General features: G+C 47.8%; 9 protein-coding genes across 18 annotated transcripts in view; 3 read left to right on the top strand and 6 right to left on the bottom strand.

Annotated features, from left to right (window-relative positions):
* The window catches only part of pctp (phosphatidylcholine transfer protein), a 53,795-nt gene extending 34,610 nt beyond the window's left edge, over window positions 1-19,185 (bottom strand). Inside the window, exons 1-6 of one of the 2 annotated variants that reach the window (XM_056604925.1) lie at window positions 19,033-19,185; window positions 17,882-17,999; window positions 15,740-15,819; window positions 15,187-15,358; window positions 14,812-14,879; window positions 11,740-13,784 (exon numbers count right to left, since the gene is read on the bottom strand). In XM_056604925.1, the coding sequence (XP_056460900.1) occupies window positions 13,710-13,784; window positions 14,812-14,879; window positions 15,187-15,358; window positions 15,740-15,819; window positions 17,882-17,999; window positions 19,033-19,161 (642 nt within the window). In that variant the 5' untranslated portion in view covers window positions 19,162-19,185 and the 3' untranslated portion in view covers window positions 11,740-13,709. Of the gene's footprint in view, window positions 1-11,739; window positions 13,785-14,811; window positions 14,880-15,186; window positions 15,359-15,739; window positions 15,820-17,881; window positions 18,000-19,032 lie in introns of those variants that run through there. The other variant, XM_056604926.1, reaches the window with a different exon arrangement.
* Window positions 19,186-20,917: 1,732 nt separating this feature from the next.
* tmem100a (transmembrane protein 100a) lies at window positions 20,918-26,770 on the top strand. Of its 2 annotated transcripts, none has more exons than XM_056604923.1 (2): window positions 20,918-21,434; window positions 22,455-26,770. In XM_056604923.1, the coding sequence occupies exon 2, from the start codon at window positions 22,577-22,579 to the stop codon at window positions 23,045-23,047; it is 471 nt and encodes a 156-aa protein (XP_056460898.1). In that variant the 5' UTR covers window positions 20,918-21,434; window positions 22,455-22,576; the 3' UTR covers window positions 23,048-26,770. The 2 variants fall into 2 exon arrangements, with proteins under 2 accessions (XP_056460898.1, XP_056460896.1); XM_056604921.1 differs by having other exon boundaries at window positions 20,919-21,439.
* Window positions 26,771-60,522: 33,752 nt separating this feature from the next.
* On the top strand, window positions 60,523-66,745 carry sox10 (SRY-box transcription factor 10). The gene is given in 5 exon segments (XM_056604920.1): window positions 60,523-60,661; window positions 62,746-63,652; window positions 65,001-65,254; window positions 65,857-66,248; window positions 66,251-66,745. Coding segments are annotated over 4 exon segments (1,479 nt in total). The 5' UTR covers window positions 60,523-60,661; window positions 62,746-63,218; the 3' UTR covers window positions 66,650-66,745.
* A 7,245-nt stretch (window positions 66,746-73,990) lies between these two features.
* Window positions 73,991-77,146, bottom strand: polr2f (RNA polymerase II, I and III subunit F). The gene is made up of 5 exons (XM_056604919.1): window positions 76,990-77,146; window positions 76,425-76,494; window positions 75,835-75,965; window positions 75,337-75,408; window positions 73,991-74,568 (listed from the first exon to the last, which is right to left on the bottom strand). Exons 1-5 carry the CDS (start codon window positions 77,007-77,009, stop codon window positions 74,478-74,480), a joined length of 384 nt encoding a protein of 127 aa, XP_056460894.1. The 5' UTR covers window positions 77,010-77,146; the 3' UTR covers window positions 73,991-74,477.
* Window positions 77,147-77,262: 116 nt separating this feature from the next.
* LOC130398376 (MICAL-like protein 1) lies at window positions 77,263-83,949 on the bottom strand. 4 transcript variants are annotated; one of them, XM_056604916.1, is made up of 14 exons: window positions 83,867-83,949; window positions 83,676-83,767; window positions 83,379-83,475; window positions 82,754-82,890; window positions 82,052-82,435; window positions 81,906-81,951; window positions 80,177-81,553; window positions 79,811-79,915; window positions 79,267-79,393; window positions 78,781-78,871; window positions 78,607-78,680; window positions 78,191-78,305; window positions 77,885-77,928; window positions 77,263-77,619 (listed from the first exon to the last, which is right to left on the bottom strand). In XM_056604916.1, the coding sequence occupies exons 7-14, from the start codon at window positions 80,987-80,989 to the stop codon at window positions 77,510-77,512; spliced, it is 1,479 nt and encodes a 492-aa protein (XP_056460891.1). In that variant the 5' UTR covers window positions 80,990-81,553; window positions 81,906-81,951; window positions 82,052-82,435; window positions 82,754-82,890; window positions 83,379-83,475; window positions 83,676-83,767; window positions 83,867-83,949; the 3' UTR covers window positions 77,263-77,509. The 4 variants fall into 4 exon arrangements, with proteins under 4 accessions (XP_056460891.1, XP_056460890.1, XP_056460893.1 ...); XM_056604915.1 differs by having other exon boundaries at window positions 83,676-83,892; XM_056604918.1 differs by having other exon boundaries at window positions 79,267-79,354; window positions 83,676-83,892.
* Window positions 83,950-84,175: 226 nt separating this feature from the next.
* Window positions 84,176-96,827, top strand: LOC130398350 (ADP-ribosylation factor-binding protein GGA1-like). 2 transcript variants are annotated; one of them, XM_056604913.1, is made up of 18 exons: window positions 84,176-84,365; window positions 85,085-85,169; window positions 85,958-86,033; window positions 86,341-86,439; window positions 86,859-86,982; window positions 87,436-87,536; window positions 87,634-87,714; window positions 89,713-89,853; window positions 90,086-90,167; window positions 90,405-90,518; window positions 90,900-91,046; window positions 91,402-91,475; window positions 91,875-92,080; window positions 94,114-94,149; window positions 94,322-94,533; window positions 95,548-95,717; window positions 96,068-96,178; window positions 96,671-96,827. In XM_056604913.1, the coding sequence occupies exons 1-18, from the start codon at window positions 84,320-84,322 to the stop codon at window positions 96,779-96,781; spliced, it is 2,016 nt and encodes a 671-aa protein (XP_056460888.1). In that variant the 5' UTR covers window positions 84,176-84,319; the 3' UTR covers window positions 96,782-96,827. The 2 variants fall into 2 exon arrangements, with proteins under 2 accessions (XP_056460888.1, XP_056460889.1); XM_056604914.1 differs by lacking the exon at window positions 94,114-94,149.
* A 1,268-nt stretch (window positions 96,828-98,095) lies between these two features.
* On the bottom strand, window positions 98,096-111,080 carry ddx17 (DEAD-box helicase 17). Of its 3 annotated transcripts, none has more exons than XM_056604907.1 (14): window positions 110,805-110,893; window positions 110,285-110,360; window positions 109,838-109,997; window positions 109,250-109,346; window positions 108,958-109,091; window positions 108,055-108,120; window positions 107,455-107,596; window positions 106,830-106,990; window positions 106,215-106,387; window positions 105,783-105,893; window positions 104,766-104,827; window positions 104,541-104,600; window positions 100,058-100,297; window positions 98,186-99,717 (listed from the first exon to the last, which is right to left on the bottom strand). In XM_056604907.1, exons 2-14 carry the CDS (start codon window positions 110,332-110,334, stop codon window positions 99,263-99,265), a joined length of 1,911 nt encoding a protein of 636 aa, XP_056460882.1. In that variant the 5' UTR covers window positions 110,335-110,360; window positions 110,805-110,893; the 3' UTR covers window positions 98,186-99,262. The 3 variants fall into 3 exon arrangements, with proteins under 3 accessions (XP_056460883.1, XP_056460882.1, XP_056460881.1); XM_056604906.1 differs by lacking the exon at window positions 110,805-110,893 and adding an exon at window positions 110,900-111,080 and having other exon boundaries at window positions 98,188-99,717; XM_056604908.1 differs by lacking the exons at window positions 110,285-110,360; window positions 110,805-110,893 and adding an exon at window positions 109,597-109,653 and having other exon boundaries at window positions 98,096-99,717; window positions 109,838-109,927.
* Window positions 111,081-111,222: 142 nt separating this feature from the next.
* LOC130398308 (transmembrane protein 184B) lies at window positions 111,223-126,659 on the bottom strand. 2 transcript variants are annotated; one of them, XM_056604910.1, is made up of 9 exons: window positions 126,241-126,659; window positions 123,625-123,858; window positions 119,891-120,056; window positions 118,437-118,527; window positions 117,915-117,990; window positions 117,621-117,712; window positions 116,570-116,739; window positions 116,020-116,214; window positions 111,224-113,889 (listed from the first exon to the last, which is right to left on the bottom strand). In XM_056604910.1, exons 2-9 carry the CDS (start codon window positions 123,856-123,858, stop codon window positions 113,660-113,662), a joined length of 1,254 nt encoding a protein of 417 aa, XP_056460885.1. In that variant the 5' UTR covers window positions 126,241-126,659; the 3' UTR covers window positions 111,224-113,659. The 2 variants fall into 2 exon arrangements, with proteins under 2 accessions (XP_056460886.1, XP_056460885.1); XM_056604911.1 differs by lacking the exons at window positions 123,625-123,858; window positions 126,241-126,659 and adding an exon at window positions 122,980-123,001 and having other exon boundaries at window positions 111,223-113,889.
* A 2,624-nt stretch (window positions 126,660-129,283) lies between these two features.
* LOC130398334 (casein kinase I) lies at window positions 129,284-140,137 on the bottom strand. The gene is made up of 10 exons (XM_056604912.1): window positions 139,865-140,137; window positions 135,874-135,964; window positions 135,602-135,712; window positions 135,047-135,195; window positions 133,341-133,569; window positions 131,205-131,375; window positions 130,570-130,718; window positions 130,042-130,234; window positions 129,749-129,888; window positions 129,284-129,359 (listed from the first exon to the last, which is right to left on the bottom strand). The coding sequence occupies exons 2-10, from the start codon at window positions 135,947-135,949 to the stop codon at window positions 129,327-129,329; spliced, it is 1,251 nt and encodes a 416-aa protein (XP_056460887.1). The 5' UTR covers window positions 135,950-135,964; window positions 139,865-140,137; the 3' UTR covers window positions 129,284-129,326.
* Between the last annotated feature and the right edge of the window lie 682 nt (window positions 140,138-140,819).

Raw genomic sequence — 140,819 nt, 5'->3', positions numbered from 1 at the left:
GGAGGGGGGGATGAGCCCGGGTGGCAGTTTGGGGGTAGGGGGGGAGGGGTGAAGGGTGGTGCAGGAGGGGGGGGGGGTTCAATGAGTAATGTGCTGCCGCTCTTCTCAGGGGGCTAGGATTGGCGTCTCCAGAGGTCTTATGAGCCGCAGAGGACAGACGCGCGGGGGTCAGCCTATCAGACCAAACAAATCCCCCGACGAGCCGGTGGGCGTGGCCGGGGCGTGCTGGCCCAAGCCCCGCCCACCTCCGTCGGCGGCGTAGAGCCAGGACGGCGGGCCTCGGAGGGGAACAGCAGGTAAAGCACTCAGAGCAGACGATGCCAGGCAGAGGTTAGTGGTGTCACTGATAAGGCCCTTACCCCGTCACTTCAAAGATTGACAGAAGATTGCTCTGAGAGCTCAGTATTGTCTGCGCTGGCGGGGTTGGCTGGGGCATCGTCTAAAGGACCATTGGAAACATTTTATATTTTTTTGATAGTTCTATAGATCAGCGAGAATTGTCCCACGCTTTACAACGAACCTTTCCGTCTCAGAAAGTGGAGTGTTTTGACTTCAACCGCGCTGATTGGTTGAACTTCTACATTGTTCTACCTTGAGTGTAATTTGGCTTCTGTACTGAAACAGTTCTGAACCAAAATCCAGGGTGACTTAATCTCTCTAAAATGCCCTTGTTATTCCAGCTCATGTATCCCCATCTGGAGCGTGTTAGATACAACAACAATGGGAAACACGGTAATTGCGTTAAAAAAAAATAAACTGACTGATCTTTTGCGTTCAGTTCTCATTCATTAAAGCCCAGAGGGATTGTTTTCCCTCGACCCCTCCAGAGGGGTCTAGTCGCGGACGGTGTGGGGTCGGGCGGAGAGGTTCATCCTCCTAACGGGACAACCAAGCCCGACTGGAAAGACTGGAAACAAACTCATTTCTCTTCTCCTCTTAATGGACTAAACCCGAATGATTCTCCCTGCCGATGTCAGGACCGCAATGTCACTCACCAGATCCCTCAAAATACTCACTTGTTCAGAGTTCTCCTAGATCTGCATAGCCTCCCCCCTTACCATTCAAGCCCCAACACCCCTCTTACAAACTTATTGTTGTTGTACGTCCTGGCACTGAATGTACGCACTTATTGTACGCTGTACGTCCTTGCACTTAAGAACAGTACTTAGCATTGTGTAGCATCTTAGCCCAGCTTGTTGTGTACGGGAAAGGGGTTAACCATTAACAATTGTTAATTGCTTAATTCGCTTTGGATAAAATCATCCTGTAAATGTAAATTGAATGCATCACCAACTGCAGTCAGGGCTGCCTTCAAGGCAGCCCTGACTGTAGTTGGTGATGCATTCAAGAGCAAGGCAGTGCCTTGCTCACCGGCCAGGTAGGAATTCCTCGGAGCAAGCAGAGCGGGGGCCGTGGAGGGGCCCCTACCGGCCAGACCGCTGGGGAAGCAGACCCATTTACAATCCACAGGGCGGCGGGTGCCAGCTCTTGACTGGCGCACCCGGGCTGGTTTTCCGAGGCCATGAATCACTCGGCCGTTCGGCTCCGAGAGGGGTCGACTCCCATTGGCTCTCGGGTTCTCGCTCGCCGGGGCTCCGGTTACGACCGCATCAACCCGGCCGCTCAAACATGAAGAGCGCCCTGAAAAACATTACGTCTAATGAACACAGGAACCCAAACGGACTAATGAAAAAGGAATTGAACACTTTAACACGATACTTAATAACACCATCGACCCATTAGTCTCTCCTCCCAGGGAGAGAGAGATAAGTCATCTGCTGGTTTTAATAGCTGTTTAATGATTACTTTGTCTTTTTTTTCCCCCTCCTTGTGACGTTTGGTTAATTCGATATCTTAGGGAGGCTGAGGTGAAGGAGTGGTTTGGTCGAAGAGAGCAACGCTCCGGCTGATGTTAATGGTCTTCCATGACACCCAGGGAACACATTCACGTCCCGCGTGATGAAGGGAAGCGATGAAATATTCAGCAAACGACTGCCTTTGCAAATGTGGGATTGCGAGAGGGAAAGAAAAGACCATGAATGAGAAATGGGCTGAAGTCATTTTTCAAGGGAAGGATCCTTTGATGAATTGTCTTTTTCCTGGTGGATTTTTTTATCTCAACCTTAATCTTTCTTAAAGCCCACTCTGACCAGATGTATCTCTTCCCCCCCCCCCCCACCAGTCCACTTTGTATTTTTGGGTCCTATTAAGCCTCAACATAACCAGTGATTTAGTAGTTTGTTGATTACTGAGCTTTATTAACTGAATTATTACTAATTGCCACTAATTGTAGCATACTATTATTCTATTGTAATAATTTTACGATTGCTACTAAAGTATTAATTTATAATAATAATATTACTTTTTATTTATAAAGCACTTTACGTCAACTCAACGACCTCAAATCTAGGTTAAAAAGAAAAAGAAAAAACGGAGAAAAAAACATTTAAACATTTAAAATAGCAGTTTAGCCAAAGGCTTTTCTAAAAAGCCAAAGGCTTTTCTTTTTAAAAGAATCCACAGTCTGTGGGGCCCTTAGATACGGAAGAGGATTAGGGCCACACATTAAAAAAAAATAATAATCTGACTTTATTCTCAGAATTCTGAGAAAAAAGTCTGAATTCTGACTTTAATCTCAGAATTCTGACTTTCAATTCAGAATTCTGACTTTAAATTCAGAATTCTGACTTTAAACTCAGAATTCTAACTTGAAAGTCAGCCAGTAGCCCTAGCCTACTTCCCTTAGCGACTTATTGCGGGTTTGAGGGGTTCCAGAAGAAGCCATTAAGTTAATGGAAGAATAAAAGGTGAGTGAAACTGGCACCAAAACAACACATGTTCCAGTTTCACTCACCTTTTGGTGAGTGAAACTGATATTAATGTCAGAATTCTGAATTTAAAGTCAGAATTCTAGCTTTAATCTCAGAATTCTGAGAAAAAAGTCAGAATTCTGGGATTAAAGTCAGAACTTTTTTTTCATGAATGGCCCTAATCATCTTCCATACTTAGACGGTCAGGGAAAGCATTCCAAAGACTGGCTGCAGCTGAGCAGAAGGCGCGATCGCCCATAGTTCGGAGCCTTGTCTTTGGAAGCTGGAGGAGGTTGGCCTGTCCAGAGTAATTGAGTGCTATGTATTTATAATAATTATTTCCCCCCCCCCTCTATGTGCGGATACACGACCGTGGCCATAATGCAGAGTGGCATTAACGACGCTGCAAGATGGGCTCTCGCCGCAACAGCCCATAATACTAAGTCGGGTCACCGCTGGATCTGGATCAGGCCGGCGTTTCCCGCGAGATACGCGCCTGGGGAGGGGAGGGGCTGGGAGCAGGGGAACCGGCCCCTGGTGCATTCTGGGAAAGGAGATGCAGTCATCATTGGACGCCTTGCAAATGTGAGCGAGAGATGGATGGAGAGAGAGAGAGAGATGGATGCAGAGAGAGAGATGGATGGAGAGAGAGAGAGAGATGGATGCAGAGAGAGAGATGGATGGAGAGAGAGAGAGAGAGATGGATGCAGAGAGAGAGATGGATACAGAGAGAGGGATGGATGGAGAGAGAGAGAGAGAGAGAGATGGATGCAGAGAGAGAGATGGATGCAGAGAGAGAGAGAGATGGATGCAGAGAGAGAGATGGATGCAGAGCGAGAGATGGATGGAGAGAGAGAGAGAGAGATGGATGCAGAGAGAGAGATGGATACAGAGAGAGGGATGGATGGAGAGGGAGAGAGAGATGGATGCAGAGAGAGAGATGGATGCAGAGAGAGAGATGGATGGAGAGGGAGAGAGATGGACGGAGATTGGTCACCACGCCACTGTAACAGAGAAAGAGGGATGGCGTGAGACAGAGAGGGAGAGAGAGGATGATTGAGACAGAAGGCAAGACATATGATGGATTGAGACACAGAGAGAGTGAGAGAGGGAGAGCATGTCAGACGGGCCAGACAGAATGCGTGCTTCTCCCTAACCACACAGTAAAGAGGTCCAGGAAGGCCCTTCAGAGTTCAGACTGAGGGAGGCTGGGATTATTAAAACGGACTCTGGGCCAACGAGCTAAAGCAGCATATTGTTCATCGCTTAAATGTCTTTCAGTGCAGAACACTGGGCTTGCAATGAATGATCCTACCATCCCTCTTTAGTGACCCCTACCATCCCTCCCTCAAAGAAAACCTTTCGCCACTGCCTGTCACTCACCTCAGTGGCTCCATCTCTTTTTCTCTATTTCTATCCCCATCTGTCTCTCTCACTCCATCTCCCTCTCCCCCAGTCTCTCTCTCTCACTCAGTGGCTTCCTCTCTCTCTCCCCCGTCTCTCTCTCACTCAGTTGCTCCCACTCTCTCCCGTCAGTCTCTCACATTTCAGCGCTCTCTCTCGCTCCCCCAGTGTCTCTCACACTCAATCATTCCCTCTCTCCCCCCAGTCTCTCTTTCACTCAGTCGTTCCGTCTCTCTCCCCCGGTCTCTCCACCACTCATTCGTTCACTCTCACCCCTCTCACTCTCTCCCCCCAGTCTCTCTCCCCCCAAGTCTCTCCCTCCACCAGTCCCTCTCACTCAGTCGTTCCTTCCCTCGCTCTCCCCCAGTCTCTCACTCCCCCACTCTCTCTCCCCAAGTCTCTCTCTCCCGTAGTTGTTCAATCGAAGTCGTTCCCTCTCTCCCCCAAGTCTCCCGCACCTAGTCTCTCTCTCTCTCTCTCTCTCTCCCCAGTCTCTCTCGCCCAGTCTCTCTCTCCCCCAGACTCCCCCGTCAGTCTCCCTCATGAGTTTGGCTCTGACTACAGCGGTCAGTAAATCAGTCCACGGGCTCCAACGAGACAGCTCATTTGAAGTATTTGTGTCTCTGGGTTTATTAGTCTCTAAACCCCCCCCCCCCCCCCCCCCCCCCCCCTCCCACTCCCACTCCCCCCAGCAGCACTTTTTCTTTACTGGGGCCGCCGCCGCTGGGAGCTTTAGAGAAAAGCGTTTCAGTTCACAGTTGGGTTTACTGCTGGCTCCGTGCCCCCGGTGAGAGAACAACAAGCATCTCTCTTTAAAGAGTCGTCTGCGCCACGCAAGAATGTTCCGGGGCCACGGAAAAACCAACGCATGGAGGGTGTCCTCAGAGACCCCCTCCAGACCCCCCCCCCCCCGCTGCATCGATCCGACCGGAGGACTGAACGCTCCGACAAGGATCAGGGGCAGCAGTTACTCAGGAGGTAGAGCGGGTTGCCCTGTAAACGGAAGGTGGCTAGTTCTATCCCTGGCGCCTCCTACCTGAGCGTCGAGGTGTCCCAGAGCGAGACGCCTCACCCTCACTGCTCCCGACGAGCTGGCTGTCGCCCTGCGTGGCTGTCTCCGCCGTCGGTGTGTGGATGGATGGTTGTATGTCGCTTTGGAAAAAAACATCAGCAAAATGCCATAAATGTTCATGTGGATGGACGGCCACCAACTGCAGGTCAAACCCAGTATGTTTAATTTGTATTTATGTTTGATGCTGCTTCCATTTCTGTTTAGTGTTTTGCTTTAGTGCCGCTGTGGCACTAAAGCAAAACAGGTTTAAGGTTTAAGGTAGGTTTAAGGGTTGACCGTTTGCACGAGAACGTGTACACAACAAACCATAAAACAGCATCAACATCCGTAAATGATACAGCTACAGAAAAGGTTACATTCTGGTACGGTTCTTCACCTGGAGTTCAGGGGTCACGACCTTTCCTGGACTGTGACCTCATTTTAGGACCGAAGCTTCTTGTCACCCCAAGTCACGACGGCGTCCACACACACCCTCTTAGTAACTGCTAAACAACCACCAGCCGTGACGGGATTCTAACCGGCACACGCGGGTATGAATCATAAGTCTGTTTGTACATAGAAGGCCTTTAGGAGACCTTTGAACTTGTTTTGATTCTGAATCAAAACCATACTCATTGCTAGCTTATCGATCAGTTGCCATGGTTATCTCCCATGACCCCTCCAGGCGGCCCCAAGATGGGCCCTAACCCCATGTTGGGAAAACACAGCTATAGAACTTTATTCTAATTTAGGATTAAACCACCATAGCATTGAATACTCTGTTAATCCCTACGGTCCTGTATAAAAGGCTGATACTCACATTAGCGTTTGAATGTATCTGCAATCTCAGTTACGCTCTTGTTGAATGACTCATGAGTTTAGGGAAAATGGCATTAAAGAGGAAAATGGGGCACAATTCTGATTAAAATATCGGGTTTCTGTCGTTCTTTCCATCTCTCTATTTAGGGTTATGAATAACGTGGATTGGCAACATTTTATCAATTTCGAATCAAAAACAACATCCCAGAATAAGCCAGGGAGCAGAGTGCTTTTGATTAAAAGTTCCAAATGACATTTTAGCATCTTTGAAAGATCCGGAACTATCTGGCCCTAGAGACATCTTCACTCCGCTCATTATTTCAGAGGTTTCATTCAGTCAGGAGAGACGCAATAACTCCTCCACAATAAAATCTCATTTGACCGAAGGCCATTACGTTTGTCCCTGGTCTGGTGTGAACCGGACCAGGGATTATTGGGTGGGCCTACACATATATGTAGGAAAGTAGACTACACACAGTAGGGGGTACAGACGTATAACTGTGTACACCAGGGTAAGTAGCGGGATAAGTGGGTACACACATACTAAGGGAAAACAAACACACATAGGCCCGGGAACTCAACGATACTGACAGAGTCCCCGTCGATACACACATCAACTCTGAAAGTACATCAAGTTGTTTTTGAGCGTGTGTCGCTCCTCCTATCATAATTCCATGCAATTTATAACTATCATTTGGTCTAATCCAAACAATCACAGACAGCGAAATCTCTCTCCAAGAAAAAGCGCCCGAGTGCCACCGCAAAAATCAATGTCTCCATTTATCATTCCTGCGTAAAGACGCACGCTTTTCTGGAGGTCGCCACTTTAGCTACAGTGAGGACTACAGCCACGGTGCGTATTCAGGCGTCTACCGTCAAATACTTTGCCGCTGTGCGTTTATGGCTTCTCCAGCTGTGGTTAAGCCAAGAGTATTCTCCATGGCTGGGTTCGGGTCTAATGACATAATCTCAGCTGATGCATTCCACAGCGGAGACTTGTTTCAATGTTGTTCACAGGAGATGGACTCGGGGTGGTAACTCACTGTGCTCTCACACAGCATTTAGTGGGCATGCGCTATACTACCTCACATCTATCAAGGCCGGTTACAGTTACATCCCGGGTCGAATATGGAGAGATTGTACAACGAAACGGCCTGCAAAGCGATCACCCCTTATCGGGCTGGCAGGGCACGTACGCCCCCTGTTGGCTCGACGGGGAATGACACGCCGGCTCCCGGTTGACAGATGACAGCTCGAATCGGACCAAAGCAGGGAAAAGATCAAAGTGGAGATTGCGCAGCTACTCAATATCCAGAATGAAAGGCCGCTGCGCCCGCTCCATGTTTGTCCGTTCATGGCTGCTTGGTTCCAGGGCTGCTTGGCTGACTGCAGGTCTGGCGGGCTGCTGATTACACTGATAGATATGGAGGAATCCAGCGCCGTCTGCCAGGAACCACAAATGGAAAAGAAGAGGACCCAGGGTCTGGCGGTAAAGCGAGGTAAACATTACTCTCTCTCTCTCTCTCTCTCTCTCTCTCTCTCTCTCTCTCTCTCTCTCTCTCTCTCTCTCTCTCTCTCTCTCTCTCTCTCTCTCTGTTTCCCTCTCTCTCTCTCTCTCTCTCTCTCTCTCTCTCTCTCTCTCTCTCTCTCTCTCTCTCTCTCTCTCTCTCTCTCTCTCTCTCTCTCTCTCTCCCCCCCCCCCCTCTCTCTCGGGGCTTTATGTTGGCCCTATATGGAGTCGGGGTTAGCGCTGGGGGGGGGGGGGGGGGGGGTTAACTCTGCTGTGGTCTGCTCAGAAGAAAACACAATTATTTTTAATGAATGCAAAGAAACACCAAGGAAAACAAATAGCTGCCATTAAGTCCGAGGAGCCAGAGCGCCTTCAGTGGGCCTGTGTGTGAGGCTGGCTGTGCTCGTGCACGTATCTTATGCAATCCAATCCCTGCGCGTGCACGCAGCCAGGGGACGCCCCATTTAGACCTGGCGTTCGGTTTAGATGGGATAAAAAAAACAGAACTTAATTAGAGCGTATTTCTCCCCCTGGCAGGAGCTGGATGGATTCCCTCTTTGATTAAACTGCATGAGCTGTTCTTCCCCTGGAGAAATCCCAGCACTGAGATGAACGCAGGAAACTTAAGAAGGTGGAGATAAGAAGAGCGTAATTTCCCATCTGGGATGGATAAAGTGCGTCAGTACAGGTTTTGGTTGATTTGTTTGTTTGTTTCAATTCGAAACATCAATCATGTGTCTCGCGAGATCCATGCCCGTCCATCTTATAAAATAAGTTTCTGAAATACAGCACACGCACACACCCACACGCACGCACGCACACACACGCACGCACACACGTATGTGAGAATATCTGTGCAGTGATTAATGAATGAAAGTCATATTGTAGTGTTATAATGTCACCATGGATCTTTCTTTTTCGCTTTAATTTTATTTCCTGAACCATACAACCCCCTTGACAGTAGTGGTGATGAAGAGCGCCTTAAAACCCATTTGTCGTGACTCTAATGTCGTGTCACATCCTAGAAACAACCCAGAAATAGCGTGGGTCACAGCATGGGGGCCCATCTTAGTTCCTGGTGCCCGGGGGTGGTTTCTGATGCCCCGGGCCAGCCAGAGGCGGAGAGGATATAATATACTTTCATTAGCTGGGAGCCCTGTGAAACGCTCACCTGGGGTCCCGGGGCCTAGTTAGGGCCCCCAGCACAGTCACTCACAGACACATGCTGTGACCCACTTTAAAACAGTGTTGTTGCTGCCTGAAGAGCCTTTTGAGGACAATTATTACTTCAGCTTAAGGGACAACGTATTTTTTTTACTGTTGTTATTACCATTCTTTTTAAAGTTATTTTTTAAACTTGTGACCATTAAAATATCCTTCCTCAGTGGAACTCCGAAGGAGCAGGGAAACAGGTGGGGGGGCCATCCCCATGAGCGCACATAAAGCTGTAGAGTTATGTGTGTACGTAACTGAACGACTTCTGGAGGAACAGGGCACAGTGAGCATGAGCAGAGGAGGATTAAAAGAGACGACTGATTGATGTCTGTTGATTTGTTGTTGAAAATGCATGTGTCTCTTTGGACAGTAGCATCTGCAAAATTAACAACTTTTTACACTCTTTAACGCCCAAGAGCAACGCAGAGATGCATTAGAAGGGGTTATAAAACCATCAGGCTACAGCTTAACGCAGAGCACAGGAGTGAGCAAAGGAAAATAACAAAAACACCTTTAGAAAGAGCAGAAGGATTTCCCTGAAGAGGTTGGCCTCTCATATCGGAATCTATTAAATATAACTACTAAAACTAAATAATAACAATCTCAAACATACACACATACACACATACACACATGCACGCACGCACGCGTGCCCTCACACACACGCACACACACACACACACACACACACACACACACACACACACACACACACACACACACACACACACACACACATACACACACACACACGTGCACATATACACAAGTCAACACACACACACACACACACACACACACACACACACAGACACACACACATAGGCACACACACACACACACACACACACACACACACACACACACACACACACACACACACACACACACACACACACACACACACACACACACACACAGTGTTGAGAAATAGTCTCTCAGGCGTGCTGGCAGACAGAGAGGCACCTGGGAAATCGGACCAGTCGTTCAGAGCGGGTGAGCTCCTATATCACTTTCTTAAGCTAATTAGCTCAGCGCATTACCAATCACAGGGAGAGGCCGGCTCAAGCCAAGAACTATATTTTCCTTCGATTCGTGAGCAACGCACAGTGGAAAAGAGAGGTGAGTTTTCACCCAGGCATTCCTGGGAATAAAGCATAAAAAAAGGGGAGATTTTAATCGTTACTTCTATACTCAAATAAATGGATCTGTATTTGGACATGTTTAGATTCCACTTTGTTCATTTATGTAGAACGTGTTTTCTTTTTCAGGCCAGACCAAGCTATTCATAGGGGTTCACTTGACAGGATTGATTTATCACCAAATATGGCCTGTGCGTCAGGATTCAGCAAGGGGTTTCTGTTGCCCTATGGAGTGGACTCGAGAGAGATGATGTACAGTAAAGTACATCAACGTGTACCGTAACTATACCGTGACCTGAGATGAGGAAGACAGTGTTAAGCAACATCTCGCATTGGAAACTCGGGCGGTTTCAAGCACCACAATGTCACAATTAAATCAGTACAAGATTTGAATCCCTAATTACCAATAATAACCGACATTCAAAGGCTCCTATGCTTCTAAAATGGAGACAGTCGTTTCAAGAAAGAAGCCCTATATCAAGAGATAAATTATTAAAACAGATTATTTGGTAATACAAGCAACATGTTTGAAACTATTACATATCACAACATCATAATAACACGTCAGTTGAATCATTTTATACACCCCTCTGCCATGATCCTTTCATGATTCAAGAAGCAGTGAGTACAACTTTGACCACCAGAGGGGGTGAGAGGATTGCCTTGTGGGCTGCGCTCCTCAGACCAACGAGGCGGTCTGCAGGGATGACTAAAAGTCGAGTTGTTTTGATTGATCGGCTTGGCTTCGGAAATATAGTCAACCATCAATAACCGGGAGCAAAACTACTTTAACAGAGGCAGAGCCAGGTTAAACTAGTCCATAACAGACATGAGAAACTGTTTGTTACAGTGGCTCAGCTCAAGCCAAAAACATCGAAGTAAATCAAATAGAATCACGACATTATCAATATGAACACAAATATGAATATATATTAAAAAAATTAAATTTAACGACGTTAATTTTTTTTAACGCGCGATTTACACAAATTATTATTTTTGAAAAAATAACATTTTTCTTCTTTTTTATTATTATTTTTTGGGCTCAAAACAAAGAAGCAGTAGCCGGACTGCTATGTTCAAGGCGTATCTTTGTATGTTCATCGTTTAATTGCATTATAGGCTTTTTTTTTGTACCGTCCTGTTTTGATCAGTATATGCCAATGTTGTTATCAATAAAAAAAACATTTGCACAAGACAAGCCGATGCACTTCTCCATGTTGATAAGAGCATTAAAATGAGAAAAATTAATGGGACAAAGAATTCAAGGGATATTTAGCATATATAAAAAAAAAAAGATTAATTGCGATTAATCGTGAGTTAACTATGGCATTAATGCGATTAATCGTGATTAAATATTTTAATCGCTTGACAGCCCTAGAATATATACATATATACCAATGTTGGTATTGATATGCATCGATAACAACAGCAACATTTTATAGAATAAGATTGTATGTAAAAAAAAAAATATGTAACTGAAGCTAACCAAAATATAAAGATGGTAAAGTAGAGTGATGTTAAGTGTCGCATGTTGCAGGCATAATGCCCAAATCATCTGGAAATGATAAATTATTAAATGGTCCAATGGTTCATAGAGACCACAGAGTTCAAAGTGGATGAGAAGACTGGCCGTTTTCAAGTTCAGAGCGGGTCTGACTTCCGGTTGTGAGAGGAGTGAACGTGTTTGATGGCCCCAGGAGCGAAGCCTCTCGTTAGAGCTGCTCACAGCCAGGGGTACAGCCAGCACCCCGAGGACCGGGTGGGGACGACCCAGTGGACTGGGTGGGGACGACCCAGTGGACTGGGACCCAGTGGACCTCCGCAGCAAGCTGCTCCAGACCTCAAAGGACCAGAGCTTCCTCAGGAAGGACAGTCTGATCGCGTTCCGATATCCCCACCGCACTGACACGGCCCCTCTGAAAGACACCAGCACCCCTCCTCTTCTCACACTCTCTCCCCAAACCCATCCAGCATCCGCACTCCCCTACAAGTCCCTCAGAACACCCTTGCTGTTAACGTTGAACTCTTCCACATGTTTTCATATTATATCCATGTCCATGCTAGATTTTCTGGTTTTATTTGGTTGTTTTGATTTTCGCTGTAGTTTTACAATTACAATTAGGGCAATTAGCAGACGCTTTTAACCAAAGCGACTTACATCGGTTAATACACACATTGACACACCGACGGCAGAGTCAACCATGCAGGGCGCCAGCCAGCTCATCAGGATTAAGTGTCTTGCTCAGGGACATATCAACACTCAGCTAGGAAGGGCTGGGGATCGAACTAGCAACCTTTCGGTTTCAAGACAACTGCTCTACCTCCTGAGTTAAGCCCGGCCGTTTCTCTGTACTTTAAAAAGGGATATACAACAAATGCATCATCATTATTAATTTGAGTAAGGCCTTCTGTTTAATTTTCTATTCATTTTCCATCATTCATATTCTGTCTATTCGATCAAATCAGTTTTCATTCCTTCCCTTTCCTTGTTTCCAGCAAAAACATTTTTTTGACCTGAATATTTTTAACTATTTTCCTATGTCGGTTGCAAACATATTTGAAATTTTTACACTGCTGTAGTGGTATAATAGATTATAAATCTCAATGAGACCAATTTGTGAAACAACGACTAAGTAAAATACAATTTAATGGAGGAATCCAATGTATCAATAACACGATTTGGAGTGTTTGTCAAACTATCACATACGTTGATTAAACATTTTTACATTCCTTCAAAACAATGCATCCACAGTAATAATACAATAATTTATTTCCGTGAAGCAATCATGGCCTGATGCTGTAATTTCGTGATCAGGCTTACCAATGCCATCGGCCCAAATCATTCAAGTATAAAAGATAGATCATCCAGCAGAATCATGTTGCCTAGGCTACTGTGTTATCTGACTGTCATCAGTTTCATAAAATCTAATAGGTAAACTTTAGAGGGGACTTCCAGTTATCCAGCTAGTTTTCAGTGCACAACCAGACTATAAAGACTGTTTGCTTAATCCAATTAAAAAAGATTAAAACCTAGTCTACTGTTTTCCCTTTTCATCAAGAAATGTAACTATTCCACTAGAAAAATCAATTATTCCATTTGATATAAACAGACGCAGATTAGGAATTTCCCAATGATGAAAGATCCCTGCACCCTGACCCTGACCCTAACCCTAACCCTAACCCTAACACCTAGCGAAACAAACCCAAACAAATAAAATAACTAAAAACAGTAGTAAGCCAACGGGCTCCGGGTCTGAATGCAGAGAGGAATACCCAGGGCAAACAGAACATGGAAGTGCTTTGAGTTCATACAAACCCTTAATAAAGGGCAACAGATCCAGCATGCTCACTTGCATGCTCAGGCCACTTAACAGCATATTGCAATACACCACCACCCCACCACAATCGCTTACTTTTACTGCTGAAATAAGTAACTATAATAAAAACATAATAATAATAATAACTATAATAATAACTGCTGACGAACACAGCTATTTCTACAGGGAATCACTGCATTTGTATTGGGGGGCAGCATGTCAGAACTATCTGATTGGTTTGGGGTGAGGGCGGCGATACCACCCAATACTGCGTTTCGATTGGCTCGCAGACCGGCCCTTTTCTCTGCGGCAGGACGCCAATTCAAATTTAATTGAAGTCCATCGGAGTGTTGAATCCTAGCACTACACCCTAAAACACCCTTCTCTTATTCACGTGATGACAGATTGAAGATGCAGCTGCAGCTTCCATCGCCGGAGTCCTCACTTCTTCTGGCAGTGGCCGTCGTAGTTATTACACGCCTTCTTCATGTCTGTCAGGAAACCTGGGACGCCGCTCTGCGGAGAAGAGATGTCAAGGGGCATCACGCATCAACACAGCTGGACAGAGGCGGGGACTCTATGACATCATCAGGCGCCACGTTCAAGGTTCGATTGAACCCAGGGGGGCGGCGTGAGAGAGGGAGGGTCGAACCAGATAATACAAGGAGAAACAGCTGTTTGTATCCTTCACACACACACACACACACACACACACACACACACACACACACACACACACACACACACACACACACACACACACACACACACACACACACACACACACACACACACACACACGCACACACAGGCGTACACACAGGCGAACGCACACACTGCCTTGATTGTTCTAAGCCTGAACTGTCGCTTGGGAAGTGTCTGCTAAATCAAAAAACGTAAATGTAAAACACAGTCAAACGGTCACACTGGGGCCCACCGATGCGAAGAATGTATGCACTCATGGTATTGCATGGGTTGGATTGACGCCTCCACCAAATCCAACTGGATACGTCCATATTATCGATAGGACACTGATGCTCTTTGGGTAGTGCAGAATCTCCCTTTAATGACCTGCTGCCATGTGCTCTCTGCTCTGACCCCGGGATTTCCCGTCTGGGGTCTCTAAAGCACTATCTTACCTTAACTAGTTGACCTGGTCAGGTGGTTAAAAGATAGGGGATGGAAAGCAGTAGTGGACCACAGCTTGGTCTTTACAAGGCCTGTTGAATCCCAGTTTGATTCTCCCTCTCCCAGTTTGAGTCTCCCTCTCCAAATTCGAGCCACCCTCTCCAAATTTGAGCCGCCCTCTCCCAGTTTGATTTTCCCTCTCCCAGTTTGCTTATCCCTCTCCCATTTTGAATCTCCCTCTCCCAGTTCGAGCCACCCTCTCCCAGTTCGAGCGACCCTTTCCCAGTTCGAGCCACCCTCTCCCAGTTCGAGCGACCCTCTCCCAGTTCGACCCACCCTCTCCCAGTTGAAACCATCCTCTCACCCTCTGCCCACAGAGAAGTCTGATGTATTCAAACAGAGTGTGCAAACCAACCTTAGCCGCCCAGTTAACCAGCCAGGTCGGGATCATTCCTCCAGGGTTGTCAAAGTAGTTCATGAACACTGAAACAGAGCACATTTTCTGTTTATTGCCCTTGGCGCGCCTCCCAATAAAACTGTTTATTTCCTCTGTCTGTCAGGCTTCCAAAGCCAATCACAGCAACCCCACCACCATCCCTTAAAGGGCCAGTGAAACCCAAAACCACATTATTTTGGTTTTAAACGTCATCTGCGGCCATTTGAAAAATGGTTGTCATAGAAATCTATGCCATTTCATCACTGTTACTGAAATAAGAACTACATTACATTACATTACATTTATTTACTTTGTCTAAATTCCGTTATTTCTCAAACAAAACTGTTTTCCTACCTTTGGTCCCGCCGGCGCCGTCCGTTTCCATGGCGACGCTCTGCTTGTAGTCCTTGACCCTCATCACGCTGCTCTTCTCCGCCAGGGGCGTGTTGGGGGAGCTCCGGGCCAGAACCACGTAGATGGTGCGACCTTCGACCTGGATGTCCCGTCGCTTCCTGATGTACACGTACTGACGGAAGGGTCAAGGACTAGCTAACTGCTAGCTGCTACTCATGCTAAAATAGTGTTATAATAGTACGCAGCATCGTGTAACATCTTACCCTAGCTATCTCTGTGGTATACGGGGAATGGGTTTACCTAGTGATTGTTAATGCTGGGCACTTGGTTCTATGAACATCCTTATTGTACCGACAGCGATACATTGTCGTTTCTCTTTCCTCTGACAAATGTACTTATTGCCAGTCCACCTATTCTTTGTTTTCTTAATCTTTTCTTTATTGACGTGTTGCTGTGACACCAAAATCTGCCGCCTGGGATTTATAAAGTGTTATCGTCACTGAAAACGTCTGGAATATACCTGGATCCCATGAGCCAGGTATTATGAGGATACGTCCCGGTTCGACAGGGGGAAGGGGTATTTCACCTCCCAGTAGATAGCTTTGTGGCCCTCAAACTCCTTCTCCTGCAGCTCTGAAACGGGGGGACGAGGAGACACAGAATGAGTTCATAGTGCTGCTGCAACAGCCATTTTCCTCTCAACACTAGGAATGTGAAAGCCAAGCTTGTGTTATTATTTGACTCCTTAATAGGATATTGACACTCAAAACAAGACCAGGCCATAACATGAAATGGAATATGTTGTTTGACCTTAAACCAAGTGGAGATTATTGTTTTTGGAACAATCTTGCCAAGACTGCTGTAGTCAAATTTGAAAGTCGTCAAGAAAAAGGAACAGAACATTTTGAAATGAAACAACCCTAAAAGTCCCTCACTGCTCCCTCCCTCTACATTACACCTGCGTTGAGAAGAATTGGATTTCACACACTTGTATTTAACAAACAAAATGGATTCTCAAAACCAGAACTAAGAAATGGGTCAAGAGCGGTCTAAATTTGTAATTGCGGATTAATTGAATAATTCATACCCATTATGAAGCACGGTGCATTTCACTCATTAATAGCTGACGGAAGGCTCTGCCATTTCTAACAAACTACACTCGACTAACTGTAGAATCTTACCTACAGCCCTTTCTCCAAACAAGTTGCAAAAGGTCTCAGTCCTCTCTTGGTGCACTAGTCTCATAGGGCTGTACAAGGGGCAGCAAACAACCGGCATGACGAAAAGGGCGCTCGATAGGAACACATAGTGGTCCAGCCGAGGGCTGAGATGTGTTACAGACATAAGGTTGATGGATTCCCTCTGGGGGGTTGGATGTCTGCTTTAACTAATAATCAAGGTGATCCACCGATCACTTATTCACCTTCTCAATATCCAATATCCTTTCTCTCTCTCTCGTTTATTTAACCCGTAGGCGCGCGTTTCCATGTACACACACTGTGTCTGTCTCTCTCTCTCTCTCTCTCTCTCTCTCTCTCTCTCTCTCTCTCTCCCCCTCTCTCTCCCGCAGACGACCCACTAGCTACTCTGTGCTAACAGACTTCAGATGTTCTCACATCATGCGTGTCTGATGTAAGTATTGTACGCAGAGTATTGAGCCAAACCCTGGAACCACAAGGACTACTCAGTCATCACCATGCAGATCCAAGGATTGCCTTTGATCCTCTCTCTCTCTCTCTCTCTCTCTCTGAGTTCAGATGTTACAGTAACCACAACTCATTGTCATGTCACTTGGGTAAATGTGGTTCTTGCTAACAACAAAACAGCCTCCATATGAGGTTTGAAGAGCGAGACAAGCGGTGGATTGATGCGCTGTTCGCCTACTTCTGTCCATGAAGATGAAGAGGATTGCTGTGAACCTAAAGGGTGAATAACCCTGACAAGCCATTTCAGAACCGAGCCTCAAGTGACATCTCATATGGAGATGTTCAGGTGTGTGATGGGATGATCCGCCGACCAGTTGGAATAGTCTACTTTGCTTACAGTAAATCCACTGGGTAGACTGGTAGCTTGGGGCAGAATCAACATAATACCTGCTGGTACAATAGGGGCCAGTGTGAATACCATCTCTTTTAGAAAAAAAGGACAGAGTACTAGGAGGAGCTCACAGCTGGAGGCTACGTCAGGAGAGATAGGGGAACCCCTCCCAAACTGGGTGGGGAGGGATTGGAAGAGACTCAGAGAAATGTCAACAGGATTGATAGAAAGAGGTACTTTTTCCAAGAAGATGTTACTAATAGCAAATAGCAAAAGGGTCACAAAAGTGGCCCACTGAATTTTGTGTTTATATTATAAACTGGTGTTGTTAATTTGAAAAAGTTAGGCAGTTAGAGCCACTGTCACACAAATAAACCGACATTAAGAGTGCAGTGACGTTTGTTTTGATTGAATATTGTTTTGTTTGAGTCTCATGGTTCTCATGCACTAAGCCAGTAAAAAATGTAGTTAAAAATTGTTTTGTTTTTTCTGCATTCGCTTTTATTCATCAAAACAGGTAGGGTGAGGTAAGAGGTGGTTTAATAGATTGCAGGTAAGCCACATAGTAATTAATATGAATAACTAATCTTATACAGTTGGCCTACTAATCTATACATATATATGACACTTGAAGGTGAAAAGGGGCGGGGCGATTTACCTTTGACGTAGCTGTCCCACTGCTTCCGGTAGGCCAGGTCCATGTAGACGTCCGCACACTGCTGGGCTGGGCAGGCGCTCAGCACGCCAATGATCTTGTACTCGTAGAGCCCCGTCTCCTGCGAACAGGGAGCAGAATTAGTTTAACGGGAGATCTGCGGCGGCGGGCCCCCCTGCAGTACACCGATAATCCTTCATTCTTATCAGCCATCGGTTCAGCTTTACAACTTTCTATGCACCAGCCGTTTACTTTTGCTTGGGTTCTGGTTGTTGCACTTGTAACTTTTGCACTTTTTCTACAATGCATTTTTTTCACTTTCCCTATAATTTAATTTATTTCTCTATTTTATGTATGACGTTTTTTTTTTGTGAAGCACTTTTAGTCTGCCTCGTGTATGAAAAGTGCTAAATATAAATAAGTTGCCTTGCCTTGATATCGTATTTCCTTTGATTTGCTCTTTTTTAATGAATTCTGTTATTGCCATTTGTTTAATTTAATTTGTAAGGATGTTATCATTTATCTATAATCATCAATTTGTCTTTTTTTCTGCTGTTTGTGTTTCCTTCTCTCCTTATGTGGCTGTTCACCGGTATAATCCCCTTGCTGTGTTTTTTTGCAGGGATTTTATAAATGCCTGTCCAGCTCCATTTATCCCCAACCACAGCCCTCCTATTAGCAACCTGTGTTCTGCTCTTATGAAATCTGAATAGGCCAAATCTAAATCTGCAACGGTATGTCTGCACCAGCCTGAGGATTTAGATGATCGCATATCTTTATGACATGAGGTTTGATTTGCGGTTTGGAAGATGCGGTTATGATCTGATATCATTTGACAGGGAAACTGGTGCATGCGCGATGCATGGACTTGCACCGTTTCCGCATATATCCCAGTGTGACCACTAGGCAACCGTCCTTGTTTCAGGCAAAACACACGAATTGTGAATCGCATTCAAGAACACCGTTATCGTGGATGACGTTTAAATGCGCAAAGCGATGACGCATGATCTCGCTGTAGCTCGACCATTCATCTACCCGTGGAGATCGATTAGTATAATCTGACAGCTCATTCATACAGTGATCTCTGATCGTATCCGCATTGCTGCCCCAGTGCCTTTACTGGGGCCGTGTATACCCCTCAACGCTCACTTTACCTTGTCAAGGAGCCGGTAAATTTTGACACCCATGTTCTCGGTGAACAGCTCCCAGCCTCCTTCCAGCTGTGGCTCATCCAGCTCCCTCCATGCGCTGTCAAATTCCTCCTCTCCGAAGTGCAGCGACATGTTTCCAAGCTGGAACGATTCAGATCCCAGGGTCCGGGCGTATGGCGTGCTGTGGGTGGTACGGCGAGTCGTTCAGATCACAGGGTCGGGGCGTACGGTGGGCGGTACGGCGAGGGGTTCACATCCCAGAGTCCCGGCGTACGGTAGGCGGTACGGTGAGGGTTCAGATCCCAGGGTCGGGGCGTACGTTGGGCGGGACGTTGCACCAGTACGACCAGTTGGACTGGTGTTCTGTCTATATTGATATCATTTTATTTGTTTATGTTTTAATAATCATTTTGATGTGTTCGAACTTCATAGTTGTATTTATTTGTGGTATTTATTCTATTTTATTTTACTTTACAATTGTATCAGTCGTTTTATCTCGTTTATTGGCCCTATGTCCCCCTCCTGCTTTCCTATATTGTGACTTTATTTCGGAAAAACATGAAGACCTATATTCGTTAAGTTAGGGGGGGCGGGGGGGCTTCATTGTTTACCCACCAAAATAAACCCGAATACACCCCCTTGGTTCGGACCCTTGAATCCCGGACCTCTCGAGCCCGTGAGGAGCAGGCCTCCTGCTGTGACCGTTGGTCACGTGACCTCCTAGTGGCGGAGACCGGAGACGGGGCGCGCGACTTGCACACGCACCCAAGTGCGTCAGAGAGCCATTCCTGGGATATACTTAGCAGAGGAGTCTTCTCGTTTGCATTATGTCACAGCAGATAGGTGAGTCTCCCCCCAAAAACGCCCGGGCTATTTGCACATCGGTGTGGGGACTTTAAAGCCACAAATCCCCCCGGGGCCCAAGTGCCTCTGGTCAATGTTGACATAGTTTAAGTTGAAGTTTAAGTAGATACTTTATTCATCCCCTTGGGGAAATTTAGGTACCAACAGGCAGTAGTACAGTAGCCTACATTAGACAAACAACAAAATCTATTAAAAGTCAAAAAGATAATTCAATATAAAAGTAAATAGGAAGGAAGTGAGCAATATGGCACATAATAACGAAATCCATTTATTAAAGAGCCAGAAGTAGCCTAGATCAATGGCTTTAGACCCACTCCTAAAATAAGACATGGCCGCCCACACACCTGGGTGGTTCATTAAAGTTGTTTAAGTATTTTAAAAGTTTGAGTTTAAGTATTTTCCTGTTTTATTGGTAGGTTTGGTTGTGATTGTCCTGATGTAAAATGTGTGGCATTTACAACTTCTGTACAAACGTAGAACACTTGCGTGTCGCGGTGCATGAGGACGGTGCGTTGGATTCCTAGTGCGCGTGCACGTGACTGAAGAGGGGAATTGAAGAAAAAAAGCATGCAACAGGCCATGAAGTGGTCGATGTGTTCCGTGTGTACTTTTACTTTGTGGTTAATGTAGACCTAGGATGTACATTTTAGCTCTAATATAAGTGTAGCTTATGTTTTGCTAGGATAGGCCAATCAAATAAGACTAGGGTTTTTACACACTTTTCTCTGCACCCCTATAATGACTGCATGGTGAACCGGAATGACTGTGAAACCCAAAGAGAAGGGAGGCGAGATTATATCTCGTCCCACACGATCAATGGACGTCATCGATGAGGGTCTGGGTTCGCCAGAAAATCGTGACAGTTTTTAGGCTAAAGCACCAGCATCATTGAGGGCGAATCCAGTGACCAATAGACCGAGAGAGAGAGAGAGAGAGAGAGAGAGAGAGAGAGAGAGAGAGAGAGAGAGAGAGAGAGAGAGAGACGCAGTGTGTGTGTGTGTGTGTGTGTGTGTGTGTGTGTGTGTGTGTGTGTGTGTGTGTGTGTGTGTGTGTGTGTGTACGTGTACGCGCGCGCGTACACGTAAACGCGCGCCCAAGGGGTAAATAAACGAGCTCCGCACTAAGGGGTTAAGGAGGGCTCGAATAAAACCGAGCGAAAGAGTTGGAGAGCAGCAGCCAGCTACCCGGTCCCTGGTCCACGAGCAGAGCGGTTCAATGAAGATCAAAGAGACAGAGCGGAGACAGCAGAGACACCCAACTGATTAACAGCAGGGGTCCCGTCACGGCGACCGGAGACACCCGACTGATAAACAGCAGGGGTCCCGTCACGCGACCGGAGACACCGGAGTGATTAACCGTCGGGGTCCCGACACGGCGACCGGAGAGCCGAGCCAGAGCAGAAAGGAGCCCGACGCGACCGGAGGACCGGATAGACCGGAGGACCGGACCGATGGTCCGCACTGCGCTGCTCTCGGAGAAAACTCTTCAGGTGGATTAGCCGAGGACGTTCTGTTTGAAAGCGTGCGAAATGGAACCCTCCTGTAAGGTATTTAAACCATCAATTAACTGTTTTTCTTTCGTCGTTTAGAAAAGTAATAATTTATAACTTTGTTCCGTGCAACTGGTTGCACACTCTGCGGTGCTGGGTTAAGAAAGCTTGTAGCCTAGTTTGTCGTGAAACCTGACAAGATGATTAGAAACCAAACGAGTCGTTGGGACCCAAAAAGGTGCCACGTTAAATTAAAGTTACATGAGCATAGGCTATTGTTTGTAATAATTGGCCAATATCCTTCTAAAATATTCCAAAATATATGGAATATTTACCCAGAGTTTGGAAAACCCAACCCTGTGTTTGGTCAGTCTGATCGATCTATGTTTATTCTAATTTGCTCAAACATGAGAATGTAACAAAGTGTGATAGACATAAGCCTAGGTATGAAGTACTAAGCATGACTAAACCATAATTTGTTCAATGTTAATTTGTAGTTTGATACAGCCTACTTGATGTGTGAATAGGTTTGCAATACTATTTAGTTTTAGGTTCACCTACAGAAAAGAGGACCATAGCAAGGCATTTGTGCATACATGTTTTGAAGAAATTAGCCTAGGTAGGAGTAATTCCTTCATTACTGAGGGCTTTTGAATCCCACACAGGCTTAAACGCCTCATCAGGCATCATTCTACCCTAACAAGTTATTTGTGATCAACAGTCTTCATAAACAGATCCACTCCTGATCTGTTTATGAGACTGTTGATCAGTGTGACGCGGGTTCCATTCCCAGGAGCGCCCTGGTAACGTGGCGTGGCCCAGCTCTCCAGGGAATGTCTGGTTGGGCTCGGAGCCCACTCTGAGACGAGGGGCTGGGGTTGTGCAAAGAGGCTCCGTGGCGTCCAAGACGCTGAGTGCTGTTTGTCTTAAAAACGAGTGTTGCGAAAATGTGCAATCAGTGAATAGTCCCCTCGCTCCCTGGAAACATTCGGTCCGTTGAGCAACACCATGTGTGAGATTTTATGTCCCCTTTACTTTCGCGCTAACCCCGTTCGTCTTTGTCTCCTCGCAGCTTCCTGCTGAGACGACGGGAACATCGGTAGAAGAAGAGCGGATTTAAAGCCCCGGTCAACAGGAGGCGCATCAAGTAACCCTTCTTAAGGAACCCGTTTCACGCCACGAGATCTCGCCGCGATGCCCGAAGCGACCGCCAAGAGCGCCGCGATGACGGCACCGCCGTCCCCCGAGCGCGTCCCGCCGGCGGACAAACCCAACAACAACAACGAGGAGGAGGATCTCTGCGCCCCGGCTCCCGCCCCCGCCCACGTCAGCATCCCATTGGTCAACGAGCACCAGCTGACGGCGGCCACGGGTGGGGCGGAGCTGTCGTGCTACCGCTGCACCGTGCCGTTCGGCGTGGTGGTGCTGATCGCCGGCGTGGTGGTCACGGCCGTGGCCTACAGCTTCAACTCCCACGGCTCCACCATCTCCTACTTCGGTCTGGTGCTGCTGTCCGCCGGCCTGCTGCTGCTGGCCGCCAGCGTCGCCTGCTGGCGGGTGAGGCTGGGCCGCCGGAAGGAGCGGCGGCGGGAGAGCCAGACCACCCTGGTGGCCCCCCGCAAGAGCATCTTCGGCGAGAGGCTGCCCCCCGGCCAGCAGAGGTGATCGCCTGGGGGAGAGGAAACGAGACAGAACTGAGTTTGACTCAAATTGTTTTTGAGTCACGTATTTACAGAAGGGCGGACTGCTAAGGCCCCGGGAGGGGAGCCTTTAAGACCCCAGCCTCCAGGCCAGACTTTGAGCGGCTCAGAGGAGAGCTAGGCGGAACGATGGGGAAGTGTTGTACGCAGAACGCAAGGCCATTTCATTTGTCAAACAGACACAATACATCTGGCCCGCAGGGCGGGGAACCCATTCAGCCCCAGCCAGACCTCGATGAAGATGAATTATCCCTGTGTAGTGCCACGGAGAGGAAGTCAGCCATTCCTCCAGTGATACATCTGTTGGCTTCACTGGGGAAAGAAGGGGGGGAGGGAAGAGAAGGAAAAAAGGAAGAAATCCAGGAGGGTGAATCATCTAGCATGTGTCCAGTTGGACGTTTCCTAATCCTGCTGGAGCTCTGGAAGGGAAGACATTGTTAACACAGCCTTATGCCCTGGGATGGTACTTATATTAGCATGTAGTTATTAACCAGTGTTAAGAGCCATTGAAAGGTTCCTTTGTGAAGGGGGATTGATGAGGCCCGTATGAACGACATGTAAGGAGAGAAGGCGAATGCGTCAAACAGCCTCGAATGTGTATATTCATTACCTAAGCACTTTACTCAAAATTATCCAAGCTACTATCCAAACTATTCTTTGTAATGACAAAGCGTGCCGGCATCTGGTGTATTGTCTGTACCTCCTGTCGGTGTACGCAGCATATCAACGTGTACTGTGATCACTCTGCACTGCAGAATATTGTGCATGGCTCGCCTCTGAGCGGCGGAGGCATGAATTGTTAATAGACGTTCAAAAGGTTAAATAAAGCGTTCATTAGACATTCATTCATTTTTAATTATTTCATTAGGCTGAGTCGGGTCTGTTCTAAGAGCGCAGGAAGCTGTCATTAAGTTCCGAGGGACTGGGTTCATTCTAGAGCCGAATCTGAACCTCTTCTGCCTTGTAGTTCAACCATCTCTTTTCTACATTTCAGGTCGTAGTCATAATGATAATCAACAGAGAAATTCGATCATTTGAAGTAGAGTAAATCATTGCACAACATGCCGTCACACAAGGTATCCGTCTATTTGCATAGTCCTGTTTCAGCAGACCGATACCAGATGCGGGGTCAGGGGTCAAACAAACCAATAAAACCAACCAAAAACATCGTCAGTGAGCAACCACAAGATTTCTTTCCTAAATGTGTCTTTCCCATAATATGTTGTCAATACGTCATCATGTTGTAATAACACCAAGGTAGATAACATAATGAAATGAATCACAAGTAGTTGTGGCCGATGTATACATCAGCACACATTGTTGCCCTAAGCTTTACAAAGTATTTGTCGGATGGTCACACAGTCAATAAGCAGCTTCAATGTGTTCGGTTGGAATTCTGTGAGAATTTAAATGGAATTCCGTGATAATTCAGTCATATCCAGAGAAAAGACAGTTGGCACTCTGAGAATTTAAACGGAATTCTGTGATAATTCAGTTGGAATCCAGAGAAACGTCAGTTGGAATTCCGTAAGAATTCAAATGGAATTCCGTGATAATTCAGTCGGAATCCAGAGAAATGTCAGGGGTGTCAGTTGAATTCTGAGAACACCCGACGTGTGAGTCCATAGGTCGCGGCCGCTGGGAGGAAGTGGCGGGCCCTCCTGTTCGGTGAGGTTCAAAATAGCATGGATGTGGAAGTGTATAAATAGACAGCATTTGCGTTGCTATGCGTCTCTGTGACACCAGACACTACAACTACACGTTAGCTTGCGTCAGAGATGCACCTACAACACACTTTTCCTGGTCCTCTCTGTGCCAAGCCATTGGGGGTGGAGGTGGGGGTGTGTTCAGAGCTGACCACTCATTCTCTAATGAGATGAGAAGGCAAATATAGTTATAGGTAGGCTAGGCAATTTATCAAATCAGTCATATTTGTTGAAATTCTCTTTACATCCTAAAAGCAATCAATAAATCAAATGCTCTGACAATAAAAAAATAAAGGAATGTTATCTTTACAAAAGAAGCCCATACCATCATTGTCTTCCTCCCGAATGCAATGATTGGATGTCTTACCTGTCTGTCTGCTTACCTACCCGGCTTCCTAGTCACATGACCCTAGTCTTCCACAAGGCTAGGCGCAGTCCTTCTGCTAAAGCTAGCGAGCTAGTCATGTGTTTTGGGGGCGTGGCTTTGGAGGGAGGTATCTTACTCTGGCTGGTATCACCAAATCACCTAGCCTATCTTTAGGTAAAATATACATTCAAGTATCGATAGCTATGAGATGCACCATTCTTTTGTTTTACTGATACAACAGTGATACGTAACTACTATATTGATAAATAGTAGGTTGGTAGTGTTTCCTCTTCTGCTGTTCAACGCACTGAACTCTAGCTGTATTAGGGTGCTGGTGTCGTGTCTCCTTTGGGTTTTACATTCATCTAACTTCCTGAAAGTAAGATAAAAATGTCTGTGCATTGATAGTATTAGTAGTAACATAGTACTACATAGTACATGGTAGGTAGTGACCTCACCCTCTAACCGCTGTCTTTAAACATTAACCAACTACTAACAAAAGCTGAAGAACACATGGTGGTTTAGTGGTGGAAAACATCAATTGGGCGGGTTAGGTTTAAGGTGTGACCCCTAATGTGTCATGTTTGGGCCCCCGGGGGCCTGGGGGCTGGTCTGCTCAGGGGTCCCTACCTTCGTCCAAGCCCTCAAACCCCATTCATTAATTGGAGAGGAAATCTCCAGTAATGGCCCCAATAGTCATAACAAGAGCGGTTGGCTCTTTTAAGCTGGAGCTGATTGTTCCTGGGCCAAGACAGGATAAACACAATTAAAAGTAATGAGCGTCAGGAGCTTGAACTGACCGCCAAGACGCAGTGACCATGAAGCGGAAGGGAAAGCACCGCAGAAGACCGGAGACACGCAGCTCACAAGACAGCTTGAGGCCGAGTGGAAACAGCCTGGACCAGAGACAGCCTGGACCATGAAACAAATATCAGAGTGCAGAAATATTGTTCCATAGGAGAGATACATTTGATCAGACAAGAGACAGATTGAAGCAGAGCAGAGACAGATGGAAGCAGATACAGATGAAAGCAGCTTGAAACAAATTCAAGCAGCGGGGAGAGTCAATTGGACGTAGAGACTACAGACAGCAGAGTTAGCTTGAAACAGACTAGAGCGGTAGCTTGTATCAGAATACAGAAAGAGCAGAGTATAGACAGCAGATTGATACAAGTTTAAACAGACTAAAAAGTCAGTTTGAAGAGACAACAGATTAGAAACAGCAGCAGAGTACAGCCAACAGAGTAGAAACAGCAGCCAAGTAGAGACAGCAAGGTAGAAATAGCAGCAAACTAGAGACAACAGTGCAGACACAACCGAATTGAGACAGCTTCCGAGTGGAGAAAACTGAGTAGAAACAGCAGAAGAGTTACAGATTGTAGACAACACAGTAGAAACAGCAGAAGAGTAGAGACAACAGAATAGAGAGATAATAGTAAAAAAAAAAAGCTGAGTAGAAACTACTGAGAAGATACAATAGTAGAGACAACATAGAAGAGACAGCAGAGAAGAGAAACCAGCAGAGTAGAAACACCCAAAGATAAACAACAGAGACAGCAGAGAAGAGACACCAGCAGAGTAGAAACACCCAAATATAAACAACAGAGACAACAGAGAAGACACACCAGCAGAATAGAAACACCCAAATATAAACAACAGAGACAACAGAGAAGAGACAACAGCAGAGTAGAAACAACAGATACAACCAAGTAAGGCAGCAGCAGAGTAGAAACAGCAGAGACAACAGAGTGAAGACAGCAGCAGGGGAGAAACAACAGAGTAGAGACCACTTGGATCAGACCAGAGCTGGAGACAGCCCCTGCCTCTCTCTGCTCTCCCCTCCTTCGTCTCTGAGCTGTTGGATACGCTGGCCAGCCGCCACACACACATTCATCAAAGCCTCACACACAACCCCGCTACCGTGCTAAGTACCTCCTCTTGTTCAGCGAAGATTTACAGAGGTCAATATTTAATAAATCCTTTAGCATTGGCCCTCAGCCAAGGAAACTTAAATCTTCCCCAAATTGGAGTACATTAAAAGATGAAACTTCTGCATGACCTTGTTACAAAAAAAGGATCTTCTTATTGAGTGTACTTTATGAGTGAGACTAGTAAAGTTTAATGGGCTTTGGTTTTGGTTTGGAAGAGGGATTGCATTCCTTGATTCGTGAAACGGTTTGTTTAAGATAGCAATCGTCTCCTTATGTTTGGGTTTCGGATTCTTCCTCACCTCTGCTGGGAGAAGATAGATATGTTGGATTAACTTGTTGCCGTATTTACTTTTGAGATTTGTTTGAATAAAACCGTAAAGTCCCTTCAACTGAATTCACTCGCATTGATTGCAAAGAATCGTATTTTAAAAAAAGTTACATATTTACCCCTATATAAGTCCCTTCAAATAAATTCTCTCAAGTTAAGTAAGAAATAATCAAATTTGTACGTGAATTAAGTATACGCAAGCAAGCTAAGTTGGTTTGCACCGCTTTTGACCCAAAGTTACTTCAAGAGCCTGAATCAAACCCGGGTTTCCCCAAAGTCGATTCAGTCTGTGGATGAAAGGCCCCAAAAGTGAAGTGAAACAGTTTGGGGTTTAAGTACTTAAGCTCCTGCGTCATAGATCGGTTAGCATTATTCTGTCGGTCTATCCACAAACGTCTCTGCATGAGCCGCAGAACAGATGAGCAGGACAGATGAGAAGCAGAGTTCATACCATCTTTAAAAGATTAAAACCAAATAAAACAAATTGCTTGAAATATTCCCTTTAACTAACCCAAACTATTTCTCTATTTCAACTGTCACCCTTCTGACCACATGTGTTTAGTATGTATAACCCAACTCCGGAATATATATTCTATAATACGAAAGAATGCGCTACTAATTTATAGGACAATAGAAAATACTTATTGTATGAAATGTTTCCAGTTTGCTAAAAATGTGTGTGTGTGTGTGTGTGTGTGTGTGTGTGTGTGTGTGTGTGTGTGTGTGTGTGTGTGTGTGTGTGTGTGTGTGTGTGTGTGTGTGTGTGTGTGTGTGTATGTGTATGTGTACATGTGTGTGCGTGTGTGTGTTTGTACGTGTGTGTGTGTGTGTGTGTGTGTATATATGTGTGGTGATGGATGCCATTGCTCAATGGTTCTGCTCTGCTCGACAAATAAATACTGTAAAGAAACAATAACAAATCCAAAGAATCGTGTAGTGCATGACATGTACATATGTACATTTCTAGGAAAAGAGTTTTCGACATGCATTCCAGTGATCTTGGTCCCATGTTAAACCACTTTGCCGAAACACAAAACGTTTCACAATTGAAAGCGTCTACAGCGAGGCTAACTGCGGGCCAGCTCCTTCGTTCTCACGGAGGAGTGACGTCTCACACCCAGCTGACACATGGATTGGCGCCACGCCAAACTGCCAGCGATCTCCTTCTCCTCCCTCCCTCCCTCCTCCCCCTTCTCCTCCACCTCCCACTCCCTCCCTCCCTCCCTCCTCCCCCTTCTCCTCCACCTCCCCCTCCTCCTCCCTCCCTCCCCCTCCACCCTCCTCTCCTCCTCCTCCCCCTCCCTCCTCCCCCTTCTCCTCCACCTCCCACTCCCTCCCTCCCTCCCTCCTCCCCCTTCTCCTCCACCTCCCCCTCCTCCTCCCTCCCTCCTCCCCCTTCTCCTCCACCTCCCACTCCCTCCCTCCCTCCCTCCTCCCCCTTCTCCTCCACCTCCCACTCCCTCCCTCCCTCCCTCCCTCCCTCAAACTCCTTCTCCTCCACCTCCCACCTCCCAGGCATAAAATTATGATTCTAAGGACCTCTGGTTCTGTCCCAAAATGGGGAGACCAGCTGTCCATTCATTTTTGTGAGATCCCTCGTGACGATAAGTCCAGCAGGACCCCTGAAGTGCTAACTCTATGAAACCACTGACACCAACTCAAAGTAATCCGAATTTCTTAACCCAGCGACAAAACACGCAACACATGGAAAACATCAGTCCACAGAACACAGTGGACCGTTCCATCAGTTCAATGCTTTAATCCTGTAAATGACAGGAGTCTGAAGGGTAAAGATGTCTCTGAACTCTGGCCCAAATAAGCTCATTCAGCAGGAACACTATGCTCTGAAACTGGTGTGCTCTGACGGATTTCTGAGGGAAGGAATTCTTGGGTTGTGGGTGGGCTTAGCTCAGGAGGTAGAGCGGGCAGATCCCTGGCCCTGTTGAGGTGTACCAGAGTAAGACACCTAACCCTAACTGCTCCTTACGACTGGGCTGTTGCCTTGCGGTGCAAGGGCCGTTGCAAGTCGCTTTGGATAAAAGCATCTGCTAAATGTTGTAAATGTCAAATTCTTAAACTATACTTTACTGGGACTGTGTACTGGATTTGATCCCCAATGTCCAGAACTTTACTTAAAGTCATCCCTCAGTGATATATCTCCTACCTGCCCATTATTGAGATGTATCTGAATTTACTGTGTGTCACTTTGGACAAAGTTGAATAGTAGTCCAACACACAGTAATGGGAATCGTGTCCCTGCAGCCACCCTCACGCTCCCCATCTGGTAATCTGCTCTTTGTTTCAGGATCTCTACCTCATCTGTTTTCTATTGCCTTCCCTGCCTCCACCAATCACAGCCCTCTCCCACCCAGCTGCTGACGCGGTCGCCCGCTCGCTCCACTGACCCCAGAACAACGACACCCAGGTGGGGTTGAACCGAGCCACGCAACAGGGGGAGCGCATGGCTGCTTCATATTAGCGGCTGACGTCAAGAGAGGGAGAAGCCATCGCCACGGTGATTAAGACGGCGACACGGTTCAGGGAATGTGTTTCCAATCCGCCCTCCCCCCTCTCCCCCCTCCCCCCCCCTCCTGAGACTGGGAAAGGTTCGGTTGCAGTGATGGTGACGTCATCAAAGTTTATTTTCCTCTTGTTCTGACTGTGTTGTCTCCCTCACCATCTTCTCTTCATCCCCCTCCCTCACTTTTACCTCTCTCCCTCTCTTCTCCACCTCTCCCTCCCTCTCTCTCCCTCTCCCCCCTCTCTCCAATGTCTCTCTACCTCCTCCTCGGATCCGCTCTCTACCTTCTCTTTTTATTCTCCCTATTTTCTCCTCTTTCTCCCTCTCCCCCCTCTCTGGGTACATCATCCTCCATGGCTCTATTAACCTTCTCCCTCTCTTCTCCTCTTTCACCCTTTCTTCTCTGTCCCTCTACCTCCTCCACCGTGACTCTTTTTCCCCTCACCCTCTCTTCTCCTCTTTCTCCCTTTTTCCTCCGTCTCTCTACCTCTTCCTCCATTACTCTCGTTATCGTCTCGCTCACTTCGCCCTCTTTTCTCGTCTTCCTCCCTCTCTCCCTCCCTCTCTCCCCCTCCAACCCTCCCCTTCACTCTCTCTCTCTCTCTCTCTCTCTCTCTCTCTCTCTCTCTCTCTCTCTCTCTCTCTCTCTCTCTCTCTCTCTCTCATTAACCCCTCTCTCTCTCCTGGCTCTCCCTCTTTCTCTTCTGCCTCTCCCTCCCATTCCCCCTCCCTCCCTCCCTCTCCCCCTCCCTCTCCCTCCCTCATCCCCAGTCTGTTATCTATCACGGCGATGGCGGACCAGAGCAATAACAAACCGTGTCATTCATAATTCTAGCTGGGGGGGCTCCCTGGGATGGCAGTAAATCAGAAGGATTCACACTAAACAACATCAGTTGATTGAGTGTTGCGTTCCAATAAAGCAATGAACGTGATTTACTCCTCTCAAATAACAACATGTCATAGTTAATAACCGAATCAAATGCAACATTGCATTCGGAGCGCCAGGCCATGTATCATCATCTGTGAACCTTTCAATAAACCGGCTTCAACACCAGAAAGCAGCAAACAAGTTAGCCTACTACCCTTCATCAATTAGACTTATGTGTAATTTTCGTAGTTTAAGTCTACCTCCCAAATATAACTCTGTATCGCAATACACATCCCTGATGTGGTTTGTTTTTATTTAGTTATTTTTGTGTTGTTAAACTTGTTAAGCAATTTGTACTGCTGTTTTGTATGAAAAGGACTCGATTAATAAAGTTTGATATGGGTGGACGCTGGAATGAAAAATAACTAGATAAGATATCGTATCGTTCTCTTTGGCGGCACCTATGGCAATGAAAGACTGTTTGCGGTACACAAGTGGTAGTGTGTTGAAGAGCGAGTCTGTGGTGGTAGCTATACCCGCTCTGACTGAACAACCACTGCTGGGCGAGGGAAAAGGCTCCTTATCTGTATCGCTCGCCGTTTGAATGCATGATGGGAAAGTCGCCACCGTCATCTAACTCTTAACCCTCATAATACTGCCAACAAAAGGACTTACATCAGTGGGCTGAAGGCTCACCGTTGTGTTACCTCATTCGGAGATATAGTGATTTAACTAACATTTATTTATTAGAAAATCTTTGTGATTTTTTGCCACTTTAACCCGTGTCCCCTCACAGCAGCAGAAGTTCAAGGTGGTTCTCAGAAGCATTGGAGAACATTTCAGAGAGTGCTGTTTCTAAAGGACACTTGAGGCAGAGCGCTGGGAATACCCTTTTGTTTTTCCAGCTCTATTTCCCATAATGCAACTGCAGCAGTGCGATAGAGGAGAGAGTCAGGACATAGGATCCATCTGAGACACCCACACACAACCATTGAAACAGTGTGGTGTGCACGTATATTCGCACACACACAAATTCACACACACACACACACACACACACACACACACACACACACACACACACACACACACACACACACACACACACACACACACACACACACACACACACACACACACACACAATTCATCCTTGTAAAGTGTCACTGTCTCTCTCCCTAACAGGGAGAGGGAAGTGTGTTTGAAGTGAGGTGAATGTTCTTCTAGATCAGCCCTGGACATTCCTCTTCCCTGGGTCAGAGACAGTTCTGAGAGAGGTTTGACCAGTGGTTAACTCACCCAGTGCTCCCCAGACCAGACTAGAAGAAACCAGACCGCAGACTAGACTGTGTGTGTGTGTGTGTGTGTGTGTGTGTGTGTGTGTGTGTGTGTGTGTGTGTGTGTGTGTGTGTGTGTGTGTGTGTGTGTGTGTTTGTGTGTTTGTGTGTGTGTGCGTGTGCATGCTTGTGTGTCTGTGTGTTTGTGCGTGTGTTTGTGTTTGTGCAAGTGTGTGTGTGTGTGTGTGGGTGTGCCAGTGTGTGTGTGTGTGTGTGTGTGTCTGTGTGTTTGTGCGAGTGCGTGTGTTTGTGTTTGTGCAAGTGTGTGTGTGTGTGTGTGTGTGTGTGTGTGTGTGTGTGTGTGTGTGTGTGTGTGTGTGTGTGTGTGTGTGTGTGTGTGCGTGGGGGTTTGTGTGTGTGTGTTTGTGTGTGTGTGTGTGTGTGTGTGTGTGTGTGTGTGTGTGTGTGTGTGTGTGTGTGTGTGTGTGTGTGTGTGTGTGTGTGTGTGCGTGCGTGGGGGTTTGTGTGTGTGTGTGTGTGTGTGTGTGTGTGTGTGTGTGTGTGTGTGTTTGTGTGGCTGGTGCTGGGAGCAATAGCTTGTGTAAGGTGTGTCTATCACGACGGCTCTGCTGAAATCAACAAAATACATAAAACTTACAACGAAACAGAGACAATTCTCAGACAATCCCCGGAGGAGACAGAAAGAAAAAAATAATTCATTCAAACATGCTGAGTGGGTATTTACTTGAGTGAGTGTTTGACAAGTACCTTGGGTTCTGGCTTGGAGCGGTTCAAACCAGGAGTTGTACTGAGAGAGAGGGAATCCTCCCTTATGCTGGTTCCTCTAACAGAACCCTGACACCCACAGACCTCCAGCCAGCACTCTTTCCCTGAAACACCCTTGCAACACATCTCTTTCTCTTCCTGGGGGGGGGGGGAGGGGGTTAAGGTGGGGTTCATAGGACGTGGACAATGGACTGCCTAATGTGTTCATTGAGTAATATGGCTGTTGTTACAAGGCCTCTTGTGGTGAATGAGCAACAAGGGGATGTCCGGGTTAGAGTCATACAGCGAATACACAGAGAGCTAGCCAACGAGGGAGTCTGACATCCTCTGGGGAAGATGCAGCCCCCTGACCCTAGCCCCCCGCCCCCCAAGAAAACCCCCTTCATTAGCAAGGAAGAATCTCCTGAAGGACCGCAAAGCGGGGGATCCCTCCTTCCAGGGATGGTCAAGTGGGCAATGGCTGCCGTAATGGACATACATACAAGCTAGTTCTTTAATTCATGTAGTTCAATTAAATTAAATTGTATCTACGGTGGTGGGATGCTGGCCAGTAAACCGTTAGGGAAGACCAGGCATCAAGTCGCAGCCACTGCAAAAGAAAAGGAATCCAGTCAGTCACCGCATGAGACCAGGCATCCAGTCGCAGCCACGGCAAAAGAAAAGGAATCCAGTCAGTCACCGCATAAGAGCAGGCATCCAGTCGCAGCCGCTGCAAAAGACCAGGCATCCAGTCATAGCTCCGACTAGCTCTGCGTCCTAAACACACAGTTGAGGTTTGCTAAAGCAGCACGCACTCATGTCCTCTAATCCAGGCTGGACCTGCGGAGCCGTCAGACGGGACGGGGGCGAATACCAACAAGAACAACATGAGTGGATGGCGCTGGAATCTTGACTCTGTTTTGAAAGAAGCCAGCGTTTGTATAACAAACATGTAACTCGACAGTTTTGTTTTCTGGCTGTGAAACAACGATGAAGATGATGATGATGATCCAGAGCTGTATTCATATTTCCCAACAGTGCTTCAAGGATATCATCCAGCTGGGATTTGCGGATCTCAACCACAGGGGGTCTCAGCCGTAGGGGGTCTCGGCTTCGAAGGTCTTTGTGTGGAATAATGAAATGCCTGGTTTTTGTCGCCATGACAGCCACTAAAAAACATAAAAAAGGAATGCACCCACAAAGTACCTTCGCAGCAACAGCGCTATAAACCAGGGTGAGACAACATGCTGGTTCTGAAAGGTCAAAGAGTGCCTTGCCCAAGAACAGAGGTGTCCTCATCTATCCAGGAGGGTCTGAGCATTTGCTCCGGCAACTCACTAGACATGACAATAAAGACTCTTGCTCAAGGGCTGGACTGAGCTCAGTTCATCCAGGAGGCCCAAGGGATTTCAACCGGCGATCCACATGAGGCGACAAGCTCAAAAGCCTTGCTCAAGGGACCGGAGAAGTGTCGGGTGTCCTCGCTTTGTCCAGGGGGGGTCCAGAGGATTTGAACCCGGCAACCCGTCCAGTCTTGGGGTGTTGTCCTCTCCCAGCAGACGCAGCTGTGCCGTGAGAAGAGGAAACCGGGGTGGGGGGGGGGGGGGGGGGCAAGGGAGAGGGTGGGGGTGCGAGGGGGAGGGAGGGGGGGAGGTAGGCATGTGTTCCCACGCCCAGCAGAAGAGCCGGGGAAACAGCCCAACAGAAACAAACAGAGGACTCAGGAAGGAAGGGCCTCTCTGTAGGGGCCTTATCAGATCTAGGGGAGTAAAGGGGAGTAAAGGGGAGTAAAGGGGAGTGTTGGGGGGTATAGGGGGTTTAGGGGGGTGTAGAGGAGCGTGGGGGAGTCTAGGGGATTGTAGGGAGGTGTAGGGGGGTGTAGAAGGGTGTAGGGGAGTAGAGGGGGTGGACGGGGGATCTAGGGGGATGTATGGGGTTGTAGGGGGCTGTAGGGGGGGTTATGGGGTTGTTGGGGGATCTAGGGGGATGTATGGGGTTGTAGGGGGCTGTAGGGGGGTTTATGGGGGTGTTGGGGGGGTGTTGGGGAATGTTGGGGGGTGTTGAGTCACGGTCTGACAAAGCACAGATGTAACGCACACATTTGCCAATTCTGTGCTGCTCAGAGTTTTCTGAGTGTGTGTTTGGCTCTCACGGAAACAAGTCCTTCGACTTATAAGCTATGATAACACTATGATACATATTCAATAGAGAAAGGTCTCATAAAAAGGTGGCAATGATATAAACAGACTAATGGGCCCACAAGCTAGTGTGGTGCAATGTGTAAACACAGACCAGCCACTGAACAGATGTGCATAGGTTTAGAAGGATGTGTGAACCAGATGTATCTTTGTGATCTGTTGTAAGTACTGAGGTATTAAACGAATCGGGTTAGGGGTCTGGGTCAACACCACAGCTCTGTACGCTCAAGAAGTACAACATATGGATGTTAAACGCTTATTTCAACATGCTGAATGGTTGTTTACTTCCAACCCTGTTACACAAGTTCCTTGTGCGCAGGAAGAGGAGATGTCTGCCTCATCTGTTTTCCCATCTTAAAACAAACTTGGGTCTGGAAGGGCCAACACACATAAACAAGGTTTGTCCTTGAGGAGGTTTTTCTTGTACCTTGACCAACTGTTAAAAATATGACATTGTATAGGCACGACAAAAAGAATCTGTAAAATATTAACCCTATACGTAAAACTAACCCTTTTGGTTATTATTTCACCGCTAAGGGGCGTTGATCTGCCCTACACAAAGCGAGGGGCAGACATATTTTTTCATCAAGGGCCAGTGTGATAATGATTTCATTATTTTTCTATTTATTTATATTAATTTGTAGGCCATTTACAAATAGTTCCAGGTTCAGTAGGACGACTTTAAAAACTGCTTCTCCCAGGCTGGCCTTCTTTGTCAGGTGGAGGTGTATTGCTTGGCGTGGTGAAGGTTTTGCTCCCAACTCTCTGGTCTCTGGAGAGGGGTTTAGCCCAATTACGGCCAAACACTCTCTGGTGTCAAGACCCGCATCCGATAGCTTCTGAATGTAGCGAGTAAGGGAGTGTCATGTGGTTAATATGCAACGGCTATGAACCTTTGAATCACACAGGCTATGATTAAGATTCCTTAAAGGGATACTTCACCGGTGGAGATTTGAAGGTTAATGAAATAAATAATCATATGTATTATAAATGTGCAAAAAAAATTGAAATCGGTTCATCCTAGCCTGAGAAAAGTCAGAAAGTGTCTCTCTGGCTCAAAAGTAAGAAGTCCTCCAACTACCACAGTGCATTGCGCTCGCTGCACCGCCTAACTGTTTCCGTTTTGAGGGGGAAGGACCCATGGTCCTAGCGCGAGTGTTAGCGCGAGCAAACTTTGTGTAAACATATCCCTGTGATACGTTGACTTGTTTAGACTTCTGCCCTCGTTTTTTCAAACGCATAATTTGTATATTACTGTACAGCATAAAAACAATTGCTAATTACAGTAGCTCAGCATATCAAGTATTTGTACTCAACCTTTTCTCCCAAGTTGAAATCATAGTTTGTCTTATAAAGTATGCCTACTTTAGTATAAAAGCACTTGGTTTAGCAAAAAAATCACAACAACCAACATGAATTTGAAGATTTATTCATGAAAAAATATGAACTATTTACAAAAATAAAATGTGTAGTGCGCGTTTGCTAGAGTGAAAATAGTCACAGCTCATCATGAGCATCTACTGTCTCCTGGTAGCCACAGTACTGCCCGTCTTGTGCTGGGTAATTAGCTCTGATGGCCTGGACAACACAGGAAGCCGATACTGTCTAACAAGGAAAGAGAACAACATTAACAAAGCAAGCTAAATTATGCCTTGAGTAGCCTATACAGCATTACACAGACTTCAAGCTAACGTAACGTAGCCTATGATCTGCCAATAAGATCGGCTACTTTCAGATAGCTACATTGTCATGTTCCCCTGGACTCAAAACTATTGTAGCCAATGTGTTAGTAAAAAAACAAACACTTACTCTATGCTCAGACGTCTGTTTCTCCCCACGGGCTTTGGCTGGTGTTCCCAGTACACTTTCTGGAATAATCAATGGATGTGAACTGTAATAACAAATTTGAGGTATATTCAATTTCCTTTGTGTAAGTTTCACTCAAAAATGACCATATTTCCCCCTTTTGTTTTTATTTATTTAGTTACTGAAACACATTGGTACAACATGTATGAGATTAATAATATGAGAAACATACCACTATTTCTGGAGCAATAAACTACGTTGTCTCACTTTCAGGGACCCATACATTTTTATAAAACTTCTGCTGCAAAAAAATCTTGTTCTGATGCAAAAAAAAAAAAGGGTGCTAATTTTCAGTTAAAACTAAACCGCTGGCATTATTTGATCAGCTGTGGGCGTTTATTGCCATAACAATGTGAGCTAATCAACAAGTACAACATGTTCTAGACCAGTGGCTCTCAATTATTTCATTCCCACCCTAGGAGACTTTTTCGAGCCCTCCCTGATTTGAAATAGCCTACTATTGAGAACCTGCTAATATTTATTTATTTAGATTAATAAAATGAGCGGAGATAACATCTGCACCAACTTAACTGCACTATGCAACTTCGGGAATTTCTTCGCTGTTTTCTTGGTTTTGGCACGCACATTTCTCTACACAGCGCCCCCTACAGCTTCGTAGTAGATATTTTACAACACTGTCGTAACAACTCGTTGACGACCCTTCCCCATACACTTGTACGCGAGCCATGTGCATTTGTTTTCAAAGAAGCCGGCGAATGCGTGGAGCCATGTCCGAAGTAAATGTTCATAAAGTGTAGGCAAGGTTATACATTTTTAAAATGGTGTATTTGTATTGCAATAAACATAAAGCCATCCTTTTTATAGTTGACGGGGAGAATTTATATCCTAGATTATAATTGTTTTATCTTAGGTTGAACAGAACAATCAGTGTGAGAGTGTTGGCCAACATAATAATCTAAATAAACAAGAACCTGGATTCGGGGATTCAGTCTGTATCTGGGGGACGAGACAGACGAACAGCAAAACACCAATGGAAACAAAGGTATTTATATGGCTGCAACCAAGCAAGCTAGAAACATACAGGTAGGGTGACCAGATTTGAGTTTGTAAAAAAGAGGACACTTCGTCGCGGGGGGGGTGTGTAGTGTATAGCATGCCGAACCATGACCATGTGAATGCATACAAATGTCACAAATGAAATGACAATATGAACATCTATTTATTGAACTTTAACAAAATTGCAAAGTGCAAATGTAAAACAAATCTTTTTTGTGGCAATTAAATGTGTCAATAATGATAACAAATAAAACATTCTAAATAATAAATTCTTTATATGGCCACATTAAAATAAGAAAATTAGAAACTTTTCAGTCCTCCTCATATATTAAAGCAATAATGATACAATATTCAAATATAACAAATACAATATTCTAAATAATAAATTACTTTTTTTTTTTCTTTAGTTCGTCCGTGAACTTACATTTACGTTTAGGCATGGCTGCAGATGTAATGTGCTGTTGTAAACAGAGTGGAAGCGGCAAGGTGCTCAATGTTGCCAGATTGGAAATGGCAAAGTAACGTACCAAAGGCCCAAAATGGTCGTATTTGGAGGATAATTATCGTGGCTCTGGCAACCCTGAGATCGGTCGCCCAATGACAGACTCTCTCTACAGTCAGCTCGCGCAAGAAGGTGGAACGTAAGGGAGATACCATTTCCAGAACTTGGAAGGCCGTAATAACCATAGACATATACAATGGTAATAACTAGTAGGTTATGTGAAAGACCCAGAAACACAAATATGCGACGAGGCAAAAAAAATAAAAATAATAATAATAACAATAATATATATTTTTTTTTTTGCGACGAGGCAAAATACCGGACGTTTTTGGAATCCCTGCCGGACGCATTTTTTAGGTCTCGAAAAGAGGACATGTCCGGGAAAAAGAGGACGTCTGGTCACCCTAATACAGGGCTCACAACAAAACGGTCGAGAAAACAATTTTTACAGGGCTCACAACAAAATGGTTGAGCAAACACATTTGTACAGAGACTATCAACATCAAGAATACCACGAGGACAAAGTTCACCCAAGGGTACTTTCAATTTCAAAAGCAACACGGCCAAGTCGGAGTCTGATTTGAAGTCTTCTTTTTCTTTCAGTTCACGCTATTCCTGAAAAGCTTGCCCAACGTTTACTCGTGTCTGGCCTCTCTGTCGGTCAGTCTCCCCTTTCTCTTCTTCTGTTCCTCCGACATTGGGTTTCTCTGTCTCTTTTTAGTCGGCTGATCTATGATGAATGTAACAATCCCTTAGTTACTTGTGTTTATATCGAGCCGGTTCCGTGTTTGGGGGTCTGTGCTGCAAAGCAATTCGTTACTTCGCGAGACCCGAGACTCCCGCGAGAGTGGGTGGCGGGTCGCCGGCAGAAACATATTCATTTTCTCCGCCAAGATGCGCAAGGGGGAGTTGAAACAACGAACAATCGAACAAAAATGTATCATGGAACCATCGCAATGACTCCTAGCCTGTTATATTAAGGTAAATCAAGCCAAATTGCCTCGCAACTGGCTGTTTATATCTAGCCGGTGCCATGTTTGGGTGTGTGTCTGTGCCGTAAAGCATTTTCGAAACTACAATCTGACTACATTTTCGAGGATACTTCCGCCGCGTCACATCCGGAAGCGCTCGGTCCGAACACATCAAGTTGCATATGCGCTTTTTCCCTGTAGAGGCCACATGGGAAAATGACACACCCACCAATCGACCCAGAAATGGATGCAGAACCATCAGCATAACTCTCAACCTGCATACTTAATGTAATTTTGGCTAAAAAAGTTGCATAGTGGGCCTTTAAAACAATTTGCAAGTTCAGTTTATTAACTCAATTTGTAACATTTAAACAAGACTGCTAAGTCTGTGTGAATCTCAAAAAAGAGAAACAAGAGTGATTCACTGGGGTTTGCATTTAATTAAAAATAATTTTAAACAGTAAACATTGGTCACTTGTCAGCTTCATCAGCTTATTCCCTTTCAAAAAAATAATAAAAAAATAATATATGTTCATCTTTCAAGCATGAATAAAGACACCAAGTCCCTCTGTCATGACTTTGTACGAACAAAATTCTTGTAAAACTTCTGACCTTATTAAAATAAATAAATAAAAAAGACACAGTCCCGTCTGCTGCTCGGGATTTTTTCAGTTGAAAAAAAACGCTGGCATTATTTTATAAGCTGAGGGCGTTTTCATGAGTCTCATAGTAATAGAAAATGTTGTACTTGTTGATTAGCTCACGTTGTAATGGCAATGAATACGCCCTCAGCTAATAAAATAATGCCAGCGTTTTTTTCAACTGAAAATAAGCACCCATGTCAACTTTTTCTACTCCTTGCACCTTATCATGCTTATCATGCTACGCAGCATTACAACTAAAACATGAAGCAATTCAAGAGGAGGCATATTTAGAATCGCCTTGTGGACAACTGTCATTTAATAGTCATCTGACAGATTATGTCAAGGTTTTGATAATTGATAATTATTATTATTAGCTGGTCATGTTATAACACAGCTGGAAATCGTGGATTTTCTGATAAAGACTAGCAAGCCTTTTGGACAGACAAAACAGCAGAAACTATGTTAAGTGTGTTCGTGAGTTCGTGAGTGTGTTCGTGAGTGTGTTCGTAAGTTGTGTTCGTACCCTTTTTGGTTTGTCAGGTTTTGTCAGGTCCCAGCCCCTTTGTTAGGTTATCATCCAAGGCCTTTCTATCGACCCTTTGTCACGACCCTTTAAGACGTTAACGATGAAGATCACCAAATTACTGGTCCAAACATTTAAACAAAACAGATTAGCAAAATCAATTGTGATGCGTCTGTGCAGTAGTGTTGGAGTAGTAGTGCTTGTAGTTAGTGCATGCTGCATGCTGCTTGCTACTCTCCGCTTTCAGCTACTGCCACCGGATAGCCTTTTGTTATCAGGGGCGAAAAGAGGAGCCGAGTGCGTAAGACTCCTCAGTCGGTACATAGCCTCTCCACTGCCAAGATCTCGTACACGCCTCCCCGTGGCACACATCGTAACTGGTCCCTTGCAGTCCCAGGCTAAATTGTACAGGATCTCGGAGCAGCAGTGGGCCCCAGAGACGTGGCATGCAGGCCCATGAGTGGAAATGCCCTGTTGCCCGTCAACCGCTGTCCCAGTTAGGGGTAAATAGCCCCAGCTTGGGTAAATAGTGAAGACCCCAGCGGCGGAGCAGGCGGAAGATGGTCAGTGTGAGAACCACCACAACGGCTGGGAAGGCGGAAGAAGGCAACCCCATAGCCTAGTGGGTTAACTCAGGAGGGTACAGTGGCTAGGGGACCAAACCCCGAAAACAAACCTGCACCTGGGGACAGGCACAGGCGGAGTCCAACTGACCGGAACACCGGCAGTCCCCTGCAACTCCTTCCAGACGAAAGTCATCATGGATTCCCTCATATGCCACTGGAGGTCCATCTGGTAGGTGTGAAGATGGTGGGAGTGAGTCTGCACACCCACATCCTCACCTTAATCCTCACCTATGCGCAAGCTTCTTGCTTCCCCCCCCCCCACCCCCAAAAGTCCTGTGGCGTTGTGGAATGGTGGTGGGTCAGGCCAAGGATTTAGCTGGGAGTATCTATCTAAACCATGCACACAGGCGGCAATGGAGTGATGGTCGTTAAGACTGTGGGATGCAGCGCGTCTTTTCGGAAGCTTACATGGCAACTGAACAGCCCCACACTGCTCACCGCTGAGATGGGGAAGGACCTAGAAAAGGTGGTCCAAACATTTTCTGCTCCCCATACTCCGGACGGTAAGCCGCAACCATCGGAGCATCCCTCCTCGCGGTCGAAAAAATAAAAGATAAAAATAAGCTTGCTTCGTGGAACGGTCGCACACTGCTGGACCTGGCTGGAACTCCTGACAGGCCCCACCGGAGAGGACTCCCTGTCAGAGGTTGGTGCTGGGTACACCTTCTTCAGGAAGGGGGTCCCCGAAGGCACTCGCCGTAATCATGGAGTTGGCTTTGCTGTGAAGGCTAAACTGCTGCAGCGCATTCCGGAATCCCCCGTCGGCATCAATGAACGACTGATGTCATGGCGCATTCCCCTGGCAAAGGAACGCTTTGTCACCCTCATCAGTGCATATGCACCAACTCTTGATGCCGAGCATAACATCAAAGAAGATTTCTACAGAGCTCTTGATGCCATATTACGGAAATCCCCGGCTACGGACAGGCTCATACTCACGGGAGATTTCAATGCTAGAGTGGGCACGGAACACCTGGTGTGGAATTAAGTCATTGGCTAGCATGGAGTGGGGAAGATGAACCACAACGGGCTCAGACTCCTCTCCCTCTGTGCAGAGCACCAGCTGGTCATTACCAACACCATCTTCCAGATGAAGAACAGGCTTAAGACCACCTGACAGCACCCCCGCTCAAAACATTGGCATCTCCTTGACTATGTGATTGTCCGTCAAAAGGACAGAAAAGATGTCCTCACCACCCGTGTCATGCGGGGAGCTGAGTGCTGGACTGACCACCTCATGGTCAGATCAAAACTACTCAATAGCATTCAGCCCCGTGGCCCGAGGACAGCTCCAAACAAGATACTCAACCATACAGTGCTGAACAGCCCCACCACCAAAGACAACCTTTGACGGCTCGTTGCTGAAAACCTCTATAAGATCCCGGAGGAATCAGCCGACTGGCCAGCCCTGCGCCAGGCTATTCATAGCGCAGCCGTAGAGGTGCTCGGCCAGTCAAGGTAACGTCACCAGGGCTGGTTTGACTGTAACTCAGCTGAGGTACAGTCACTCCTAAAAAACAAACATGAGGCCCACAAAGCTCTCCTGTTCTGCCCTGGATCTCCCACCCTTAAAGCCACCTTTACTGCTGCAAGAACGGCAACCCAGCGAGCCCTCTGGAATATGGAGGACACTTGGTGGGTGCAAAAGGCGCAAGAGATCCAGAACCTGGCAGATTGCAACAACACTCAAGGCTTTTACGATGCCATAAAAACATAGTACGGCCCCCCCCCCTTGCCCGTTGGGCAAATCATTTTGAGAGTCTCCTCAACCACACCAACCCTGTCGACCCACATATTCTGGATAATCTCCCAGACCAGCCGCCAACCCCGCACCTGGATACCCCACCACTTTACTCAGAAATCCAGCAAGCCATTGCAGGGCTGAAGAACAATTAAAGCGCTGGACCCGATGGAATCCCTGCAGAGGTTTCCAAAAATGGAGGATACATCCTCACTCGTCGCCTGCACCTCCTGATCCAAAACCTCTGGGAACATGGGACCCTCCTACCGGACTGGAAGGATGCTAACATCGTAGTAATTTATAAACAGAAAGGAGACAGAGCAGTATGCGGCAACAGCCGCGGAATATCACTCCTCTCCATCGCAGGGAAAGTCCTGGCCAAGATCATGCTCAGCAGATAAGTTGAGCACATCTCAGAAGGTATGCTTCCAAGAACACAGTGTGGTTTCCGGTAGACCAGATCTACGACAGACATGGTTTTTGTCTTGAGGCAGCTGCTGGAGAAGAGCATCACAAAGACCTTTACATAGCCTTCATCGACCTCAGCAAAGCCTTTGACACCGTCAACTGTGAGTTGCACTGGAAATACCTCTGCAAACAGCTGCATGACGGGATGCAAGCCAGAGTGCTCACAGGAGAACTCCAGTCAGAGTTTTTCAAGGTAAACGTTGGGGTGAAGCAAGGCTGTGTCTTGGCTCCGGTGCTCTTTAACATCCTCCTCTCTGCCATCACCTGCCTCTTTCACAGTGTCATGGGACATGGAGACAGTGTCCATGTGAAATACCGCCTTGACTGTGCCATCTTAGCTCACAGCCCGGACTCTATGCAGCACGCCCTCAACACAATATCCAGTCTATACCAATCCTTTGGCCTACAGGAAAACATTCAAAAAACCGAGGTCATGTCCCATCTCAACACCCCCGCACCCACCCCCCCCCCCCCAGTTTCCACATACACGGTGTTCCACTTAAAACAGTGGATCGATTCACTTAACTTGGCTCCACTTTGTCATCATGCTGCTCCCTTGACACTGAAGGGTTTTTGTAAACCGTAACCTGAAGGTCAGTACCAAGGTCGCTGTTTACAACGCTCTATGTCTCTCCACTCTGCTTTATGGGGCAGAGTCATGGACCCCATACCGCCAGCACATCAGCAACCTAGAGGCCTTCCATGTCCGCTGCCTACAGAAGATCCTCGGTCTGTCCTGGGAAGATCGAGTCCCCCATACAGACATGCTCAGCAACACCGGCTCAATCTTTATGGAAGCAGCTGTGGCCAAAAAACCATCTGCGCTGGATAGGGCACACCATACGCATGCCTGAACACCGCCTACCCCGCCAAGTCCTCTACAGCCAACTAATGGGCGCAAAGCGCTCGGCTGGAGGGCAAAAGCGTCGCTTTAAGGACTACACCAGGGACCACCTAAAGCGAGAGAACATCCCCCACACACAGCTTGAAACTCTGGCACTCAACAGACCAGCCTGGCAGGTAACTTGTGCTACTGCAGTTTGCCAAATTCACCAAACCAACCAAGACCGACGTTCCGAGAGGCGCATCCAGAGACACCAGCGGGCGGCTGGTACCTTTCTGGCATCTGGTTTCCCTTGCTCCATCTGCGGACGAAAGTGCAGCTCAAGGATCGGACTCTAAACCCATGAGAAGTGGCACCAGCGGCAACGTCGCTGAACCATCGCTGTACACCATCGCTGTACACACACACACACACACACACACACACACACACACACACACACACACACACACACACACACACACACACACACACACACACACACACACACACACACACACACACACACACATAACCATACACAGACAGACACACACACACATACACACACACACACATACACAAACAAAAACACAGGGGAGAGGAGACAGGTGCTTGTTTTGACTGCTGGACACCAGATCTGTCTTGTCTCCGTCCGACCGTCTGTCTTCTTGGTTCCAAGATGTGTTCTGTTACAACACGAGTGCTGTAGCATTTGTGATCAAAATCCCTCCATCAATAGATCAACCAATTAATCATCCATTTCCCCCCACACCATTTAGGTAGATTATAATGTGAATATAATGAATTGAAATGTGCACTCGATTCAGATTGTTTGATAGGCATCGGCCAGCTGTTTCCTCCTCGGAAAATAGGCCACTCTCCGGCGAGTATCCAAAAGATACAAGGAAAAACTTAGCAATACACTTTGATCGATTGCTTCTTGCGTTTGACTGACCCCTTTTGGGGAGATTTACCTACTGCATGTCAGACACACACACACACACACACACACACACACACACACACACACACACACACACACACACACACACACACACACACACACACACAAACACACACACACACACACACACACACACACACACACACACACACACACACACACACACACACACACACACACACACACACACACACACACACACACACACACACTCAGGTCCCCTCCATGTGTCCACGAGGGGGCGTTTCAAAACTCAAATAAATAAAAATAGAAAGTCTTCAATATAGGCTATCAACGTTATGAAGATGTTGCAAAATCATTCAGATGTACTTCTTATCTAAAAATTCTTTGTTGAGTATTCATTTAAATGATTAAACACTGGCTTGCGGATGAAATGATTTAGGACATTAAAACGTTATTACAATTCTCTTTATTTAATGTCGTTTTTATTTTTTTTACCATTCTTATGTTTCCCTTGCGTTTTGTCCTTAATATTTTTTTTAAAAGAAAAACTTATACTGGAATTGCAAAATATGGTCCATATCACACAGAAAGTTGAATTTGTTCTTTATGCTGGATTGACACTGGTTCATATAATACATTTATCTATTAACGATGAGCTTGATTAATCAATACACTGGGCGACACAAAACAGTGGCGTGTAAATTGTGTTTATTGATAAGGAGGCACAAGGATAAACAAGGTTGAGTCTCCTGATTTCACACACGGGACCTCTCCTAGACTCCTGGTGAGTGGAGATGGGTCCAGCGCTGGAGGGGGGCCCGAGGCCAGAGCAGGCCCCCAGGAGCAGTTCATACTTCCGCAATCCACCAGTGCACAGCGGCCAAGCCTGATATTGCAGCTGTTTTAGCGGGCTGTGGACGGGTCCCTCGATGGAGTCCCAGATATCCCTGTTCAGTCCAATAGTGGCAAAGTCACGCCTCTTCCGGTAGAGCCCATGGGACCTATGATATCGAAAAATATGAATGGGTTTCAATGGAGAGAAAGTAATTATTTTCTGGTCCCAGTCTTAATATGCCCTAGACTCTTGAGATGAAAAATTATGATTTAAATCCACAAACAACATATGTGTAATCCGGGGCATATAAAGACTGGGACCAGAAGAAAATGACTTTCACTCCATTGTAACCCATTCATATTTTTCGATCTCATAGGTCCCATGTGGGTCTACCGAGGGGCGTGACTTCGCAACTCTTTATATGCCCCGGATTACGCATACTTTGTTTTTATGGATTTAAATGATAATTTTTCATGTCAAGAGTTTGACCGTTTATTGTGCGATTGTACAGTTAAATCCTGGACAAGACCGACAATCACCCCATCGGCATAACTGAAACTCTCCACATGCACCAATTTAAAATGGTTTTCACCTCTTTCGATGCTTTTATCCTTCCCTTGGAAAAAACCTAACATTATCAAACTTCTTCACGAAAATGTTTAGTTTTCATTGCATGGAAAATTATCATATAAATCAACAAATAACGTATGGGTAATCCAGGGCATATAAAGACTGGGACCAGAAAATAATTACTTTCTCTCCTTTGAAACCCATTCATATTTTTTAATCTCATAGGTCCAATGGGCTCTACCGAAAGGGGCGTGACTTCACCACCTTCACAAAATAGTCTTGTTAAGTTTAAAACCTCCAACAGGGGTTGCTGTTGCCTACCGGCTGGTGTAAGATGGCAGGAGGGGAGAGGGGAGAGGAGGAGGGGAGAGGAGGGGAGGAGGGTGCGCCTTGTAGGTCCAAGACTCGAGCCTATCCTCTAGTCTAGTGGTTCTCCAATTTGTTCTACTACTGTAGATATTTTTGGGAGAAAAAAAAATTAAATGAACATGAAGATATGTGTGCGTTATATTTGGCAGTGTAAACATGAACATCAAAAGGGTGCAAATACTCACAATTTAGTGAGAAACATGGGCCTGTGCTTCTTTCAAATGTAGGCTAATTTCTCCTCACAAAAGAAGCACAATGCCAAGGGAGGGTCAGAGCATGTAGAGGCATTTTAGAGTCTCTGGATGCGCTTTCTATTTCACAGATTCTCCTTTCTACTTTTTTCAGATTTAGTTTTAAACCACTTTTCCATTTTCTCCATTTTCTTTTGCCTAGCTTTCCGATTGAAACTTGCTCAGGGCAAAAAAATATATAGATGATTTTAAAATTTTCTGAGTACCCCCTGCAGAATCCAAAAGTTCCCCTAGGGGTAAAAGTACCTCCATTTGAGAACCACTGCTCTAGTCAACAGGTAAACAGATGGGTATGATGACAGTGTATTGGTATGAAATGGTAGCCTGACCTAGTTTCCTGACCTTTATTCATGAACAGGCGAATGCTGAATTTGTGATTGAGTGAACATGTGAATTGATGAATAGCAGTGGTGGGAGTTATGTGGTGGAGTCCTATTCAGTTTATTATTGTCTACTTTCTTTGTGGGCGATGGGAGAGTAACAGTAACAGCTTTGTGAGAACATTTAACTGTCTCTAAGCATGCTAATTACTGTGTGTGTGTTTGTGTGTGTTTGTGTGTGTCTGTGTGCGTATGTGTGTGTGTCTGTGCTTTTGTGTGTTTGTGTATGTGTGTGTGTGTGTGAGTGTGTGTGCTTTTGTGTGCTTGTGTATGTGTGTGTGTGTGTGTGTGTGTGTGTGTGTGTGTGTGTGTGTGTGTGTGTGTGTGTGTGTGTGTGTGTGTGTGTGTGTGTGTGTGTGTGCGCGCACGCATGATTGTGAATGTTGAATGCGTACGAAATGAAAGCCATTTTACCGTACAACTTAAAGTTAAAACTCAATTTAAATTTAAATGAATAATAAACATATTTATACTTGGACAGTGACATCTTCAGTGACGTAACATCGATGTCAACTTGACCTTTTCTTTGTTGCAAACCTTCTCACGCATATTAGACCTCCGCTGATCCTCCTCTCATCTCCCGGTCCGCAGAACCCTGTTCCGGGATTATCCCGATCGGATAACAGATTCCCGGAATATTTTGGCCAAAGAAACAGAAGATGAGGTGGAAGAGTAAAGAGGGGGAACTGGGGGGGGAACCAGGTAACTGCTAGCCTGCCTGATCTCTTCTGTTTGCTAGCTTCTCTTGCTAAGTGTTAGCTTTTATAGCTGCCGTTTTAGCTTTAGGTGTTAACCTGGTTTACCAGTGATCGGATGTGATGTCTTCCCCTAGCCTAGACCTGGCTGTAATGGCGGCCGTTATTTGTTCTCTCATTGTTCATCATCCTCATTGGCTGTCACGTCTATCTGTTGAAATACTTTTCTGTGTGTGTGACTAATTTTTCCCGCACATGAATTGGCGGTGTGTTTGGGTGTGTGCATGTGTGTGTGTGTGTGAATGTGTTCCTACATGTAAGACCTACATGAACCAACATTGTGTAGCAGATTTGCAAGTAAGCTGCTACATATGTTAGTAAACTGACAGTTTAGTGTGATTTGGAGAGATTTAAGTGGAGGCAGGGTGAGGGTGCACGTGATGGATGGGTGCAGGGGTGGGGTAGGGAGGGGGTCGGTGCAGGGTGTGGGTGGGGTAGCGTCGGGTGGCTGTAGGGTGCAGGGTATAGGGTATAGGCTGTAGTGTGAACAGAGGGCCTAAATGCTGGGTGGGTGCTCGCCAGGGGTGGAGATAGGGTGCATACAGGGAGTCCACGCTGGGACTGAGCTGACGGAGGGTGGGTGGGGTCAGGGGAGGGCCGTGGGGTGTCGGAAGGGGGAGACCAAAGCCCCCCCCCCCCAGCTCTCCGTCTCCCCCTCTGTCCTTTCATCTCCCTCTCCCGGCCAGCACAACAAACCCTTTCATTCAGGCATCTTTGTGGCCGCCCTGCGCGCCCCAAGGCCCCCTCTGCTCACGCTGCTTAATTCAATGTTCCAAGAAGAACTCATGATTGGAGAGTGACCCTTCTCCTCCTCCTCCTCCTCCTCCTCTTCCTCCACTCCTCGTCTCTCCTTCCAGGCAGGGCCATCTCCCGTTATAGCTTCATATTATCTATTTTCATTCTCCCTATCCCTCTATCTGTCAATCCTTTCTATCACTCTCTCTCTCTCTCTCTCTCTCTCTCTCTCTCTCTCTCTCTCTCGCTCTTAAATTTTCTCTCTATCATGCTATCTCACATTCGCTGTCCATTCTCTCTCTCTCTCTCTCTCTCTCTCTCTCTCTCTCTCTCTCTCTCTCTCTCTCTCTCTCTCTGATTATCACTCTATCTCCCATTCTCCATCCTATCTATCGTTCTCCCTCTTCTCTTTCTCTTTCTCCCCATATCTCCCAAACCTTTCCCCCATGTCTTATCTTCAATCCCTCCCACGGTCTCGTAGTCCATCATCTCTCGTTCCCTCCCTCTCTCTCCCTCCATCTCTCTTTAACTGTGTCCTCCATCACCAACAACCCACGTTTCTGCGTGAGACCATGGGATTGGTTTATCGGCTGCCCGTGGCAGGGCTATTAATTCCGTTTACACGCTATACCCATAAACATACAGAATGTGTAATTATAACAAGCTGGCGGGTACACTCTGTCTGGTCCCGACTCCTTCGCGTCCTAACCCACGGCCAAGTCACTACTGAGATGTCAGAGAATCAGACAGAACCTGTGGCCCACCTGTCTACGTGCCAAGAGACACGCCCCATCCTGCCTATCCACAGACAGCGCTAAACCGCATGCCCTGCGCCAGTCATAAATCAGCTACACGATACATTCGACTATCACAACAACGTTTTACAACAGAGGACGTCCGGCTCCAACACCTAGTCTACACAAACACACGTAGTATGAAGTCAATACCTACTCTGAGTCACGTCAAGCTATCCCCTTTGCCTCATTCACCTGGCGGCCATCTTGATTCTGGACGCTAGCTGTGATAGGGGAACTTAAAAGCTCAATTCAACATTCAGTTCTTCTGGTCAGATAGCGTTTAGAACCAGGATAGGATCAGCATGGCTGCTTGTCCGTTGACTGTCTGAGAGAAAACGGGTTGATACTCCAAAAACTACCAGTTAAGCCCTGATAAATAGTAGCTCTACTATATCTAGCAGCTTCATTCTGATGGCTATCTGCTTAACTCAGATGAATAGCTAGCCTGTCTATCAATATGCTTCGATCGCCAAGACCCCAAAATGCTAGAACCAAGATTTAGTCTGTTTTTAATTAAATTACATTGTAACCAAGAGGCATCTTGAGGCTGCTACCCGCTAGGCGACAAACCCTGATAATGGGTCTGCTGACTCATTCTTAAAGGGTGGGAGAGATGGGGTGATCAGGGCCAGTGTCAGGAGGGCAAATACTTTACAAACCGGTTTGATATTATCAGGCTTGTCTCACATAGTGTAGGGGGGGCTGAGACTGAAATGTGCGAATGCGGTGGCAACAGCCAAGCCTGGAGACCATCCAGATCACCTGACCTCACATTCTGTTTCGGGTCTGTGTAGCGAGACAGAATGTGAGGGCACGTGAGGTCACAATGGGAAGAAAGGATGATAAGGATCAGATATCTGGATTCAAATGTTGACAATCAGACCAAAACCCATGGTTTTTCTCCTTGTAATTTAAGATATTGCATTACTACTGACAGGAGCAAAAAGTCATTTTGTTTGAACAGAAGGACTAAAACCTAACATTGAAAATCTGGGTCGAAATCCAGTGTAATCCCCATTGTTTTCGAACTGTGGACGATAAGAAGGAGCAGCAGCATGTAGAAGTTAAACAGAAGCGGACCAAATATTGATCCTTGGGGCACCCCACTTTTTTTTTTTCTCATTTATCAATGAGGTTACCAAAAGACATAAAGTAGTCTCTGTATTTTAAAGGAGCTACATACATTAAACGCAGCGTAACACATTTAGTGTACTAAATCAATCATAAAAAGAGCCATAATATGTCACAAGAGATAAAAGAAACATAGTTGAAATCTGGCTTTTCCAACAAATGCTACAGCCGGTTCCTTCTCCTTCGAAAAGTCTGTTCAGTTTTTCTTTTGGCCTGTGTGCTGCAGCAATGAAGGCAACCAAACAAACCTGATCAAACGAGATTGTACTGGATGCTACCTGAACGAAAGACTCTCCGGCCAAAGAGGTGGCTGTAGGCTGGTGGTTGAAGGAAGTGGTGGTTGGAGGGTGGGGGTGGCTGGAGGGTGCTGGGGTGGTGGGGGGGGCGGAGGGCTGTGGTGGGTGGAGGATCCCGGCTGGAGGGGGTGGGGATCGGAGGGTGTTGGTGTGTGGAGGTCGTGGGGCTGGGCTGGGGTTTACATACAAGGCACCATTCAATGCACCCTTTCTTCTACTCCATCTGCATCTCTGAACCCTCGTACGCATGCACACACATGCATACGCACATACACGCAGCACAAACACACACACTCTGGCTTTACAATACAGCTATAGCTGATGGTGGCGAGAGGGATGGAGAGAGTAGAGAGAGATCTAGATAGAGGGATGGAGAGAGAGATTATAGTGCGCGAGTGAGAGAGGGATGGAGAGAGTAGAGAGAGATCTAGATAGAGGGATGGAGAGAGAGATTATAGTGCGCGAGTGAGAGAGGGATGGAGAGAGTAGAGAGAGATCTAGATAGAGGGATGGAGAGAGAGATTAGGAGTGTGTGAGTGAGAGAGGGATGGAGAGAGAGATTGAAGAAGATAACGATGGAGAAAGACACCATTGATGAGGAATCGGATGGAGATTAAAGCCCAGAGACCATCCTGATCACATGACCTCTGTGAATTCTGTTTCGCTACACGGATCCGGTTGGTTGCACAATGGTTTTCCAGAAATTAAAATGTAATCTGGGCCAATCAGAAACAGAGGAGATAACAGAACCTGGAGTGGCCAGTATTATCGGTTCACTGAAAGGTTATTAAGCTAGGGATACCCATGGGCTTGATACCAAATTTATATAAAGACTCTTCGGTACGCCCAATTACACATCTGGTCAATAATGCAAAGGGTTAGCTGTTCCGTCAGCTCGGAAGGTTGCCACGGTTACCACCATCTTTAAATCCCGTGTAAATACAGACAGGGCTAACTCTCGGCCAATCAGCATCCCCATCTAAGGTTGCTGAGAAGTGGGTAGCAAAGTGACTACCTGGGAATCTTCATAAAGGCTCCACTACTCTGCATCCTATGCAGTCTGGGGTCCGTGCTCCATACCAGAGAAACAGGAAACCGGGTCCTAGCTAGGGGACGCATGAGTAGGACGTACCGCCAGACCTAGCTACGCCGATAAGTACTAGTAGTAATAGCAGTGGTCGTGGTAGTAGTAGCAACAGTATTCATCAGTAGTATTCATTGTATTCAGTGTTATTCTCTGATTTGGAGTGAACCAAGTATTCTGATGGAAGGGTTACCTGTCCAATCCATGACAGTGATTTTTTTGCTGCCTGGCTGCAGAGGCAAACACTGTAACCAACAAGCAAGGGGCCTCGAAGGAGCTGCACGCTTATGTCTTATCATGAGGCTAATGCTAATGCTAGCGGGGACAGCTACCCTCTTTACTCAGTCATTCTTTCAATCCTGAAATCATAAGTCTCTCACTCACCTGGGAACCCCCCCCCCCCCCCCCACACACACACACACACACACACACAAACGCACACACACACACACACACACACAGTAACTAGACTCTGCTCTGTGGGCAGTGACTGAATAAGTTGAGCACAACTCACAATGGGCCATTCATTGGAATAGACATGCATAAACACACACACACAGACACACACACGCACACACAAACACACACACACAGACATTCACAGTACCACCAGTACCTTCGCCAATGCCGGCACTATTGTGTCTCCCTCTCTCTCTCTCTCTCTCTCTCTCTCTCTCTCTCTCTATATATATATATGTAACTATAAAGTGAAAATTCTATCTATGCTAGAATGTACTAGAATAAAGAATAAAACCATATTATACTTGAATATAGAATGAAGCCAGAATATAGAATAAAAGCAGAATATACCAGAATATAGAACAGCATCAGAATATACTAGAATATAGAATAAAGTCAGAAAAGACTAGGATATAAAATAGAGTCAGAATGCACTAGAATATAGAATAAAGCAATAAAGCAGAATATACTAATGAGTCACACACCATCGCTGACTTGCTCACTCACTCACTGACTCACTCTAAAAAAGTCTAACAAACACACACACACACACACACACACACACACACACACACACACACACACACACACACACACACACACACACACACACACACACACACACACACACACACACACACACACACACAAGCAATTCCCATATATTAGTTTCCAGCTGCAGTGGAATCCTGTCCAGGACCCCCCCCACCATCCTCCTCCCAGCACATACAAACACACACACACACACACACACACGCACACACACACACACACACACACACACACACACACACACACACACACACACACACACACACACACACACACACACACACACATACACAAACACACAGACACACACATGCATACATGTGCACACACACACACAGACACACACACACACACACACACACACACACACACACACACACACACACACACATACACAAACACACAGACACACACATGCATACATGTGCACACACACACACACACACACACACACACACACACACACACACACACACACACACACACACACACACACACACACACACACACACACACACACACACACACACACAGCCACAGCCACACATTCACCCTCACTATCAGCACCCCTTCCCCATGACTAGGGGGGGTGGGCAGGGGGTGGGCGGGGGGTGGTTGGGGGGATAGGAACTGCGGTGCAGTGAGCACAAAGAGAGGATTCATCGCACGTGATGGACACTGAAGAGAGGTGGGGAGGGGGAACTATTTAAACGTCGCGCAGCTGCATGGGCGTTTTATTAACAAGGATGGGTCCGGAATGTGATTCTGAATGCAGAAACATCTTCGTTAAAGTGGTTAACGCACCGCTCTGCAAACGTGTAATATGAGAGAGTACCACTTCATGCATGTGTTAAATAAATAAAAAATCGATCTGCACATCAACTCTGTTTCGGCGAATAAAGCCACAGAAAGGTTAGACGAAAGAAGCCATTGGTCAAGATTTTGGAGAAATTATTCACCGAATCAGAGTTGATGTTGCAGACTGTGATAATTAACAATGTGCATATAAAGCAACACTCTTTAACACTAGAACGTAGCCAAGGAAGATGGTTTGACTTTAAAGGAGTGGAGATGTTGAATGGTGATGGATCACACCCATCTTTTACCCCCATCATGGGGAAACATGTGATTAGATTAAAGGTTTGGTAATGTCATTGTGATGGGTGAGGGGAATAAGACCTGAGTGTCATACTTGCTCATACTCTATGGGTACTGAAATACCCATGGGAAGTCACACAAATGCATGCCCCAGAAATTATAAATGATAAATGAACAATCAAGGACCCTTATGGGTTTTGTTTCATCCTTTTGAATGTCTGTGTCTACTTTTACCCTTAGTCCATTTGAGCCAGTAGCTCAAGATAGTTTGGTCTGAACGTCCCCCTGGTCCCTGGTTTGGTTTTACCCCCAGGGCATTGCTCTATACAGGTCAGAGGTCTACCTCAGTGCGAACAAATCACACACACACCTGTTGCAGGTCAAACAGGTGCAGACAGAGATCGAGAGAGAGAGGAAGGATGCATGTGCCGGCTTTGTGGATATTATTGATTGTTATTGATTGGATATTAAGTCTTTATTCTGACCAGAAAGAGATCCCTCTGAATGATAGTCAATGTGCTGCTGACCCACATGTGAGATGCTCACTCAAGCTATGAGGTCAATACCTTTCATTCCCTCTGGTAAGTATCTGAAAGGTTTGTTTGCCTTGGACCTATATAGCAGGATCATTCCAGCCTCATACTCCATAGTGCCCAGTGTTTGCCGTTGGGATTTAAGTCCTGGATCTGCAACATGGACTGGTTCACCAGGTCCCCCACGGCCAGGCCAGGTGGTCGGGCTAAGGTTCCCCTGCTGACAGCCAGGTCGCATGTCAGGTATGGGCTGGACAAAATGCCCCCCCATAAATACACCCACCACACTGTACCTCCTTCTCTCTCGCTCCCTCGCTCCCTCCCTCGCTCCCTCCCTCCCTCTCTTCTCCCTCTCTCTGCCTCCCTCCCTCCCTCCCTCTGCCTCCCTCCCTTCATCCCTCCCTTCCTCCCTCTTTCTGCCTCCCTCCTCCCTCCTTCCCTCCCTCCCTCTCTCCCTCCCTCTCTCTCCCTCCCTCCCTCTTTCTCCCTCCCTCCCTCGGCCTCCCTCCCTCCCTCCCTCCCTCTCTCGGCCTCCCTCCCTCCCTCTCTTGGCCTCCCTCCCTCCCTCCCTCTCTCCCTCCCTCCCTCTTTCTCCCTCCCTCCCTCTCTCGGCCGCCCTCCCTCTCTTTGCCACCCACTCTCCCTCTTTCTGCCTCCCTCCCTCCCTCTCTTGGCCTCCCTCCCTCCCTCCCTCTCTCCCTCCCTCCCTCTTTCTCCCTCCCTCCCTCTCTCGGCCTCCCTCCCTCTCTTTGCCACCCACTCTCCCTCTTTCTGCCTCCCTCCCTCCCTCTCTCGGCCGGCCTCCCTCCCTCCCTCCCTCTCTCTGCCTCCCACCCTCCTTCCCTCTCTTCTCCTTCTCTTGGACTCCATCCCTCCCCTCTCCCTCCCTCTGCCTCCCTCCCTCCCTCCCTCCCTCCCTCCCTCCCTCCCTCCCTCCCTCCTTCCCTTCTCCCTCTCTTTGCCTCCCACACGACATCTCCCTCTATCCCTCGCTCTTCCTTCCTCTCTGCCCCCACCACCACCGGTCTCAGATCAGATTCCCTCTTATTGTGCGCACACCAAAATCCCCCACAGGAATTTGTTTTTTCCAGAACCAACCAACCGCTCTCTGACTACAAAAACACAGAGATAGGATTCCAGGTAGACTCCTATCACTTACTTTTCAAAAACGGACATTAATAGTCCCTTTCCTTCATGTTCATCTGTTGGTTACAGTTCCACCTGTTGCATGGTGGGAAATCAAAGGGTCGACTTTGATCAAAAGGGACAAATGTTCACCTGAACTCAGCTAGCCTATCAGAGGGGATCACTGATCGGCTCAACCGAGGTCATACCCCTAGCCAAGATCCAACCCTAGGCTAGCTCAAACCTCCTAAAGATCAAACGCCATAGCCATTTCAAAACCCTTGACCAAGGTCAACCCCCCTATGGTCAAGGCCATACCCCTAGCCTGAATCAAAGCCCGCCCCTGGCCAGTCAGGCCTCAAACCAGCAGATATTGAACTTCTGAATGAAACTAAATATTTGGGCAATGTTTGCCAACTGAGAGCATGAACAAAAAACTGTGCATGGAAACGTATAGACATAACCTAATTTCTCTTGATTCAATATTCTTCTAAATTGTCGAATTTTCTCTTTTGGGAAGTAAGGCTGGGCAATGGTATGTGACTGAGACGACAAGGGATCGACATACAAATAGCAACTCACTGCATCAACATAAAACACAAATGGATAGTCTTCTAATATTACTGTAAAAATCGTTTATAGTTAATGCTATACCTGGTGATCGTTTGATCAAACTTTAGACAACAAGCGATATCTTCCATTACTTTGCAGAAAAGTATTATTTCGCTGTATATTTAAAAAACGTGGAAAAATAAGTAAAAGACGGTTTTGGATAATTAAGGTATTAGGCTACAGACGGGTTATTATTTATATAAGTAACTAGTTGAGTTGCTTTGATCCGGGATAAAGACATCTGCTGTGATAATGAGAACATGTCGACAAGTTTAATTGGTTTTGAATGGAATTATGTGTTTGTCACTTCTATTGGCACACTCATTAGTGCATGAATGAGAGATGTGTGTGTGTGTGTGTGTGTGTGTGTGTGTGTGTGTGTGTGTGTGTGTGTGTGTGTGTGTGTGTGTGTGTGTGTGTGTGTGTGTGTGTGTGTGTGTGTGTGTGTGTGTGTGTGTGTGTGTGTGTGTGTGTGTGTGTGTGTTTGTGAGTGTGTGTGTGTGTGTGTGTGTGTGTGTGTGTGTGTGTGTGTGTGTGTGTGTGTGTGTGTGTGTGTGTGTGTGTGTGTGCGTGTGTGTTTACACTAAACAATATTTTAGCCTTTCGCTAATTTTAACTACAAGTGAGTGCCGTAGGTGGATTATTTTAAAGAAATAGTTTAGATGATACCAACTTTCAAATGAAATTCAACACATTGAATTTGTTGATTTTTAAAGTTAATTCCTCAATTCCGACGCGCAGCAGTCACTCAACTATTTTCCGATTATTTAATTTTTTATAATAAAAAGCTTAAATAGAAGGCCGTTGAGTTAGACCCAGGACGGCCTACATAAATAAGGCCTAGGCTTCACCTACCTGCGTGAATAAAGGATTAAATTAGACATTTACTACTTTGTATTTTCAATAGGCCTAAATGATAATAATAATAAAATAATGTGGTTATTATCGATATAATGCAATGATCGTGTCAGACTTTAAAATATGTAGATTTTAACCTGCTCTTTAACTACTTTAAACCTCAAATTACTTAATTATCGATGAACGAAATTGAACGATTTAATGAAGGCGGATTTAATTACATAGGCTACCTAATGCGGGCAAAATAAAAAAAGGTTCCTATTTTAGTTATTTTTAAGATAGGCTACCAGTTATACTATTCTTTATTATTAAATAGTATTACTTATATTATTATTAAATAATAACCTTAAATAGTGGTAGTAAAGCAGAAAAATAGGTTAAAGGGAAATAATTATTGTTATGAAATTCAATCATTGGGCCTAACAATAATTTGGATGTTGTTATTTTGTTACTTTCCCCATTCATTGCATTGGCCTGTGGGTTTTAAAGTTGGGCAAAATGTCTTGAGTATGTTGTTAAACCTTTGTCATTCAAATCAGAAAAGGTGAAAAAATAACGAATTAAAGAACGGCTATTATTGAGCTAACGCTAGTCTCGGTATTTATCAGCCTACTTTGAAACCGTCCAAATGTACCATCCTTAGCTCACTAATAATGATGATAATCATAATAATAATCTCATGCGATATGAAATTATAACTGAGTCACACATAATTAAAGGCGAACGCCCATTCCCCCCAAACGAACTCCATCCCTAGGCGCCACCCGCTGACGCAGACAAAGTCAATCCCCAAAACACCTGCAGCTCGTCTCCTCGGACCCGGGTCTACCTGGTCACGGGTCCGGGTCTACCTCGTCACGGGTCCAAGGGCCTCAGCGGACCCGGGTCCACCTCGACACTGACCCGGGTCTACCTCGTCACGGGTCCAGGGGCCTCCGCGCCAGAGAGCCAAACGGATTTTCTCTCTTTCAGTCTCTTTCTCCCTCTCCCCCCGTTTTGGGTGCTTGACCAATTCTATAAATCTCCAATTTTCGACGCGAAGGGACCCCGCAGAGCGACCGCTACCGCTACCGACACGTCCCGTTTCGGGTCCCACATTACGCACCAGAATCGGACCGAACCAAACACGACCGCAGATCCACACGCAGATCCACAGAAATCCCCTGGATGCACGCGGATGTGGAGACGCGGACAAAGAGTGGCAGTAAAGCGCACTCCCCCGTTCCCTTTTCACGGTCTTTTCTTTTTTATAAACACACTAACACACACAACTGGTTTTTGTTCCTCTCTCTCTCTTTTTTTTTCTCCATTTAAGGGGGTAATTGAAGGGGGTGCTTGTTTGATCACATGGTCACAATTCACCTGAGATAAAACAAAGGGCGCAAAGACGGCCGAGGAGGCAGAGACGCACAGAGGGCCCTCTCTCATGGCTCTGGTTCCCTTATCACAGCTCTCACATTCATGGCGCACTGGGGAGGAGAGAGAGAGAGAGAGAGAGGGAGAGAGAGAGAGAGAGCGAGGGGGTTTTGGATCGAGAATTGGGCTGGGCAGTGTTGTGGGGGGGGGGGGGGGGGGAAGGGGGGGAGGGCAGTGTGTCGCGGTCGTGACGATACAAGGGGTCATTGTTTGCCGGGGCTGAAGCGTTGGTTGGTGCGTAACGGGTGCGTTACGCTTCTCCAGCGCGTCTCCCCGTTCCGTCCTTCCGTGTATTCCGTAGTCATGTTGGACTGAGAAGTGACGCCACGAGAAGAACTAACCGGGTTTCAGGGCCTTCCGTTTATGGTACCCTCCGGACCCGCAGGTTCGCCTCAGAGAGCTGGACCTGGGCTTTGAGGAGACTCTGCTGGAGGTCAGAGGCGCCCACGGCCGGGAGTCAGGCCCCTCTGTCTCCTCAAACCCCGGGTACCACATCTCACCGGGTCTGAAGGGTACCAACCCCGGAAGGCCCTCCCTGATCTCTACAGGGTGATGACACGACCGATCTCATTCGTTCTTAACCGAAAAGTTAAAATAAATATGATGATATGAAAACCAATAGGTCAAATATCACATTATGATTATAAGGATTATTGGGCGCTATATTTATGTGAAGGGCTAAGGGCTGAGTGTGCGTCTGTATATTTGCGTGTCAGTGGGTCTGGGTGAGGTGTGCGTCCCCAAACGTCACCCCGATCTTCCCAAGAGGAGGCCGTTCATTCACGTTTGATGAGTTTATAGGTTTCAGCATCTCGCCCCTAATAAACGCTCTCAGTAAACAGACCCACGGTAATAAACTATAATATTAAACTCTCTGGCGACATTATAGGCCTTTACTCAGCAGCCCCGAATCCGCTGTTCCGATGGCTCTCAGGCTCACGGACTATAAAAGCTAAATAATGTCTATAATGACTAAGACAAAGGTGAAATAATCACTTTCTATAGTGACATGGAAAGTATGATTGATTCGAAGTTGATGATTAGATGTGAGATGGAAAGACTCTTAATAGTATTCCATTTTTTACTTTTTGAGTGTTTAATATTCTAATATTTAATATGCATATATATTTGATATTTAACGTTTTATATTTTGACCTCCTAATTGTTCAGATGCTTTGGCAATGTTAACGGTTGCTTCTGATGCCAATAAAGCTTTTTTGAATTGAATTGAACTGAGGGAGAGAGAGAGAGAGAGAGGGAGAGAGGGAGAGAGAGAGAGAGAGAGAGAGAGAGAGAGAGAGAGAGAGAGAGAGAGAGAGAGAGAGAGAGAGAGAGAGAGAGAGAGAGAGAGAGAGAGAGGGTCGTTCCGCCCAACTGAAACCCTAGTAAATACCCCCCCCCCCCCCACCCGCCGCTCTCTCTCTCTCTCAGCCCTCCTCTCTCGCTGTTCCTTTAAGAACATTTTTCTTTTTCTCTCCCCTTTTTTTTCTTCCTGCGCGCGAACACAACGGAGCCTTTAAGGCCCTGAGACACAGAGCGGCCATTCATAGATGGAGCGCGCGAGCGAGGCGGCTGCGGACAGAGACGCTGGAACCCCGGACACTCACGGACCCTCGCGCTCGGCGGGCGACCTCCTCCTCCATCACTGAAGTAAGAGCGAGACGCAAGATCTCAACTTCTACTCCTCCACCTTCTCCTCCTCCTACTCCTCCACCTTTTCCTCCCCGGCGCTCCGCAGCGCTCTGCGTCTCTGCGGGGTGCCAGGGATTCATTCTTAATTTATTTTTATTTTCTGATTATTATTGTTGTGGATAATTAGTGTCTTATGTTGTCCCCTGAAGTCATATTCTAGGCATGATGGTTCAGTTTCTACCGAACGGTGAATTATACGCACCGTGTTTCTTGGCACTGATGCATCATGCACCTGTTCTGATTATTATCCTTAAACTGTACAATTCTTTACAATTGAGTTTATTTTATTTTAGAACATTTATTGATTTCATTTTTGCTCAGTGGCTAATGAATTAATCAGTCACGGGTTAATGAGATTAAGATAAACCGGCTAAGATTCAGGGGTTGAACTTGGCTTATGGGTTGAAAAGAATGCGTGTCGAGATATAAAAAAAGAAAAAATATGCAAATAACCTGTACAATTTTTTTTAACGAATTACTAAAACATAAGAAACCTGTGAACAACTCGGATGGCCTCGTCCACCGCAGTCATCCACCCTGTTTTTGCATTAAATTAAACACTTTAAGTTTAACATGTAAATGTGTACTACTAGCACCTTGGATTTTAAATTGGGACTGCATAGTTCCACAAGTAAAATACAGAAAAGCAATTAATCAAATAATGCTGCAATGTCTTTTTACAATCAGGCGAATTAAGGCCAAGTAATTGTTAAGCCAAGCGATGGGAGTTCTGGTTCCCGTAGACCATTCGGGCTAGATTCACACTAATTGATTTCCCCCTAGAAAAAATATATTATTGGATACTTCTGAACGAGACAACAAACTAACAGCAAATCAAAATAAATGTCAGTTTCTTGTTAGATCTGTTTCGGACACACCGTTATTATTATAATTATAATTATTATCATTATTATTATTATTATTATTATTATTAACATCGAAATAAAAATATAAAGGCTACATATAGGCCATGACCTACTTGAATGTCATACGGATATTGTGCGGGTTAGAAGCCCTATCGAAGACTGTACTTTGGTTGTAGTGTCTATGTTGTATGCTAATATTAAAGGTGAATGCTATTTATATGCATATGGATTAGCTATCAAATAGATGCATATCGAACCGATACGATACCAATTTGCGGTAATCTGCCCCTTGATGAAAGGTGAAGATCTGAGGCTCCAGGGGGCTAGCTTCTGATTAGGAGGTTGCAGCTATTAGACAGATGGCCAGGCTAAGTGCTGGTCGAGAAACGCTACCATTGCCCACCAACGCTCAATGTTAATTAAAAAGCAACGGGCTATGACGCCTGTTCCGATCATATTACCTTTAAACCTCCTGTAGAGCGAAAGGGTCACGTGGGAGACTGGGAACGGAGACTATCTTATCAACACTGCCCACCATATCCTTTTGTGATAAACGGGCCAACACCTTTTCAATATTCCACTGTGGTCAAGTGATTCTGACACCGATAAGTTATGTCGCTCGCTCGTATAAACCTCACGCCAGGGCGCAACTCTAACTGCCAAACAACGCAACGTGCTGTTGGCTGAAACACTCTGCCCCTTTACCTTAACAAACACACCGTGTATAATCCACACACACGCACACAGACGCACACACAGGGTTTATGTTTCCAGCGGCAGACAGTATTTATCCAAGACGGGCAGAGCATAAATCGCAGGTCTGTGCTGATATTATTTCAACACGGCCTCTCCAGGGAGCTTGGAATAACTGCCAAACCAACAGTAGCTTGTTAGCGAGTCAGACCTGGCCCTCGGAGCGACAGCTGGCTCGGCGGAGGCCTACATTAAGAGCAGTCTGTGATATATGTTTGTGTGCAGACGGTTGCCACTTCGTTTAATGTGTGCCTATAAGTTGGGGGCGCAGAGAGGCGTCGCGCGCCAACCCCTTCCAGCGTTGATTCCATCAGGATTGCGATTGAAGCATATGGCCCCAACTTCAGCTAAAGCCACTTTTCCTTCTTAATGTGCTTGCATTGCTATTGTCATATAGTGCTCATGTGCCGTTTCTACTTTCAGGGTTTGGTGACGGAAAAAACGACAACAAAAAACCGAAATCCTGAGCAGAATCACCACAAAGGAAAGGAGGGAAGGTTGAAACAAGGAGAGACGTGGGGGCATAAAGGCCGACTGGCACAAGAGGCTCGTAGCAGGCTGGTAAACTGGGGTCCAAGGTACGCACCGAGCGTATGATACCAACAACACGGATGGAAAGAACTTTAATGTGGAATCCTAATCGAGTTTTAGAGCGAAGACTGAGAGTAGAGACTGACTGGCACTTTATATTATAAAGCCTAGCTTCGGGAGCAGTAAGAGACACACCCAAGAGAGGCAAAGATAGCTTAGCGTTAGCTCCTGACTTCCACAACATTTCAGCCCTTTGAGTCAGAGAGACAACCCCTCGGAGCGAACCTTTGCTAGGCATAGGAGTAGAACTAGAGTTCAGCATACAGATTCAATCACTCACAGCTACCAGCGGGCGCACCCTGACCATGTCGGGAGAGGACCAGAGTCTGTCCGACGTGGACTTGAGTCCGGGGGTCTCGGATGACAGCCACTCCCTGTCACCGGGTCATTCCTCCGGCCCCACGGGCCGGGCCGACTCGCCGCTGCCGGGCCAGCAGTCCCTCCTGGGCGGTCTGGGCGACGCCACCGCCGAGGGCCGGGCGGCCATGAAATCGGACGAGGAGGACGACCGCTTCCCCATCGGCATCCGGGAGGCGGTGAGCCAGGTGCTGAACGGCTACGACTGGACGCTGGTGCCGATGCCGGTCCGCGTCAACAGCGGGAACAAGGGCAAGCCGCACGTGAAGAGGCCCATGAACGCCTTCATGGTGTGGGCGCAGGCGGCCCGGAGGAAGCTGGCCGACCAGTACCCCCACCTGCACAACGCCGAGCTTAGCAAGACCCTGGGGAAGCTGTGGAGGTGAGACCGGCCGCACCTGCCTCATGCGCACCTGGACGGCCCATCCAGGTGCAATCTCTTCATGCATGAGTCGATTGAAGTATAGGCCACTATGATGTACTGATTGATAATGACTAACCCTTCATTCGTCTTTGCTTCACTTCCTCCCGCCCTCCCTCCCTACGGAGCGTAATTGACCGGCTGTGAATATTCAAGCCATCCAATAGGCCTAAAATTAAACTAGCTAACTATGACCTGTGTTTAATCTTTATTCAGGTCAACAACATAATGCCATCAAGCGTATTAGCCTGAAAACCTGTCAATACGGGCAACTTCCAAGGACACACATTTGTTGCACAGAGAGCCTGCTGTTTGTCCAAGTGAGACATTTGCTAAGGTCACATGTCCCTCAGCAGCTCCTTAAAGATTTTTTTAGACCCCCCCTCCACCACAACCACCCCCCCCCTTGCCCCGAGCACTGCTTTACAACACAGATTATAGTGCTGTGAAACTGACACAATGTGCTTCCATTCACGAGCTCTTGCAGACCGTGAAATTATCGACACTCAAGGACATCATAAAGCCAATTCTTTAACTATCATCTTTGCCTCAAGCTGAGACGATTCAGTGATCCATTAGAAATTTGGGATGTCTCTCCGAGCTTTTAATGGTGCAGCACTCTTTTGAATCTGAAGGAGATAGAACTCCAACTCTGTCCATAACTTGCCGTGATCGCTCTCCCGTCAGCCAATCGCAAGATGTCAGACATGGTTCTGAATGCATTCATTAGATATGACTCGACCCCAGGCTGCGCAGTGATTGGTTAATTGGTCCACAGCCGTGATCCGGGAGGGGTCAGGCAGTTCTCAGGCCCTCCCGGGTCCCCTTGTCTGTGGACAGACTGGGAGGTTTGGCTCCTTTGCCTAATCACATTATGGACCAGCTGGTTAGGATCTCATGGAAGGGGGTAACCTTTGATTTGGTCCCACAATCCTAAGTCTAGTCTACTCCTAACTCTTCCCCTGAGCTCCAGCACTTCACTCTAACCCCTGAATTGAAGGTGTCACAAGATGTATTTTTCACAAGCTTACATACAAATTCGACATAATGGCCATAAATGCCTAAATTACATACATTTCATGTACAATTATATAGCAACCTAAAGACATGCACACTTGATTCAGTGTAAAAAGTGCGGAAGATAAGATGTTCTCAAAAGCCTGAGGGGAAAAACATCACTAACCACAAAGTCACTAATAAGTCGGTTTCAAAATGGCCGGTAATGGCCGTAAATCAATCCTCCCCCACTTGGCATGGAGTGCAATCGTTGACCTGTGCCTCCATCCGTCTGTCCTTCTGTCCGTCCCAGGCTCCTGAACGAGAACGACAAGCGGCCGTTCATCGAGGAGGCGGAGCGGCTCCGCAAGCAGCACAAGAAGGACTACCCGGAGTACAAGTACCAGCCCCGCCGCCGCAAGAACGGCAAGCCCGGCACCGGCTCGGGCAGCGAGGCCGACGGCCACTCGGAGGGCGAGGGCCCCCACTACAAGGGCCTCCACCTGGACGTCACTCACAGCGGGGCCCGCTCCCCGCTGACCGACGGACACCACCCCCACGCCGCAGGTGGGCTTCGCCTTCTCCTCGATCCATGAGCATCGCTGTGAATCGCCTCTCTCTCTCTCTCTCGCGCGCTCTCACACTCTCTCTCACTCGCCCACTCGCGCTCTCTCTCTCCCTCTCTCTCCCTCTTTCTCCCTCTCTCTCCCTCATCGCCCATCGAGGTGTGGTTCTCTGCACCCCAACCCCGACACTCAGACATCCGTGATGGGGTGGGGGTGTTGGATGAGGATGTGTGAAGGCTAGGGTTACATACAGCCACGCTGCGTTGGGACGACCAGCATGGCTGTGTGTGAACCAGACCAGGAAATAGGAAAAGAAGATGGACGGATGGGTAGGAGGGACTGACAGAAGGGTGACTGATCAAGTAGATGGGATGGAGGGGAAGGATGATGGCTAGTAGGGGTTTGCTGGATGGATCGAAGTATGGTAGATACCGAGCTGTACGGATAGGTACATTTAATGGTGGATGTCTGGCTTCGTGGATGAACGGGCGTTGGATGGATGGATGGACTGGTGCGGAAGGTTTGATTAAGTGTGTTGATAACTGACCCACGCCCGGTGAAGCCTTATTTTGACGACCACCTGAATGTGTTCCCCTTTCTCAGGCCAGAGCCCCCCAACTCCTCCCACCACCCCCAAGACCGAACTGCATGCTGCGAAGGCCGGGGAGGGCAAGCGGGAGAGCGGCTCGACGTCGGGCTCCCGCGGCGGCGGTCTGGGGGCCGGAGCAGAGGGCCCAACGGGGGCTCCGGGCTCCGGGAAGCCCCACATCGACTTCGGCAACGTGGACATCGGGGAGATGAGCCACGAGGTGATGGCCAACATGGAGCCCTTCGACGTCAACGAGTTCGACCAGTACCTGCCCCCCAACGGGCACCCGGGGGCCGGCGGTCCCGCGGGGCCCGGGGCCTCCTCCTACCCCTACGGCATCTCCTCTGCACTGGCGGCGGCGAGCGGCCACGCGGCCGGCTGGCTGTCAAGCAGCAGCAGCAGCAGCAGCAGCCCCCGGCGCACCACGCCTCCCCGCTGACCTCCGACCCCTCCAAGACCCAGATCAAGAGCGAGGGGGCCTCCGTCGGCGGGGGCCACTTCTCCGAGGTGGCGTCGGCGGCGGGCTCCCACGTGACCTACACCTCGCTCAGCCTGCCGCACTACGGCTCCGCCTTCCCGTCGCTGGCATCGCGGGCGCAGTTCGCAGAGTACGCGGACCACCAGGCCCCGCCGGGCCCCTACTACGCCCACTCCAGCCAGCCCTCGGGGCTGTACTCGGCCTTCTCCTACATGGGGCCCTCCCAGAGGCCCCTGTTCACCGCCATCTCCGACCCGGGGAGCGTGCCCCAGTCGCACAGCCCCACCCACTGGGAGCAGCCCGTCTACACCACCCTGTCGCGGCCATGACAGAGACTCAACAGCGAGGGCCCGGACCGGCCTGGACCCGGGCCCCCGAGGGCCCACTACGGTCCACAGCAGGGGGAGTGGGCTGGCCCCGGGACGGTGCGGTGGGGAGACTGGAGGGGTGAGACCCTGGTCTTGCGTGGCCCAGGTGCGAAGGGGCCGCCGGGGCCCCACGATGGGCCAGGGGCCCGGGGCCACAGGAGCGTGGCGGGTTATCTGGGCTAACGTTGTAGGACGTGGCTTCAGGGTGAAACCGAGGGAGGCTGCCTCCTACTGGGGGAGACTGGCGTCCTGGGTAGGAGAGGTTGTCTCCTATTGGTCGACGGTTGGCATCCTAGTTAGAGAGTCTAGTCTCCTATTTATGAAGCTTGGTCTGCTCCATGGAGGAGGTTGTCTCCTAGTTATGAAGATTGTCTCCTAGTTATGAAGCTTGGCATCCATGGACCGTACCAAACCCTACGTAGGTAAAGGGATGGTGTCCAAGTTAGAAACAGCCAAACTCGTCGCATATCAGTGATGGAGTTTGAGTGCAAACAGTTGGCGATATGCCTACTCATCTCAGGCCGATTTAGCAAGATATTCAAACAGGACCAGTTTTTAAACAACATAATCCAAGAAGTTTGCTTTGTTTCTTGTTCAACACAACATCACATTCTGTTTGATTATAACTTCCACAAACAAAATAAATAGTAGTGTTCATGGAACATGTCATCAAAGCGTACCTGTGTAAAACAATGTGTATTCATTCTATTTGAAAAAATGTGATGCAACTATTATCAAATAACATGTTATACGACATGTTTATCCGTAAAAACTGGCTGAATGTGTGATATGTGTCTGATTATGTTCTTGTGATAACCAAAAATAACCAGACCAAACCTAAACGGTAATGAAGCTGATTATGCTGATTTTCTGCAGACGAGACATGTCGTAGAGTAGGACTTCTCTCTGCTCTGAGGGCACTGATGACCTTTGGATTTGATGTTTTTGTGAAGGACATTCATACGTTTTTATTGTTAAACAAACCTTTTCTGTCTCCTATTTCTTAAAAGTCACAATTCCCTGTTTTTTATGTTATAGTTGACTTTACCAACATTACTTTACTGGAGCACTGCTCTTGATTTACTCTTGCATGAAATCTAAACTGTGTATATATATATATATCACTATTCCATTTAAAAGCTAAAACTGTGGGATTTAAGTTGTTTTTGAGGCCTGATTTGAACAGTTGTTATGAGTCCCAAGAAAGCATCAAACACCGTTGCCAGAGATTGAGATAAACTCAACATATGATGTAAAAAAAGGATTTAAAAGGCGTTGTAGCTAAGATTTAAGCGCTATTGTTTGAGTGTACTTTGTTAGAAATGGCATAGCCATCCGTCAGCAGCAAGCGGGTGAAATGCACTGAGAATGACTGTCACTGCGTCTGCGTCTGTGTGTGGCAATTTAGATTTAAGTCCGCTCCCGGGTAATTTCTGGCGAATCAGGGCGTCTCCTCCCCGATTGTTTCAGGTCAACCATCTTTCCTGTCAATCAGGTGCATGAACTGTAATACTTCTCAACGCCAGCAAAACGTTGGGAGGAAGGGAGGCGATGGAAGGGATGTTCTTTGGATTGTTCAGCTTCGGAATATCGACCTACAAATCTCAAATCGTCCCTACAGCCGCTATAACTAAGAGCCAATAGGTGATAAACACATCTGAATTTGATCATTGTGTTCACCACCTCCTTTTTAGCGCAGACTTTAAACAGTTCTGTCCTTCTGGAAGGATATTCTTAGTGATGAAATGATTCATCCGTTCCATTACACAGATCTTTATCATGTGCTTAGCCATATATACTTGATGTACCTTCATGGTTCATTTGCTTGTGTGCTTTTTCCTTCCAACTTTATGCGTTAGCCGCCTGTAGGAAGTGTTTTGTGTTTATTCCATACATTAATTGCTATTTGTGTGAAGTGTGTACTATTGTAATTACTATGGCATGTATTATTATTTATACCTGCAGATAGATTGCTATTTATCTATTCTTCCATACAACACTGTTTTTGGACTTCAGATTTCACCCTTGGATACGTCCCCACTATTGTCTTACTGTTGCTAGCCCGATGCCACAGACCAACTGGTAGCCTAAATTAAGTAGCAGCGGCAACGCTCTAGCCATGTGATGATGGCTGCCGGCATCATGCTGTTTTACTCAATAAAAATGCTTTTCCAAACCAATGTCCCGGAGCCTTCTTGTGTAAGATCCAGTCTCCGTGCCCACTGGTCATGTGACGACGGCATTCACTCTCGATAAACAAGATGTCCAAAAATCCCAAAACGGCAAAGAAACAAATAAAGACTGGAAAATAAAAAGAGTGCACTCGTGGATTCCTGTGACTGGCTCCCTCCCTACTTCACATTCTACCCATAATCAGATTGGCTAAACGGGTCATTCAGTTTGGCAGGGGGCCAGCCGCCCTGAATCGGCCAGCCAGTGCTCTGGCCGCACTGGTTCGCTAACGGGGGGGGGTGGCGTGTTGTGGTGAAAGGCCGCTACTTTGCCCACGCATAAAAAAAACAACATAACGACCGTTTTGACATTCCCTTATACGTTCCATAGTGCGCAGTCTAAGCCGATCCGTTGGTCAGTGCGCTCGAACGTCTCAGAGCGTGCGTGTGACCGGTGGCACGTCTGCATGGGTGTGTGCGTGCGTGCGTGTGAGGAGGCGGTTGTGTGTGCCGAGGTTAAGCTTCCTAATTCTCCCGTTTTAATCGGCTGTGTGATACTTTGAAAAGACAAAGGGCGCCATTGAAAGGCCGCAAATGGTGTAGGGTGGGGGTGGGGGTGGGAGAGGAGGGGGTGGAGGATGGATGTGGTGGAGGGGGGGGGACCCCATTACAGCCCGGTCTGCAGCCTAGCACGGATACAAAGGAGGTCTCATACCCTGGGTTCAGACTCCTCCCTCTCCCCTTCCTCACGCACTCCTCACCCCCGCAGGCCATCGCATTGCTCACCCACTCCATCCTCCCTCACCCTCTCCTCCCTCCCTTACCCCCTACAGCCCAGTGCTCACCCACTCCTCCCGCCTCACCCCTGCAACCAGTGCAGTAAAACCCTCTCCTCTCCCTCCCCCCTTCAACCAGTGCAGTGTTAACCATCACTCCTCTCCTCACTCCCTCACCCCCGCAGTGAGAAGCCTCTCCTCTCCCTCACAGGCCAGTGCAGTGCTAGCCACCACCTCGCTCCCAACCTCCCCCTCCACTCCCCTCCACCACTGCTATGTTGCCCCCCCCCCCTCCTCCTCTCTCTCCCTCTCACCACCTCCTCCTCACCCCCTCACCGGTGAAGAGCTCCCCACCTCCTTGTCCTCTCAGGTTGAGGCTGTGAGGAGATAAATGCATGTCTTACGTAAGAAGGAGGCGTGACGAGGAGGCAAGGCGGGACTTACCCAGGAGCGCCGTACCAGTCCTGGGTGTGTTTATTGACCTTGCTGTGTTTGGGCAGTGGCCCAACAGAGCTTCCTGTGAGAGGGGAGGGCGGGGTCATCCCTGACCCACCTAGCGCCAGGCACTGAGGGGTAGTGGCCTGGTCTCGCGTTTCCATGGCGTTTCCATGAAAACGAGGCGGCAGGGCAAGCCAAACCGAAGGCCCTTTCGACTCCAGGCTCAGTGAAACAGTGGCTGAGTGAAACAACGCTCGGACAGGACAACTGTTGGGTCATCTGTTGCTGGGTAGTTTTAGAGGCTTTTTTTTTTACCTTTAACAAGACAGATCATTAAGATCAAGTACTTATTTACAGTGATGGCCTGACCAAAAACACAAGCTTCTTGGGGGGAAGAGGAAAGGGGCAGAGAGAAAGGATAGGTTAGAGAGGCAACAGCACACAAACACAGCTGTGCAGACATACAACAAGGCAGCAAAAGGGACCTGCAGGGTTAACATACAGCTACTCAGACATACAATGAGCACAAGCGAAGAACAGGACTACATAAACAAGGCAGAATAGCAAGAATACACTTATAGCAAAATAACAATTGTGAAAACATAAACATAAAAAGGATAAAAACAGGGTTAATAACAAGGATTGAATCATCATGAAGATCACAGGCCTGAGCCTTCAAGTCACAACTCAAAACTCACCTGTTCAAACTCGCACACAACATCTAACTGATCACTGTTTTGATTGTTTTTTTTGTTTCGTTTTGTCTTGTTTTTGTTTTATTTATTTCTTATTGCTTATGTTTATTTATTCCACAATGTCTTGTTTTTTAAAAATGTATGATGACTATATGCTCTGTAAGGTGACCTTGGGTGTTTTGAAAGGCGCATCTAAATTAAATGTATTATTATTATTATTATTATTAATATCAGCGGGTATGGGGAAGCAGATGGAGGGGAAGCAGTTGCAGGAATCTGTGAGATGGTGTCATTGAAGGCCGGAATGGAAATTAATTTGACCAGTTGGAGGTGTTTTTGTAGTGCATTCCAGTCAACGGCTGCAGCTGACTGGAATGAAGCAAGACCGAGTATGGATCTGGTTTTAGGGGTTATAAGCAGTATGTGGAGAGAGGACCGGTAGGGGGGTGTCCGTTGAAGGGGGTCTTAGATGAGAGTAGATGAGTGAGCCAGTGAATATGATGAATGTGAAGCGATGGCCAATTTACCAGAGAGCAGGGCTGGGTGTTGAGGGGGGCATTTGTAGCAAAACAGATAGCAGACTGATAGTGTGTCCAGTTTGGCAGAGTGATAGTGTATAGTTTGGCAGAGTGATAGAGTGTCCAGTTTGGCAGAGTGATAGTGTATAGTTTGGCAGAGTGATAGAGTGTCCAGTTTGGCAGAGTGATAGTGTATAGTTTGGCAGAGTGATAGAGTGTCCAGTTTGGCAGAGTGATAGAGTGTCCAGTTTGGCAGAGTGATAGTGTGTCCAGTTTGGCAGAGTGATAGAGTGTCCAGTTTGGCAGAGTGATAGAGTGTCCAGTTTGGCAGAGTGATAGAGTGTCCAGTTTGGCAGAGTGATTGAGTGTGTCCAGTTTGGCAGAGTGATAGTGTCCAGTTTGGCAGAGCGATAGTGTGTCCAGTTTGGCAGAGTGATAGTGTCCCCAGTTTGGCAGAGTGATAAGAGTGTGTCCAGTTTGGCAGAGTGATAGTGTCCAGTTTGGCAGAGTGATAGTGTCCAGTTTGGCAGAGCGATAGTGTCCAGTTTGGCAGAGCGATAGTGTCCAGTTTGGCAGAGTGATAGTGTCCAGTTTGGCAGAGTGATAGTGTCCAGTTTGGCAGAGTGATAGTGTCCAGTTTGGCAGAGTGATAGTGTCCAGTTTGGCAGAGTGATAAGAGTGTGTCCAGTTTGGCAGAGTGATAGTGTCCAGTTTGGCAGAGTGATAGTGTCCAGTTTGGCAGAGCGATAGTGTGTTTTGGTTTCTTTGCTAGGTATTGGCCTCTGAGAGGCCCTGGGTTATAGATTCAGTCCACCTTCTAGAATGTAGACCAACATCTGACCTCAAACTACACGCCAGAGAACCTAAACAGGTTCACTCTCAAGACCTATAGTGAGAAACTCCATAGCAGTGTGTCGAGTTAGCGAGGGTTATAGCGTAGTTCTGGTTGTTGCACTAGCATGGAGATGGCTGCAAGAAAACCCTCAAACTAAACGACGGTGAATCAAAGACATATTTTGTAACGTGGTTTACGTCAAGCCTATAAATTCTGTCATGTTTATCACACAGCTTACAAAACGGGATCTTGTTCAACTCAGTTGCTAGTGTTTGGGTTCGACTCGAAGTGATAGTGTATCACTTCGACTCGAAAACAGAATGTGCACAAACTCTGCTCAGCGTTGCATGTAACCAAGATGGAAAGTGTCATTGCATGTCAGAGAGAGATAGGTCAACCCACTACCAGGGGGAATAGCATTGAGACCAATAAAGATCATTTGATAAAGTCATGGACAATTAAGATAAACCCTGTCTCGCATAATTCACCCGTCTATTATAAGCACCCTTCTGAAGACAATGACGCTGTCAAGAGTCAGACAAGCGGTCGTGTGGAGGAGTTCTGGAGCGATCAGATGGAGGAGGGAGGGAAGGGGAGAAGGAGGAGCACCCGGAACCGGCCCCTGGGCTTGGGGCCGGGGATTCTGGCAGGAACATGCGTGGCCCTCCGCACCACATAAAAGGAGAACTGCAGGGCCCGGGGCCCGTCTCCGCACCAAATGGGTTCCCAGATCCAGACTAATAATAACTGCGGTCGCAGGAAAAACGCCCATCCCATGACAGAAAGGCGTTTGAGCATCGAGCGAGTGGTGCTTTTGTTTACTCTTCTCGGGCAAAAATGGATTTGGCACAGTGACGGACGCGACCGATATGACGAGCCAGTTCAATACCGCATTGTAAGATGTTTGTCCCCTACAGGCTTCCATCATATCTTCAAAGTCTTCCCTTTTGATTTAAGGGCAGAACATGTGCCCGTAGTGGTGAGCAGTAGGAAAAGAACGAGCATTACATTGGCAGAGACAAAGCCTTGGGTTGACGCTGAGAGAACCAGACAGGCCCAGAGTTAAACAAGACTACTTATTAACATAGTGGCCACACTGGTTGGTAGAATTGATAACCATGACAACTTAACGTGTTATTTTCAGTACTACAGCGACCAGAGACACGCGTGAACGTTGGTTTTAGGCCGGTCGGGTGTTCATGTGAATGATAGCTCTCTCATTAGCCGAGCAGGGCTAAATAGTTTGCATTTATACAGCGCTTTTGTAACCAGTGGCAACTCAAAGCACTCTACCAATATTGCCACACCGATGGCGGTGTCGACGACACAGGGCCACAGCCAGCTCGTCGGGAGCAGTCAGGGTGAGGTGTCTTGCTCAGGGACATCTCGACCCTCCACCATTAGGAGCGTGGGATCAAACTAGCAACCATCCGGTTACCAGCCAACCCGCTCTACCTCATGAGCCACCTCATGCCACCCCCGTCCAGACATGACTTCCATTGTGCATGCCGAAGCACAGGACCTCCACACCAGGACCCTCTCTGGGTGTGTTTCGCATGAGATGTCAGACGGGGACACCGAAACACCAAACACGAGGCCGAGCCGACCCCACCATAGCGATCCGTCTTGGACTGACACCCACGGGGAACGAGATGATCTGCTCTCTCATCTCTGCCACAGCTTTAAGATCGCCATCTGGCGGTCTGAGACCCGGCCATGGTTATATTTGAATATAAAAACAACTGACACTCATACTCTCACATGCACAGGACTTCTGAAAAGCACCCTTCGCTGACAAACAGGCTTTTGACTGCAAAAGAAAACCCTCGCTTTCACAGAGATCAAAGCCCTTTGATTCGGTCAGAGACGCATGAAGGGGGAATGGTTCATGTACAAAAGAATTTATTCACAATAATAAAATAGTTTGATCACAAGAATCAATCTTTTTTTCTTCTTCAAAACAATAGTCACTACACTGTCGGAAAGACAGTGAGGTCATCACAAACACTAACATGTCGAGTGTGTTGAGACGCCCCCTGGTGGTGCTTCAGTGTAACACAGCTGTAAAATACGTATTTAAGTAGTGGGAAAAGTTCAACTTAAACTGTTTACGGTTAGGAGGTCTTCAAAACCTCACAGTAAATAATACAGATAAAACAACAAAAGGTTGTCAGAGCAAAATATCGTTAAATTAACGTTTGAACAATTGCACCGGAGCAGCCTTCCTAGGTGTGGTCTGTGAAGGAGATGCAGCTCTGGCTACACTTAGCTCCATGTCACTACACCTACACCCCCCCTCCCGGTGGGGTGGGGGAGGTACCAGGAGGGGCCCGTGGCGCGGATGTCGGTCGGAGCTCTAGTCTGTGATGATGAGCTCGTCGCAGCCCCAGTCCTCGTAGCTGTTGTCAGGGAGGTAGCGGCGGATGATGATGGGGATCTTCCTGCACCTGTCAGGGAACCAAAAAAGTGAAGTCTTTATTCACGGGCCAAACTGAGTTCTTCAGTATTTGGCTAGTTAACTCTGGTTCAAGATTGCCTCGTTCATGTGTTGAGCGCCACCTGGGGGATCAATGAAGTAGTGACGGTGGGAGCAGGGAGATAATTTTAGACTGCCTTATTTATTCATTAAAATATCGATGTTTGGGGCAATATTTCCAATATCATAATTTTCAATATTTGTATCTATAAATGTATTTTTGGCGTCAGCGTATCGATTCTCGTAACGCACAAAAAAGGGGGACGATATATCGCCTTTCGCTATATTGTACCACCCCTAATCAGCACCTTCTCATCGCATGACATCGTACAGAGACAGACAGGGGTGCCGTCGACCACAACAGATATTCTCACAGAGGATATCACTCACTCAAGGCGGAGAGATGGCTATGGTATTTCTAACAGTTTACAAACAAATCATTAAATTAAATCTGAGTGTCAGCACTTTTAAGGAGCAGGGTTAGCAGTCTTGCTCAAGGATTCCTATTGGTTAGACTGCGGAGAAGGCGGCACAAACATACGACCGAGCTACGAGTATTCTGGACTATTCTGCTGCCCCAACTGGACATTTTGCAACACAACAAGGAGGGACGATGCCAAATACTATTTATCACATTTATAACACACACACACACACACACACACACACACACACACACACACACACACACACACACACACACGCACACGCAGACACACAGTGGTCCCCTCTTACTCACTTGAGCTCCTTCATGGCGATCTGCAGGGGGTCCGTCTCTCCCTCAAGCTCCACCATGACCGGAGCGCACATCCTGTGAGGAACACACCACACCACACCAGGCTTCAGCTCAGTCAGGACTCATGACGCCAGTAGGCTTCCGACTGTATTTACCTGATCATTTACATACCAGTATTCATATGGGGTTTTACACAGTTAAATACTTAAGACACTTATATTGACAGAGAGGTGAGGAGAGTTTAGCCTTCAAGGCATGTTTCGTTAAACTATTTCACTTTTGATCTGGTCTTATTTTTTTTTGAATTAGTCTAACCAGTCAAAACAGTTATATAACAGAGAGGTGAGGAGAGTTAAGCTTTCAAGTTATGTTTCGCAAGACGGCTAATATTTTCCTCAACCAAAAGGGACGATACCGGTAATTCAACATCAGTGTGTACAACATCATAAACTCCGGACAAGGTATGAATGAGCTACTTGTTGAAGATGGAGTCCCACTCACGCTATCTGCAGGGCCCGGGTCCCCAGCACCCTGGCTCGCTCGTACTTGGTCATGTAGACGGTGGTGATCCTCTTGGCGTTCGCCCCGCTGCCGCTCCCAGCCGGCAGGACCGCCACGTTCTCCCGGTCCTCCTGCACCAAGCACGGACAGGGTCGTCAGTACATTGATGGATCGATGGTGATCTCTATGGTGATCTCATTGAGGTGGCAGTTGTACAAAACTGAAATGGACTGCATTTATACAGCTCTTTTCTAACCAGTGGCCACTCAAACCGCTTTACAATATTGCCTAACATTCACCCATTCATTCACACACTGTCACCGACCGCGGAGTCAACCGTGCAAGGCGCCAGCCAGCTCGTCAGGAGCGGTTAGGGTGAGGCGTCTCACTCAGGGACACCTCGACACGCTGGGAGGAGCCGGGGATCGAACTAGCAACCTTCCGTCGAGCCAACCCGCTCTACCTCTTGACCTACACCCCGCCCCCTTCGTGTGGCTATGAAGCCCATCGATGGCATCATGAGGTGAATAAGTAACGTGAACAACTCCTGCTCTGAAACACTTATAAAAGGAGGCATAAAGGAGACGCACGTCTTCTGGGTTCTCCAGATCATCCAGTCCTTCATCTTCCTCTCCTTCGTCGAAATCCCCATCATCGAAGCTGCAATACAGAAGCAAAGACAACGACACCATCGTCCCAGAGTTAAACAAGACTACTTATTAACCTAGTGGCCACACTGGTCGGTAGAATTGAAGTAGTACAATACAGTTGCGAACACCACTTGTGATACTCATTAGTACAATACACGCAAACACACACACATAATTGTTTGTGTGTATATATATATATATATATATATATATATATATACAAACAATTAACAGTTTATATTATATTCTCTATAATGAAGCACTTAAAAAGGTAGATGGCCGCTTTGCTTATTGTATGTTTTTTAATGTATCCTTGCGATTCTCGCACTTTTGGGTAACATGATTATTTTATCGATTATTGTAGGTGTCTTTGGCCAAGAGTAATCTAAATAAATATGCGATGTTAGGTGAACACATCAACACACTGTCCTGTCCACTCGAACCCACGTTACTGTGAGGCTTCTTAAACTTCCGCATTTCTGATCCAGGATCGGTCGGTACTCACTTGTCTTCGTTGTCTGACATGATGATGTGAAATAATCGACAATAGGTCTTTTGGTAGACTTATTTCCTGGCTTAATTACAGAGTGATGTGTTTCCCTGTATGCTGGACTTGCTTTCAGGACTTCCGGTGCAGGCGCTGCAACTCTGTATTACGTCCGTAGACTCCTGAGAACCTCTCTTAATGGTTCCGCTTGGTGCGCAGTTCCTCAACAAATTCTACATTCATTCATGAGCATTCATTTCTGAAAATATTTATTGAATAAATAGTGCAGAAAAGTACTGAAACTGTGGGCATATTTTGAATGCATACATTTTATTTAATAAATTGCATTCTCTATACCGCTAAGTATGATTTGGATGAGGACCATTATTATTTTGGTCATGAGGACAAAACTGCTTAAAAATGCAGTGTTGTATCTCCACATAACTGAAATCCCCGATGATGGAAATATTGAATGGATCACGTATGATTATTCTCTTAAAGTGCAGAACACAGTCAGGTGTTCTGGACATATTTCAGTTCAGTTCTTCTTGTCCTTGGATTCTTGGGCGCCTAGCATCCGAAACACTTTCATGGGCTTGAACTTTCCTTTGGATTTCTTCAGCTCACTGAGTCCCCTTTTCTGGAATTCTGAAAACAAACATGCAGCAAAGACCACTGTTATAAATATAACAATCGTAAAATAAAGGTTTCTATCTTTTATTTAGAGGTATGCCATTTGTAGCACATGTCAACATCACTTGATAAAGATCACCCTGAATGTCACTGGATTTGTGGCAAAAATGTATTTTGGCATGCTAGTTCAAAATCTGACTCAGAGATATGAACACACTGGCATTGACTCAGAGTAGTCAGCTGTATGTAGCATAACCCTTATAAACATAATTCAGCCCACCTTGGTCTTTCATGGCTCCCAGCACAGAATCGTCTTCTTTTTCCCTGGAAAGAAAAACAACACCTTCACAATAGTTTCTCCGCACCCATTGCATACATTTTATATTAGGTCTTAATATTGTACATATTTTATTCCTAGGTCCTTTATTATTCATATAAGTTTACTGTTATTTTTTAATGTGCAAACTTACCGTTAAATACAACAGTTTCATTCAGATGTCACTTTCACTTGAGTACTAAAACATGAAGTCGCTTTCACTTTCAAGTGACTGCCTCAGTAAAACAGCTAAGTGTTAAGTGGGGTCACCTCTGGCGGTCTTCATCCAGGCTGCTGATGATCGCGTTGCGCTGCTCAATGACGGCCACCAGATCCTCCATCATCTTCTGCTCCTGGGCCTCTTCCTCAGCACTCCACTCACTCTCTGTCCAACACACACACACAGTCCAACACACACACACACACACACACACACACACACACACACACACACACACACACACACACACACACACACACACACACACACACACACACACACACACACACAATTTAAACGGTGACCCTATCTAAAGGAACGCATCAGGAAAAGACTGCTACCTGCTACCGGGAGATGACCTGTTTTAATGTACTTAGTTGTATAATATTCAGTAACTACAGTACAAGTCAGTCAGACAGACAGTTAGACATGGACGTCAGCTACAGGTGAGGGCGGAGCGTCTCACCTGGTTTGATGAGCAGACATCGAAGCTTGTACTCCAGGTCAGCTTGCCTCTCCTCCAGCGTCTTCTGCTCTGTCCTGGAAACACAGCCACATAGAACACACACAAACCCTTCAGCCACCACACACAACCCCTCAGTGAGTGGTCCCGGTTTGATGAGCCATGTTTGTTACTTACAGTTGGGTGATCTCCGCCTCTCTGCGTAACAGCGTCTGTTTCTCCTGGATCAGAGCCATCCAGTCCGTCAGCATGGCCTCCTCTTCCTTTTCTTTAGATTCCATATAGACAATTATTAATAAAAGGCCTGCTATTTTGTCAGCATAAACACATTTATTTGTCAAGCCCTTTTTGTTACTTTGAGCAACTTCTTTAGCACATTTGACTAGAACACAAACTAAACATTGAAACCCATAAAATAATATATAGATATTTAAAGTAACTATAAAACAAATATATAAAGTTGTCTTTAAAATTTCCCTTAGCAGAATTACTTTATCTCATGCTGCACTTCTGTTAGTAACCAGTGGTACCATCTAAAGCCCCAGTACTTCAACGCCCTCCTACCCACTACAATATACTATACGGGGAGTGGCTCTAGTAGCTCAGATGCTAGGGCCTTCTGGTGGAAAAGTCCCTGGTTTGACTACACACTATAAAACACACTATTTCTGCAGTCTCTCAGCTTGCTCTCCAGCTGCGCGCCGCACGACTCCAGCTCCTCCAGTCGCGCGCTGACCTCTCCCAGCTCCCCCTGCAGGTCGTCAGTGGGAACGCATGCATCAGTTCGTACCTGAAATCATTCCTTTAACCGTTATTACTCCGTACAAATGGGACACACACATGCATTAAAAAACAAACTAGAACAAAACGTGTCTTTAGGAAAATAAAAGTGTTTGTTCTCTTAAATAGTGCTTTATAGATTAAAAATTAGCAGTACGATTTAAATTACTTGAGTTTTATCTGTTAGAAGTAACTTAGCCATCCAGCAGCTATTGGGGAGTGAAATGCTCTGTGAGAATAACAGTTGAGAAATTTCGATTTTAGACCGCTCTTGTTTCATTTCTGACACAAACAGGGCATCTCTTTTGAGTGCTTTGTCCTTAAAGTGTCTTTATGCATGCTTTGATCCACATTAAAAACCTGAAACACAAGTCCGGAACCCGGAGGTGATAGGTGGATGTAAATGTGATGAACACACTCCGCCTACCTTCCTCTTGATTGGTGGAAAGCCGTAGCCTGGAGCCTGCGGGCGGCTGGAGAGGGAGGCCTGCATCGTGTTGGATCGAGGAACCGCAGGACTTGAGTCGGGTCCCTACCAACATAGTCCACACAATAACATTAAACACATCAAAAAATGACAAATCGTTAGCAATTCATTATCAAACGAATAACCACACACACTTTGTAGTCCTTCTACTCTATGAACAACTTTGTTCGAATGACTAAGTAGAAAAGTGCACTCTCTCCCGCCCAATGGGAGCATCCATTTTATTTGGCTTATACACATATAAAATCAGGAAGATAATGTCACTCCCTTAGGAGGCCAGGCCGGGCTTCTGCACACATCTCTCACCTCGCTCAGGGACAGAGTCGTCCTGCCCTTCTTCAGGCCAGAGAAGATGGCCGGCACGGAGAAGCTCTTGGGGATGGAGGAGAGTCCAGGGGTTGCGACAAACACACCTGCGCATGCAGACTCCATCAAGCCCCCCACAGCAGGGCACTCACCCACGCCCGGTACCTCAGGACTGTCTCCAATGTCCGCTGAACGGCCCTGTCCGACAAAACTAGCCACATCAACGCCTCTAGATAAGCCACCCAAGTTGTCAGACTGCGTTAAGTCTGGTTTGCCAAGCCTGCCGCCTACAGCAGGAAGATGAGAAGAACCAAGTGGATTAGCACCAGGTAGTCCGCTACTCAAAGGGCCACCCGCTAATCCAGGACTACTTGATAGAGCCATCAAGGTAGCTTGTCCCGCCGCCTCAGGCAACCCCTGTTCGATAGCTAAACCAGATAATCCCATTGGTACCTCAATGGGAGCAGGTAGACCTCTTTGGGCTGTTATATCCGCTCCCCTATCAATGGGCAATCCACATAAAGCATTCCCCAAGTCTGGTACCCCAGGAACCTCGCAACCTATGTCTGCAAAACTCCCTAGTCCTCCAGAACTAGCCGGAGCAGGTGGTGTGTACCCACTAGCTGAGCCACGGAGGTTAATCGTTCCTGCAAAGTCTGGCCTCCCATGCCCGCCTGCTGTGCCTGCCCCACCACCCATGGCCCCTGCCTCTGGCACAGTCAGAGAACCAGGTGGATGAGCTCCTCCTACCGGTCCGCTCAGAGGGCCATCCTGGGTTGAGCTACCCAAACCAGGAGCGTTTGAGGAATCCATCGAGGCCGGTGCAATGACATGCACCCCAAGTCCACTCGCCAAACGCACTGTCTGAGCTAACAAGGGAGTGTCTCCAAGCCCTTCAGGTAAACCTGCTGCTGCTGGAGATCCCCAGGCCTATCCTGGTTACTTCCACCCAGACCAGGGGAGCTGTCAGTCAGAGCCGGCGGATCTTCACAAGGGGGTTTCTCTGATGGCGAGGCTATGCTACTAGTACTGGCTACATTAACCGCATTCGACCTATCCGTTGAGCTCGGCTGGCCCGCAACATCCGACTTTTCTTTGGGGGGACTGGGGGCTTTCCTCGATTGGCTGGTGGGCTCGGAGCGCTTGGTTTGATTGGCTGGCTGTTTAGAAGCCTTTCGTCCAGCGATGTAGTTAGCCACCTTGTGGGCTTCGGCAAAGGGGTTGGGCGGGGCGACCCTGGCCTTGAACCATCCTCTGTGGTGGCCGGGCAGAGAGCTGGCCCATGGAGGGGTGAATGGAGACGGTGCAGGAGGAAGCTGGGTCCAGGGACCTGGATGGACCATGGTCATCCAAGGGTGCCGGCTTTTAGCTTTCAGGCTAGCGCAGCAAGGAAATGGGCGGGAAGGCCAGGATTAAGGTGCATAATAGGATGTAGTTAGTAGACGATAAACAATTTCTCATCACTTTGTTTTTCAGGAAAAGGTATAAGGTCCTGCCCCCTCCAGGTTGGCTGAAGGGGGGTATCAGAGACCATTCAGACTCTTTTATTCCTTTTACTTATTATTTATTCTCACTTTATTTTATTCTACTCACACAAATAAAGATGACTGGACTCCCGCAATCAGATAATCACTGAGTTGGAAATATAAACTTTAAAAACTTTTGATTTCATTTAAATGTATTTCCTAAAAAACACGGTCTAAACAATAACAAATGTATAACTGCTTACGTGGGATGAGGAGGGGTTGTAGGTTGGTTTGGATGGGATGAATTATCTGTACAGAAGGAAAGATAAAAAGGCAAACGTTGAGTTTGAGCATCCACATTAAATGTACACTGAGTCTCCAGCGTCCGGCTCACAGGTGGCCCACCCACCTGGAGGAGGCGGGATCCCTCTGGGGGGTCTTTTGGTCCTGGGGGCGGGAACTGGAGGTGCGGTAACGGGAGGTGCGGTAACGGGAGGCGCGGTAACGGGAGCCGTGGTAACGGGAGGTGTGGTAACGGGAGGCGTGGTAACGGGAGGCATGGTAGCCGGAGGCATGGTAACGGGAGGCCCGGGAACGGGAGGCGCTGGCGGCTTCGACATGCTTGACGTCGTTATGGCGACGACCCTCCACGGTGGGTTCCGGGCGATAACGGGAGTTTAACTCGCAACCTTCCCCGTGCGATGTAAACTCCGGGCCCGCGATCCACAATGTCTCCTCAGTGGCTGTCCGCAAAACTGTGGTAGGAGTTGACCTCTTCACCTTGACCTTTGACCTGAGAGGACGCAGATTATTACTGATGTTTATAAAAAGTAATTACAGTGAATACAGATAAATGTATTCACTGATACATGATATAATCATTCAGGAGCAGGCAGGCAAGATGCCTACATGCAGGCTGTTGTCAGTTGGAATAAATTCCAGGTCCTTTCATTCCTCATAATTGTTCTAACAGAGTAAGGTAATGCTTGATGCACAAGAAAAGTAATGACCCTAATCCTTTCGAGTTAAAAAACAACCCAACCAAAACGAATTGCTTGCTTCAAAATAAAAGTCCCCTTTGGTTATCATCCGATCTCTTTCTGTGTTTTACCTGAAGTGTGGTGGCCGTCTATCCGCAAGGTTCTCCAGGGGGTCCTGCTCAGCAGAGCGTCCGTCGGCTCTATGGGAGGGAGCGGTCTGGCAGGTTCCAGAGCTCCGAGGAGGAGGAGACAGCCTGGTGTGTTGACACTGGGAGTGGAAGCGTTTACCCAGGAGCAACATTTTAATTTTCAATTATGCATTTTCCTTGGTTGATGTACTATAAATGCTTGCAAAGTTGACATGCTCTTGTTTCATGTATAAATATCCTTCTAAATATATCATATCAAACCGAGTTGGCCATCTTCATTACATAACTATTGCTCAGTGACATGGGGGGAGGGGGGGGTCTTAATTTGCTTGCCCATCACAAGGTCTGTGCACGGCCCTGCTGATTAGATTAAACAGAACCTGAGACCCTTTCTAATATAATTTAATGGGATCAGGATCTCCTCTGTGTAACTCTTGAGCTGAAGCACTACATTCAGCTATACAGAGTTGAAGTGACGTGTAAGGATTCACACAAACCGTTGTTCATGCATTATACACTAGATATGCATGCAAAACCAGTGCCATAGACTACAGAAATCCGGGTTTAGTTCGGAATTGAGGGTTCAGGGGTCAGATGGTCCACTTACGGTAGATATGGTCTGTGGGTCTGGATTGTTGACCAGAAGAAAGCCGGACCGCCAGCGGGTCCATCTCCTGAGGGGGATTAGTCATCATGAGATTAACCTGCAGACAGAGAGCAATGCATTGATGGGTTCAGGGGTCGCGGTGTTGGTAAACAACACCACCTCCTTGAGAGATGGTCGCAGAACGTTAAAAACTCCTCTTCATGTCTCAATAACAGTCAAGTCTCCAGAAAACGGTGCACCGGTGGTCGACTTTCTCGCCCTTAATACAAATTTACTGGGATTTAAACGACCGCTCACTAGAAAAAGTCCGTTGCACGGTGGTTTGTCCACAACTCTGCTGAAGCCATGCTGAACACCGTCTTCCTCAAATCCATTAACACATGAGAATCCTAGAGAGACATGCATCGAAAAACATATTACATATCCATTGAATGGGCCAGCCTGCAGTATCAACAAGTCCGTTACTTCGTATCGGCTGCACACTTGACCTGTGGCTCTGCAGCTCCCAGCGGCCGGCTACATGCACGGCCGCGGTGACCCGTGTCTGCCGCTAGAGGGAGACACATTTCAGGGCCTCTATAATTAGATAGAGAGGTCCTCCTGTTGCCTCTGCTCTGTCAAGTTTATTTTGAACGGTGGTGTGGCTCATTACTCCAGATCTTCTGAATGTTGTCCAAATTATTTACCAAGGTCCAAAATAGTTTCAGTGTTCAGTGTAATATAAGACGTTTTTTTTTATTGATTAAGTGATTTCATTGAATATAGGGTAACATAATAGATTCAATATAATCGGTTGATCTCCTGTGTCGAGTCACCAGAAGTCATCATCCACCAATTTGACACCGGTCTCAGATCCTGTCTGTCCAGGACGCGCTTCGTCAGCGCGTTCAGGTGATGGCCCAAATCTCGCGAGAACATCCAGGTTAACACAGATCCCGTCAATGATGGCTACACCGCCGGACGCCGAGAGTTTGGAGTCTCGCATTAGTGAGTATTTTAAACTACAACAACACCCGACAACCGTCCCTTAAGACACTAAAGTGTACAAACTGTTCGCCTTTGAACGGCTACCCATAAACGAGATAACGAGCGCTAAGACTGCCCACTATCCTCCCCGCCAGACTGCTAAAGAGCTAGCTTGCCTCTTAGCTTGTTGTGCTAGACAGCTGTCAACATAGCCCAGAGCAGGCGTTAGCAGGGCAGGGAGACATGGCATCAGAGGCATGGCTCCTCTACTGGGCCACTTATATACGGACACTCATAGGCAGGCTAGCTCCATTGTACTGTACATGGGGATGCGTGAGTCTTATCTGTAGGGTTCTGGGGATTGTCTATGTGTTGTGTCTATCTGTGTGTCTATGTTGTGTCTATGTGTTAGGTCCTGGGGCTGGTCTATGTGTTGGGTGCTGGGGGTTGTCTATGTGTTTTGTCTATGTGTTGTGTATATGTGGCGTGTCTATGTGCTGTGTCTATGGTGTTTCTATGGTGCTGGGGGGTTACATGGCACTATGGTGTCAGATTCTATGAAGCAAGCAACTTGACATTCAGTAAATCAGATTGCTTTTTAATAAAGTAATCTGAAATCCTCAACATTTGCGTCTTAGTGTAGAGATGACCAGTGCATGGGTAGGAAATGTCCCTTAGCGGCATCACAGTGGCGCCTTTGTCTGCCCTGCGGTATCATATTTTTTCTCCCATTATGACAGACAAAGCCACGAACCCTCTGAACAAGGACACGGACTGGGGGAGCATCCATGCCTTCTGCGATCAGCTCAACGGCGACCTGGAAGGGTGAGGGCGGGCCACTTCCAACTGTGGATGATGTACTGTGTTTCTGATTCGTGAGGAGTTTATGGTTCTGGGGAGGTTTGACAGCCTTCACGTCTGTTAACAAAGTGTTAACAGACTGCTTCTTAACAAAGTGTTTATGAAGATAAGACAACCCTGTTTTAATCCTGTGATAGGAATTCAGGTGTTGCAGAAGGATAGAACAGGAAATGTGCAGGCCAAGGCATAACAACAAAAACAGAAATATCCATATACACCGTTTCTGGCCAAAGTGGCCTATGCATACTTGCTTGGTGGTATATATATTTGTAGCTAATTCATTTCATGCTCCCTCGATTGTTTTCAACAGATAATATTAATCCGGGCTCTATAAAGGAAATGACAATCCATTTCTATGACTCATCTTGCCACCTCTGCACACCCACACTGCTGTGCTTATAGTCCCTGTATTATTTGAAACGCTACCACACTTGATTTTATTTTGTCTCTGCTCCTACGGCTCGAGGCTGTGGTTGTGGAGTTCACCTTCCTTATTTCACTCACTGTCACGTGTGATGGATGCAGACTGTCTGGAAATACCCGATTATCACCTAGTTACACAACCGGCTATGACGGAGCTAACTGGGCCTCCTGCATCAATGAACCCTATCTAACAGTAGCTCAATCGTGTGTGTGTGTGTGTGTGTGTGTGTGTGTGTGTGTGTGTGTGTGTGTGTGTGTGTGTGTGTGTGTGTGTGTGTGTGTGTGTGTGTGTGTGTGTGTGTGTGTGTGTGTGTGTGTGTGTGTGTCAGACCTCAGCTGGCCACCCGACTCCTGGCCCACAAGATCCAGTCTCCCCAGGAGTGGGAGTCCATGCAGGCCCTGCTGGTGAGTGCTGGTGCTAGGGGGGGGGGGGGGGGGTCTGTCTGAGTTGGGTCCTGGAGGTCTCATGTCATATAGCGTAGAATTAACACTGCCAGGGTTGTGGGTTTCTATAGAGTGTGTGGCTCAGTTTTATATTTGTCTAAATTAGTCATGCTTGTGTTTTTGTTATTTGTACCTTTTATTCCTGGTGGGGCCTCTTGGACCAGATCAATATTGTAAATAAGAAACTGTTCTTAATGTTTTATCTGGAAAAATAAAGGTTAAAAAAAAAACACACCGGGTGTGTGTCTGTTGTGCGTCTGTCCTGCAGGTCCTGGAGAGGTGCATGAAGGCCTGTGGGAAGCGCTTCCACAGCGAGGTGGGCAAGTTCCGCTTCCTCAACGAGCTCATCAAGGTGGTGTCGCCCAAGGTAAGGCGCATGCACATGCACACAGACGCACGCAGACACAGTCGCGGGAAAACGCACGCACGCACGAGTACACACGCGCACAGTTATGTTGACACCCTATGTTCTGTGTAGTGTTATTGAATTGTCTTTTATATGGTGTCATTAACAAGTATGTTTTATATAAGAACACAGAATCAAAATGCATACACATGATTCAAGATACAAAAAAATACAAAACATAGACGTAGAGCAGGATAAAACACACAACGGAAGCTACATCGTGAAAACATGAGGTCAGGTTTACATGAGGTCAGGTTTAGCGCCCCTGTCGTGTCACAAGCCCCATGTTTGACCCCTGACCCCCCTGGCGACCCGAGTACCTGGGCTTGGGGTCCCCATGAGCCCCATGGTTGACCTCTGACCCCCCCTGAACCCCCCAGTACCTGGGCTCGCGGTCCCCAGAGCCGGTGAAGCAGAAGGTTCTGGAGCTCATCTACAGCTGGACCCTGGGGCTGCCCGACGAGGCCAAGATCCTGGACGCCTACCAGATGCTGAAGAAACAGGGTCAGACGCGCACACACGCAGACGCACAAACAGACATTTGTGGGCATTTAAGATACATCCGTACCTTCACGACAAGACACAGGCTCACAACAAGCAGGTCTGATTGGATGAAGTTAAGGTGATGAGCTATGAATGTAACAAATTCAACCACAACAGCTTTGCTACATTGTTAAATGGCATGTTAAGTTCTTAGCATGTGGGCTGCAACTGTAGTGACTCCCACAGCAGTCAGCTAGGTATGTTAAAGTAAAGAGCAAATGGGGAGGCAGCCAATAGGAAGCCAGCACTCCTGGGTCTAGTTGAGCCAGAAAGTGAAGCATCAGCTTAGAAATTGTTAAAACAAGTTTTAAGTGTTTTGTACCATTTTGTGATAATCTTCTTCTTCTTCTCCTTCTCCTTCTCCTTCTCCTTATTCTCCTTCTTAACCTCCTCCTCCTCCTCCTCCTCCTCCAGGTATCGTCAAGCAGGACCCCGAGCTACCCCCTGACAAGATGCTGAACCCGCCCCCTCCCAGACCCAAGAACGCCATCTTTGAGGACGAAGAGAAATCCAAAGTCAGTCAGTCTCCCCTCTCCCCTCTCCCCGCCCTCTCCCTATCTGAACCTCTGGTGCTTCACAGAGGGTCTCACCTCTCTCCCATTGGCTGTCCAGATGCTGTCCCACCTCCTGACCAGCACGCACCCAGACGACCTGAAGGCGGCCAACAAGCTCATCAAAGAGATGGTTCTAGAGGTGAGCTCTCCGCCGTCTGGGTAGCCTAACGCAGAGTGGACAGGTCCTGGATAGATCAGTCTACCAGCCTCCCCAGTGGACTGAAGCAAACGTCGCTCATCTATCCAGCACACATCTAGGTGGACACGCCCCCTTGTGATGTCAGAAGGGGCAGATTTTCAAAACGGCTTGGAATGGCTAATCACGCTCACACCTGGTGGCGTGTCCTGGGACCTTTTAAGTCCCAAGCAGAAGGTGATGGGAGGTCCATCCCCAAGTCTGCCTGTAAGCATCCAACAGAAGGTAGCTAAGTCCATTGTGGTTTATAGACACAGAGAGGTAACAGAGAGAAATCATGCAGGTTTATCTGCACACCGTTAAACATGACTCTGTGCTGATTGTGGATCAGTTCCTCTAACGCTGGGATCATACTACAAAATGCAGAACCGATTCCAACACAGTTTTGCCTTCTCAGACCTTCAGTCGGTGTCCGGTGTGTCCTCCTTGACCTCTGAACTCTGTCACGGGTGTTTGTGAACCGCAAGACATCCGATCTGGCTGTCGTATCCTGTGTAGCCGGACAAAGATGGTCTGTTGTATCTCCCACGACGTGGACACGTCTAGTGTGCCTCTAGGCCAAGTCTTGGCAAGACTTGATGAGGCAATAATTGCCTGAATTGATTATTGTGAACATTGTGAAAGACCAAAATGACGTAGGGTCTGAACCTGGCTTAAGTCCCCTTGCTCCTTGAAGACCCAAGTAAAGAGCAGTTCAAAGTAGGGTTGGTCGAAAATGTAAAATATTCTTGACCGACCACCGAGCCTAATTAACCGGTTAATGCCGGTTAACCGATCAGATTCAAATGTGCAATTTGAAATAACAGCCATTTCGAGCCGCGCCTGCCGCCTGCTATTTCGTAACTCATCTCTCTACCGTTCTGCCTCCGACTCACACACAAACACTCTCCGAGTGAGAGGCAGTGGCTCTAACTGCGGCACGACCTGTGTTTGAATTGAAACACGAGGCATGCTTACTGCAAGTTGACCGTGTGTAGAGAGACGGGGCCAATCGGAAGAGGGCATTTGAAACATTGCCGCGGCTCATTTAAGAAAATTACAGCTGCGAAGAGACGCCGCTTGTTTAGTTTGGGGGAGACGGAAAAATCTAGTGTGAGGGATCATTTTTTTCACTTCACACAAAAAGATCTTGGAATGAGATGGCTAACTGTAGTCTTATAAAGTTTAGTCTACTGTCCATAATAATTTAGAGATCATATTCTCCGCCGCTCGCATGCGGGAATAATAAAGACTTGACGAGAAATTAAACAGTGGGCTAGAGTCGCGGTGTCCGTCCAACTTCTAATAAGTCACCTCATCTGATCATCTTTTTGTGTGAGGTGAAACCAACACACACTCCACAGTCCACACTGACCCCAATTTTTTTTTAAGCCACAAGATTGATCGGTTAACGTTGATACGGTCAACCATCGGTCAAACGGTCATCGGTTAACGTCCCTAGTTCAAAGTGAAAGAGTTTTCTGCGTGAGGGTGTAGGTTGGCCATGAGTCAACGAGAGAATGGGATTAAGCGTTTCTTTATGGAGAGAAAATGGCGTCTTCTCTCTTCTATTGTCATTTGGAGTTTTCTTTCCTTTCCTGGTGTAACGGGAGCCCTGCTCCCTTTCGTCTCCCTCCCTCCTGTCCCTCCCATCTCTTTCCCCTGGGTAGATGATCTGTTCTGCCTATTTATGTCAGCCTCTATCTCTGCCTGCTTCTCTCTCGCTCTCGCTCTCTCTCTCGCTCTCTCCCTAGCTCTCTCTCTCTGTCTGCCTCCCCCCTCTCTCCTTCTCACCCCTCCCTCTCGGCCTGTCTCCCCCCTCTCTCTCTCTGTCTGTGTGTCCCCCCCCCCTCTCTCTCCCCCTCCCTTGGGGGCAGTGGTACCCTAGTTTTGTCTTTCATTGTTGCTGGGCTCATATTTCGTGTGTGTGTGTGCGTGTGTGTCTGTCTGTCTGTCTCCCAGGACCAGCGGCAGGTGGAGAAGGTGTCCAAGCGGGTGAGCACCATCGAGGAGGTGAAGGAGAGCGTGGGGCTGCTGTCCCAACTGCTGCAGGAGTACCATCCCGCCGCCCCCAGCACGCCGGGCAACGCAGAGCTGCTGCAGGTACACACACACACACACACACACACACACACACACACACACACACACACACACACACACACACACACACAGAGCAACGCAGAGCTGCTGCAGGTACACTCACACATAGAGACACAGATGCACACAAGTTTTTTTGTGTGGGTGAGCTGCGTTATGTTCACATGCATCTGTGTGTGTGTTACTTTGAGTTGCTGTGTATAGATTGTAACCTATTGTGTGTGTGCGCGTGTAGGACCTGTATCAGCGCTGTGAGAAGATGCGTCCCACTCTGTTCCGTCTGGCCAGCGACACGGAGGACAACGACGAGGCCCTGGGTGAGTGGGGACCAGTGTGTCCAGGCTACTGGGTAGACTGGGGGGCTGACCTGTCCGTCACATGTCTGGGTGGACACGCCCACATGTGATGTCACTAGAGGGTTGGATTTGTAACGGCACGTCTCGGGTCGTGGCGAGCGAGGCTCATCTTGACCTCTGACCCGGTCTGTCCTCTTTGACCTCTGACCCGGTGGGTCCTCCTCGACCTCTGACCTCTGACCCGGTCTGTCCCCTCAGCGGAGATCCTGCAGGCCAACGACAGCCTGACGCAGGTCATCAACCAGTACAAGCTGCAAGTCAGGGGGGAGGAGGTCAACGGAAACACAGCGGGGGACGCACACAGACAGACAGGTACCCTCACACTCACACACACACACACACACACAACATAACACACAGACACACAGGTAAACACACACACACACAACGCACACACACAGACGTACAGGTAAGGACACGCACACACACACATAGGTATGGACCCAGTACACGCAACACAAGACCGGTACGAACACACACAGCACAACACACAGACACACAGGTACGGGGACACACACACACAGGTACGCACACACACACACGCACAGACACACAGGTACGGACACACACCACACAACACTGACACACGGGTACGGACATACAGACGCACAGACACACAGGTACAGACACATACAACACAATACACAGACACTGTGCTTGAGAGTTCACTGACCTCGATCCTATTGGTCGCAGGGGGGAGTACGGCGCTGCTCGACCTATCAGGCTTGGACACGTCGCCTCAGTCTCCGCCCTCGTTCCCAGAGTTCCCCTCCCCCACAGACGCCTTCCACGCCCCCGAGACGGGCATCAGTCTCCTTGACGATGAACTCATGTCGCTAGGTAACAGCATAACCTCTGACCTCTATATGATATTGACTGATCAAAACAAACTTTAAAATGAGCTTTTAAATGTAGCTATGTGAGTCCGATTGAGGATTATTTTAAACTAAACTTTTTTGATTGTTCTTTTATGTTATTGCAGTTTTATATAAAGATATAACTTCATTGATCCCAGTTGGGTATATCGAGTGTCACAGCAGAAAGTACAAGACATTAATAAGACTTGAAAGTATAAAAAACGATTTAAATACGTACACAGAAAATGTTTGTAGTGCCACACATGAAGTTAATTTGATTGATTGATTGACGGTACTCAGGATGACAGACCGTACTAATCCCGGGTTGTGACCCCCAGGGTTGAGTGAAGGCACCCACACGTCGAACGCCCCCTCCCAGCCCGAGGACTCGACCGCCTGGGACTCCTTCCAGGTCAGAGGTCACCGCTCCGGTTTTTCAGAGGATCTTTAGGGTTGCACCATCTGACCTCATGTACCATTAATGTGCACAAATGTAGTGATGTTTTACTAAGGATCAATCAGTTGGGTTGGGGGAGCGGTAGTTTAGTGGCTATTGTGTTTGATGTACAAATCCATATTTGCTTACAACCGCTCCGTTTATTTTAGTTATTTTACAAAGGTCGTTATCTTTAGGCGCCAATCAAAATGTCTCTGGACGCAATCAGCTAGACCGATCGAGAATATAAATAAACACACCTCTACTGCTAAACGGAGGGAGGTCAGCCGTTCCATAATTTAACACAACAGAACGACCGTGACGGTCTATGTCCACAGTGAGAGCCGTCTGACCTCTCCCTCCGTCTCCCTCCAGTCGTCTGACAGCATAGAAGCAGACATCCCGGCAGCCCCCAGCCTCCTGAGCCCAGACCCGCCCTCACACACACACCTGCCTCCCTCCGGCCCCGCCCCCGCCGGCTCTAGCTCCGCCCCCTCTACCTCCGCCCTGGACGAGCTGGACCTGCTGGGGAAGACGCTCCTCCAGCAGTCCCTCCCCCCCGACAGCCTGCATGTCAAATGGTAATCACCGCGGTCACTCACGAGGACCAGGTCACATGTTGTTCACAGCTGTTACTAACGAGGTTCAGGTCACGTGGTAATCACCGCTGTCACTAACGAGGACCAGGTCACATGTTGTTCACAGCTGTTACTAACGAGGTTCAGGTCACGTGCTAATCACAGCTGTCACTAACGAGGACCAGGTCACATGGTGTTCACCTGTAACTAACGAGGTTCAGGGCACATGGTAATCACACCTGTTGCTAACGAGGGCCGGGGTCACATGGTGTTCACAGCTGTTACTAACGAGGTTCAGGTCATATGGTAATCACAGCTGTCACTAATGAGGTTCACATGCCTGATAGGCGTAACGAAGTGTCTGCGAAAAAAATAAATAAAAAATAATCAGGTTTGCGTTGATCGGACACAAAAATTTAAAAAGTAAAAATCAGGTTTGCGTGATCTGAACGCGTGTGAACACGCGTTCAGATCAAAAGCAACGGGGCGGCACGACTCCATAAAAATCAACATATCGTTCAACACACGTTCCAGACGTCGTCTGGAACGCATCTATACATTGACTTTGTATGGAGTCGCTTTTGGTGTGAACGCGGCTTGAGAGGCGCTTTCACTATACTCTCTCTACTTTTCACTCTAGCGTCACTCCACATGGGAATGTGTTTTGTGTTTACCTATAGTAGCCTACAGTATGATCAGAGAGCCTATTGAGAAGGATAAAGGATCTCTGGTATGATCACTAGCCGCGTTTACATGGACACATCTGATCCGAATAGAAGTGGAAGAACAGCTCAATCGGAATACAATTCTCTGATCGGAATATAATTCTGTGCGGAATAGAGGTTTAGTCCGCTATAATCTACATGTATACACTTATTCCGATTAGTTTTAGGTGGGTGCGGCTACTTTTTAACTGAGCAGCTGCAGTAGTTCGCAATTGGTCCACTCCGTCGGTACTTTTATGCACACCGAACTTGACCGCTGTCAAGGAAAGTGGATTTCTTTCCTGATTCACGTCTTTCTTATCACTTTTGTTTTGTTTTGGCAAGGAGCCGTGTAATAAGCGGGATAATGTATAGAACGTCACCGGTGATTATGGAAAATAATACCCTTCAGGGCGAGGCAAGACAACGCTTCGCGTCGGGGTCCGGTTCGCCCTGTCTGGGCTTATTTTCCTGATAATGACCGGCGTTCTGTACAACATTATCCCTTACATACATCATATAAGTCCAGACCAACATAACGGTTGTGCCCGAGAGACATACAAACGTACGTTTACCACTGTTGTAAATGCCATATATACAGTACATTCAGGATCCCAAGAGCTCTGGGGCTCTACACAAAGATGCTACTGTAATATAGGCTTATATTGGGATGTTCATCTCTTAATGTTGTCCATTTATTTCCACAAAATTCACCAGAATCTATAATTTAAGGGTCTATTTATCAAAATGTTCTCCCAGGGGAACATACCCCTTGGTCCCGCTTGACTATTATGTTGATCAGGGCATATATCTTGGCTTAGGGGCCCGCTAACCTCCCAGGGAAAAAGGTTCAGGCTCAGGATTTTTTTTCTACTATCACCCCTGGGTTCAGGTCATATGGTGTTCACAGCTGTCACTAACGAGGTGGAGGTCATATGGTATTCACATGGTCACATGGTGTTAAAAGCTCTAACCAGGATCAGGTCACATATTCACCTGTTACTAACGAGGATCAGGTCACATGGTAATCACACCTATTACTAACGAGGTTCAGGTCACATTGTGTTCACCTGTCACTAACGAGGTTGAGGTCATATGGTATTCACATGGTCACATGGTGTTCACACGTCTTACTAACGATGATCAGATCACATGGCCTAGTCTGTGGGGCATGTATCTATTGACCGTAATAAGTGAAGCAGATGTTTTCCCGCTTTGATCACCGAATATTTAACGAATTTGAATATTGGATTACAAAAAGATCTAAAAAAACGTGTGCAATTCACTTGCATGGTTAATATGCATGGACGTAATACTGTTGGGATTCCCCAGGGGGTCGCAAGAAGGCTGGAACAACGACAAGAGAAGGTAATGCCACGTGGCTTTGTACCTTCAGTGTAAGATGCTTTGCAACAGAGCATCTGCTTAGTGACCGTAGTGGAAGTACCGTAGTACCGTAGTACCCATCAGCTCAGTATAATGGACAGCGTTCCAGCGGTGAGGTGACGCTCCACGTCTCCGGCTTGTCTTTGTGCTCCAGGGACCGGCAGCAGGTCAAGCCCACCCTCAGAGACCTCCAGAGCAAGTCCGGCTCCAACATGACGCCCAGCCCCATCCCGGCCTTCTGCGCCGAGCAGCCTGGGCCTCTCCTGAGCGCTCAGCCCAGCCTCGGGCCCGCCCTGCTGGACTCGCCGCCGGCCCCGGAGGTCACCCTGAAGAATGTATTCGTGCCTCTAGAGTCTATTCGGCCGAGTAAGTCCCAGTTGACCTACCCCGGGTACCGAGAGGTGGAGAGCCCAGCTCACCACGGGAGGCGGGGATTTGAAGGGAGGGTGTGGTCCTTAGAACAGCGAGGAGGAACGCTTTCCTCTGCTGTGGTCTCTTTTTCAGTAGTTTGACATGAGACAAATCCCCTCAGGAACTATTTACACAAAAAAAGCAGTTTGGAAAGCACAAAAGTGAAAAGAATAGAGCAACTCCTCACTCCCTCCTCCTCCTCACTTCCTCCTCCTCCTCACTCCCTCTTCCTCCTCCTCCTCACTCCCTCTTCCTCCTCCTCTTCCTCACTCCCTCTTCCTCCTCCTCCTCACTCCCTCTTCCTCCTCACTCCCTCTTCCTCCTCCTCACTCCTTCTTCCTCCCCACTCTGTCTCACTCCCTCTTCCTCCTCCTCCTCCTTACTCCCTCTTCCTCCTCCTCCTCCACCTCCTCACTCCCTCTTCCTCCTCCTCCACCTCCTCACTCCCTCTTCTTCCTCCTCCTCCTCACTCCCTCTTCTTCCTCCTCCTCCTTACTTCCCGCTCCCTCTTCGTCCTCCTCACTCCCTCTCTTCTTCCTCCTCCTCACTCCCTCTTCTTCCTCCTCCTCCTCACTCCCTCTTCTTCCTCCTCCTCCTTACTCCCTCTCCTCTTCTTCCTCCTCACTCCCTCTCTTCTTCCTCCTCCTCACTCCCTCTCCTCCTCCACCTCACTCCCTCTCTTCTTCCTCCTCCTCACTCCCTCTTCTACCTCCTCCTTCTCACTCCCTCTTCCTCCTCCTCCACCTCCTCACTCCCTCTCCTCCTCCACCTCCTCACTCCCTCTCTTCTTCCTCCTCCTCACTCCCTCTTCTTCCTCCTCCTCACTCCCTCTTCTTCCTCCTCCTCCTCCACACTACCTCTGCTTCCTCCACCTCCTCACTCCCTCTTCTCTTCCTCCTCCTCCTCCTCCTCCTCACTCCCTCTCCTCCTCCTCCCCCTCCCCCCCCCCCCCCTCCCTCCCCCCTCCAGGCAGCCTCCTGCCTGTGACGGTGTTTGACGGCCACAGCCTGCGGGTGCTGTTCCACTTCGCCCGGGACCCCCCTGCAGAGCGGCCTGACGTGCTGGTGGTCATCCTGTCCATGCTGTCCTCCGCCCCGCTGCCCGTCACGCACATCAGCCTGGAGGTCACCACGCCCAAGGTCAGCCCCCCGCAAGGGTCACGGGGCACTCTGCCTTTTGTTGTCAGCCTCTCTGTCTGTCTGTCTGTCTGTCTCCCCCCCTCTCTGTCGGTCTCCTCTGTCTGTCTCCCCCCACTCTGTCTGTCTTGTCTGTCTGTCTCCCCCCTCTCTCTCTCTCTGTCTGTCTGTCACCCCCCCTCTCTGTCTGTCTGTCTGTCTGTCTGTCTGTCTGTCTGTCTGTCTGTCTGTCTGTCTGTCTGTCTGTCTGTCTGTCTGTCTGTCTGTCTGTGTCTGTCTGTCTGTCTGTCTCCCTCCCCCCTCTCTGTCTTTCTCTCTGTCTCTCTCTGGTTGACTGGTCTCCTCCCTCTCAGTGTATGGCGGTGAAGCTGCAGCCCCCCTCGGGGACAGATCTCCCGGCCTTCAACCCCCTGCTGCCCCCCGCCGCCGTCACCCAGGTGCTGCTGCTGGCCAACCCCGACAAGGTGAGCTACGCACACGCAGGCACACACCCACACACACCCCCACACACACACACACACAGTGACGCACACAGTCAAAAACTGACACTTGCACACAGTGACCCACACACACACACACACACACTCACGCAGTGACGCACAAGTCAAATACTGACGCACACACACAGTGACGCACACAGTCAAACACTGACTCTTGTACACACAGTGACACACACAGTCAAACACTGTCGCACACCAACAGCCCCGCAAAGACAATCACCTGGGGTTGAACTTGTATAGAACTCTGTGCTCAAATGAACGGAGGTAATATCTCCGCTCAGAACTGGGTGTTCATCTGGCCCCTGGTCTGACCTCGATGACCGTAGACCAGAGGACGACCAGGCGGGCGGGGCGGTGCTCGTAGTTCGACCTCCCTAGGGAGGAGACATGGCTCCAGGTAGCAGGCGTGTAACCCCCCCCCCCCCCCCCCCCCCCCCCCCCCCGTCTCTGTTCCAGGAGAAGGCCAGCCTGCAGTACACTCTGAGCTTCACCCTGGGAGGGCAGCGGCACGCCGAGAGGGGCACCGTGGACCAGTTCCCCCCCGCCGACACCTGGGGCGCCCTATAGCGCCCCAACCCCCCCCGGACAGACTCTCTCTGCTTCCTCAGTGACTCTTTAGACCACAGGTCACCCTCTGCAGGACCCCCCCCCCCCCCCCCCCCCCCCCGGCAGTCTCTCTGCTTCCTCAGTGGCTCTTTGATTAAAACACTCCTCATTCGACACTCTTCTTTCTCCTCTTCTCCTTCCTTCCGTGATGCCGGTCGCTCTCTCCTCCTCCTCGTCCGACCGCATCTTGTTCCTGTGAATCTGGGTTCTTGTGTTCCTGCTCTGTTTCCGTGTGACGGGTCGATGCGGAGATGGAAACAGGGGGGGGGGGGGGGGGGGGGGGGGTGTAGGGATTCTCCTGTTGTGTTGAATCATGTGTGTGTGGTTTTAACCGGCCCATCTCCATAGTTACAGTAAACACTACTGTTTATCTGCACGCCGGTCCTGTCCTGAACTCCAGTCCTCCGCATCACTCCAGCGTTGCAACAGAGAGGGGGAAACAAGCTCAGATTCTTCACTTCTCTTGAGTTTCTCCTGCTGGCCTGTGAGGGATGAATATCAACTAAATCAATTTTTGGGGAAAAAAGACACTAACGACTAGTAAAGGTTCCCGTGTCTGGACGAGCAGATGACCCTGGTGAGGTTCATTCTGCCATGTGTGCCTGTGTTGAAGTTTCACTTCAGTTCTTTGGTTTCTCGTTAATCGTCGTGCTGCCACCCGAAACCTGGGTCACCCCCCGACCCCTCCCCGATCCCGACTCCTCCCCATCGTCACAGCGCCCACAACGGTCGTTTTACCGGTTGAGATCTGAAGCGCCCGCCAGAATCATCAGTTTACAGTGAAACACTGTCCCCATCTCCCCTCCTCCGGACCCCCTGGCCTAGTCTACAGGCCAGTGGTTCCTACGGTTCCCCAGGTGTGGTTCCTCTGGTGTGGTTCCTCTGGTTCCCCTGGTCTGGTTCCTCTAGTTCCTCTGGTTCATCTAGTTCCCCTGGTCTGGTTCCTCTAGTTCCCCTGGTCTGGTTCCTCTAGTTCCCCATGTCTGGTTCCTCTAGTTCCCCTGGCCTGGTTCCTCTAGTTCCTCTGGTTCCCCTGGTCTGGTTCCTCTGGTTCCCCTGGTCTGGTTCCTCTGGTTCCTCTAGTTCCCCTGGTCTGGTCTGCATGCCGGTCCTCTGATCACATTCCTTGTACATACCAGCAGGGGTGGAGCGGTGCACTAATAATATATATACATCAAGGAAAATAAAAGTCTTTATCTTGGCAATCTGGTTTGGATTTTGTCTCGTGTCTGGGTTTATGTCAGTTAATTATATTTTATTATATTTAGAGAATGTATGTCGTATTAAAGAACATAACTTAGAGGGGTCGAGGCCTGTTTTTCTGACCCCTTATTGCTGTTTCCATTCAGTTGGTCTTGGGTTACTCCCTCTGACGATGTTTAATTTGCATAGCAAGACTAAGGACAGAGTATGAGCACCGGTGATGTTCTGGGACACTAGTTAGAACCTAAAGGAGAACCAAACCCAGACATGGCTTGTCATATTGTTAGACCCTTGACCCTTGTGTCATGTAAACACAACAGGGGTTATTTAGTTGCAGTGGCCAACAGCAGCAAAGCTCTATTTGCTGACTGCTACTGAGACATTCTGATCTGTTCATTTAAACTCTGAATTTATTTATATGGTCAACTATTGATGTAGCATCTGTTAATTGGATGATTATGTGTCCAATCCAAGCTATCTGATTTGGTGGGCCTGAGATCTACAGTGGAATAAATGTGAGCCACACTTGGATGTTACACTGAAGGACTTTATTGAAACCTGGGGAAATATATATATATAAAAAAGACTCACCATTACGTTTGGCCTAAAGAAAGCATATTCAAATTCAGTGTTCAGCCAGAGGACCCTTCAATTAATGCAACTAAAAACTACTCTTATGTATACAACTAATACATACACTAAAAAAGCTAAAAAGAAAGTAAAGGTTTGATTACGTTTAGCAAGTTACCATTCCAAATGAAGGTTTTTTGATAGAATATACAAAAGTAACAACAGGTTTCATATCAAACAAGTTAACTAAGGAACCTACCTTTTGAAACACCTAAAGGCAAAAGCCACACCATCAACTGAAAACCCAACTAAACAAGTTGATCGTAGTGGCTAACTACACCCCCATCAGTACCAACCATCAGAGAACCAAGCTCCCCTCTTCGGCTGGCAAAACACCTGGCTCCCATTAATCAAAAACACACATGAGTAGAGTCTGAAAACATGTCGACTTTCACTAAACCCAACTATATTCAACATTGCTACTCTAGCTGGCCCCTCCAACTAAACCTTAATATGCCACTCGCTCATCGAACACGATTACAGAGCGATCCGGAACCTTCTACAACAGACTGGATGAGGACCAGACCTTTCTAATATATGCTGTTCGCCAGGAACCGCCCACAGGAAGTGACACGTGCAGGGTGCGAGTGTACAACCACCTCCACACGCTCACTTCCTGGTGGGGGCGGCAGTGGGGGCCGGCGGGGGGGCGAACTGGAAGGGGGAGTGTCCCATGAGGCCCATCCTCGGCTGGGTGGGGGTGAACTGCTGGGCCATCAGGGGCTGTGGGCCCGCCTGGACCGGCAGGGGCAGGGCGGGGCCCACGGCCCCCCCGCTGGTCACCGACGTAGCGCCGGCCCTGGAGCCGCTCTGGTACGAGGGGAAGGAGGAGCCAGAGCCCTGGCTCCGCCCCCCGTCCCTGTAGGAGGAGCCAGAGGAGGAGGCGCGGTCGGCGTCCCGGCTCCGCCCGTCCCGCCCGAGGCTGCTGCTGCTGCTCCCGCCGCCTCTGCCCCGGCTGTCCTTGGACCCGCCCCCCGCCCCCGGGCGCATGCGGGACTCGCACTCGTCCTGGTACATGAGGTTGGGGTTGTCGGCGGAGGAGCCACCGAAACGGGAACGCCCCCCTGGAGACGGACAGAGGAGACAAGGTGATCTGGGGCGCTGCAAACAGCCGTAGTTAGCGTAGTTATTGATCGAAAAACCTCAGAGTATATCGAGAGACAATACGATTATTTAGCGAAAATTGCTAACTTTATTATTTATCTAAATATACTTAAGTCTTTATCTAAATGTCTTTGATTATCAAAAGACGTATTTACTTATCAAAAGACGCTCAAAGTTTTGATCAATCTAAACATGCAAATCCTATACGTTTATCGAAAGCTCAAACGTATCAACCCATCGGACAAGGGATTCCGCGTGAATCGGCGCCGACAGGAAGCAGGAAGTTACCACGCCCCTCACCTCCACCTCCACCTCCGCCGCGGCCACTGGAGACCAGCTGCAGCAGCTTGGGGCTGACGGTCTGCCGCGCCTCCTCGAGCACGCGGACCAGCGCGCGCGCCTGGCGGAGGTTCCCCGCGGTGAAGAAGGTGTAGGCCGTGCCCGTGTTGGTGCTGCGCGCCGTGCGCCCGATGCGGTGGATGTAGTCCTCCGACGAGTTGGGATAGTCGTAGTTTATCACGAACTTCACGTCTTCCACGTCTTGGGTGGGGGGAGAGAGAGAGAGAGAGAGAGAGAGAAACGAGTTGGAACGAGGTGGAGCTGATGGCGTCACAGAGGTCAGACATGTACTGGAGTCGGCTTTTGGTTGATTATCGACAGACAGGTGCTTCTAAAGCCTCACTTACCTGCTGGTCACCGACGTAATTACTCATTTTCACTTAACATGCCAATTGTCATTTATAAAATGTAGTTAAATATGATCTACCAAACCAGACAAAGTGAGGTATTGCCACAACATAGCAGGTCTCAAACTGAAGGTAGACTGCGTGGATGACTAGGTGGATGGCGTGGGGACGTTGTGAACTAACCAGAGGTCTGTTTCTTATTACAGTGCGGACAAGGGCTCAGGAAAACCACTGCAGATCGGAGGGAAAGAAACAAAAACAGAACGTCTCCCGTTTCCACCGAGGCGAGGGAGGCGGGCATAGGGAGGTGGAGGTGGGGGGTGGAGTGGACGTACTTACCCTGAGTTCCTAGCTTTAGAGCTGCCCTGACCGTTTGCCCTCCTAGCCCCCTCCGGTGGTGAGAGAGGGGACTGCAGGGGCGGAAGGAGAGTGGACCAGACCAAAGCTCCTCCCCCAAACCCCGCTGTCCGTCCTCCACCAATCACGAAGGCCCTGGCGCTCCGGGTGAGGTCTGCTTACCACACCCCTCTTCTTCATTGGTGGGCGGGGCCAGCTGACGGAGGGGCGGGGCTTAGGGCCAGGGCCAATCTAACGGGGGCTAGTGATGAACTTGTCGGTTTGGTAATGGCAGGCCTGGTGAAATATAACGAGACTGTGGGGGGACGATTTTTGGTGGTGGTGGGGGGGGCTGGCAGTGCACCGAAGAGCCCAGGGTTCCAGTGCAGTAACAAGAAACAGACACTAGGGGGAGGGGGGATGGGGGTTTGTTGCGCTCTGCCCCTTTAAGGCCACCACTCAGGTGGCTTCTAGAGGTGTGAAGAACATGGGGGGGAGGGGGTGTTCGATAATTCGGCGCAGCAAGGCTACAATTTAAGACTTCAGGAGGACTTAGTCCGTTTGCCAAGAGCTCTTAAGGTAAAGAGGCTTCAAGGACAGACAGTCAGGGGTCCAAATAGAGGGAGAAACAGAGAGGAAAGAGGGTTAGAAAGAATAGCGGTGGGAGGAAGGAGGATCGGGAATACAAGTTCGAGAGGAAACATCAAAGATCTACAATGACGCAGACTAGGAAGGGAGGGAGTCTAACAGAGAGAGAGGAGGAGGTGGGGAAGAAGACAGAGAGAGGGAGGAGGGGAGGGAGAGTAACAGAGAGAGAGGAGGAGGAGGGGAGGGAGAGTAACAGAGAGAGAGGAGGAGGAGGGGAGGAGAGTAACAGAGAGAGAGAGGAGGAGGAGGGGAGGGAGAGTAACAGAGAGAGAGGAGGAGGAGGGGAGGGAGAGTAACAGAGAGAGAGAGGAGGAGGGGAGGGAGAGTAACAGAGAGAGAGAGGAGGAGGGGAGGGAGAGTAACAGAGAGAGAGAGGAGGAGGGGAGGGAGAGTAACAGAGAGAGAGAGAGAGGAGGGGAGGGAGAGTAACGAGAGAGAGGAAGGCAGGGAGGGAGAGTAACAGAGAGAGAGAGAGAGGAGGAGGGGAGGGAGAGTAACAGAGAGAGAGAGAGAGAGGAGGGGAGGGAGAGTAACAGAGAGAGGAGAGGGAGGAGGGGAGGGAGAGTAAAGTAACGAGAGAGAGAGGAGGAGGGGAGGGGAGGGAGCAGTAAAAGAGAGAGAGAGAGGCGGCGAGGCGGAGTAACAGAGGAGAGAGAGGAGGGGTGGGAAGGGAGGGAGAGTAACAGAGAGAGAGAGAGGAGGGGCGGGGAGTAGTAAAAGAGAGAGAGAGGGGAGGGGGAGGAGAGTAACAGCAGAGAGAGAGGAGGAGGGGAGGGAGGAGGAGTAACGAGAAGCGAGAGAGGAGGGGAGGAGAGTAACAGAGGGAGAGGAGGAGAGGAGGGAGAGTAACAGAGATGAGAGAGAGGAGGAGGGGAGGGAGAGTAACAGAGAGAGAGAGAGAGAGGGGAGGGAGAGTAACAGAGAGAGAGAGAGAGGAGGAGGGGAGGGAGAGTAACAGAGAGAGAGAGGAGGAGGGGAGGGAGAGTAACAGAGAGAGACGGAGGTCAGGGAGGAGGAGGTGAAGGAGAGTGCCTAACAGAGGAGTCTTCTTGAGGCCGGGACCCCTGCCAGCCAGGACCAGACATGACGTCCACCAGGGGGAGGCTCCACAGCCGGGGGGGCGTGGGGGCCGGAGGAGAGGGGGGCCGGCGGCTCAGCCTGTCTGTCTGTCTTCAACGCACCACCGCAGCTGGGGACTGACGTCCAATCAGAGTACAGCAGACCAGAGTAGGACTGACCTCTGATCAGAGTGGAGCCCTCACCAGCCTATGAGAAGCCCTGGAATGCTATTAACCTATTGGAGTGATATTAGCTGGAATCAGACTAGCCCTGTGTCTGAAGGGCCTATCAGAGTAGCCCTGTGTCTGAAGGGGCCTATCAGAGGAGCCCTGATTCTGAAGGGCCTATCAGAGAAGCCCTGATTCTGAAGGGCCTATCAGAGTAGCCCTGATTCTGAAGGGCCTATCAGAGTAGCCCTGCGCTGAAATGTACCTCTTGAATCAGGGCCAGGCTCTAACTGGCCTATCGGGGGAGCTTTAGCTGCGAATAGCCCATCAGAGGTTCCCTGTGTTCTGTTATCAGATAAAGGCTGTAAACAGATTAGCTCTGCTTCTTAAGCGCCCATCAGGGTATCAGAATAGCTCTCATCTGTAATCGGACTAGGTCAGTAGCTCAGCTAAAATCAGCATATCAGAGTGGCCATGAGCAGATACCAGCCTATCAGAGGAGCCCTGATCTGGGGTCAGCCTATCAGAGTGGCCCTGATCTGGGGTCAGCCTACCAGAGTGGCCCTGATCTGGGGTCAGCCTATCAGAGCGTCTCGCAGCTGCCACCAGCCTATCAGAGTAGCTTCAATGTGCCGCGGGCCACAGTGAACTCCGACACGCTGCCGTGGTCGTGGTGCGTCAGGCCAGCATCGCCCCCTCGCCCCCCCGCTCAGCAGGGGGCCGTTGACCCCTGACCCCCAGGGCAGGGGCCCCCAATTTAGAACCCAGGGGGCAGCCCTCGCTCAATCCCCCCCCCCCCACTCGCGTCCCAGGCGGTCCTGGGAGGGGGGGGGCTCTGGGCTTTCAGTGGAGATGGCCCGGTCTGGGATTGATTAGCCAGGCCGTCTCTCTCCCCAACTCTGGATTCGATTAGTCATGCCTAGGTCCGGCCGCAGGCTCCGAGGGCCTGTGCGCTTCTAGTTGCCGGAAGAGAGACTTGGAAACAAAAAAACAAAAATAAAAACGAAAGGAAACAAATGAACACAGAATTAGGTCAAGGACTGGTCACTTGGTCGGGGAGCTGCATCGCGGCTAATGGATACAGCTCAATGAGTTAAGGTGCTTCAACGGGGTAGTAACTATACCCCATAATACTCACTAGGCTGGACCTTAGCCCTGAGATCTGTCGGGGAGTTGGGCTCAGATTAAGTGTCGTGTGGACGCATGCAACAAACACTCTACTGTTGTACATCCTGTCTTCATGTGTGCATTCAGTTATACTGATCCTGTTGTAATGACATCATTCTATAGGATTATTTAGAATTGTCTAATTGTTCTCCTGATCGGACTCTGGGCCTGAGTGAGGCTGCACCCCTGTTGCACATTGATTCATCATTGTGCAGCAGGTTGAACCAGCCATCACAACACACACACACTCAGGGAGAGATCTCCTGCACGGCAACATGGAGGACCAGGTCAAGTATCAATGTTCATCCACTTTTCCAATAAACCGGTTTATTGTATCTCTCTGCGTTGAATGTGGATTAATAAAGCGAGACTTGTATGCATCCTATGGTTATTCAAAGTTCAAAATTCAAAAGCTTTATTTCTCCAACATGTTGCCATATTAGAAAATGGTCTTTGATTGAAGGCAGTCTGTTCTGTAGTTGTGTGTATGTGGTGCTTGTTTATGCTAGTTATTGTCAGTGCTTGGACCTTGGTTCTATGAGTCTCCTTACTGTACAGAAAGTGATATATTGTTGTTTCTCTTTCTTCTGACAAATGCACTTAGTGTAAGTTGTTTTGGATAATAGCGTCCACTGAATCCCTAAATGTAAATGACTCAGCTGTGTGTATGAGGGCTCTCTGTACTGGAGGTGAGGTGTGCTCGGGGCTGAGGTCACCTACCCAGACCTCGCGACGCCACGTCTGTCGCGATGAGGATGGGTGCTTTCCCGCTCCGGAACTCTGCAACACACAACGCGTGCCGACATCACCGACTCTCCGTTACCGTTTGGTCAGGGCGTTGAAATCAATTTCCGCCATTGACATACTTGGTTCATGCCTCTGCCATGCAACCATCGCGTGAAAAGTAATCGTTATAAAGAGAGCTTTAGAGATTATGGGTTGTACCTGTGAGCACCCAGTCCCTCTCCGGCTGGGTCTTGTCTCCATGGATACACATGGCAGGCCAGCTGGAGGACAGACAGACAGACAGACAGACCAACGGATCAAATGTACTGTTAACCGTATCCCAGGTTAACCATTGCTCTTGTACCGTGGATTAAAAGGGGAAGGAAGGTGTTATGGTGCAGCTGCTGGACCCCCAGCTGAAAGGTTCTAGGTTCGATCCCCAATAACTTGTAGGCATCCCTTAGCACGATTCACCTTAACCCCTACCTGCTCCTTAAGGACATGCATCTAAAATCTGTGCTAAAACAACCTAACTAGTACAAAGAGGTTTGTGTTTAGCTGGTTATGTAACATTATTCACACATTCATACCAACAGGCCACGTATGCCATTGCCAATTAAAGAGGCTTCTTTCTCACGCGAAGGAGGGATCCGGAGCCTAGGGAGGCGTCCAGCTCATACAGGAGGCCATTCATCATGTGTCAATTCTAGAGATACGAGCGGTCAAGATGTTCGAGAGACCCAGAAGCTCAAGGCCACAAGAACAAGTGTAATTCCCGCACATAGCGTCAAACAAAGTTGCAATGCCAACACATAGCCGCGAGGGACAGCATAAAGACACATACGGGTATATCCAGGGGGCGGGAGTTCAGCACCATGCTTAGCCAATCAGAGCACATAACTGAGTCCACGCCATAAGTCACAACACATAGCCCAGGAGGCTAGAACGCTCCAGGTAACGCATCCTTCAGATGCCCTACTAAGTGTATCTCCACGCGTGCCCATACAATTCTCCTCCTTTTGCTTCATAGAGAATAGTCCAAAACTTGGCAGACTTTTTCCAAAAGAACACAGCAATTACTAGCACAAAGAGGTTTCTGTTTATCTGGTTACTAGTACATAGAGGTTTGTGTTATCTGGTTACTAGTTCATTGTGTTTATCTGGTTACTAGTACACAGAGGTTTGTGTTTAGCTGGTTACTAGTATTAAGAGGTTTGTGTTCTTCTTGTTACCGACCCGTCGCGTCTCATCCTGCGGGTGAGCTCGTCACAGCGCTTCTTGGTCTCCACGAAGATGATGGTCTTGTTCTCCTTCTCCTCCGTGATCTCCTCCATCAGCTGGAACAGTCTGAGCAGCGGGGGGAGAGTTGGGAATGAGTCGTACATACACTAGCTCCTGCTCCTTAAAGGGATAGCGTCAAGCTCAGCTAGTTTCTAATCTAAGAGAGTCCTGCTTCATATGCCTGTTGAAAACACAAATACTGAGGCAATGATGTCAGAAGGTCCACCCTTCCCACGTTTTTTATGACACAGCATTAATGTTGCAGACCCAAATATTTCAGTAAACAGTATAGTGTTTGAGAGTCATTGGGAATAAGTTCTGCCTTTAACAAGCACAGCTCCACATCCACTGCAAGGCCACCGCCACTACATCAACATCCTCTCGTACTTGCGGTCCTTCTCGTTCTCCGTGCAGACGTCTACGATCTGCAGGATGTTGTGGTTGGCGCTGAGCTCCAGGGCGCCCACGTTGATCTGGACGTAGTCCCGCAGGAAGTCCTCCGCCAGCTGGCGGACCTCCTTGGGCCAGGTGGCGCTCCACATCAGCGTCTGTCTGTCGGGCTGACGAGGGCAGGAGGAGGGAGGGTTACTGGGGGCCCTCGTCCCTCCCTAAGCGCTCAACGGGCCCTAACTCTACCGCCAACACCAGGTAGGATGTAAAGGGACTGCATTTATACACTGCTTCTATAACCAGTTGTCCCTCAAAACGCTGCGCAATAATACCCACTCCCGACAGCTATCTCGTCGGGAGCAGGTAGGGTGAGGCGTCTTGCTCAGGGACACCTCGACACTCAGCTTGGAGAGAGCTGGGGCAACCGTGTGATAGACAGTCAGCCCGCTTTACCTCTTGAGCCAGTGCCCCAGTTCAATATTCATTACAAGCCATTTCAAAACAGAAAGCGTCCACCCAGATATAAAAAAAAAAAAAACCCATCAGTGATTGATAAAGTATTCTCCCACATGTATTCTCCCTCAGTATAGCTGGGATTTAGGTGATCTGTACCCGGATCTGGTCCACGATCTTCCTGATCTGCGGCTCGAAGCCCATGTCCAGCATGCGGTCGGCCTCATCCAGAACCAGGTAGGTGCAGCGCCCCAGGTTGGTCTTCCCCGACTCCAGGAAGTCGATCAGCCTACCGGGCGTGGCGATGCAGATCTCCACACCTGTAAGACAACGCCTGATTGGACCTGTTCCGAGTGTTTCCTTCCCTGAACCAATCGGATGCGTGCACAGAATGTAGGCGTTCTGGTGTGATGTGTCCAGACTTCAGATCAGGACACGGTAGTAACAGTCACGTATTCATCCGGTCATTTAGCAGAGGCCAACTCACAGGTGAGGCAGTGAACAATCAAGACATACGATCAATATTGGAGCAACTACACAACTACTGTTGGTCGTTACCCCCCCTCCCCCCTCCCCCTCTTTCACACTTATTGTATGTTGTACGTCCAGACATTGAAAAATAGTAATTAGCATCGTGTAGCATCTTATCCTAAGTATCTCTGTTGCATTACGGGGAATGAGTTTCTCAACAACAACCGCAACAACCGAGTTACTCAGGCCGAGTGCATATGAGTGAACGCTTAGAGGAGAGTCATGCAGACCCCAGACCAGCCCTGGCCCTCACCTCTCTCCAGGTCCCTGATCTGCGGGCCCTTGGGGGCACCTCCGTACACGCAGGTGGACTTGAGGCGGGACGTCTTGCCGTACACGGCGGCCACCGTCTGGACCTGCTGGGCCAGCTCTCTGGTGGGGGCCAGCACCAGACACTGAGGGGGGGGGGGGGGGCACAGGAGTGTCACCACGGGAAGGGGAGGACACCGGAACAGGAAGAGGAGGGACCACAGCAGGCAGGAGAAGACATTACAACCGGAAGGGGAGGAACCAAAGCAGGAAGGAGAAGACATCACAACAGGAAGGAGAATACAACACAACCGGAAGGGGGGGAACCAAAACAGGAAGGGGAGGAACCAAAGCAGGAAGGGGAGGAACCAAAGCACAAAGTAGAAGACATTGCAACAGGAAGAAGAAGACATCAGAACCGGAAGGAGAAGACACCAAAACAGGAAGGAGAAGAAATCACAACAGGAAGGAGAAAACATCACAACAGGAAGGGGAGGAACCAAAGCAGGAAGGAGAAGACATCACAACAGGAAGGGGAGGAACCAAAGCAGGAAGGAGAAGACATCACAACATGAGGCAGATAACGGGAGTTCTGGTGACTTACGATGGGTCCGTCTCCCCGCTCCAGGTAGGGCTGGTGGTTGATGTGGACGATGCCTGGGAGCAGATACTGGGAGGGGAGACCAAGAGAAAGGGCTATGGATGAAACCCTGTTCAACTTGGGACATTGTTTACCCAAAAACAGTACGTCGACGGTCGCAAACCAACCGTGTCTTTTGTTCGACATGCTGTACATCCCATAAAGTCCTCTTATTGCATCCCTAGTGGTGACCTCCATTCATAGACCTCTGATCAGCGCTATCTGTTACATGTATTGATCATCCATAGTGGTGACCTCCATTCATAGACCTCTGATCAGCGCTATCCGTTACATGTATTGATCATCCATAGTGATGACCTCCATTCAGACCTCTGATCAGCGCTATCTGTTACATGTATTGATCATCCCTAGTGGTGACCTCCATTCATAGACCTCTGATCAGCGCTATCTGTTACATGTATTGATCATTTATCTCGATTGCAGTCGGCGCTACAAGCCCCAATGTTTACTTCAACTCCAGTTTGTGGATATTTTTCTTTGTCTAGGTCTAGGTCTTACCAGCAGGGATAGGCTGTGTTCTCGGTCTCTGTCTAGGGCTAGGCTGTGGGCTAGGCTGTGGTCTAGGCTGTGGTCTTGGTCTAGGTCTCACCAGAAGGGCTAGGCTGTGGTCTCGGTCTAGGTCTCACCAGAGGGGCTAGGCTGTGGTCTCGGTCTAGGTCTCACCAGAAGGGCTAGGCTGTGGTCTCGGTCTAGGTCTCACCAGAAGGGCTAGGCTGTGGTCTCGGTCTAGGGCTAGGCTGTGGTATAGGTCTAGGAATAGGTCTTCCCAACGGGGCTAGGCTGTGGTCGAGGCTGTGGTCTAGGCTTTCGACTAGGCTGTGGACTAGGCTGTGGTCCCGGTCTTACCGCTAGAGTCTTCCCCGAGCCGGTCTGGGCGACGCCCACCATGTCTCTGCCGCTGAGGGCGAGGGGGAAGCCCTGGGCCTGGATGGCAGTGGGCTCCTTGAAGTTCTGCTGCAGCATCACGTCCATCACGTGCTCTACACAGAGGGAACACACCAGGAACACATCGGAACACATCAGGAACACACTGCATCAGTACCGCTCACCACTCTACACACAGGAACACACTCCGTCAGTACTGCTCACAACACTACACACAGGAGCCCCTGGGTTCACACACACGGTGAGTTCTTACGAGGAAAGTGCGCCTGGCTGAAGCTGGTGACCGGTTTGGGACAGCCGGAACCACGGACGGTGATTTCCTTCTTGCTGCGAAACTCCTCCAGTTCATACTAGAAAACACAAACAACATTTAGGTTCAAACGTAAATACACGTAACATAATCGAGGCAAAGGGACAACATGCATGTTAAATACATACGTCATAACAACAGCATACAACAAAGTGGTTTTCTGGACTCTAAATCCAACGTTCTATACTTTTTATCGACCATGTAGATGAAATAACCTCACACCTCAGTTTGGAGTACCCTCCACCGTAAGGGGAAAGATAATAGAAAGAACCATCCACCATCACACTTACCCCGTCTCAGTGGTTTAACCCAAGACAACAGAGCCGATAGTGGCCGATGGTTGAATCCTGGTTTCCCTCGGGAGAAACCAGGGTATGTAAATCAGGCTTTGGTTTTTACATGACAGTAAGTAAAGTTAAACAGGTTACCATTCAGAGTACCTGACTGTCATCCACTTTGTTAGTGCTGAACACACAAACAAATTGTATTCACATTGCATTTTTGTTGAGCGTGTTTCCTGTAAAGTGATACCTGGCTCATCCGCTGAACATCCAGGTGTTCTTTGTAGAAGTCCTTCTCGAACTTGGGGAGCACGGACAGGTCCCATTTCTTCTTCCGCAGGCGGTCCCCGGGGTTCCCGAACTTCCGGTTCCCAGAAGACCCGCCCCTGCTGGATCCATACCGAGGACTTCTACGGGGATTCAAAATGTTCCAACATTTTAATCGCAAGGAATATTGTTTGGCATCTTCACAGTGACTGTTTGTTGTTGTCATATGCCTGCTACCGTTTATTACTAATACTAATATTAATGAACGTACTTTATTCAGAATAAAAATAGCAAACGTCTACTAGCATGGTTGGTTGGTTAAAGTAGGCCGAATACGCTAGTGGATTAAAGTAGGCTAGCGCCCCATTCTGCTAAAGTGGGCTATCTTGCTAGTAGCAGGCTAGCACGCCAATGACATGGATCTACTCACCCCCTGTCCCGTCCACGGTCCCGATCTCTGTCTCCATACGAGCCTCCCATCGTGTAACGGATATGCTTTTTCACCTCTAGAGAGTAAACATGAGTCAAAATAAGTAGTAAACAAAGACTGTAAACACACGAGCAGCAGTCAGTTCTGCGAGGAGTCTTGTTATGGAGGAATAGCCTCGGTCACTAGTCCTACGGGGAGTCTTGTTATCGAGGTATAGCCTCGATCACTAGTCCTACGAGGAGTCTTGTTGAGTTCTAGCCTCGGCCACTAGGCCTAGGAGGAGTCTTGTTGTTGGGGTATTGCCTCGGTCACTAGCCCTACGAGGAATCTTATTTTCGAGGTATAGCCTCAGTCACTAGTCCTACGAGGATTCTTGTTGAGTTCTAGCCTCGGCCACTAGGCCTACGAGGAGTCTTGTTGTTGAGGCCTAGCCACGGTCACGGCTTGACTCTCCGATACGTAAACAAGACTAACTTTTAATGTTACAATACGGAAAACGAAAAGACAAGCTCCGCATTACTTTAAATAGGACCCGTAGTCCTGCATCGCAGAGTCACATTAACCGCTTGTTATAGTTAAAGTATTAAATAGAGGTTGTTGTGGTTGTTATTGTACCTGTACAGTACAGCGAGCTGCCTGGGATGACCTGGAAGCCCCGCCCGCAAGAAGAAAACGTTGCATAGCATCTGGTTATCTGACTATCTTATTTGCATGCCCCAGGTTGGCATATTTTACAGTACAAAACGCAAACTTGATTCTTAAAGTTCCTCAAGTATTTTTACTGATCCAATCGCCTGATTAAAGTGTTTTATTAGTTGACATGTACAATAACCAGTTCCCACTACCGCCCTCTGGTGGTTGTTATGCTACTTTGGTCTACTTTTGTCAAAACAATATTACTTCCATTTTTGTTTTAGTATCACATCTGCTGGAAAGTAAGACACAAGGAAACCATCCACATGTTTAATTAATTATACAAATAAAATTGTTATAACTTTCCTATATTTTATTTGCTTTCACACACAGTGATATACTAATGTACAAATTTAAAGAAAGACTTAAGAATTGTGAAAGACAACAAAAGCACTAAGCCAACACTAAAATCACCATCATACATTTTGAACAGAGTTAAATTAAGAGGTATTTACAATATCTTATTTCTGGTATAATATATTCAGCTTTTTAATTAAAATATACCTTTTTGAATACACAGTATCAAAAGCCTCATGTCATCGCTTCTTCAATGAGCTTAAGATGGATGCTGAGTCCAGGAAATTAACACAACTAAGGCATTCATTTCACTGTCTTAAACATAACAACCAATGGATCGAAGCTCAAAGCGTGTGTGTGTGTGTGTGTGTGCTCAACACACAACACACAAGAGCAGATAGTCTCGCTGTAACGATAAGTGATTTACAAAAACAACGTCATTAATCGGAGCGACTATAAGATTAACCACACGACAGTTGGCGGTGAACTTTAAAAATGGCTGACAGAGGTAGCTCAGCAGCCTGCCAGAAGAGGTCGCCAAGCCTCATTGGCTGACGTAGATTCTCCATCCCTGGCAAACATCAGTAGTCACAAAGAGAAAGCTTTGCTCTAATTAAATTGAAAGCACTTTGTCATTTGGCCGACTATTGTGTTATCGATTCTGCATTTTTGACACAAAACGTGAAGGCGAAAACTAAAAGTCAGAGTAGCTGGTGCTGGATCCCCTAAAAGAATGGTCCTCGGTCCCCATGCTGAGTGGTCTAAGGTAACTTGACATTAAGGCCCAATCCCATTTCTACCCCTTACGCCTTCCCCTTACCCCTCCCCCTTACCTCTTCAAAACAAGGGGGAGGGGTAAGGGGTAGAAATGGGATTGGGCCTAAGGGTCACAAGGTTCCCTGACCCAGGCTTAGGGTCCCTATAAACCCTGACTCAGGCTTAGGGGTCTAGGATACTTTAACCCAGGCTCCGGGTCGCTAGGTATCCTCAGCCAGGCACCGGGGGGGGGGGAACCGGGGAGCTTGAGAAGCCAACATCAATAGGAATACAAAAGGGAAATCAGTAACATAAAATACAACTGCTTAATGCCTACCCCCCCCTCCCCCGCCCCACACCACGACGAAGAGCGGGAAAACAGACCAACCTCCTGCTCCACTCGCCCATAGAAACACACAGCATAATATTACACACAAACAGTGGAAGGACTCTCCCTATCGCTGGAATATACAGTTTCCCAACTGGCTTCTTTTTTTCCCCAAGTCATACCATTTAGGTCATAGAAAACATTAAAAAAGAATGAACTAAGACTTAAAATTAATATGTATATATTAAAATACAGTACAGCAATATTTAGTGTCAATAAATGCCATATATGTCTTCCGCATTTCCCACATATATCTGTTGACCATTGACTTAAGGCAGACGTTCTGTTAAGACCAAAACCACCTGTTTTTTTGGGCCATTTGTAGCAATACCAGAATATTTAAAGCTAGGATATGCAATCAGATTTTCAGAAGCATTTTTTGTATTATTGTTTGAATCATGTTTACATCCCGACAATCAATAAATCAAATGCTCGGACAAAAAAAGTACGAGATCCGATATCTGTTGCTGGCCTGTCCAATCAGTTGATTCGGTCTGAATGAACTGATTGGAAGGCTTGTCTGTCTATCTACTTATACCCCAGCTGTGATCAGACTACACCACCGGCCTGATGACTGGTACCTGATGGGGCTCTGACTCTAGGGGCTGAGCTAACATTCATAAAATAAGCCGTAACGCCTCATATATCTATGTATCTATTATACATCAGGATCGGTTTGATTAGAAGTGTAGAATATCGGTTATTGTTGGCATTTGCCTGGGTTTGAATAAACTTGGCATACGTGTCTTTCTATGCAACGTGCAACTCATCAAGTTGACCTGAAGTAAATTACAGCAAGATGTATATTATTCACTGATTGCTCTCCTGATGACGCTAATTCAGTCAGAATTTTGGTTTCCGAAATATGCTCGAAGACTTCGGAATCTGACAGAACTTTTTGTGAAACATGGTTGATCCGTTTGGAATATGTCGGAACTGTTCCAAAATATGTCGGGGAACTGTTCGGACCGGTCCCCCGAAATTTACTTAAAAACATCGGCAAAAACACGCAAAAGCTTCCCGGTCAAACCGAGACGGATTGGCTTGTTCTCACGCAAGGAAAAGTCGCTGACTTGGAAAACCAGCATGTGAGTGTGTGTGTGTGTGTTTGTGAAACTGCTTCTGTATATCCATGCTTTGTATGTGTTATGTGTGTATGCACGTGTGTGTTTACGTGTTTCGTGTGTTACAGGTTTTGTGTGTGTGTTTGTTTGTTTGTTTTCCTTTATGGTGCGTTCGCCTCAGAACTCGTCGTCGGAGCTCAGCAGCAGGGTCTTCTCGTTGTCGGCCCGGGCGCTGACGTTGCTATGGCTACGGGAGAGGGACGGCCCCCCCGGCTGCTCCAGTGTGGACTGCTGCGTGTACTGCTGGTAGGCCGGGGAGAAGTTGTGGATGGCGTCCTGCACCATGTCCCCCGGGTTCATGGTCTCCTTCAGGCTGCTGGAGATGCTCTTCATGGGGGCGCAGCGACCTGCGGGGGGGGGGGGGGGGGGGGGGGGGGGGGGGGGGGGGGGGGGGGGGGGGGGGGGGGGGGGGGGGGGGGGGGGGGGGGGGGGGGGGGTAGTTAGTCAATATGAAGGCAAAGGAGTGTCAGAGGGATGTCAACACACCAGCACACACCAGGTCCCGCTTCAATTCACTCCTATGCCCTATTCAGGTGGTTCTCAAATGGGGGTATGTGTGTGTACCCCATGGGGTACTTTGGAGTTCTGCAGGGGGTACTCAGGCACATGCATCTAACTAAATTGTGAGTATTTGCACCCTTTTAATGTTAATGTTTACACTGCCAAATAAAACAAATTTTATTTTATTTTGTGTCGGTTAAGGAGCTATTCTAGTAGGGCTGGGTAAAAACATCGATTCATCAATGCACTGCAATTTATTTGTTCTCGATTCAATTTCGATTCAGAATTTTTTGGAAATCGAATATTTCCATAAAAAAAAAAGAGAAAACGAAACAAACTGAGTCATTGTAATCTAGAAGCGAGTATGCCTAAATGTACATGCCCTTTTACATTTGTCCATGTTATGATTATAACTTTTATTCTGCAAGTTTAGCTCGGGAACAATACTATACAATGGTGTATTCCATTTGTGCTAGTTAAAGCACAATGAAATGGTTAATTCAATTTGAAATGGTTAATTCTAAATAATATTTAGGTACTTTTGTCATCTGCACGTATTATTGAATCGATATCGAAGCAATTGGATCAATATCAAATTGAATCTAATCGTTATCGAATCTATTCAAGACCTAAAGAATCAAATTTAATTGAATTGGGAGGTACCTGGCAATACCCAGCCCTATATTCTATTACACTACTCTGGTACACCAGTAGAAAATGTTTGACAACCACAGCCCTATACAGTCTAGGTCACAACGTCACAACTTGAGTTAAGTCTGATATTATGTTGTTCCATAATAAGTATATTTAAGTCCTGAATCTAGGACTTAACTCTTTCAGGGCATTTTAATAAGATGGTAGGCAAGACCATCAATAGCAGTTTACAGGAGACATGGTAGTGAAGTACTGGTCTGCTGACATCCCAGGGGGAGGGGGGGAGGGAGGGAGGGAGGGAGACGGCTTTATGAACCGAGCAGGGTGGAGAGGTGAGAGAATGATGACGGTGAGAAGAACGGACTGAATGATGTTCACGCAGGCGATGTCAAAACTCCATCCTGTGTCGGCAAACCATTTCGTAGCAAAATAATATATGAAGTTCGCCGGCGGTTATGGATTTAAAATCATATTCACGTCACGGATGGAAGATAAGTTCCTTCTCAGGCAAATGACGAAGCCATACCCTTTAACGAGCCCCCATTCTACCACAAGGTGTGGTGTTGATTAGCCACGACAAGCTGTTTCAGAATCAACCCATTAGTGACATCACAAGTGTAATGGCTTGTCATGAAAAGGCTAATCAATATCACAGCAGGTGGTAAAAACAGATGCACTATAAAACAGCCAAACAGACACAAGACAGGTACAAGACGAATAACTGAAGGAAGAGGGTCGCAGTGCCATTAGCAGCACTAATAGCCGCTACGCTAATAGCGGCATTAGCAGCTAGCAGAAAACCTACCGTACTGTCCATAGTTAGGGAAGGAACCTGAGAGTGCAGCACAGAGGGGGAGCAGAAACACAGAACAGAGGAGTCAGACAGACAGAGAGAGAGAGAGACAGAGACAGAGACAGAGACAGAGAGAGAGAGAGAGCGCGACAGGAAGAGAGACAGATAGAGAGATGGATAGAGGGGGAGGAGGGAAAGAGGACATGGCAGAGACAACAGAGGAGAGTAACGATGATGAAGAGAACTGACAGAGAGTTAGTGTAAAGAGGGACTGCAGGTAGAGCAGTTAACCAGTTCATAAGAAAGACACACAGTCTGTGTGTGTGTGTGTGTGTGTGTGTGTGTGTGTGTGTGTGTGTGTGTGTGTGTGTGTGTGTGTGTGTGTGTGTGTGTGTGTGTGTGTGTGTGTGTGTGTGTGTGTGTGTGTGTGTGTGTGTGTGTGTGTGTGTGTGATATGTTTACAAACATATAACAAAATATTTTAGGTGGGACTAGGTGAGGTCAGGTGACACTAGGTGAGGCTCTGTACCGTAGGCGTCCAGCCTCTTGTCCATGTACACCTTGTAGGTGAAGGCGTGGCGCAGCGCCACCGAGGCGAAGAACATCTCGATGCAGATGATGAAGTTCTGGTAACCGGCGGCGACCGTTCCCTCGCCCACCGACACCTCGGCCGAGCTGATCTGAGGGATGGCCCCGCACTTCTCCAGGATGGCCAGCAGCATGCCTGGAGGGGGGGGGGGGGGGGGGAAGAAAGAAAGAAAGAAAGAAAGAAAGAAAGAAAGAAAGAAAGAAAGAAAGAAAGAAAGAAAGAAAGAAAGAAAGAAAGAAAGAAAGAAAGAAAGAAAGAAAGAAAGAAAGAAAGAGAGAGAGAGAGAGAGCGAGAGACAGAGTTTCAGTGTAAGGTCTCCATTTTGGAGTTTGTGTTTGGAAGAATAACTTTATTTTCTGAGATAATGCATGTATTTGGAGGTGCATTGTGTGCGTTTGGTGGGTGTATTTACTAGAGGTAGTGAGACTATGTATGATCCATGTGTACATGAACCCAGTGAAGGTGCCTGAGAGAGGTGCCAGGCCCTCACCCTGCCAGAAGGAGAGGAAGATGACCGACTTGACCATGAAGAACTTGAGCATGGGGTTGTACGGCACCAGGAGGTCGCGCGCCGCGAAGTAGAACAGGAACAGGGCGTACAGCGACAGGCTCACCGAGATGTTGTACACGATGGTGATGTACAGGTAACCGCTGGCAACACTGGGGAGGGGAGGAGGGGAGAGGGTAAGTGGCTCTACACGGAATGAATCTGGTCAAGCCTTAGAGTCGGTCTGAATGGACGGACTACATTTACATTTAGGGAGTTTAGGAATATAAAAAACAATATATGGCTGTCAGTACAGTACATATGTTCATAGAACCAAGTGCCAAGCACTAGGTTAACCCATTCCCCGTATACAACAAAGATAGCTAGGATAAGATGCTACACAATGCTAGGTACAATTTTTGTGTGCCAGGACGTACAACGAACATCAAGTGAATGACTGCTACAACAACTACCACTACAAAGGCATGAACTATTGGATCATCTTAATTACAGGTTTGATTTCACAAGGTGTGGTTGCAACAAACATAAACAGATGTCTAGAAGGAGCTAGCTAGGGTTTACTCTATTCCTGAGTTTTGTTAAAGGCGATTCTCGAAGGGAACGACCTCAAAGAATTGCACGTCATGCACTTAATGGTCAGAGTGAGTCAATACAGGAGCTTCTGAGGAGTGTTTGGTCAGCAGAGAGAGAGGGAGCAGCCACAGACTGAACACTGAGTGAATACTCAGATTGTAACATCAACGATTATGGCATTGGTTCATGAAATAACAAGTACACAGATGTGCTTTATCAATTCAAGATGGGAAATGTGTGTGAAAAGACCAATATAGTAAAAAAAAAAACTAGTAGAAAAACATGTCATTTTAAAAGGTAAAAAAGTTTCTAATGAAAGAAATATAATTTTGGTAATCATGTCAACAGTGCCAAACAAAGATCGGAACACAAAAGCGTATTATTAAGATGATGATGATGGTGTGCCGGTGAAGTTCTATGAATTCACTCCTGCTCCTCCACGAGAAGCAGGTGTACGTACTTGAAGTCCCCGTCCCGGTACTTCCCGAAGGCCTGCAGGACGACGGTGATCACGGCCATCAGGGGCTTCACCACGCAGAACTGCAGCGTGGCCTGCAGGGGGCGACAAAGAGCGGCGGGGGAAAGAAGAGAGTCAGGGGGGAGAACGCTTACATGGCGTCAAACTCGACCAATGAGCCTGAAAACACTCAGAGCAGAGCTTTCACCATCGGAGAGGAGCTAGTGCTGCGGTGAACCGGTCGGACCAGGCTCAGATGTGAGCAGGTAGAGCAGGGAAACACAGATACGCGCGCACCTGTTTACAGAAGCGCAGGAAGCCGATGGAGTAGGTCCGCCCCCACAGACAGCAGGTCCCGTATACACAGCTGGACCTGGGGAGCACAGAGTCTTAGTACTGCACAGCTCAGGGGGGGGGGGGGGGGGTACCGCTTCATCACCAGTGCGAAGGACACCACCACCACACACTTAAACTAAATAACAGACATTTACATGCACCATGCCACTTTCTTTCATGACCCGTCGTCATGAAAGACCCGACGTCTTTCATGACGAGAAAGTGGCAAGGTTCGTGTCTGTTATTTTGTTAAATGCAGCCATCGTTGTTATTATAAAGTCAGCTCAAAGCAGTGAGTAAAACAATTAACGAGTCTGAAGCAGAGATAAAGTGTTAAAAACAGTCAACGAGTTTAAAGCAGTGATGGAGTGCAAAGGGTTTACAGTGGCGTGAACAACAGTTGATTTGAGTTCATTTATTGCAGAGCGAGCCACGTAAACTGGAGCAGGAAGTTAACTGAAGAGGTCAAAGGGTCAGACTGACTCGATGGGTTTCCCGCGGATCTCGGCCATGATGGCGCTCTCTCCGCCGAGGTACTCGTAGCACAGGCTGAGGAAGTTGTAGATGACGAATGCTGGGGACACAGAGAGAGTGAGGAGACAGTTAGACACAGAGTCGTAGTAAATCAGGCTTTAGAGTCATATCTAAAGCCTTACTTGCAATGATGAACTCATGGTTTGATTGATTCACACCATGACTCGATTTAACATTAGATATGAATCTAAAGACTGATTGATATTAGATATTGAACTTTAGATTAATATCTAAAGTCCCTTTCTTTCGCATCATATATGTTTCGACCAATCATGTCTTTGGGGGCGGGGATATGTAGAGCTTGATCTGCTATTAATACAAGACAAACTCAGCCAGCAGTAAACTGTAAAAAAGTGACTATTGACCACTTCCTCCCCGCAATAGGAAACTAGGTTGTGTTTGGTTCCAGCCAAGAATCTGTGCCCCAGAAGTTGTATAAAGATTTAGTTTAAACCGGAATCAGAGCCAAACTTGAGTCATCGTGTGATTAAACCAAACCATGAGTTCATCATCGCATGCATCACTGGGAATCTAACCCCCAACCGTGCACTAGCTAATGCCATGCCCCATGAGCCATGCCACACATAGACAAGTGGTTACGTAAGAGACAGTATATTATTAATTTGCGTGATCAACATCCAGCATTCCCACACGATATTAATAACTGAACACAACAGATTACTGAAACGTAGCTAAGGAAAGGTTCAGCATCTCAGCCTACGGGTTTCATCTCAAGGTGCACGAAACCCAACACCCAACTTTATAAAGCCGGCCAACGATAGAAAGTGTGTGATTCTGCCTGAGAGTATTGAGCACAACTGAAACATCAACAACAACTGAACAGCCTTCTCTCTAAGAACCTATGCACGTTGTGTCAGCACAGAGTCAGGGAAAGTTCACAGACCAAAAAATCATCACAAGTACTTTACAAACTGTGTTTCCACAAACACAGAGTGCTTCCTCTGATGTTTATATTCACGTCGGGCGTGCTTACACTGAACGCCCTGAGGAAGGATCGGCAGAAGGAAGTCATGTTAACAAATGATATCGTTTACGGATGTTTGAGTGAAGCCGGGAGAGAAGCTGGATTGATACCCCCAGACCGATACTGGTCTCAGATGCTTTAAATAGGATGATACCATGCCACCAGGTGTGAGTGTGATTAGCCATTAGTCTAGTGACATCTGTAGCGGGCGTGTCCACCTAGATATATACTGGATAGATCCGTACACCAGCCTACCCATTGGACTATAGCAAACGTTGCTTATCTATCCTTCATACATATAAATTGACACGCCCACTTATAATGTGGGCGTGGTTTAAAAGGGCTTGTAACGGCTGATCACACTCACACCTGGTGGCGCGGTACCGCCCCTTTAAGAAGGTTCCCCAGCGCTCCTTACCCTCGTAGCAGTCGCGCACCGTGTCGAAGTACACGTAGTACTCCTCGTTGGTGAAGAAGAGGAGGCTGAGCCAGGAGTCGAAGGCATAGATCGGTACGATGAAGAGGATGCGCACGATGTGGCGCTGCTCGTTGGGCGAGCTGTAGTACCGCAGGTGCATGTAGATCTGGGGGGGGGGGGGGGGGGGGGAAGAAAGAGAGCGAGAGAGAGAGAACCTCTTTTATTCTACTGTATGCAGCCTGTGACTTCAGCTTGTCTATTATAAAGGGACAATTAGGGGACTGAAAGGATTTTAGGAGACAGAAGGATTCTAGGAGAAAAGGTGATAATGGGAGACAAAGAGTGGACAGAAAAGGAGTCTAGCACACATAGAATCTGGAATAATAAGACAAATATAAAGTCTATTAATCCCCGTTCTCTGCATTGAACCATCCTACGCTCCAGGTAATCAGCAAGGGAAGAGTGTCCTCAGCACAGGGAGGAGATTGGGAGACCAATCTAACACACACTGTGTGTGTGTGTGTGTGTGTGTGTGTGTGTGTGTGTGTGTGTGTGTGTGTGTGTGTGTGTGTGTACTGCAGGTACAGATGCACACACACACACACACAACAATCTAGAGCTGCTGCAGGTTCACACACACCACACACACTGAGTTGGGATTTTCTTACGTTTACCCTGGTCAGTTGAAGTGCATGGTGCTGCGTTGTCATAACAACAACAGGGGGGGGGGGGGGGGGGGGGCACTTGAGATTGTGGTTAACCCTGCCTTATCAACTGAGAGGCCAAATCATGGGCTGACACACACAACTACGGAGGTGTCTGTGTGTGTGTGTCAGTGTGACTTTTGAGGTTCAGTCGATCTCTATTTCACCTCATGTACAAAGTCAGGGATCAGCTTTCAAAACAAACACACACACACGCAACCACACACCGCAAAGTGTGTGAATGCAACCTCACAGGGTGGGTTAGTTGCTAGGCAACACCAGGCCGCCTCTCCCCACCCATCTCCATGTGATATGATGGCAGCACCTGTTGCCACGGCGACGCAGGGCTCATCCTTGGGCTTCTTTTATTTGTGACACACACACACACACACACACTCTAATAACACTCATAAACACACACAATAGTGGAAGCTCAGAGACGCAGCTCACGTTTTTCCTGACGAGAAGGCAAATCAATTCCAATAATCGGTGGTGAACTGAACAAGATAAAGAGCCTTTGTTTTATGAAGAATCGACCCTTTAGTGCAGTCTTTGGTTGGGTTTGGTTTTTAGAGAGGCTGGAAGGGGAGGGTTAACACTGTGACGCCGGGATTCCACCGGACGCGTTACGGCTGCGGCACTGCTGCGCCGCGGAACCGCTGCGCCGCGGAACCGCTGCTATGGCGACTGGATAGTGCGTTACGGCAGCGGAGCGCTGCCTTGCGAGCCAGCTGTATTCACGCGAGATCACGCAATAATCCTAAACCTAATGTACTCACCTTCCACTCCCAAAACTACTGCAATTAAATGCCACGCTTTGTCCTTCCGGCCATTGTCCTTATAAAAAGGATGATTTGGTACATAAATGACTTCATGTTGCTGAACTTCGACAAGGCCGAATTGCCAACCCTCTGAGACCCTTTGATTGATTGACTGCTGACCTGGTGCCACCGGTCATGACGTAATAATGTTGATGTGAAGTTGTGATAGGCTACAAGAGCTGAGTATTGTGTTTTATTTCGAAAATTGACCGGATGCTCTATGGCTTTTACTTTTTCACTTCCTGCGCGGCTGGATCTGCTCTGTGGAAATTGACGCGGTTCAGCAACGGCTCACGTCAAAAATATAAATGCTACGGAATGATAGCGCTGCGGCGAGCCGCTCCTGGGACGCTGCTGAGATGTTCCGCAGCCGCGCCCGGTGGAAATGGTTTCATTGACCAGAGTGGAACCTATCTGCTGCGGTGACCGCGGCCAATCGGGCCGTGTGAGAGTGTGTGTGGAGGATGGCTGGTTGAAGCAGCCTCACCTGGCCCAGTCTGATTGGACTCTGGGGCTGGGTGAGGCTGCACACCTGTTGCACGTTGAGTAATCAGTGTGCAAAGGTTCAGCCAGCCGTCACTGCACCGTGCACACACTCAGAAAAAAGTTTTCCTCAATGGCTTTAAGGCCATGCATCATTAACTACAAACTTTACCATCAAATGTCCTCCACACTATCACTCATTAAAAGTTAGCAAAATAAGGCCACGTTTATACGTAGCAGGGTATTTATAGAAACAAATATTTCCCCCCCTCCGTTTTCAAAAATAACATTGTGCACACAACATCGTTTTCAAAAAAGTTGTCGTTTACATCAAAACGCATAAATACGCCGTCGAGCACCATTATAACTATGCCAAACCTATGGGCGGCAGTTTAGGGAGAAGGATAAAGCCATGCAAGCCAATCAGAATCAACAACAACGAATAACACGAGCGTCTTCCTGTAAGAAACAAACTGTAAACATAGGGCGCTCATATGACGTGAAGCATTGCCTGGCGCATAATGTGACGCTTCAGAACCTAAAACCCTGTTTCTCCCCGTTGACACGACAACTCATAACCGGCGTTTTCAGAAATCTCCACTTTGGCCGGAGTTTTTAGAAATGATCGTTTTCTGTGATAAAAACAGCGTTTTCGTGTAAATGAGAGGCCAAACCGCGTGGAAATATCTGCGTTTTCCCTTCGTGTAAACGGGGCCTAAGTAAAATAAAAGTCTCCATGGTGGAGTGCGGCATATAACAGGGACATTGCTACAGACATTAAGCATGAGAGGCCGCAGGTTAAGTTAATCAACGCATGTGGGACTATATATCCCTTAAGGGTGAGATTAAAGTCAAACTAACAAATGAGCTTGAGCCGAGAGACCAATGTTAAACGGATAGATATTAAAAGACAGATGTTAAACTCATATTACCAGGAGAGTTTGGGGTCTTAAACATTTTCTGGTCCCAGGTTTTAATTTAGGTGTTAAACTAATGTTACCTGCTGATTTGGTCTTAAACTAATATTGGTGACAAGTGAGTTTGAGGTTTTAAACTAACGTAACCAGTTGAGTGACGTTACCTGGTGACAGGTGAGTTTCAGGTGTAACCTGGTGACAGGTGAGTGACGTTACCGGGTGACGTGTGAGTTTGAGGTGTTACCTGGTAAAAGGTGAGTTTGAGGTGTAACCTGGTGACAGCTAGCCTGACTAACGCCAGACCTCATCTCAATCTACATTGAGAAGAGGTCTGGGAACCACACATTCATTTTCTCGTATTTGAGGCGTGGTTTACGATTGCCCGGAGCCGTTTAATGGGCGCTACAAATGTCTATCATATGAGGCTGTACGTAGCTCATAGCCAATCGTATCAATTATACCAGATGACGTATGCAGAGCGACAGAAATTCGATGAGGAAGAAGACAATGAGTGTGTTGCATAGACGTCTTCATCGTCTTGCCGTCCCTCCCCGTTCTGTGAATGGTTCCCTATCTCAGGTGATCTCGGATCCATGGAATCCAGGCTGCCTAGCAGCGCGAAATGAAATCGCGCGCAAGGCAGCATGGGTATAGCCAGGCTAGGTGACAGCTGAGTCTGAGGTGTTAGTGTCCGTTGCCTGATGGCAGGTGAGTCTGAGGTGTTACCTGGTGGCAGGTGAGTCTGAGGTGTCACCTGGTGACAGGTGAGTCTGAGGTGCACCTGGTGGCAGGTGAGTCTGAGGTGTTACCTGGTGACAGGTGAGTAGCAGGGCGGTCCACACGAATACGCCGGAGATGGTCTGGGCCGTGGAGGTCATGAGGAAGATCGGGTCGGTGGGCATCACCAAGAGGGTCTCAGGGACCGGAGAGGAGATGGGACCCCCCAGGGTGGCCATGGTGGGGGCCCCGGGAACCGGTCCCACTGGAGGACCACGGCTCGATTGGCCGGTCAGGGCCATGTCTCGCCGCCAGAGACGACTCATCTGTGGGGAAGAAAGAGAGAAAGAGGAGCGTTCAGTATTCGGAGAACTTTAGGATCCAACATGGTGGCTGTCCATCATGGCACCCAATGCACTCCTATCCATCCCTGGAAGAAGGGGTCCCTCTTACTGCGTCCCTTCTCAAGGTTTGCACTGTTAATGAGGGAGGTCTTCCTCGCCCTTTGGGGGGCTAGGGTTAGGGGGTGGCTAATTTGTCGGGCCCTTGAAGTCGGACCGTAACTGCAAGGGCTATAGAAATAAACCTGACCCCAAAATACCGGAAAAAAGCTGACATTACGAACCATCATTGAAATGGATCGAATGTAGCACAAATCACAATATGTTTATTGTGTGTGTGTGTGTGTGTGTGTGTGTGTGTGTGTGTGTGTGTGTGTGTGTGTTTCCTTTCAGACTGTAACTGATAATACATGATAATGTGTCGTGAACAGTTGCGGTTCTTTATTTGGCCACCATCGTACATTTTATGAGAAAACGATCTCTGAAAACGATCTAGCTTCAGTAGCCTAGAGTAGAAGGCCGATCAGCTGCTTTGTGGTTTGTTTTCAAATCCCAAAGGACAAATGAGGGCAGCTGCAACAACTGCAGAAATGGAGACGTCACATCAAAGATGGAGAAAATATAGAGAACACAGGAATAGGAGCAGAAAGAGCTGCTGACCCAAATTCTGCTCCTCTATTTTTGGTTGAAGAATACTGTTAAAGAAAGAGTAGGAGGACAATACGGTTGAGAAGGAGAAAGGGAGGAGAGCCTTGAGGACGAGACAGACGCGAGCAGGAGGAGAGCATGAGGAGATCACGGAGGAGGAGAGGTAAGAGAATAGAGAGAGGAGATCAGGGAGAAGGAGCGAGGAGAGAACAGGGAATAGGACCAGGAGAAAGGAGGGGATGATGACCGAAGAGAGCAGGCGGGGAAGAAGTTAACGAGTAGCAGTAGAAAAGCTTAGCAAGAGGAGAGGGAGTAGGAGAGCAGGAGGAGCCAAGAAAAACCTGACAGGGTACAGCCACCGCTGCCTCCTCCTCCTCCACCCACCATTACCACCACCAGGCTTGCGTGGGACCCAAGGCCTGAAGCATCCCTGCTGCTAACCATCTTCCTCTATGTAACAGATCCTATCTCAGAGAGCCATGGCACCCAGTCAGAATATACATGCTGACATTTGATGTAAACAAGCAAGATCACACACACACACCTCACTCAGCCACTATCTCCGTCTTCCTCTTTGTCAAATCATTCAGAGTGAAAACATCATCCCCTGCCCGTCTCGCTGTCCTCTACATAAAGATGACACACACCCTGCACATGCTCAGCCTTGACTCACTGCTTCCGGAAGCTGATTGGCTCCTTGGCGATGGCGCACCACTAAACACATCTTGGGGAACATTGGCTGACATGAACACAGGTTGATTCAGGAACGAGATAAAGGCAACACTGAAGACAGGGGATTAAACACTTTCTCTGAAGAAAACCTTGGCTGACCGTGAATCAACAGGAAACGCAGAGCTAATGCATATCACCTTATGGATAGATAATACAATATCCACTCTAATGCATTATACATTATGGATGGGATTTTAATATGTCCACTAATGCATGACTCATCTACACATAAGACCTAGGATATTGATGCTACTACAGCTAGGCTGAAACCACATGTACTGCTGAATCAGGGTCTGAAACGCCATTCATTTCACTGAAGTAAAGCAGCTCGAGTTCTCAAACATATGCTGCTCCATTTAGCCGAGAGATAGCTCATACAGAACACACAAACATTTTATAACAATATAATAACATAATAATGACGATAGATCAATGGCAAAAAGATCGTTCCACATGCCATTGTAAATCGGGTCAAGAAGGGAGAAGGAGGAGATGAGACGAGGGGTAGAGAAGATTGGCAGATTGGGCTGATCGCCGCTGTTGACAACGGCGATCTAAACATCCATTGTGCGGTGACCCGTCTCCTCCCCACAGCAGCTGTCCTCCAGCGGCTGCAGGCGTGAGATGCCCTCACACAAAGAACCAGACACACGGGCCAATGGTTCATCATGAAACCCCAGCCAACGGCCCTATCTGATGATCCACCCGATCGGAGATACAGGCAGCTTGACTAGCGTTATTTCCCATGTAAACATCTCCCAATGATGAGCAAGAGTTCTACATCAGCCCTGCCCTGCATGCCACCTGCGACCATTCGCTTATTGTGTGTGTGTGTGTGTGTGTGTGTGTGTGTGTGTGTGTGTGTGTGTGTGTGTGTGTGTGTGTGTGTGTGTGTGTCGCAACAACATGCGTGATTCAAATTGAGAATACACCACAATAGCCTGTTGTTGTGAGGACATGGTTATATGGTATACAGGGTAGTCTTACCTGCTGTGTGGAGGCTGGGTCTGAAGAGGCTTCAGAGGATGGAGCATCAACCGGTCTGATGGGCGGACTGCACCACTCCCAAGTGAGGATTCAGACCAGACACACGCAGGAGGTCCGCAGGCTACACCCCAGTTACAAACAGCATGTTTTCCTCCACCTTCTTCTTCGAGGTGTTGTTAATGCGGTTCTCCCCCGTGCTAACAAGGCTAACGTTAGCTCCCGTGTCGGAGGGGCCACTTGCGGCTATAATCTAGTGGTCAAAAAGCTCAACAATGACCTGGACTCGATAACATGTGCACAATTCATCTACGTATCACTTCGGTTTTGTGGGAATAAATGTAAATCTGGAGATAAATCACGCGCAGTTCCCATCCGTGCCCCGCCAGGTACCGTTATCAACACACCGCAGAGAGGGACTCTCCGCTTTCCGCGCATGCGCACAACGGGGGTCTGAACTCTGAAATTGGGTCTTTTTAATAATTACGTCACTGAGCCGCCAGCTGGAGCACTTCGTTGTGTGCGGTGCGCCCACTCTCTCCTTCCCAATTTTCCCATCTGCCCATTGTCAACAAAAGGCTTTGACTCCACAACACAATGCGCTGCGGTTTGTGTCATGATTCTAATTCAGCATGGTTTTGTGCCATCATCCAAATGCGCAAACAAATGTGAAATGAGAAGGTAATCCAACATCATGTATTTGTAAAGTAGGCCTATTAAAAAAAAACACTATTAAAATGCAAAAGAAAAATGGTTAACCAAAATAAACATGCAAACGGATGTATTTTTCATTCATTTTATTACTTCATAAAATATACACAAATACTGTTGTAAATAAAGTTAAAGTGTGTTAAAGAACTGTACAAGATATCGGTACACAATACATAAATTGACTTCCCGCAGTGCCCACCTAACCGTTTCTAGTTGCTATTGACAACCGTTACACTGCCCCCTGGGTCGATGGACAGAAACAGACGTTACCGCGACTCAGGACCACATTTAACGGATCGTTATGGTTTTAATCTAAAATGACATCGAGTTAACCGGGCGTTAAAGACCATCACCAAAAAAAATCTACCGTGGAAGTAAAAAAAAGTATAAGCGAACGAACAAGGTTGCAAGAAAGGGAAATATAAGAATCCCTATTTCATCATCCGAGGTGGACAAACGTGAAGATTAGTGGAGCGAGATGAGAGTAGTGAACACGATCGTTACAGGCATGTTAAAAGAAGAGACAGGATTTAATGACAGGTTTAGATCTACGGACAAATGACACATGTTAAATAAATACATTATATGGTAGAGACCCAGCGGGCAGTGTAAGCGTGGTGGACCCAGGAGGCTTACCCTATATCAATGTCCTCAGCCCTGATGCTACTGCACTTCACGGTGCAGTTTCCTACTTCACACATCTTAAAACAACCAACCACAGTTTGGCTTTACACAAATTAAAAAATATATACAGTTAAGTAAAAAAAGAAAAAAGGAAAAAAAAACTACATTTAACTACCCGCTCCGCCCCCCCCACCCCTCCCCTCTTTTACAATTAAAAGCCGTTCTTCACCAACTGAATGAAACCAAAATACAGAGAAAAGCTGACATTGAGAACCACCTTTGAAACGGATAAAATGTAGCTGAAATGTGAGTTTCAGTCACAATGTTTATTTACTCCAACATATAGTAAGACTCCTCGCTAAAAAGCGTTGTGTGCCTTTACAATATTTATTTTGTATTACCTTCAGTCGCACCTACCCAGCGCATTGTGTGCGTGTGTGTCTGTGTATGGGTGTGTATGTCTGCATGTGTGTGTCGGCGTGTGTGTGTGTGTGTAAATGGCTAGAGCACCTATCGCTAGTTCACCAATAAACCACGACGGCACCAAAGCTAATAAAAACCACTTACTCTTCCTTTCCGACGCCACCTTACCTTCTCTTGCTACGTCCGCTACGTCCCCCAGTCCAGAACCAGTATGGTGTACTGGTGCACTCCCAACAGCGACCTTATCCTAAGCCCTGACGCAGACCCAACCAATCCGCTACAAGGGTGCATCCACCAATAAGGTTTCATTCACAGACCTGGCTCCCTACATATACCCCCACCTTCCCCCCATACTACTCTATAAAACAAAAGTTGAACAGATTACACACAGTTTGTTTAAAAAAATGCAATTTTAAACAGTATAAAAACAAAATCCGGGCCAAGGCGGCAAAGCGGGAGATCTTGTCCCCGCCCAGATACATGCTCTCGCCCGGGATTGGCTGCCCGTGGCTACTCTGATGACGTCATCGACACGTGACATCCGACAGACAGGTCTCTGTGGTGAGACGGTGTGATGGGGGAGACGGGGGGGGAGGGGGTCACCCTGGGGTGGTTAACGAGAGATCCAGTGTTCCTCTCTGTAGGGGTGGCGGCGGTGGATGTGAACCAGAGTCTAGGACTGCTTGTTGAGGGAGTCGGACGAAGAGGGGGGGGGGGGGGGGGGGGGGGGGGATGGGGGCCCCCAGTGTCCTGGGGGTCCGCTACCGAGACCCTTCGGACTTGATCTTCAAATACGGATTTTCCGTCCGTTCCCGAAAAAGATCAAATCGCTCTTAATGGCAAAATTATGTTTCAAATCAAACGTCATCCAGGAAGAGGAAAGAAAAATGAAAAAGGTTTCAAAACTAAAACAGAGGAGCGAGCAGAGTCCTTGGAGGCCTGAAACAGAAAACAAATACAACACTTATTGTATGTAGTACTCAGTTGTGTAGCATCTTCTCCTATGTATCTCTTGTGTACGGGGAATGGGTAAACCTAGTGATTGTTAGTGCTTGGCACTAGGTTCTATGAACATCCTTACTGTACCGAAAGCCGTATGTTGTGGTTTCTCTTTTTTCCGTCAAATGTACTTATTGTAAGTCGCTTTGGATAAAAGCGACATGACCTGAATGTAAATGTAAAAACATCCAGGTAATTCAGCGGTTCATCGTGGACCTGTGTGTTCCCCATACGGGTTGTCTTAAGGTCTGAAGGTGTGTTGTAGCGGTGCTGCTGCTGCTGGGGCCTCACCTGTTAAGGTTTCATTTACAACGCGAGGGGGTCGGAGGTCGTCACTTCCCCATGTGCTCGTACGGCATGCTGACCTGCAGCACACAGGAGGAACACGTCAGCGAGCGCACTGCTGACAGGACAGCGCTAGAGGACAGCAGCGGACGCTAGCACTAAAGGTTAGCATCACACGTGAGCACAAAACATTAGCATCACATCTGAGCACACTCGGGGGAAAAAAAGGCTACCACAACATGCGGGCATGCTAGTAATGCTCAGCAAAACACACTATTAAAATAGACTAGCACAATGTGCTAATACAACACGTTAGCAGAAAGTTAAATCCAAATATAATAAATATATCAACCAGTCACACATCATCAATAGAAGCTTGATAGCATTGGGCAGCAGTCTCTGATAGTTGCCATGTAGCAATAGCGAGGGCTAGTGTCTATGAATAAAGCGTGTCATCGTAAGTCTCCACCTGTGACGTGGAGATGCGGGAGGGGTCGTGGCGCGCCGTGAGGTCCGAGGAGGACAGGTTGGCGGGCGCCCCTCGGTGGAGCCTCATGCTCACCTTCCTCTCCCGCTCCGCGCGCGAGATGGCCCGCGGCGACGTGTTGCCTGGGGAGCGAGACGGCGGTCGTGAACGGGCTGCGTTCACACAGCGCTTCATAACCAGAGGAGGAGAAGGGGGAGCTAGGGGATCGAACTAGCAACCTTCCGGTTACCAGCCAACCCGTGGGGGTTGCTCACCTGATGGGGGGGGTTGCTCACCTGATGGGAGGACGCGCGAGGCCGGGTTCGACAGGGCCTGCTCGGCGGCGTGCCGGACTCTGTTGGCGGGGGGAGGGTTGGGCCCCGGGGGGAGGACCCGGGTGGCGGACCCCCGTGGCGGGGCCCCCCGGTCGTCCCGCTCCTCCGCCGTCCTGCGCTCCCGCTCACCGTCCTCGGCGGTCCGGCTGGCACCCTGCCGGGACATCAAAGGGAAAACATTCTGTGTTAAGGCGGGAAAATCCGTCACTATAGATATATTAAAACAGCCCATATAAAATGTTATTGACTTTGTATATTAGTTATACAATTACGTTCTCAATGTTTGTTTCTTGGTCTTTTAGAAGAGCGGGGAAACACACATTTAGTAACGTAATTGTTGTACATTACTTATTTTTTAAAGCCGACTTATTCTACAAAAATACATAAATACTCAAAATCGGGACGTAATATTTGGACGACGTCCAGACAAGAGTTCAGTCAACCAAGTCCAGAAGACGAGAGCGGGCCAACAAAGGGTGGCCGACGTACGAATTTGAGCATGTTCCAGTCGAAGACGTAGTCGTAGGAGAAGCCCTGGCGGTGGAACAGGTTCCTGAAGAGCTGGCGCAGGTACGAGTAGTCGGGTTTGTCGTCGAAGCGCAGTGAGCGGCAGAAGTTCAGGTAGGTGGAGAACTCGGCTGTGGGGTCAGACAGGAGGAGGCATGAGGCGGAGGAGGAACGGGGTCTTAACCAAACACAAGCTCTTACATCTGGTTGCTCTTTGCTCCTTCCTTACACAATTCATGGCCCAACTATTAACCAGCACGAGGTAGGGATAACGTTTCTTTCTAGTGCTTCATATTTACCTTACTATTTTACCATACATCGATCCTATAAAAGAGACATGGAAGAGAGTGCTGGTACAATTTGTAGAAGTACTAGGACTTGAACTATAAAAGGCAGACTCACACGGGTATCCTTTACACAATAACTAGATCTATCCATCTATAAAAGGCAGAATCACACGGGTATCCTTTACACAGGACCTAGATCTATAGACCTACATGGGTATCCTTTACACAGGACCTAGATCTATAGACCTACATGGGTATCCTTTAACCAGGACCTAGATCTATAGACATACATGGGTATCCTTTACACAGGACCTAGATCTAAGTACTCACATGGGTATCCTTTACAGAGGACCTCGATGGGCGTGGACATCTTCTTCTCGCTGATGCGCTCGTATTTCTGCCTCTTGGTGGCAGCCTTGAGGCCCTGCCAGGGCAGCGAGCCCAGGTTGAAGTACATGAGGACGTAGCCCAGGGACTCCAGGTCGTCACGCCGGGACTGCTCTGTGGGCGAGAGACAGAGGGAAGACACAGAGAGAGAGGAGAGAGACACAGAGGGAAGACACAGAGAGAGAGAGAAGAGAGAGACACAGAGGGAAGACACAGAGAGAGAGAGAGAGGAGAGAGACAGAGGGAAGACACAGAGAGAGGAGAGAGACACAGAGGGAAGACACAGAGAGAGAGACACAGAGAGAGAAGAGAGAGACACAGATGGAAGACACAGAGAGAGACAGAGGGAAGACACAGAGAGAGAGAGAGAGGAGAGAGACAGAGGGAAGACACAGAGAGAGAGAGAGGAGAGACACAGAGAGAGAGAGAGGAGAGAGAGACAGACAGTGCAGAACATGAATGACTGGTTCTTTGAATAAATACACCTTTTCTGACATTGTAAATCACAGTGAACACATTTTTGACACACACACACACACACACACACACACACGGCGTGGGAGTTGCGCCCGGTCCAACATATTCAGGAGGCATCATTAGGTGCCTCAGCAGATGCTACGGGGCAGAGTCAAGGCGAGCGACAGGTTTTTAGAAGAGCGCCAGTGCAGGCGTGGGAGAACGTGTGTCGGGGGGGTGTCAGCGGTGTCAGGGGGCTGCAGACGACGTGGAGCCAGCTGCCATGACTCACAGCCTCAGACGGAGCCCGGCAAAAAGCAGCAGGGAGAGATGTAGGTCTGCGTCTCTAGGGGGGGCGGTGAGGGGGTGATGGTGGCGGTTCCCCCCATAGTCGCACAGAGGCTATGGGGGGGCCCCACCCTTTTCTTTATTTCAGGTCTTATTGAGGTTGCGCAGCATTTTACTGAGCGGATGGGTTTATGCGAGATTCGCTCGGGACCCATTGCTTGCCCCAGAGGAACTTGCGTTACATCTACCTCTTTTCATTAAGAAGATGCTCTTATCCCAAAGGGACTTGCAGTGAGTATTTCCAGAGATGTTGGTGAGCAGGTGGAGGTAAGGGAATCCTGTGGACGCCTACAGCAGTGGACAACTGGATTAGAAACCAGGAACTTGATCGCCGCTTAAGATGAGAAACAGATCCAGCTCATTACGGAGGAGCGAGGGGGGAAGACGGCCTGAAGTTTGGGGGTAGCTGGAATGTGCATGTATCGTAGTCAGTACTCTACACTAGGGTTGGGAATCACAGGGTAACTCCCGATACGATACTTGGGCTAATATTGCGATTCTGTGATAATCAAAATATATAACGAGACAATCCTATAACGCTACATTATCATAAATGTCAACTATGGATACGAATTGACTATGAAAAGGGCGGAAAGTGCTTAATTTCTTTCTTTATTCATGGTCCAAACTGAGTTTTTCAGTTTCTCGACTTTGGTTAGTTAACTTCCGTTCAAGTTTCCCTCGGTCATGTCTTGAGCTAGTCTGGCCATTGCCAGACCAAGCTCAATCGTAGATTGCACGGTGGTGTGGGGAAGCTGCCGTCGTTATCTTCAGCACAAGAGGCGTGATCAATGGGCCTAGTTCAACTGACTCTGTACACGATTGGCTGCTTGCCGTCACTTGCCTGTCATTGTGTTAAATCAGCCAATAGCGCGCCAAGGGGAAAAGCCAGCTTGGTGATTGGCTCACGCAAAAACGTAGAAATAAATGTATTGCTCTTCTCCAGACCCTTGTGCTGGGTGAAGTCAAATCGCCGGCAGAACGGGCGGGGCTACCCCGTCTAGTGTTGAGCGCCACCTCGAGGTGCAATCGAGGTGGCACTGGGAGCAGGGAAATCCATTTAGAGTGCCCTATTTTATTAATCAAAACATCCGTATTTGGCGGTACCATATCGATTTTCGAATCACATGAAGAAGGTTGATGATACATCGCCATATCAATATTTTGTCCCACCCTGACTCTATACCACCCCCTCTCTCTTAATCCTAGAGACCTCGGTCAGACAACAACAGCGCTGTATGAGAGCTGTGCGTGTGCCGTGCGGGTGCCCCTTACCGATGCCCAGGTGGGTGTTGATGGAGGCGTAGCGCGCCGTGCCCGTCAGGTTCTTGTTCTCGCGGTAGGGGATGTGCTGGTGCGTGCGGGCGTCCCGGTACTTCTTGGCCAGGCCGAAGTCGATGATGTACACCAGGTTGCCCTTCTTGCCGAGACCCATCAGGAAGTTGTCGGGCTTCACGTCGCGGTGGATGAAGTTCTTGGAGTGGATGTACTCGATGCGGCTGATCTGGGGGGGGGGGGGGACATGATTGGAATTTTGGTAAAAAATATATTAAAACAAAAAGATAGTTTTTTTTTTTTCTTTTTTAACATGACTGAACCCCCGTCGATAAAGAGGAGGCACAATTGTTTGAAATGCATGCATTGAGTCTGTACAGAACAGTTGTGGGACCGTTACATTTAGCAGAATAGTTCAAATGAAATCGAGTATTGAGAGAATACATTTTTTCCGACAGTAATGATCTGTCAGTTGACGTTTTCTTGTTTAGGATCATGTTTAACTTTCAAAATTATGCCAAAATAACTGACATTTATTGAAAGCAAGCATAAAAATGTAATCAACTTTTCATATATGGTATCACTCAAGTAGCATGGCCCTTGCATTGTCGTGAGAACGTACATAATGACCCTGTTAAACATCACTAATCTGACAATAGAACACTTCCATCTAGCAGGGTCTTTACAATGACAAGGATGTAATATCTGGACCAGTGGTGCTGGAATACAGACCAGCGCCACTATGTGGTGGCTACATGTCATTCCAGCTAACGGTTAATAATAATCTCAGCTTCAATCTAAATGCCTGTGTGAGCATCCTGTTTGTGAATGTTGACCTTGACCTTTGTAACCCGTGTTGCCATCACATGCTGCACGTCTGTATTCTGTGAGCTGGCCTTTGTTTATAGACCTCTCTCGTTGGCCTAGTTCGGTGCTCGGCCTAGCGTATAGCCATTTGATAATCAATTGATTCTACCTCGATTACTGCAATTTGACATGCATGCCAGATAACATGTTACGTCTTTGAATACAATACAAACCAGACATGACTTCAATCAGCTACACTGCCAAACTGATACGCACCCCCATCACTTCACTTTGCCAGCCTTGCATTTTCAGATTAGAGAAAATGTATATATTATTGCATCTATAGGGTTTAATGTGCACTGATGCTTATGGTTGTCTGATGGCAAGGACTTTTAATGCTATTATTTAAAGACTTTCCTATGCAGCCTTAGGGTGCTGTCGGAGTTGTTAGCTTTATGCTATCTAGCATTGACCTTCCCATGTGGTTACATGGAATTTGGAGTCCTTAGCTAAATGCTATCATAGCATTAATTTCCCCATGCATCATGATGCTTTCTTAATCGTTAACTTTATGCTACCTAGGATTGAAATGGCCATGTAGCACTATGCTGCTTTCCAAGTCTTTAGCTTAATGCTATCTAACATTGACTTCCCCATGTAGCTTCATGGTGCCGTGTGAGTCAGTGACTGAATGCTAGGGCCTACTTCCTCAGGCCTTCTACCATCACATGTCCTGTGGTAGGCCTCCCGTGTCAGTCACTCTTCCAGTGTTTCCACTTCTCTACCTAACGGCTGAAGGGGTTTGAACATGCGAGAGAGTGTGTGCGTGTGTCTTTGTATATGTGTGTGTCTGTATGTGTCTGTCTGCGTGTGTCTGTATGTGTGAGTGTGTGTGTTACCATCTGGTCTGCCAGCAGCAGCACTGTCTTCAGGCTGAACTTGCGGGAGCAGAAGTTGAAGAGGTCCTCCAGGCTGGGCCCTAGAAGCTCCATCACCATCACGTTGTAGTCGCCCTCCGCCCCGCACCACTTTATGGACGGGATGCCAACTTGACACACAGGGACAAACGCACATCAGTCATCCGAACAGGACCAACGTCAACAATATGTTGTCATTTGTCTACTGCAGTACAGTAGTAGTGTGGTGTTGTGTATTTGGTCAACACTACACTCGACTGGACTTCAGCACCGTCGAGTAGAATCTGGTATGATCATAACTACAGAGGGAGCTAGCCCTAGTATCCTTATCTCCTTACCCCCTTTTTCCCCTCACCTAGTCAACTTACCTACTAGTCTCCCCACCTCCAGATATCCTAGTCTCTTATTTTCTTCACCACCTAGTCCCTAACCTCTTGGTCTCATTACCAAGGTCTCATCTTCTAGTCTCCTTAACTCCTCCCCATCATCTTGAGGACCACTTAATCTCCTCGGCTCCTAGGCTCCTAGTCTCCTTACCTCCTCCCTGCATCATCTTGTAGAACTTGCTCTCGATGTGCAGCTGTGGATGCTTGGTCTTCACACACTCAAGCTTGATGGCCACCTCCTCCCCGGTGGCGATGTTGGCCCCTACACACACACACACACACACATTAAATACCATTCTACGATACCCCTGTTATGACGTACAGTCAGAGGGACGTGTCTAAGACACGGCCGGCTGCAGTCAGCAGAACGCAGACGGGGGCTAAGAATAAACATTGCATCACGGTGCGTCCGTTCACGCTCACCGAGGTAGATGTCTCCGAAGGAGCCGCTCCCGATCTTGCGCCCGAGGCGGTACTTGTTCCCGACTCGAAGCTCCATGGTGACGAGGGGGAGCTGGGAGGACACGGGAGAGAGAGTCAGTCAGTCAGAGTGAGAGAGAAGGTGAGAGAGCGAGGCACCAAGGACATGCATCCATCAAGCACCCAACCCCCGACAGGCCTAGGCCCTCCACCTGATAGGCCAACACACCCCCATACACACACCACTGGGTGATTATGTGGATGTTGTGAACACAACTCAGGACCCTTCAGCTGGAAGACAGCCCCTCCCCCACAACACTCTTATGAACTAGCTTAGCTGGACTAGCTTGGTGGCGTGAACTTGCTGTTTGGCAAATTAGACTGACATTTGAGACGTCGATTTTGGTCTTTGAAAGTTGCATCAACTGATCGAATAATGTCAAATACAGAGCAAACTTGAGCCAAAAGGGGAAGGAAGAAGAAAGACATTTGAAAGTTGGCACTGGATTTCTTCCCCTAGCCCTATGGATATCTGTACCGTTTAGTTAGCTATTAATATTTATAACGTATTAATCTGGTTTGATGAATCACTAGGTCACCGATCTGATGACGAACGCCGCATTACGGTTACATTAAAGGTACGAGTGTAATTCAGATAGACGGGATGAAAAGGTTACGTTAAGGTCGATTTTGGAAAAAGAAAAGTGGGCAAGGAAGCCAAGCATTAAAGGAGTTTCCAACCAGAGTTAATCACGTTGAATTGCAACCAATAAACTGGTCTTCAACAATATCTAATATGGCTTCAGCTACTAAGACGCCAACCATAACAACACAGGATTCAATCAGTTGAGGGCTTATTTAAGAGGACAGGGAGAGGGTGTATGTGACAGAGATGATCAACTGAGAACCGGGTTGTGTCGTGTAGAAATCAACTCTGCCTAAAACACCAAGACCGGGTTGTGTAGTATTGAGACCGAATGACTACAACATGAAGACCATGCTGTGTTGTGTTGAGACCGACTGACTACAACGTGAGGCCCGGTTATGTTAAGACCGACTGCTGACTACAACATGGGGCCCGGTTGTGTTGAGACCGACTGCTGACTACAACGTGAGGCCCGGTTGTGTTGTGTTGAGACCGACCGACTGTGACCGAGGGCTGGAGGGGGCCTGGCACGCGTTGCACTGGGGCGTTGGACTGAGGCCTTGGAGCCAGGGCGCACGTGACGCTGGACGAGCAACATGATTTATTTAACCCCCTCTTCACCGCGGAACATTGTGCAGCCTTTGCAAGGCCCAACACACTCTCTCTCTGTGTGTCTGTGTCTGTGTGTGTGTGTGTGTGTGTCCCCCCTCCACTGTGGAGAACCAGAGACAGAGTGAGGGGAAGGCGGGTCTATGGCAGATGTAACCGTGTGTGAGCTCTGAAACCATTCTGGGCGCTCAACTTTATTGATATAATTTATGGATTTATTGTTCCCTTTCAGCATTAACCATTTAAAATATGTAACAAAAGCACTATTATCAGAGAGACAGAGGGAGGGAGAGACAGTTAGCAAACAACTTCATCCTGAACTTAAGCTGGCCACCACATGGTGATCATATCCCATAAAAGAAGCTCAGCTAGAAGTCATGCGTCAGTAATTGAGGTGTTGTTAAAAAAATAAATACAATAACTCCATGACCTCATTGCTTTCGTTCTCTCTCATCTGTCTATGTGTGCGCTACGGCTGAAACCAACCCACTTCCTGTTGACGTTGTTCATCTCAAAGCACTCTTCAATTATCCCTCCGTTCTGTGAAATCATCAACTCGACGGCCCCAATAGAACCGGCTCACCAGTCAACCGTGAGCTTTCAAAGGGTATCAGCAGGTCATTGATTTGTTATACCCCTGGCTACCGTCATGCAAGGCCATGTCTACACTACACAGACCAAAAGTATGCATGGGAAACTAAACTATCGACTCCCACACACTACATCGGTTCCAGAGAGTTTGGTCTCGAGACTTGTTCCCCATTGGAGGAATTTGAAAACCCGTGAAAACTTTTTGTTTTCAAAAGGACCCACATGATTGTGGAGCAGACTGGGCCCAAAAGACGTCATGTCCATGGTTAAGGCCTTCCAAAGCCTCCGAGGGAGGAGGCAGGGTGTTAGCTAGGTATGATCAGCCCTACTGTTCTGCCAAGAAGAGGTGGCAGGATGAATCAGCGTGCAGAGGGTCCGCTGGATTAGGGTTAATCAAGAGTTAGCGTCCATTAAACCAGGAGAGGCTCCAGCCAAAGACTTGCTCGTAGGTAGTTTACGCTACCTTACCCAGACTGACACTCGATGCACACCGTGGGTCATTGTAGGTCTCTCGGAATTATGGCTCAATTCACAACACACGATAGCAAATGCAATTGACTATCATTTCATTTATGATAATTTTGATCATAAACTAAATGCTTCTGTCATTCTCAGGCAAATATAAAGACCAAATCAAATGCTACCTGTAGCATTGGCGAACAAATCCATGAATAAATAAGGAAGCTTAGAAAGTCTTGGGGGATACAGTGAACAGAATTTCAGAGCAACATACATGTCCTGTCAGATGGGTCTTTCAAGGACGGACAGTGAATTCTGAGATCATATTTTAACTTGAGCCACGGGCACTTTAAGATACACATAGCTACACACGGGCTGGGAAACAGGAAGTATGGAAGATAAACCATAAAAAAGGCAAAGCAGTCAAATTCCAAACGCCATGCTAAGAGTTCCAACTAACGGTTGGTTTCACATTGCAGCATAAACCAATTGAAGGTCTGGTATTGGACCAGGGATGAGACCAGTGTCGCTTCAGACCCCGTACTTTGACCATTTTAAAGGCCCAGCCATAATTAGTCTACTCTGCAAACCGAGCAGCAGACCACGTCAGCTACACATCCCAACTCAAAAGGGGAACAAACTCAACACACGCACACGGACAGACACAACCATAATATTGAACACAGCTAAATAAAGCTGCCAGCAGTCCTGCGGTCTTTAACACACCAAGGGTCTGGAGGTCCGGGGAGCAGGTGGGTTCCCGGTGCTGTACAGGGGTGGCCGTCCATAAATCAGCTGCGAGTTAATTAACCTGACACGCAAGCTCCTCATCAAGGGGAGACTGCCATTTGTACACGGTCAACCCGCCGTGACACACACACACACACACACACACACACAACACACACACACACACACACACACACACACACACACACCACACACACACACACACACACACACACACACACACACACACACACACACACACACACACACACTTTAGGAGAGGCTTTGAGGGACCCGGAGCATGAGGAGATTTATAATTCAGCCCCCAAGCATCCACCCAAACCCGAAATATGCAACCACCGGGCGGAAAGACACAGGGAATGACCGCGTTCAGTGAGCACCACCCCGGCACAGTCTCTAGTGGTCCACTGACTCTCCAGTCCCTTCAAGCAGCGGTACTTTGGACTGTTTCAAGTAGCAATTTTACGGGGCAAATTCAGTCCAGTCCCCCGTATTGATGCAGTCGAAGCGGGTTGAAACGCCTTAAGAAATAGCCTAAACCGAGTACTACGATACGGACTTTATCCCAACGTTACACACAACCAGGCTTAACGTCGACGTTGACGTAAACGTTACATTAACCTAACGTAACGTTAGCTCAGCCGCAATACCCGCTCCGTATCGGCCTCGGACAGCGGAGAACCGTGTCCCCGAACCACACGCCATTTAAATCACAATATACACGAAAAAGACTAAGAAATAGACATGGGTGCGTTGTGTTTCGGGGGCGTTTAACCCGGTAACCGCACCCTTGTCCGGAGTTAGCCCGTGGTTCATAGCCCTTTCTACCGACCCCCTCCCCCCCTCTCTGTCTCGTAGCCGTGAATACAACTCAGGGATCCGGGCGAATCCGGCCACCTTTCCCCCTCGATTTCCCCCATTCCCCGTAATGTGACTTACCCGATATTAGGTTTATCAGAAAGCTTGATGGGTGGAGATAATGTTCCGGTGGTTGTCAGTCAGACAGGTTCATAGGGGACGAAGGATTGGAGCGGATTGTCGCGGAGTTCATACCCGGCTTGTCGCTCTCGTTCCGTCGGCTGCGCTCCGTGTTGTGGTCCCCGAGCAGCAGCGTCGAGGAGCCCGGCGGTGTTGCCAGATTGGGCCAGATTTTCCACCCAATCTTGCAACCCTGTCTGTACCAGTTCAGCCAGGGTTGCCAGATTGGGCGGGAAATGCGGCCCAATCTGGCAACGCTGGAGCCTCGTTCCTCGGCCGTGCTCCGCGCGCGTCTGTCTCCCCCTCTGGTCTCGCGACGCATTATTGACAACAGCGGTGATGTCATCGCCAGCGGGCCTCGGAGTGAAGGTTTAAGGGAGAATCCCACCCAAAACACCATTAATAATGGATAATTTACAATAATAATAATTAACAATAAGGCCATTATTTGGGACATTGTGACTAATCATTTGGCTGTTGGGTAATTGTTGACTGATTAACTCTGAAAGGGGCGTTAGTTAATCAAAAATATTCCCCGGTCAAAATTTTCACCCAGTGCATGTTTGAATATATCCCATAAGAAAAGTTGTTCCTCATTAAAAACAATTAAATCATTCTGTAGTGCAATAGGGTTATTTACCTCTCACTGATAACTGTTCATTCAGAATATTACTATTTATTCTTCAGAAGAACACGTTCAAACATTTATGCACTTTAGAAACACTGATAAAAATAATTCAGTATACATATCGTTTCTTTGTGTTTTCTTTCCCGTTTGATGTTAACTTGACCCTGTTTCTGTATTGCAGCAGAATGCCATTGTTTGGGACATTGTGACAAATCATTTGGTTGTTGACTCTGACAGGGGCGTTTTTCCCATGGACATAATTACTGTTTATGGTTATTTTTTTCCTGA

Source organism: Gadus chalcogrammus, chromosome 2, assembly GCF_026213295.1.
Source record: "Gadus chalcogrammus isolate NIFS_2021 chromosome 2, NIFS_Gcha_1.0, whole genome shotgun sequence".
In the NCBI taxonomy this organism is placed as follows: Eukaryota; Metazoa; Chordata; class Actinopteri; order Gadiformes; family Gadidae; genus Gadus; species Gadus chalcogrammus.
This window is presented reverse-complemented; position numbering and strand designations above follow the sequence as displayed.

Excerpts from the sequence above, each read along its gene's own strand:
- tmem100a (XM_056604923.1), top strand. The coding sequence starts at position 22,577 with ATGCCCGAAGCGACCGCCAAGAGCGCCGCGATGACGGCACCGCCGTCC.
- polr2f (XM_056604919.1), bottom strand. The coding sequence starts at position 77,009 with ATGTCAGACAACGAAGACAA. Across the intron at positions 75,409-75,834 it reads ACCCGGGCCCTGCAGATAGC|GATGTGCGCTCCGGTCATGG; the intron begins GTGAGTGGGACT and ends TGTTCCTCACAG. Across the intron at positions 74,569-75,336 it reads ATCGCCATGAAGGAGCTCAA|GTGCAGGAAGATCCCCATCA; the intron begins GTGAGTAAGAGG and ends GTTCCCTGACAG.
- LOC130398376 (XM_056604916.1), bottom strand. The coding sequence starts at position 80,989 with ATGGATTCCTCAAACGCTCCTGGTTTGGGTAGCTCAACCCAGGATGGC. Across the intron at positions 78,681-78,780 it reads GAGGCGGAGATCACCCAACT|GACAGAGCAGAAGACGCTGG; the intron begins GTAAGTAACAAA and ends CTGTGTTTCCAG. Across the intron at positions 77,620-77,884 it reads GGGAGCCATGAAAGACCAAG|AATTCCAGAAAAGGGGACTC; the intron begins GTGGGCTGAATT and ends GTTTGTTTTCAG.
- LOC130398350 (XM_056604913.1), top strand. The coding sequence starts at position 84,320 with ATGATGGCTACACCGCCGGACGCCGAGAGTTTGGAGTCTCGCATTA. Across the intron at positions 92,081-94,113 it reads GACAGCCTGCATGTCAAATG|GGGGTCGCAAGAAGGCTGGA; the intron begins GTAATCACCGCG and ends GGGATTCCCCAG. Across the intron at positions 94,534-95,547 it reads TCTAGAGTCTATTCGGCCGA|GCAGCCTCCTGCCTGTGACG; the intron begins GTAAGTCCCAGT and ends TCCCCCCTCCAG.
- ddx17 (XM_056604906.1), bottom strand. The coding sequence starts at position 110,334 with ATGGGAGGCTCGTATGGAGACAGAGATCGGGACCGTGGACGGGACAGG. Across the intron at positions 107,597-108,054 it reads AGCGGGGAGACGGACCCATC|TGTCTGGTGCTGGCCCCCAC; the intron begins GTAAGTCACCAG and ends CCCCCCCCTCAG. Across the intron at positions 105,894-106,214 it reads GAGAACGAGAAGGACCGCAA|ACTGTTCCAGCTGATGGAGG; the intron begins GTACGAGAGGAT and ends CCCGCTGCTCAG.
- LOC130398308 (XM_056604910.1), bottom strand. The coding sequence starts at position 123,858 with ATGAGTCGTCTCTGGCGGCGAGACATGGCCCTGACCGGCCAATCGAGC. Across the intron at positions 120,057-123,624 it reads TGCTACTCACCTGTCACCAG|ATCTACATGCACCTGCGGTA; the intron begins GTAACACCTCAG and ends CCCCCCCCCCAG. Across the intron at positions 118,528-119,890 it reads GGTGCGCGACTGCTACGAGG|CATTCGTCATCTACAACTTC; the intron begins GTAAGGAGCGCT and ends CTGTGTCCCCAG.
- LOC130398334 (XM_056604912.1), bottom strand. The coding sequence starts at position 135,949 with ATGGAGCTTCGAGTCGGGAACAAGTACCGCCTCGGGCGCAAGATCGGG. Across the intron at positions 133,570-135,046 it reads TGCTGCTGGCAGACCAGATG|ATCAGCCGCATCGAGTACAT; the intron begins GTAACACACACA and ends CCCCCCCCCCAG. Across the intron at positions 129,360-129,748 it reads CCCGCATCTCCACGTCACAG|GTCAGCATGCCGTACGAGCA; the intron begins GTGGAGACTTAC and ends TGTGTGCTGCAG.